The following is a 144179-nucleotide window of genomic DNA, read 5'->3' on the forward strand; positions in this document are numbered from 1 at the left end:
AGGTACAGCAGGCATCATACGGATGGAGACGCTTTCGGTAGAAAGGTCTGCTAGCCCAATGTGGGCTCGATATTTATATGTTAAACACAAAGGTAATCGCTACTTAAAAAGTTATAGACAATGCTTCCTTTTGAAGCTACGTACGAAACATCACACCTCCTAACTTCATCCTTTCCTTTCGACGCCCACATGTCTGGGTTGGTATCCACAGCCTTTAGGAATGCAAGTTAAATCCACGATACATTTATTTGGCATTTTACGTGCTGACATAGAAGACAATAAAAATATTTATAAAGTATAGATAATACTGTCTTCGAAACTACAGCATCTGGTCAAACTACAGTGCCAGAAGCATCTGGTATTCACACCTTTTTAGGAAGCGCATTGTTGTGGACTCAATCCACAGTACTTTGTCAAATAGAAATCTGGTGACCAAAGTCACTTAAGTGTAAATGAATCATCTACCCAAAAACTCACTCTAACAAGGCGAGGTGCTGAATCTATGCAAACTTCTCAGAAAGTAGAGGCACTGCCATGCCTTCTTTATCATGGTACTTACATGCTGGCCCCAGGACAGTACTGTCTCATAGACCTCCAGTTTTCTCCTCCTGTTATCAATACTCAGCTCTCTTGTTTTGCTGACATTGAGTGAGAGGTTGTTATTGTGGAATCATTCAACTACATTTTCAGTCTCTGTCCCATATGCCAATTCATCATCAACTTTGATTCAGCCAACAACAATGATTTTGACAGCAAACTTGGAACATGGCATTGGAGCTGTACTTAGTCTCAAAGTCATAAGTATAAAGTGAGTAGAGCAGGGCGCTAAGCACACAGCCTTGTGGTGCACTTGTGCTGATGGTGATCGTAGAGGAGATGTTATTGTCGATCCAAACTGACTGAGGCCTGCAATTGAGGAAATCAAGGATTCAATTCCACAAGGAGGTATTGAGGCCTAGGTCTTGGAGCTTACTGATTAGTTTTGAGGGGATGTTAGTGTTGACTGTAGTGCTGCAGTCAATGAAGAGCATCCTGACCATAACCAATTAACTCCTCAGGCGGGAGATGATTTGTTTCATGACCAACCTCTCAAAACACTTCATCACAGTGGATGTAAATGCTACTGGATGGAAGTCATTGTGGCAGGTTACCACATTCTTCTTGGGCACTGGTATGACTGCAGACTGCCTGAAGCAGCTTAGACTGCCAGTCAGAAGTTAGTTGGAGAAGGAGCCCTGTTAAACGAAGCAAATGTAATTTAAATATGTAAGGTGTTTCAGATATATTTCAGCTGTGGGAGAAGGGCTGAAAAATTAAAGCCAAAACTCCCTGGATGACCAAAAAGGGAGAGAATGAACAGAGCAGATTTGTGAGGATACCATTTTTAACATTGTTGCGTACATAAAGTTTGCGGGAAAGTAAAAGGAAAATGATGGCTAGATAGAAAGCAAGAGAAAAGGCAGGTGTTACCTTCATGCAATTCAAAAATAATAATTGGGAAAATGAAGAACAAAAGACTCCTACAAAGGGAGGTGGCCAATCAAACACTAAGATGAAAATCTGCTGGTGACAGAGTGGAATGATACTATTCAATCTTCACCAAGGAAGATGATGCTGTTGGAGTATCAACATGAAATTCTGGACTGGATCAATAATTGACATTTATAGCCACACTGAACGTAGATAAAACATCTGGGTCATTGGATCTAAGGTTGCTAATGGATGAAAGAAAATTGCCAAGGCCTTGGTCATAATTTTGCATATATCTATAGTATTGGGAGAGGTGCCTAAGGACTGGAAAAGTTGCAATATTACATCTTTATAAATAAAACAGTGTAGAAATAAACTCAAATACCTACTTGGTGATAAGGAGAGTTTGAGAAACAAAATCTGGGACAGACTTAGAAGTCATGTGAACATGTATGGATCAATGAGATAGAGCCAGCATAGTGACACAAGAAACTGCAGATGCTGGACCAGCTCTGATGCAGGCTTCAACATAAAATGTTGACAATTGCTCCCAGATATGCTGCTCGAGTTCCTCCAGCAGATTGTTGCTAAAACCAGCATGGTTTTGTTTAAGGCAAGTAATCTTCAGCTGGTAGAGTTTGGAGATGAAGGAACAGAGGATTGATGTGGTAAATATTATTGTTGTATTTTATATTGAAGTAATGTAAAATAAATGTTGTGAGGGTTGTTTTTGGTTGTAAAGAGAGATTGGAGGACCAGCTGGAGCTCTTTTACATAAACTTCGTAAGACTCAATGGGTTAAATGTCATAGTCATAGTCATAGTCATAGTCATACTTTATTGATCCCGGGGGAAATTGGTTTTCGTTACAGTTGCATCATAAATAATTAAATAGTAATAAAACCATAAATAGTTAAATAGTAATATGTAAATTATGCCAGGAAATAAGTCCAGGACCAGCCTATTGGCTCAGGGTGTCTGACCCTCCAAGGGAGGAGTTGTAAAGTTTGATGGCCACAGACAGGAATGACTTCCTATGATGCTCTGTGTTGCATCTCGGTGGAATGAGTCTCTGGCTGAATGTACTCCTGTGCCCAACCAGTACATTATGTAGTGGATGGGAGACATTTTGTCCAAGATGGCATGCAACTTGGACAGCATCCTCTTTTCAGACACCGCCGTCAGAGAGTCCAGTTCCATCCCCACAACATCACTGGCCTTACGAATGAGTTTGTTGATTCTGTTGGTGTCTGCTACCCTCAGCCTGCTGCCCCAGCACACAACAGCAAACATGATCGCACTGGCCACCACAGACTCGTAGAACATCCTCAGCATCGTCCGGCAGATGTTAAAGGACCTTAGTCTCTCAGGAAATAGAGCCGGCTCTGACCCTTCTTGTAGACAGCCTCAATGTTCTTTGACCAGTCCAGTTTATTGTCAATTCGTGTCCCCAGGTATTTGTAATCCTCCACCATGTCCACACTGACCCCCCGGATGGAAACAGGGGTCACCGGTACCTTAGCTCTCCTCAGGTCTACCACCAGCTCCTTAGTCTTTTTCACATTAAGCTGCAGATAATTCTGCTCACACCATGTGACAAAGTTTCCTACCGTAGCCCTGTACTCAGCCTCATCTCCCTTGCTGATGCATCCAACTATGGCAGAGTCATCCGAAAACTTCTGAAGATGACAAGACTCTGTGCAGTAGTTGAAGTCCGAGGTGTAAATGGTGAAGAGAAAGGGAGACAAGACAGTCCCCTGTGGAGCCCCAGTGCTGCTGATCACTCTGTTGGACACACAGTGTTGCAAGCACACGTACTGTGGTCTGCCAGTCAGGTAATGAAGAATCCATGACACCAGGGAAGTATCCATCTGCATCGCTGTCAGCTTCTCCCCCAGCAGAGCAGGGCGGATGGTGTTGAACGCACTGGAGAAGTCAAAAAACATGACCCTCACAGTGCTTGCTGGCTTGTCCAGGTGGGCGTAGACACGGTTCAGCAGGTAGACGATGGCATCCTCAACTCCTAGTCGGGGCTGGTAGGTGAACTGGAGGGGATCTAAGTGTGGCCTGACCATAGGCCGGAGCAGCTCCAGAACAAGTCTCTCCAGGGTCTTCATGATGTGGGAGGTCAATGCCACCAGTCTGTAGTCATTGAGGCCGCTGGGGCGAGGCGTCTTCGGCACAGGGATGAGGCAGGACGTCTTCCATAGCACAGGAACCTTCCGGAGCCTCAGGCTCAGGTTGAAGACATGGCGACGTACTCCACATAGCTGAGGGGCACAGGTTTTGAGCACCCTGGTACTGACACCATCCGGTCCTGCAGCCTTGCTTGGGTTGAGACATTTTAGCTGTCTTCTCACCTGTTCAGCTGTACATACTGCACACTAACCATTCTGTAAATCCGTGATCATTTGCAGTTAACAAGCTTTCTCTACTCTGTCTTAACCAACATATCATGACTTATGTGGTTCAAAATTTCATGGTCTCCACTCCATCACAAACCTTTCTCTTTTCTGCAGAACAAAAATGGAAGCAGGAGAAGGTCATTCAGCTTTGTACCCACACCATCATTAAGTAAGAATGTGGTTGATCTTTTTCCTCAGTATGATTAGTCTGCATTCAACTCCCATCCATTTTGATTTCTGCCTTAAATATACAGAGCAACTGAGACTCTTATTTCCCCGTCGGGTTGAGAAGTCTAAGAGTTGTCTTATGAAGACATTTCTTTCCATCCTGTCCTTAATGGACACCACCTTATTTGTGAGGCTGTAATACCCCAGGCAGGGAAAGCATCAGCTTTGTATCTACTTTGTGTAGTATTATAAAGAATGTGTGTGTTTTAAAGAGATTGCCTCTCAAACTCTGCAGAGTATAGGCCCAATCTGCTTAATCATTCATAATGATAAACCCTTCATTCCAGGGGTGAGACTGGTAAACCCTCTTAGCACTCCCACAACTGTAGATATATTCTGTAGGGAGACCTGACCTGACCTGAACACAATGTTACATTTCTGGTTTTGTCAGGGCCCTATGTGATTGGAGAAGTTTGCAAAGAGCTCTGCGCACGGGTTATGCAACCTTTGCAGAGTTTGTATCGGGGAATATTTTGTTTCTCTTTCATGCGTTCACATTTATTTTCGGTAAATTCAGCTGAACAAAACTTGCAAACGTTGCTTGTAGGTGTTGGCAGGCCAAGGACATGATTGTGATGCCTTCCGAGTGCAAAAGGTATTCTGCGCAGTGGAATTGATCAGCTGCGGAGAGTGCCAGCAGACAAGGAAGGTCGGCGTGCTGTACGTGTTCGGCAGCCCAGCAGCCTGGGAGGAGCAGTCAGCTAGCTATCAAAAGGGGAAGGCGTCGGCAAGGACGAGGAGTAGAAGGTTGAGGGCAGGGCCAACGACAAATCTAAACTTGTCGATAGATCTGTAAAGTGGGGGGAAAGTAAGCGGCAGCAGCATGAGCAAAATCCTGACGGTAAAGACCAGCGCCTACAATGACCAGAAACCGGGCACCAGCGGCCTGAGGAAGCGGGTCTGCGTGTTCGAGAGCAAGGCGAACTACGCGGAGAATTTTATCCAGAGCATCGTGACAGCGGCCGTGGAGCCGGCTCAGCGGCAGGACGCTGTGTTGGTGGTCGGCGGCGACGGCCGCTACTACAGCAAACATGTCATTCAACTCATCATCCAGATGTCGGCGGCCAACGGGGTAAATTACACACACTCCGCACACGGTAGCAAGGGTAAAGCGGGCGGTTCACTGCAGGCTGGGGCACTCACACCGTGGACAGAACCTTTGTCGCTAAAACTCGGAGTGGTTGTTAGATTTCATCTTCTCTGTTTTTTTTTGGGGGGGCACTGAATGTGGTCGCAATGAGTAACATTGTAGCTCAAAGTATAAATTAGGTGAAGAGGCAGCAAGCATATATTACGTTTAAGTCGCTGCTTTGTAATGGTCAAGTATTTAAATTCAGAAAGTTGAGTACTTTTAGTTTTAGATAGCTGTTGAGAGTCTTTCTTGGCTTGTTTGATCTTTTTTCGTTGCTGCCCTTTAGAAGCTCGGTAACTTGTTCCTGACCGTTTGCCCTCTGACATTTTCTTATTTGTAATACGATACTGGTGAATATTCCAGCCATATAGGGTACTTGGTGTGTCTGGTAGCAATTTTATTTTTTTTTTGGCTTGGTGTTCTTGTTAATGTATTTGTCCCCCAGTTTATCTTGTCAGGCTGCCTTTGATTTAGTAGGCCTGGTTGCTATGGTTACGGATGGGCTGTGTTCATAGCGAGGGGAAGAGCTTCCTTATTTCACGAGGATCTAATACTGAACAGTGGTGAGCAAAACTTTTGAAAGGGGAACAACGAGTCATCTGTCAGAAACAAAAAGTCAAATGTCGTTTTAGGGCAAAGGTGAGATGAAAGATGGAGTTCAAAAATTAAAATGTGAAATTCTAACATAGGTTGAGTGCAAAAAGTGCAAAAAATTCAATACAGACTTAGCCATCATTTGGAAAACAAAATGTTTCAAAAAGAGGAAGCATAATTTCGAGTAGCTCTGAATTTTCATTTTCATGAAGTTAATGAAATATGCTCTATAAGCTTGTATGCTGCCTGTGACTAGTGATGTAATGCCACGATCTGCTCTGGGACCTCTGCTGTCTGTGATATATATAGATGACCTGGACGATATTGTAGAGTTGGATGGGTTAATAAGTTTGCAAATGAAACAAAGAGTGGACATTACAGACAGTGTAGAAGATTGCCAAAGGTTACTACAGTGGGATACAGTTCAATTGCTGATATGGGTGGAGAAATGGCAGATGCAGTTTAATCTGGCCAGATATGAAGTATTGTACTTTGGGAGATCACATGTAAAGAGACAGTCTACTGTTAATGGCAAGACCCTTAATAGTGTTGATGTACAAAGGAATTCTGAGGTCCAGGTCCATAGTTCCCTGAAAGTGGCTGCACAGGTTGACAGGGTGGTAAAGAAGGCACATGGCATGCTTGCCTTTATTATTTAAGGAAAGGAGGTAGGGATTCAGGGTAAAGTGTGCGAATGGGTGCAGGATTGGCTCAAAAACAGAAAACAAGTTATGGGGGAGAGGATCATTTCCATACCAAGATGAGTTAAAAGTGGGGTTCCGCAGGGATCAGTTTTGGGGTTGCTGCTGTTTTTAATTTACATGAATGATTTGGATAAGCACATAACAAGTAAACTAGTAAAGTTTGCAGATGACACAAAATTAGGGGATAGGTTGATAACATTCAGGCAGCAGAAGCAATACGGTTAGGTCTAAACAAAATCCAGATGTGGATAGATAAATGGCAGATGAAATTTAATCTAAGTAAATGTAAAGTATTACATACAGGAATAGAAATATTAGATATAAATATACAGTGAAGGGGTCTTGAGTTAGAAAGCACACTGTATGAGAAGGATTTGGATGTCCTGGTAGACTCATCACTATCAACATCTAGACAATGCACAGAAGTGCATTGGACACTGATTCTGATTCTGAAGTTATTTGGAAGGCTAATAGAATGTTGGTCTATATCGTGTGCTCAGTGGAGTTACAGTCCAGAGACACTTGTTTTAAGCTGTATAATGCGCTTGTGAGGCCACACCTTGAGTACTGTGTACATATTTTGTGAGGGATGTGAAGGCACTGGAGAGAGTTCAGAGAAGGGTGACAAGACTCATTCCAGGTCTACAGGGTATGAGCTATGAAGAAAGATTGAAATAATTATATCTTTTTAGCCTACGTAGACATAGAATGAGAGGATATATGATAGAAGTGTTCAAAATCATTAAGGTTATAAGTAAGGTGGATGCCAGATGCTAATTCAAAATTAATCCATCAACGAGGACACGGGGCCATAGTCAGAGACTGGTTAAAGGGAGATTTCAGACTAACATCAGGGAGCATTTCTTTACGCAGCAAGTTGTGGACACGTGGAACAAACTACCTAGTTGTGTAGTTAAGATAGTTATTTCAACGCACTATATAAATAGGAATTTGGCAAACTTTGTTGATCCGAATGGCCTGATCTCGCCAAAAATTTTCTAATGTTCTAATCTCCGTGTTAACTGCATGAGTTTCTCCGAGTTCTCCAGTTTCCTCCCATATACAGTGAAATAATGGGAATTTTTGATGGAATGCTTTTAGCAGCTAGTGTACACCTTGGTCTAAATAGCCTCTTTTGTCATATGAATTGTGAAATATTGCGTTTGAATATATAATAGCATACGTCTCCATACAAACTTTCAATATACTAGAGAAGCTGGGATCCTGGGAATCTGTGCAGTGCCTTTGTTGGGAATTGTGTGCTCGCTTCAGCTGGATAGGTATTGATGTTATAAGAAGGATAGCAATGAAAACTGGAGCTATAACCAAACTATTCACAGCATAGAAAAGCAAAAATCTTAGCATTGGCACCAAAATCAGACTATGTAATAGTTCGGTGAGCAGCCTTTTCTTATGCATCTTGATGACATTCACACAGGAATGATAAACATTTGATGTAGATTACAGATAATTCTATTCTTTATTACTTGCAAGGGATAAATTCACCTCCACTCCAACCAGGGATGGTAGGGCACTTCCAATGCATTGTTTACAAAGCATTCTTTTTATACAAAAGAACAAGACAGGTTTACTATTTCCAGCTAGCTCAGTCCTTCTGACACATTTGTTGTAGTCTGCCATCTGCGGTTGACTCATCTCTGCTACTTACTTATTCTTGCACAATGTTCATTACCATGGGTTCTCACAGTGACGTATTCCTTTAGTAAGCCCGTTTCTTGTAGTCATATTCATATATTGCAACCTATTAGTTTAGCATTCTCCTCCATTTTTTTTGCATCAAATGGTTACAAAGGAAAAAGAAGTTCAATACACATTTCCACATTCTCTCCTTGTCACCCCATGACAACATACAGTCAATATTATCAGGATTTACAAAGCAAATTATGCCTTTAAGGACACAATGATTCAGCTCTCAGGGCTTTCTTTTACCTTTTATCTCATCCCTTACCAGCGAATTCCCAAAAGCCTAATACCCCCTCTTTTTCGAGCCCACTACTGAGCACAAGAATCACAATCAGAACATTGCCATTATTATTAAACAAATGGTTATTCCATAATTTAAGACAGTAGCCCCCTCTATCCTGCCAGCATCCCAAATGGCCACCAGCTTCCTGGGGATTTATAATTGTTGAACTGTTTGCTCACATTTCTAGTTCTATCTGCAGCCTCTCAAATATAATCTGTCAGATGAGTTATGTTTTCAGATTCGTCCGGTATGTAGGTGCCCAATTAAAGCACGTGTGCCTCCTTTTTCAGCTAATTTATAGTCTAGGGCCATTTGGTTTTGCAGAACTACAGTTTGTGCTGCCACTAACTCTGCCAATATTTCAGAAGTTGCTTTTTGTCCCTCATCAAGGGAGCCAGATGTGTCATTTGCCAATTTCTCAAGGGTGAAAGTTATGTTAATCAATTCCCAAGCAGCTTTTCCCGTCCAATATTGAGGGAACGCTATCATCCAGAACCTTTCGGCTTCAGTTATGTGTCACTACCTCCTTTTTATATGATGCTGTTTATGTCCCAAATCATACGTATGATGCATGAAAGGTACCACATATCCTAAATAACAGCAGCCCTTCCAACTCCAAGGGAACCATAGATAAGCTCGCTCACCGCTTATCCAGTATGTGCCAGTTAATGTCTAAGGCACCTGTTGTTCCAACCCATGAACTGACTTCTGTCTTCCCTCTTACACCAGCACTGATCAACTGTCTGCAGGATAACATGCAATGCAAGGGGTCTTAATTTTGTCAAATTGTATTTGGGGAACCACCAACCCTTGAAACATTTATTCCACGTAAAATTAATTTTTCCGACATTATTCAGTGATCCCTTTGGTTCCTCTCGTTACTACTTAAATGGTCTGGGGATGTTCAGCCATCTGAACAATTCCACTACTAGGGTTAAGTTATTTTCCAAAGAACCGGGAGTTGAATGATGACAGCTAAGGGAGTTATAAGCTTCTGCCTCTTCATTATCGAATGGTGCTGGTAGAAAGGGTACTCTAATCTCTGCATGTAATGGGACTACTATACAGACCCAACAGCTTAATACATTAATTCTGTTGGCATATTCACGTGACATGTGTAAAAAGGATTTCTGGGCATTTTCCTCTGTCAGGAAGAGGGTAACCACCATCACCAATTTAGTTAGCTGCTTCATCATGGTGTTATGTCATCAGACACCTTTTTACAATGAGGTGTGAATCCAGGTTGGTTTGTCTCTTACCTTGATGGCAGCATTGGTGACTGACAGCATTAGTGACCGACAGCATTAGTGACCAACAGCACCTGAAATGGCCCCCTCAGAGCGGGGTTCCAGACAAGTTTTTTCTTTTAAATGTCTATACCACTACATGGTCTCCAGCCTCAGTATTGTGGCATTTAATGTTTACTGTAGTTTGCTGGGCTTCTTTCACCTGTTGATGAGATTTGGTAAGGCTCTTTGTTAAGGCAATGCAATCATTCAGCATATTCTCGTCCAGATTATTTACATCCAGTTGCTTAATCCCTAGGGGTTAATCAGTTGGCAAGCACAGAGGTCTGCCCATTATTTCATGTGGGGATAGACCCATGGTTCTATTGGCAGCAGCTTGAATGGTCATCTGAGCCAAAGGTAATACCTTAACCCTGTTTCCTCACATGATTTTCTTAGTTTGTTCTTAATTGTTCCATTCATTCTTTCTATTAAACCTGCTGATCGAGAATGGTAGCTACAATGAAAATGCTGATCTATCTGTAAAGCTTTATGTAATTCCTTAATTAGCTTGTCAGTAAAATGGTACCATTGTCACTGGATAGTTTCCAAGGAATCCCAAATCGTGGGATTATTACCTTTAACAAACATTTTGCTTCTGTAACTGCATCATTTTCCTATAAGAAAATGCTTCAACCCACAGCGAAAATACATCAATAAATACTAATACATATTTATATCCTTCCCATGGCGATAGCTCAATAAAATCCATCTATAATTGCACAGACTGTCCATTGCCAGCGGGGTACCAGCTTTCCGGGATTTTATAAGGCACATATCATACCTACTTACTTACTGCCCATTACTCTGCTGGCATTTAGGGCAGCAGTGAAGCTCCTCCATTTCTGGCGGTGTTCAGGGCTTCCTTCATCATGTTAGTAGCTTTCTCTCAGATTTCACTACTGTCAGTCATGCAAGTCGTGGGTGAAGACTCCGGAATATTGTTGCACTCGGATGTAGAAGGATTCTTCATTGCTGTTTCTGTAACAATTTTGTTTTACCAGTCAGTGTTGTTAGCCCTGAGCTGAATCCCTGAACCTGAAGGACTAATGGACCACTCTTAGTCTGGCCTCTACCCTTTGACCTGTTTGGCATGGGTGACCCTACCAAGAGCCAAAGCATAAAGCCCTGACTCCAGCCAACGTACTCTCCGGATCATTGAGGCACACAAGCCACCAAACCATGACAAGGTTGTGGGCCTCTTGGAGGCACATATCATACATTGCCTACATATTTATCCTTTTACCTCATATGCCTGGAGTGTACCAGGCCTGATATGTTTGATCAATTATCCCCCTTTTTCCCATTTGTGTGAATTTGTGAATGCAGCAGGCAATTCGTGGTATCAATTCTACTGGGGCAGCCAGACATCCATCTGAGTGCTGTCACAAGCCGTAATGTTGCTGACAACCCATCCTTTCCCATTTTCTTTTCTCATCCAATGGTGCCTCAGACTGGTACTTTTGCACACCTGCCAACTGCACTATTTGCAACTTTTGTTTTGAACCTTGTGTCCTTTTGCAGCTTATTTGTGCAGTAGATGAAAGGAGTCGTGCTCAAAGGTTTCCTTGTTTGGGAAGGTCAACAGAAGATCATTCATGTACTGTATTAGAGTAGAGCTCCTGGTGATATTCTTTACCTTTTTCTGTTTTCACTTCACATGACAAAACACTGATTGCATCAAAACTATTTTCCAAGTGATCTCAAACTCTAAATCAGTATATCAAAGGAGTCACGCAATACCTTTTATGTTCTGTCTGGAATATCCGGAATACAGATGCAGGAATTTCCGGTTTACTTAACCTGAATTTTACTTGGCCAGTGCGGAATCAGAGTTTCTCTAAAATAAGCTCCATGGAAACAAATAAAGAAACACAAACCAAAAAAGCACAGACAAGACAAAACTAAAATCCATACTTGTACTGGTCTTCCTTGCAAGTCACTTCAAAACTTAGAATAAACAGATAATTCTGACCGTGAAAACTTTCACACATTTTACAAAGTACCAAGGAGAGGAAAAACTGCTACATGGGACCCTGACACATGAACCACGTGAACACATTTTAAAACACAAAAGTGAAACCATACCAGAGTAAAATATTTGGTGTAAGGCAGAAGATTAATTTGATCCTCCCATTATTAATTGAGCAAACAAAAATCATCATCTCCGTCTCCGAATCTGTCTCCATCTTCTCTCTGTCCCCCCGTTACGATCAGACAAATTTGAGAAAATTAAGATTTTTTAAGCACATTTCTTTTACATATGACATATTAGATTACCACTCTGGGATTGTCTACTCCATTTTGTCACATCAAATGGTTACAGAAAATACAAAGTTCGATACATATTTTCACAATACCCTACCCGCTACTGAAACCAAGAAGTTTCCAGAAAAATAGACTGCAACCGCTGGAAAACTCACTGAACAATTATGTGTATATACATGATTTTCTATATATATTTTCTTTTAATTCAAGCATAAGAATGTTAAACTACAAGAAAAATAAGAATACTACACTCCAATCTAACAAAGGCAAACAGTGGAAATAAATGGATCATTCTCAGTTCACAGGCTGGGACTGGTTGGGTAATGCAGGGATTTGTACTTGGACCCCATTTATTCATACTCTGATATAGAACATAAAACATGGAATAGTACAGCACAGTACAGGCCCTTGGGCTCACAATGTTGTGCCAACCCTTAAATTCTGCCTCCCATATAACCCCCACCTTAAATTCCTCCATATACCTGTCTAGTAGTCTCTTAAATTTCACTAGTGTATCTGCCTCCACCACTGACTCAGGCAGTGCATTCCACGCACCAACCACTTTCTGAGTAAAAAACCTTCCTCTAATATACCCCTTGAACTTCCCACCCCTTACCTTAAAGCCGTGTCCTCTTATACTGAGCAGTGGTGCCCTGGGGAAGAGGCGCTGGCTGTCCACTCTATCTATTCTTCTTAATATCTTGTATACTTGTATATCATGTCTCCTCTCATCCTCCTTCTCTCCAAAGAGTAAAGCCCTAGCTTCCTTAATCTCTGATCATAATGCATACTCTCTAAACCAGGCAGCAACCCGGTAAATCTCCTCTGTACCCTTTCCAATGCTTCCACATCCTTCCTATAGTGAGGCGACCGGAACTGGACACAGTATTCCAAGTATGGCCTAACCAGAGTTTTATAGAGCTGCATCATTACATCGCGACTCTTAAACGCTATCCCTCGACTTACGAAAACTAACATCCCATAAACTTTCTTAACCACCTTTCTATCCACCTGTGAGGCAACTTTCAGGGATCTGTGGACATGTATCCCCAGATCCCTCTGCTCCTCCACACTACCATGTATCCTGGCATTTACTTTGTACTCTGCCTTGGAGTTTGTCCTTCCAAAGTGTACCACCTCACACTTCTCTGAGTTGAACTTCATCTGCCACTTCTCAGCCCACTTCGGCATCCTATCAATGTCTCTCTGCGATCTTCGATAGTCCTCTACACTATCCACGACACCACCAACCTTTGTGTCATCTGCAAACTTGCCAACCCATCCTTCTACCTTGACATCCAGGTCGTTAATAAAAATCACGAAAAGTAGAGGTCCCAGAACAGATCCTTGTAGGACACCACTAGTCACAACCCTCCAATCCCAATGTACTCCCTCCACCAGGCAAGCCAATTCTGAATCCACCAAACTTCCCTGGATCCCATGCTTTCTGACTTTCTGAATAAGCCTACTGTGTGGAACCTTGTCAAATGCCTTACAAAAATCCATGTAGATCACATCCACTGCATTACCCTCATCCATATGCCTGGTCACCTCCTCAAAGAACTCTATTAGGCTTGTTAGACACGATCTGCCCTTCACAAAGCCATGCTGACTGTCCCTGATCAGACCATAATTCTCTAAATGCTCATAGATACTATCTCTAAGAATCTTTTCCAACAGCTTTCCCACCACAGATGTAAGGCTCACTGGTCTATAATTACCCGGACTATCTCTACTACCTTTTTTGAACAAGGGGACAACATTCGCCTCCCTCCAATCCTCCGGTGCCATTCCTACGGACAATGAGGACATAAAGATCCTAGCCAGAGGTTCAGCAATCTCTTCCCTTGCCTCGTGGAGCAGCCTGGGGAATATTCCGTCAGGCCCCGGGGACTTACATAGTCATTGTCATATTTTATTGATCCCGAGGGAAATTGGTTTTCGTTACAGTTGCACCTTAAGTAATTAAATAGTGATAAAACTATAAATAATTAAATAGTAATATGTAAATTATGCCAGGAAATAAGTCCAGGACCAGCCTATTGGCTCAGGGTGTCTGACCCTCCAAGGGAGGAGTTGTAAAGTTTGATGGCCACAGGCAGGAATGACTTCCTATGACGCTCTGTGTTGCATCTCAGTGGAATGAGTCTCTGGCTGAATGTACTCCTGTGCCCAACCAGTCCATTATGTAGTGGATGGGAGACATTGTCCAAGATGTATTTTACCTGTCCTAATGTATTTTAACAACTCCAACACCTCCTCTCCCTTAGTAGCAACATGCTCCAGAACATCAACCTCACTCATATTGTCCTCACCGTCATCAAGTTCCCTCTCATAGGTGAATACCGAAGAGAAGTATTCATTGAGGACCTCACTGACTTCCACAGCCTCCGGGCACATCTTCCCACCTTTATCTCTAATCAGTCCTACCTTCACTCCTGTCATCCTTTTGTTCTTCACATAATTGAAGAATGCCTTGGGGTTTTCCTTTACCCTCCTCGCCAAGGCCTTCTCTTACCTCCTTCTTGCTTTCCTCAGCCCCTTAAGCTCCTTTCTTGCTACCCTATATTCCTCAATAGACCCATCTGATCCTTGCTTCCTAAACCTCATGTATGCTGCCTTCTTCCACCTGACTAGAATTTCCACCTCACTTGTCACCTATGGTTCCTTCACCCTACCATTCTTTATCTTCCTCACTGGGACAAATTTATCCCTGACATTCTGCAAGAGAGCCCTAAACATCGACCACATGTCCATAGTATATTTCCCTGCAAAAACATCATCCCAATTCACACCTACAAGTTCTAGCCTTGTAGCCTCCTAATTTGCCCTTCCCCAATTAAAAATTTTTCTGTCCTCTCTGATTCTATCCTTTTCCATGATAAGGTTAAAGGCCAGGGAACAGTGGTCACTGTCCCCCAGATGCTCACCCACTGAGAGATCTGTGACCTGACCCAGATTCGTTACCTAATACTAGATCTAGTATGGCATTCCCCCTAGTCGGCCTGTCAACATACTGTGACAGGAATTCATTCTGGACACACTTAACAAACTCTTGCCCCGTCTAAACTATTGGAACTAATCAGGTGCCAATCAATATTAGGGAAGTTAAAGTCACCCATGATAACAACCCTGTTATTTTTGCACCTTTCCAAAATCTGCCTCCCAATCTGCTCCTCGGTATCTCTGCTGCTACCAGGGGGCCTACAGAATATCCCCAATAGAGTAACTGCGCCCTTCCTGTTCCTGACTTCTACCCATATTGACTCAAAGAATGTAGGATCCTGCTACATTACCCACCCTTTCTGTAGCTGTAATAGTATCCCTGACCAGTAATGCCACCACTCCTCCCCTTTCCCCCCTCTCTATCCCTTTTAAAGCACTGAAATCCAGGAGTATTGAGAATCCAATTTATTCCTGCCCTGGTGCCAGCCAAGTCTCTGTAATGGCCACTACATCATAATTCCATGTATGTATCCAAGCTCTCAGTTCATCACCTTTGTTCCTGATGCTTCTTGCATTGAGGTACACACACTTCAGCCCTTCTGCCTTACTACCTTTACATCCTTTGTTCTGCTTTCTTTCCTCAAAGCCTGTTTATATGTTAGATCTGGCTTTACTTCATGCGCTATACTTGCGGTTCTTGCATGACCTTTATCCTCCTCCACCTCACTATCTGCTCTAACACTTTGGTTCCCCTCCCCCTGCAAATCTAATTTAAACCCCCCGGAGCAGCACCAGTAAACCTTCCTGCAAGGATGGTAGTCCCCCTCCAGTTCAGGTGCAACCCATCCCGTCGGAACAGGTCCCACCTTCCCTGGAACAAGGCCCAATTGTCCAGAAACATGAAGCCCTCTGTCCTGCACCAACTTCTTGGCCACGTATTTAGATTTTAGCTGTATTATCTTCCTATTTCTAACCTCACTAGCACGTGGCACGGGTAGCAGTCCTGAGATGGCAACCCTGGAGGTCCTGTCCTTCAACTTTGCACCTAACTCCCTAAGCTCCCTTTGCAGGACTCCACCTCCTTCCTATACATGTCATTGGTCCCTACATGGATCATGACATCTGACTGCTCACCCTCCTTCCTCAGAATACTGAGAACTCGATCCGAGATATCGCGGACCCTGTTACCAAGGAGGCAACAGACCATCTGGGATTCTCGATCTCTCCCACAGAACCTCTTATCTGTCCCCCTAACTATCGAATCCCCTATCACTACTGCTCTCCTCTTTTCCCTCCTTCCCTTCTGAGCTGGGGGTCCAGTCTCAGTGCCAGAGATGCGACCACTGCAATTTGTCCCTGGTAGGTCATCCCCACCAACAGTATCCAAAACAGTATACTTATTGTTGATGGGAATGGCCACAGGGGTGCTCTGCTCTTTCTGTCTATTCCCCTTCCCTCTCCTGATAGTCACGCAGCTACGTGTCTCCTGACTTTTAGGGGTGACTATCTCCCTGAAACTCCTGTCTATTTCTGCCTCTGCCTCACAAATGATCCGAAGTTCATCCAGCTCCAGCTCCCTAACTCGGTTTGTCAGGAGCTGAAGCTGGATGCACCTTTTACAGGTGTAATCATCAGGGACAATTGTGCTTGCCCTGACTTCCCACGTACTGCAAATGGAGCACTCGACTGCTCTAACTGCTACCTCCATTACCTACTCCTAAATTAATTAGATTAATTACAGGAACTTACCCGGCCTTACCTCACTTGGAGTGGAGCTCATCCTCAGCCTCTGCTCGCCGAACCCTCTTGAGCCAAAGCCTTCCTACTCGGTCTCCCTCTACTCTGTCGCCCACTCTGTTAATCTGCTTGCTTTTTAAACTCTCCCGCCGTTCCACAGGCCAACCTTCACGCACTTGTGCAGTTGTGCCCCGTTCAAACTGCCGAAGAAATGACCTTCCCCTTCTCAGTCTGCACGCTATATTTCCAGGGTTAGATAATGAGATAACATCAGATGAAATGGTGATAGGGAGAATGATGTAAGGAAGTTTCAAGGGGATATAGATCAGCTGAGTGAGCAAAAACATGCTTAATACAAAAGACATACTTTGATAATAAATGTACTTTGAATCCTTTGGGGAAAAAGTTATGGATTTTGACTAACAAAATAGAGAAAACAAAGTGATTATTATATTGCAGGTGATTGAATAACATTTATGTCCAAAATGGAAAAAAATGTTCATTTACACAAGTCAATGAAAGTCAACTTCTGGTGAAGGAAGCAATTAAGGTACTGAATGATATTTGCCATTTGTTACAAGGGGATTTGAGCATAAGACTAAAGATATCTTAATGAAATTATAAGTTCACACCTGTCCCTTTTGTGAACAGTTTGATTTCACTAAAGAGGGAATATTGTGTACCAGCCATAGAATTCAGCAAAGGCTGCTTCCCACAATGATGGATTTGACTTGTAAGGATGAATAGGCCTGTATTCCCTGGAGTTTAGAAAAATGAAATGAGATCCCTTTAAAACTACAAAGCTTGATTGGCTAAATGTAGAATGGATGGTTCATAGAAACATAGAAAATAGGTGTAGGAGTAGGCCATTCAGCCCTTCGAGCCTGCACCGTCATTTATTATGATCATGGCTGATCATCCAACTCAGAACCCTGCACCAGCCTTCCCTCCATACCCCCTGATCCCCGTAGCCACAAGGGCCATATCTAACTCCCTCTCCCCGTAGCCACAAGGGCCATATCTAATCCCCAGCTGAAAAGTCTAAAGTCATGGATCACAGACTCAGAGTAAGGGATCAGCCATGTATGAATGTGATAAGGAGAAATATTTTTATGCAGCAGAATCTTTGAGTTTCTCCACCATGGGGGGCTCTGGAGACTTGGTTATTCAGTTGCTCAAAATAGAGATCCAAAAAATTCCTGGAAATTTCGGGAATTTAGGGAAATGGCTATATTGCAGGAAAATGGTATTAAGATAGAAGGTTGGCTATGATCGAAGGAAATGGAGCAGCAGGCTGAAAATGCTAAATAGCATACTCCTGTTTCTGTATCTTAAGTTTTTCCTTCTCCTACCCCATCCCTTGCTTACATGAATCTATTTATCAGAGTCTGTTTCCATCACTCTTTGAGGAAGCATTCAAAAAAAAATTAGAACATTCTGAGAGGAAAATCTCACATTATCACTATCTTACCATACTTTTAAACAGTACCCTTAGATGTAGGTGCCTCACAAGAAGTAGCATTCTTTGCATCCACCTTGCCAAGACCTCTCAGAAGCTAATACCTTCTAGTCAAATCTCCTGATATTCTTTGAAAATTCAGTGTATACAGGTCTATCCTATTAAAGTTTTGCCTCCTGCAGCAGCCCTTCCATTCTAGGTATTAGTCTAGTACACTTCTAAATTACTTTTATCAACGTCCTTCCAGAGATGTAGAAATCAATTCTTTGCACTGTAATCTTGACAGTCTTATCAATGTCCATTTTACACTGAAACATAAATTTCCTACTTTTGTATTTGATTCTTCCAGCAAAAAACAGCAACTTACTTTCAACTTTCCACATTACTTGCAACTGCATGCAACCCTTTTGTGACTCGTTCTAGGGAATCTAGATACCTCTGCATTTTGGAATTCTGCATTCTCTTATCGTTTAGTTACATTCTTTAAGGAGGATCATACATGGTATTAATTATTTTTTCATATTCTGGGCATTTCTGGAAGTATCTCCTTGTAACAAATGCTAGCATAGGATTTAATTTCTTAACTTCTTGCTATACCTACTGTACACATGGATTTGCAGTGTCTTTGTGTACAAGGACAACTGGTTCCTTTTGAATACCATAAAACAAAATACTGTATCAGATGGTTTGATTTTTAAAAAAAAGGATTTGTTTGAAAAACTCATTTTGTATTTAATATTTCTTGTCAAAGTAATATGTTTTACAATTACCTCTTTATAAACTTTGCCCACTTGCTTATTTTTTTGTAACCTTCTTGCCTGTGTCAAGCAGCAATACTCTACAGATAGAGACTGAGTCAGAATTTTATACACGTGCTTTATTTATCCTTCTCTTAATGCACAGCTAATAACACTTAAGACTACTAAAGCAAGTTGGTTAGGATAGCACCAAAACCAGATGACTGGCTTGATACATGATTTCAAGCTTATCCACTTACAATCTCCTCATCCCAAACATAAGGGCTTCCTCTTGATGCTTAGCATTCAATTCTAGAGGTATAGAATATAAGAGTAGGGATGTGATGTTGAGGCTCTGTAAGGCACTTGTGAGACCACACTTAGAGTATTGTGTGCAGTTTTGGGCTCTTTATTTTAGAAAAGATACACTGACGTTGGAGAGGGTTCAGAAAAGATTCATGAGAATGATTCCAGGAATGAAACGGTTACCATATGAGGAACATCTGACAGCTCTTGGGCTGTATTCCCTGGAGTTCAGGAGAGTGAGGGAGGATCTCATAGAAATATTCCGAATGTTAAAAGGCCTGAACAGATTAGATATGGCAAAATTATTTCCCATGCTGAGGAGTCCAGGACAAGAGGGCACAACTTCCAGAAGAACGTCCATTTAGAACAGAGATGCAGAGAAATTACTGTAGTCAGAGAGTGGTAAATCTGTGGAATTTGTTGCCATGAGCGGCTGTGGAGGCCAAGTCACTGGGTGTATTTAAGACTGAGATAGATAGGTTCTTGATTAGCCAAGGCATCAAAGGGTATGGGGAGAAGGCAGGGGAGTGGGGATGACTGGAAATTGGATCAGCCCATGATTGAATGGTGGAGCAGACTTGATGGGCTAAATGGCCTACTTCTGCTCCTATATCTTATGGTCTTATGGTTCCTAGAGGGCCTTCAGTCTACGAAGGCTGGTCTCTGCAGAGATGTTGTGCAAGTATGGACTTTCCATCCCTCCTCATGTCCTTGGTGAGTTGTTTATTAGTTTGATGTATTTGATTGTTTGATCATTTGCACTGTGGGCATTGTTGATCGTTTCAGTATGCCTTGGTTATACATTTGTAACATATCAGCATCAAACATTTTCAGCTGTCTACTGATTTGATCATACTTTGCTTCATAACCTTATGGTTTTCCAGCTGGGAAGGCACCGTAGCAAATTGCATTGAATAGCTTGAGAAGATGAACACAAACCCCTGCAAATCCAGATCTGGGCACTGGTCTTTGATTTGTGAATCCATCTTCTAGAAGCCTTTGGCTACATCTTTATTGTATCAAAGTTCAAAATAATTTTATTATTGAAGTACACATATGTTACCATATACTACCTTGAGATTCATTTTCTTGCAGGCATTTACGGGGGGAAGTAATACAATAAAATTATGAAAACTTTACATAAACAGAAACAAAAAATAACAATAAACCAATTTGCTAAAATAGATAAACTGCACGTAAAAAGTAATACTGAGAACATGAGTTGTTAAAAGTCCTTGAAGGTGAGTCTGTAGATCATAGAATCAGTTCAGAGTAACGGTGATTGAAGTTATCCATGCAGGTTCAGGAGCCTAATGGTTGTAGGGTAATAACTGTTCCTCAACCTGCTGGTGTGGGACCTAAAGCTTCTGTACCTCATGCCTGTTGGCAATAGTGACAAGAGGTCATGGCGTGCGCATGGGTGGTGGGCATATTTGATTAATGTTGATTTTTTTGGTAGCAGTGCTCCATGTAAATGTACTCAGTGATGGGGACGGCTTTGCCTGTGATAGACTGAGCTGTGCCCATCACTTTATGTAACCTTTTCCATTTGTGGGCACTGATGTTTCCCTATCAGGCCATGATACAAACAGTTAGGATTCTCTCCACTATACATCTACATAAGTTTGTCAAAGTTTTGGTGACATGCCAAATCTACACAAACTTCTAAGAAAATAGAGGCAAATTTAGCAACTACACTGTAGCAGTTACTTGAAAACAAACCAAAACCACTGAGAGACTCAGTGTGGGAGTTGACACCGTATGATGCGCGTCCAAATAACTAAATTCCAAGTCAGGAAAGTTATGCTCAATCCTTTATTATGAAACCTGCAAGGATGAACGATCCTATAGTGATTTTAAAAAAACTAACAGAACTAAATTTGAGATATAGCAAAAGTAACAAAATAAGTGTTCCAATTAGTGTAACTAAGTGAAGATCATACAATAGTGTAATTAACATTCAACAAAAAAAATCACCCTCAACTCTCTACCTCTCAACTAGATTGACTAACCAAGACAAAGCGTGAATATGTAACTTTACTCATTTGCTTCTACCACACCCCAACCCTCATGACACATTACCCATAATTACAAATGACCTACACAAATTACAATACAGATAGAAAATAGATACATGGCTCCTACTTCCCGAATTATTTAACTCTAGTAATTACAGCTACATACTATTAAAAATAGGAGACATAAAATCTTCAAGGATAAACACCTTAACATTAATTGAGATGTTCTCTTTCTTCTTCAAGTCATCAATAATAAGTACAATGTATCCGGGAAGGAAATTGCACTTTATACCTGACCATTTCTGAAGTTCCTGTAACTGTGGTAGGTACTCCTTGACCCACCATTTCCAGAACAAGTTTGACATGTATTGGACTTGCTTCCATCAATGAAGATGTCTTTGTTTTGGAACTCTCCTGGTGGTAAGGATGGTGCGGTTTTTAGAAGCAACAGATGGTTGGGTGTTAGTGCTTGCAAATCATTGAGATCAGAGGATGTTTCAGTAATTGGATGACCATTGATAATAGCCCCTAACTGCTGCTACTAAGTTAACAAATTTCGTGTCACATGCTGGTGATAATAAACCTGATTCTGATTCATAAAGGACTGTGTGGAAATTGTCTTGGTCAAGTTTCTGTACCTTCATGGTGGAATTGAGGACCTTTCACACGGATCTAATCAATCTCTCCCATGTTCCTTCATGATGCTTGACATGCCCCCATCCCTCTTCACTGTACTGCTTCTGCACGGCACATCAAAACTTCTAAAGTAGTCCACTCCTACATGTGTAGACAGTTCCATCTGGAAATCTTTCTTTGGCAAAACCCAATAACCTCCATTTCTGTCCTGTCCTGACGAAGGGTCTCGGCCTGAAACGTCGACTGCGCCTCTTCCTAGAGATGCTGCTTGGCCTGCTGCGTTCACCAGCAACTTTGTATGTTGCTTGAATTTCCAGCATCTGCAGAATTCCTGTTGTTAACCTCCATTTCAGCTTTTTTGAACTCTTCCACCGCAAGTCAGCCTTGGTTGGTCTGATCTTTGGCCTTTTCAATCTCTCTCTCCAAAGAATGCCCTTGTTGTTCTTCATACAAGTCAAACTGAGCAAGAGTGAGGTTTAGTTGTTTTCTCTTCAGACTAAGAAACAAGAGCAGGTTCTTAACTCTAAGAATCCAGGACACTGTCTTCCTCAAATGGAACCAGGACGAAAAGTGATGGATTATACGTGTTACTGCATCCATCTTCTTTTCAATCTTCATGGCATTCATTGCAACACTTCTGTTGACATCCAGATCATCTAGCAGGAGTTCTGCAGAACAATCGGGATTCACAGGCCATTCACTTTCAGGCTGAAGAAGATACTGAGTCCCTGACACCCAATGTCCTACTCTTCAGGAACGCTTTCACCGTCAACCCTCTAGAGGTCACATCTGATGGGTTGCTTGAAGTATTTACATACTTCCATTGAGATGCCTATGAACCTTAAGAAGTTCTGAAACTCCGTTTGCAACAAAGGTTCAGAATATGGATGTTTAATTCTTGATATACTTCAGCACAGAAGTACTATCAGTCCAAAAAACTGAGTCATGAAGCTGTATGTGCAACTCCTTCCTGCACAATGTGTTCATAGGCCTTGCCATTGTAACCAGCAGTAAGCTCCATACGAGGGATGGAAACTGACTTCAATGGAGCCACCCTAGATTTTCCCATTATAAAAGCACTGTGCACCTGAGAGCATGAGTTATGCAACAGTAGGTAGGTCACTGCTCCATAGCCATCTGTAAAGTGGTTTTACTGTGCAGCAGCAACTTCTCCAAAATCCAAGGGCTTCAAACATCTAACAGCTTTGAAGTCTTCCAACTGGTAGAGTTCTTTCAGCCAGCTTGTCCACTCATAAGCAAGTGATGTTGATATAATGTCATCCTAGCCTAACCCTTTCTTGCATCTATTTTGTAGAATCTTCTTAGTAGATAGCACCATTGGACACAAGATTTATTAAGATCATTGATGGAACCAACTGTAGAGGGGATCTGGTGAGTGGTCTAGCTGGGACCGTGATCCTAAACTTGAAAGTATCAGACTCAATGCACCATTGCACACCCAGTACTCTCACCATAGAAGATGTACCTTGACCCAAATCCAAATCTTTCATGTCTTTCGTCCTTTGCTCTTCTGGTATCACTATGTCTGTTGATTATCCACTTTGTGAATTAAAAGCCGCCTTTAGCACAAATGGATACAAGGTCATGAGAGAGAGGGAGATACACCTCTTCTTTTGCAGAGGACACTGACACGAGGCAGTCATCAACATAGAGGCAATGCAAAACCTTATCCACCACCTCGCAGTTGAATATTCCTTCGTTGTCCTCTGTGCATTTCCTAGGGGCAAAGGTGGCGCAGCTCAGTGATGAAATTGCTTCAAAGAAATGTACCACTATTCTAAAATCCACCATATCGTGGCTAAGGTCAACATTAGGCCACCACAGAAACCTCAGCAGATCTGCATCTTCCACTGGTACTTAACCTGATGAAACATTGTTTCAATATCTGCCATTATCACCAGTGGTTCTTTTCTGAATCTGGTTAAGACTCCTATCAGTGAGCTGGTAAGAACCAGTCTGAACTGAGCATTAAGAGGTAGTCCCTGAAAAATCGCTCCACAATCAAACACAACACAAAGTTTCTTTTTTCCAGGGTGATAAACACCATGATGTGGAATATACTAGACTTTCCCATTACTACGTTCCAGATCCTCTGCTGGCACTCTTTCAACATAACCGTTGGAGATAATATCCTTCTTGAAAGCTGTTTAGTCAGTGTAAAATGACAAAGCCTTCATTAGATATAGAGTATGCTGTTCTTCAATTTTCCTGATATTTGGCATGTTTACGTGCTTTTTTCTTAAAAGTAAACTAATCTGGTAGTGACCATTGACCAATTTTGCAGAATTCGTAACTAACTCCAAAAACTTGTGGTCTTCTCTTGACAAACCAGGTTGTTCATCTTGATTGAATTCAGCGAACTCTGTCTTGAATTGCCACTGCCAAAGTTCATGTAAGTTAACTGTCAGCTCAGGCTGTACACAGTCTCTCCTATCACCATTGTTTCCTTTTAGTTGTCCATGACTCTTACTGCATAAGCTCCATTATTAATGCTGTGAATTACTTGCAACAGGACCAGTGCTTCAGACATATTCATCCCTATCAGCAACTCAATTTCTGAATCAATTTCTGGCAAATGGACGTTTCCCTGGAGATCCCCCTTATCATGGAATGTTCCCTTTGCGGACGGGCATACTTTTCTGTGTATAGATGTTGGATAATTCACAATAGTTTTTACCATCTAAGTCAGCGACTTCCACTTAAACAATGTAGCTGTCATGACCTCCTCTTGATTCGTGGTGCATGAGAGAATGTGTGTCCTTTTTCCTTTGAGTTTGAGCTTGAGCTTGTTCCTAAGGCCCACTATACAGAGCATTGCTGTACTCCCTTGATTTAGGAAAGCATCTGTAACCACTTTCTTGTTACCCTTAGACTTCATTTGTACTGGAATTATGGGAAGTTTACAATGATCGTAAGATCATTAGATACCAGGGTCTCGGTGTGATTCTTTCACGGCTTGTTTAGATTCTGCACCCTTTCATAAGAGTGAATATAAAGTATGCTGGGATGCTTGCCACTGCATACCTTACATGAAAGGCATTTCCTGCAATCCTTGCTGATGTGTTCTGTACACACACAGCTAAAGCAGACACCATTTCCCTCTAGAAAGGCAATCTTCTCACTATGAGCCATTTTCTGCAGCTGAGGGAACGTGTGTCCACCCTCACAGAACAGACAAACACTTTGGCTGACAAGGCCATGTCCCTTCCATTAGCTCCTGGTTCAGTTTTAGCTTTACTTCTCACAGCAGCCACGTTTTGGCAAAGCTGCTTCCTTTATAGCTTTAGAACAAAGCTGTGAGTTTTGTTCACATCTTTGCTCATTGCCAGTGATGTAGCTAGCATCCTGTATATTCCCAAACACCAGGTCTGTAGCAATCTTTATTTGCCTTTCAATAAAATCAACAATGTCAGTGAAAGTAGTCTTATGGATATGCCTTTCTTACAGTTCACAGACCACTGTTCTCCATTCATCCCTAGGCATACAGGGCAATTTCTGTACGGCAGTTGACATATTCAGCTCACGTATGTGCTGCACTTCTTCCATGGCATTGCAACAGCCACTCAGAGATCGTAGTCTTGAAGAGCTTTCGTGTATTCAGATTCGTTAGGTACCCTAAAAAGAACCTTTTGCATGTAGATGGAGGCAGTTTTCTGTTCCTTACCAAAATGTTCCTGTAAAGCCAAAGCCTTTACATATGTTTTCTTCCGGTCAACATGCTGGCAACTTCTGACAAGTTCACTAGGGCGACCCCTAGTGTACTGTTCAAGGAAACAGTAAATCACTATAGCTATCAGTCTTGCCTTCAACACTGTTTTCAAAAGCCTTTATGAATGCATGATACTGCAGTGATCACCATCAAAGATTTGTATCTCTCTTTTAAGCAAAGATGAAATGTATTGTTGTTGTGCCAATAAGATTGTAATTTCACTTTGCTTCCCCATAATGTCAGTAATATTATTTTGATCCCTCTTGTCTGAAACAAGAGTGTTTCCATGCTGTAAGCCCTTCAAGCTGTGAGATATGATATAGGTTCAGAGTCCCTCATAAGTGCAGGCTGAGAGTAAACACCCTGAACTACCTCACGAGTGTCTTGTTCATGCATCCCAAACATTTGAGGAACAAATAAATCAACACTGAGATTGGAGTGTTTTTTGCTTTTCTCTCTGCCTTTCCAATATAGGAACTCATACCATAGGACTGCCCTGCTGGAGCACTTTTAACACTTGCTATACTTGAAGCCCCCAGTCTACAACTTTGGTCATCTGTGCAACTATTTCTTCCTGCAACTTAGTCTGATCCTTCCTTTTCCATACATGTTCCTCTTGCTTTCTAGCACATGTTTGTCCTTCAATAATCGTTGACGTGAGATCAATGTAGCTAAATCAGCCTTTATTTTAATGCGTGCAGAGGAGGTATTAGACATAGAAGATGTTCTTCCTGCAGCAGAATTTCAAGCACTGACATTTGACACATTGTCTTGTGGGACTACATTATCCTGTGGGTCCTCTGATATATGCGTAGTCAAAACATGCCTTGGAACGTACAAAACATCATATAATGGAAGGTGAGACACATATTCTCTTGTTGCAACAACATGACCTTCATTGTAATATGTTTGGGTCAACCATTGTTTCATATCCTCAGTGAATACATAACTAAGGCTATCAATGTTTGAAAAACATCTATTTTGTTTTCTCTGTTTATCCTTGGGAAGTAATGAGATTTGTATGTGATATTGCTTATCAACAGCTTCATAGAGATTAGTTAAGTCCTCAAGATAAGATTGCACTTTGTAAGACATTTTCCTTATTTTCCATAAGGTCCTTAATTGATGGTATTATACTTTTAGTTTTGTTAACATTTCTTTTATACTTATTTTGAAGACTTTCGATTCTACCCACTGAAGCTTTCAAAGTTAAATTTCTCTTTTGATCCCGAATTCAAGGTCGCTGATGTCAGTTCCATACTTCAATTCACTTGTGTTACTTTCTCCTTTTTGTGCCACTTACAATTAACTCCTTGTTTGCCTGCAATAAGTTCGCATAATGCATTGGCGATATTCCATTCGGTAAATGTAGGCAACGAACAAACTGTCCGTGCAGCCACAAGTGCTTAAACCAGACAAAGCAAACAATGTTTAGTTCAAACATCAGTAAGAGGAAGAATATTTCAGCATTTCAGTGAAACGAAGCAACGGACCCTCAAGCAAACACCACACAATTGAGCAACGGTCCCCAATGGATGGGCAGCGCTGACCACTCAAATTGTGTTCAAACCACAAATACACAGCATGAGTCAACAAAAGGTCGTGGACAATCCCACCACAAACTGCTGTTTCAATTTCACCAACAGTTCCGAGGAAGTCCTTTGCTGTAAACTCGTGTTTGTTTGGTATAACTATATTTTTGTTGATGAAGTGTAGCGGTTCCTTGAAATTAAATCAAAACCGCTGAGAGACTATAGGAGTTGACACTGTATGATGCGCTTCTAAGTAAATAAATTCCAATTCTTAAAAAAAAGTTTGATCCTTTATTACAAAGCCAGCAAAGATGAATGATCTTATAGTGATTTTTAAAAAAAGTAACAAAACTAAATTAGTGATATACTGAAATTAACAGAATAAGCGTTCCAGTTAGTGTAACTAAGTGAAGATCATAAAATAGCATAATTAGGGTCAACAAAAAAAAAATCATCCCCCAACTCACTGCCCCTCAACTAGACTGACTGACTAACCAAGACAAAGCGTGACTATGTAATTATACTCACACCCGACCCGCGTGACAAATTACCCATAATGATGTGTGCAACACAAATTACAATATAGACAGACAGAAAATACACTTCCTACACACCTTCGATATCGTCATCCAAGTCACCTATATAACAAATGTAGAAAATTCAGCACAGCAGCGTTTGCTTTAGCAGAGCGCTCATTACATGTTGCCAACCCACAAAAGATCCATTTATGCCACTTTCCTTTTACTGTTCTATAAACCTTATATGCATGCCAATGTGTTAGATGTACATAATGAGCTTATATTTTTCATAATAACCTTAATGCAGCACCTTATCATAGGCCTTTTGGAAATCTGAGTGCAGTACATTGGTGTTTTTTTTCTTTTATCCACAGCACATATTAGTTACTTCTCCACAGAACTCCAATAAATTTATCAAACAAAATATTTTTATGAAAAGTAAATCTTGTTTTACCTGATTATTTCACATTTTAAGTGTCCTTAAGAACTTGAAGGGAGAATATCTAATTCTTCCGAACTTGAGCACAGACCTAGTTAAGTTATTCTTTCCCCATGAAGAGAAGAGAATGTAGGATCTGTAAAATGGAGGGTAGGAAAATGTGACCTGCAGATCAGCCTGGCATGTTTTCTACTTCCAAGGGGTATATTAATAAATTGTTTTGTTGTCACATGTACTGAGATACAGTGGAAAAACTACAGAGACAAATACAGTGAAGAAGTATAGTCGAGATAGCTGTGAGAGTTGGTATGTTTATGAAACGTATTGGTAGACAGTTTTTTCCCAGAGATTGAGTCAGAGAGATTGAAACAGGGTAGAGAGGTGTCAAAAATGGATGTAGTAAATTTAGAGGCAGGGTGAAAGCTGGAGGCAAAGTTGATTAAATTGACAAGCTCAGCATGGATGCAAGAAGCAGTGCCAATTTGGTTGTTGATGCAGCACTGAACGGGTTGGAGTGTTACCAGTGAAAGCTTGGAACATGGACTCTGGAATTTTGTATGTGTTACCCTAGATTTCCAGCATCTAAAGAATATCTTGTGTTTATGATTTCCTGTCTGATCCTTGCTTTCTAACCCCGAAGTAAGCTTCTTTCTTTCACTTGACAAGATGTTCCACATCTCTTGTCAGCCATGGTTCATTCACCCTACTATCTTTTCCCTGCCTCAGTTGGACAAACCTATCCAGAACCCTGTGCAAATGTTCCTTAAAGCTCCCCATTTGTGTTGTGCAGTTTCCTGAGTACATCCATTCCCAATTTAAGCATTATTTATGCCTAATAGTATAATAATTCTCCCTTCTCCAATTAAATACTTTCTCATACTGTCTGCTTCTAACCCACTCCAATGCAATGTAAAGGTCAGGAAGCTGTAACACACACAAAATGCTGGAGGAACTCATTAAGGTTGGGCAACATCTTTGGACAGTTTTGAAGAAGAAGGGTCTCGGCCCAAAATGTTGATGGTATATTCCTCTCCCTGTGTGTACTCTGGATTTCCAGCATTTGCAGAATCTCTTGTGTTTATGGCCAGTTCTGGTATTGAGAAAGTATGGAAACAGAAACAATATTAACACTTCAGGTCAAGGGAACTTCAGAAGAATTGGGGAAAGGGAGAAAAGAAACAAAGTTCTAGAGAGAATGGGAGAAGAGATGGATAAGTTACTGATAAAGGGCAGTTGATTAGAAGAATGCTAGCAAGAGAGGACATATTGAAATAATTAGTCCTGACGAAGGGTCTCGGCCTGAAACGTCGATTGCACCTCTTCCTACAGAAGTTAGTCCTGACGAAGGGTCTTGGCCTGAAACGTCGATTGCACCTCTTCCTACAGATGCTGCTTGGCCTGCTGTGTTCACCAGCAACTTTGATGTATGTTGCTTGAATTTCCAGCATCTGCAGAATTCCTGTTGTTTACATATTGAAATATATGTTTTCATTGAAGTTGAAAAATAACAACTTCATTTACCAATAAGTGGGCTTGTGGAAATGACTTTAGAGTTCTGCTTAAGTTTCTTAATATAAATGAAAGCAAGACAGAAATCAAGGTAATCTTTTATGATAATTAATAAGTCTAATAGCTCTTGTTTTTCTAGTCCTCTTATATTGGATTTAAAGCTCACTACATCAATAATTTTAAATTACATTTTGATGCAATAAAATCAGAGTCATTGTCTTGTACAAATTTCATTGGCTTCTTGAACTCAGTTATTTTATTTTACTAAAGAATAGTGTCCTATTCAACTTTAAATAATTGTTTAGCTGGATGCAAGCAATTTAAGTGTCACAACAGTAAAGTAACCTTGCTCCTTCCGATGTTCCACAAACAAGAGAAAATCTGCAGATGCTGGAAATCAAAGTAATACACACAAAATGCTGGAGGAACTCAGCAGGCCAGGCAGCATCTGTGGAAAAGATTAAACAGTTGACCGAGACACCTTCATCAGTATTACTTCTTCTGATGTTCCTTGTCATTAGAAGTACCATTTTAGGCCTGACATACATTTTGGTTATATTATTGGAGGCTTACTGGCTGGAATTCTCAAAACCATAAAAGCAACTTTGAACAGTGAATTTGTATTTTTCCATCTGGAAAAAAAATCTGAATTATAGATGGAACAGATTTAGCAACTAAATTCAATATTTAATGTAATTATTCTGAAAGGCTAATTAAAAAGGTGTTCAAATCGAACACACACAACTTCTATGTAGGTGAAACTGATCAAAAATTACTAGTTTAATTTAATTGTTCCACCTTTTTTCCCCCTTTAAAGTTGGGAAGGACCCATGCATGCCATTTAAAGATCATGGTACTTCTTAAGGGGTATTAGAATTCTGATATTTCATAGTCAATTACCTGCATGGAATTAGGCCAATCAGTTTTTTTATTGTTCGCCATCAAGAGTAATTTATCACCCTGATGGAAATGGGTTCCAAATGTAAGAGTTATGGATGATGGATAACTATGTGTGAGTTATTAAGGAAACAAATGTCTTTTCTCTCACAGGGCACACCTGCGAATGAGACTGTGACCTCCTGTCAGATATTCACCTAGATAAGAAAAAAGTAGAAACAACCCCTCCTTTTTCTTCAGATCAACAATATGCAGAAACTGTTCAAAATATGCTCATTTAGAATTTGATAGCAGATCCGCTTTTTTTAATAAACCAACATCCATGAATTTCTATTTTTCATGGATTGTACCTTGTCTATGTGGCATACAGAAAATTTCTGGAAATTAAAAAAAGTCCTGAGAGGTTCTGTAGATATATTAAGAAGGAAAAGGTGGTTAGGGAGAGAGTAAGTACTCTTAGAGATTATCAGGGCCACCTTGGTCTTGATTCACAGGAGACAGGTGGGATTTTTAACAAATATTTCTCCTTTATGTTTGCAAATGAGAAATTCATGGTTGTGCAGGCAAACAAGTGGGAATGTTTCAGAGGACATTCATATTACCAGGGAGGATGTATTTGAAGCCCTAGAGTGCATTAAGGTGAATAAATCCCCAGCTCCTGACTGTGTGCATCCTCAAACTTTGTGGAAGGCTGGAGAAGAAATAGCAGATACCCTTGAGATACCCTTCATCATTATCCATCAATGAAGTTCCCAAAGTCTGGAAGGTGGCTAATGTTATTCTGTTGTTAGAGAAACAAGAACAAGCTAGAGAACTACAAGCTGGTCAGCCTGACATAATTGGTGGGAAAGTCAGTGTAGGGAATTCTGAAGGACTTGGACCTACCTACATTGGATATATGGGTTTGATTAGGAGGAGTCAGTGTTGTTTTGGGCATAGAAAGTTGTGTTTGATGAATCCTTTGAGTTTGTGAAGCAGTAACTAAAGATTGGATGAGGTAATGTTGTTGTCCATTTGGACTTTTAGAAGGTCTTCAAGGTCCCACGTGGCAGGCTTTTCTGGAAGGTTAGGTGCTGTGGAATCCATGGAAAGCCAGTTAGATGGATTCAAGATTGGTTTAGTGGTAGAAAGCAGAGGATGATGTTGTAAGTTATTTCTGGACATGAAAGCCGATGTCTAGTGAGGTACCACAGCAGTCGGTGTTGGGATGCTTACTATTCATTATTCATATAAGTGATTTGGACATGAATTCAGAAGGCTTGATCAAAATCAGAGTAAATTTATTATCAAAGTATATGTATGTTACCATGAACTACCTTGAGATTCATTTTCTTACAAACTTTTACAGAGAAATAAAGAAATACAATATAATTTATGAAAAGTTATGTATAAAGATTGACAAGCAACCAATGTGCAAAAGAAGATAAATCATATAAACATAAAAGTAAGTAATACTGCAGACATGAGTTATGAAGTCTGTAGTTGTGAAATTAGTTCAGAGCCGTGGTGAGTGAGGTTATCCATTTTGATTCAGGAGTCTGATTGTTGTAGTATAATAACTGTTCCTGAACCTGGCAGTGTGGACCTATGGCTGTTGTACCTCCTGCCCGATGGTAGTAGTGAGAAGAGCATCTGACTTGTGTGGTAGGGGTCTTTGTTAGATTTGCTTCCTTGTGGCAGTGTCTGATGTTGGTCAGGGCTTTTCCTGTGATGGACTGGGCTGTATCCACCACTTTCTGGAGACCTTTACATTTCTAGGCATTGATGTTTCCATACCACAGAAGTTTGTTAAAGTTTTAGGTAACATGCCAAATATACACAAAACCCCTGGAAAAATTAGAGGTGCTATTGTGTCTTCTGTGTGATTGCACTTATGTTCTGGTCCCAGGACAGATCCTCTGATATGATAAAGCCAAGGAATTTAACATTATCGACCCTCTCCACCTCCGATTCTCTAATTGAAATGTAAATGCAACTTTGCTGGATCAAATAACGACAGCACAAAAAGATCGTTACTTTTCACCCGTTTATTTCTTCGAGCTCAGCCGGCAAGTGAACTTAGACCCGACATCAGGGAGAGACCCTTTCTCATCTCCCCGGCAGTTCTACAAGTTCACTGCCCAATATCAGAATTGTCAGAAGTTATAAGGCCACCGATACAAAAGAATAATCAGTTTGATAACCATTCCGGTCAAGTCAATGGACTATTGATACAGAGAACAATCAGTTTGATAACTGATTGTTATCAAATCAGTCAGAGCATTGAGGATAGGAGTTGGGTCATTATGTTGCAGTTGTAAAAATCATTGGTGAGGCTATGCTTGAGAGTGCTCTGTACAGTTCTGGTGACTCTGTTATAGGAAAGATGTGATTAAGTTGGAAAGAGTTGCAGAAAATATTTATGAGATTATTGCCAAGACTTACATGGCCTGAATTGTAGAAGAGATTGGCCAAACAAGTTTGGTCTTTATTTCTTGGATCATAGGAGAATAACCGGTGATGTTATGAAAAATTTTAGAATTATGAGGACGTAAAGTGGATGTTAAATGTTTTTTCTTCGGCATACAGGAGCCTAAAATCAGGGTGCATTGATTGCTATAATGAGGAATTGGGGATGTAAAAAAATCGTTTTGAACCTATGTAACCTCTGGTTAAAAGAATAATTGGAACTGAATAGGAATGTTTAAAACCAGCTTATACTATTTCTCCTTTGGTTTGCAGAGAGACATTGAGAGTTTAATAACATTGTACATTGTACTCTTGTTTGAGTAGGAGAACGAGGACTTACCGATAAGGACAGGAATGAATATCCATCTGTAATTAAGTCAGGGCCTAGCAAAGGGAATAACTAATAAGTGCTGGACAGCACATCCATCTGTAATTAAGCCTTGATCTAGCAGACTCTCTTATCTGTAACTAAGTTTCTTACCAACAGACTTGGTGGGCATATCAGTTCAAATGACATCTTGCAACAGTAATGTATGGGGCTTACTATGTATAAATATACGGCTGTAACCGGAGAGAGTGGGCCCACTTGTCGGATGGTGGCAGTACTTACATGCCTTCCCTCTGACAACTGGGTCTCAAACTCCTGTGGGAGGGTGTGCAATAAACTGATGTAACTATAAGAAGCTGGTCTCCCGAGTTTTATTCAGATTCTACTCTAACAGTAGGGTGAGAGGGGAAAGATTTAAAAGGGACCGGAATGTAACCTTTTCGCGCAAAGGGTGGTGAGAATATGGACTGAGCTGCCAGAGGAAGTAGTTGATGCAAGTAAAATAGTACCATTTAAGAAGCACTTGGATAATTATATGGAGGGGCAGGGATAGGCGGAATATGGGCCAAATGTAGGAAACTGGGACCAGGTGAGTGGACAATGTGATTGGCGTGGATGGTTGGACCAAAGAGCCTGTATCTGTGCTTTATTGCTCTTTGACTTTGACCTAATTAAGACTTTTTTGGGATATTAACAATATTTTTAGCATAAGGGCCGTGTAAATTTGGACTAAGTGCTATCCATATTTTTGAAGTAATTTATAATGACCATAAACTAGCCAATAGATCTAAACGATGGTTCTGTTAACCTCAGTGATCTGGTATGATGATAGTTACTCATCCCAAATCATTCTTTGCTCTCTACTTTTCAAGTCTGCATGAATCTATCTCAGTAATTTGTTACCTGCCTCCTGAAATCGTCATTGTAATATGGTTTACTTTTATCCATCAACTTTAACTTCCTCAAATAAATCTGCTAAATTAATCAAACTTGGCCCTTCTTTCTGAAATCATACTGGCCTTTTAGAATCAAACAAAGGCAATCTAGATGATTTTTATGTGATTTCTTAATTTCAAACACATAAATGAAACCATTTGTGAGAAATAAGTGTCTTGTGCACTAAGTTCTTGAATGAAATTTGTTATTGTCTTTCTTAGAAATTATTTATTTAAATATAAATAATTTCTGTCAGGCACAATGCCATAACTGTTAAACAGAAGTGTGGGTCATGCAGGAACTGTGTAACACAATCGACTCCTGGTAAGAATGCCTGCTGCTGTTTATGCCAGCAATCATTTCTAGTCCATTGTAATAATATTTTCATTCTTAATGTTTGGTAATTTGAGCATGCTTTGGTATTATCTTTAAGAGCTCTCATGTGTTCAGCCTCATTTGAGACCTCTTGAGAAAATTACTAATTGATACATTTACTAGTTGCTCTTACATTAAAATACAGCCACTCACCAAATTTTAAAATGCAAATCTTAGAATCCAGTTACATCAAAATATTCTTTAAGTAGACATTTGTATATTCGTGATAAATGAGGGAAATGCTTATTCCTGGCAGTACGTTTGTTTGCAACAGAAAACCTTCATAGCAGTTTCATAATTGTTGAGTTGGGATGTGAATGTGAAACGAAGCACTGGAGAAGTTAGAACAGCATGTTAAACCTACAGCGTGGCAATTTAAAATGCATGAAATCGGAGGGCCATAAAAAGGATTGACTGCTAACCTCAACACCCTCTAACTTTTCGTGGCTGTGAATGAATTATTCTGCACTTCTGTGGGTTCTTAAGGTTGCTGATGTTTGGTGCGGGATCTGTCTACTCATCTGTAGCTGGTCATTGATTTGTCGTCCTTTGTGTGTCTGTGTGGGCGGGGGGAGGAGTTTCCTTGACGTCTTTATAAAGGGTGGTGAGTAAACAAAACTACAGGCATTTAGCGTCTGCAAATTACATAGATTTGATGGGATATTTTTCAGCATCTGACGTGGAAAATGTGATTTAATTAGAACTACTGTACTGTACTTCTCCAAGTATGTAACTACCCTTCTATGTGGTAAACACCCTGTGCTAATCCAATTTGTACCAAACTGCTGTAAAAGTTCAATACTATAGAAATCAGATTTTCTCCCATTTCTTGTGTAGGTGGCCATTTTTTAAAAGTTATAAACTTGAACCATGGCTGGAGGTGTGGTTTTAGAAAAAAAATCGGAACTTAACCGATTCGGAATTATTCTAATAGCAGTACTGGAATAATTAATACATTAGTTTTTCGAGTCGCAGTACATTAAATACAATGGAAGGTGTTCGAGATGTGAAGTTAACTCACTATTAATTGTTGATCGGCTAAATAGACGTTGCATTCCACGTGTAGTGAAATTTTCGAACCGGAATAGGAGCTTTCGGAAGTTCCTCAGACTATGGAGTAGCCTACCCTTTACGTTTAGATTTACATATCTCCGTACTGTGCATTCCACACTTGTTTGGTTATCCCATGAGTCGACCAAACTTTTCTTGGTAAGCTTTCTCGGGATGGCTCCGAGTACATACCGTGTTTTCAGTTCTTTGTCCGTCACGTTTATCTGACAACAGCAAGCCTGAGAGATTCATTCTGTGCAGGGAGCCTATCTATCAAAAGCAGACACCCGAAGAAAGTTTGCTGCCAAATGATAAGTGGAACAATTCCATTTTCCTATCATTGATTTACAACGGGCCATTTCTATTTTTTTTCATGCTGACTTTTTGACAGTGATCTTTTGGAACAAGTGTGGCAACGCTTCTTCAATTACAGAAAGTGCTGTATCTGTTCGAGGGAGCGAGCTATTTCTAGGCGCTGTTTTGCTGTTTCTGAACATCTAAATTTCTCGGCAGTGGAACCCGGCCCCTCACTGGCTGATTTCGCCGTGTAAATTTCGGAAGAAATCCTGCTCTTTCGCACTTTTCATCCATTCTCATATCCTGATAGTGTTTTATGATTCATCGACGTGAACCTTGTTATGGATGGGAACCCACTGCCTATAGTGACCGTGCTTACAGCTCCTTATGATGCTCAGAAACCGGGAACTAGCGGGCTTCGGAAGAAAACTAGAGTTTTTCAGTTCAAGCCGCGATACCTTGAGAACTTCATTCAGAGCATCTATGCTTCCATTGATTTGAGGGATCGCCAGGGGTCTACAATGGTGGTCGGAGGCGATGGTCGGTACTACAATAAAGCTGCCATAGAAATCATAGTTCAAATGGCTGCTGCCAATGGGGTATGTTGCTACCCGAGCCAGTATTACGAATGAATTACGCTGACCTTAGTGGGTATTTTCACGGGGTTATAACATTAGTATGTATGCTATACGTCGTAAGTACGTCTGCTGAGGAATGGGCCTAAACCGAAAAGGTACGATTGAGAAAAGCTGCCTAGTAGCGCGCTTGGTAATTGGAGAACGTAGGTGAATTGAAGCGCAAATAATATTTCTCTAAACCCCGAAGCACGTGTTTTGGTTTCTGCGTCGAGTTGGTAAGTTCCTTCAGTTATATTTGGTACAGAGCAAAATGACACACACGTATGCGAGAAACATTTAGACGGGCAACATCTGAATATACGTTTGTAAACCGAACGATTGATTGATGTTTATCCTTGCTCAGAGACAGCCTCCACTGACGGTCGAGGGTTCAAGTCCAACTCCCAAGACTTGGGACCCACATCCTTACTGACTTCACTGCAGTGCTAAAGAATCTGAGAAACACCACAGTAGGTGGTGGAGGCTTCGTGTGCTTATTCAATTAAAGATAGGAAGTTCTATTGCTTTATGCGAAGAGCGGCAGAAATTCAGTATCAATAGATTTGGCGGTACTACGCTTTATCTTTGTTGTTGTCTGGAATAATTCAATTGGCTGCAGCAATTCCCACGCCACATCACTTCAAAAATGGAGTAAATTGCCTCTAATGCGCACTGAAGCGTCTTTTGGTCGTAACGGTTAAGTCATTCTTTCATTGGCAGAAAATAACACATTGCTACTTCGCCTCTGCTTTGCAGGAGCATGTCAGACAGCCATTTTTCCTGAAAGAAGTGATGAATGTCAACAAATGAAGGCAACTTTGGAGTTGATTTGATGTGGGGCGGGGCGAATTTAATTCTATTTGGATATGGGTAGATGGTAACATTACTGCCCATGCTTAAGAGAGGTCTGCCTGGTTTTGGAGTTGAATGTAACAGTGTATTTAATTAATTCATTTTTAGCTCAGTTCTCTTTTGCAGTTGGGAGTATGAACAGATTATATTGGTTTAGTTGGATTACTTTTGCAGGGGTTCCCGACCTGGAGTCCACTGACTTGATGGTTAGCGGTAGGGTCCATGGGATAAAAGGTTGGAAATCCCTGTAAGCTGTCATTTACTTTTCTAAGGGTATTGTCTTTAAGTATGTTTGTTTTGCTTTTGATGAAATGGTACTGAGCCAGTAGACTCAAAATGTGAAATCGTTCCACATTGTTTCTTTGCTTTTCCATTGACTTAACACAAAACGAAAATATTTGACCATTCCAAGGACAAGCATTCTTTTTAACAATGTTTTGTCATTTTCGAAGTTGGTTATCCTGTTTGGAAGAAAGACTCTCGCTATTGTAAGATATGGAAGATTTTCCTGTTTTAGGAGCTGTCTATTTTTATGCTATGATGTGGCTCACTGGTGCAAAGACAAAATACCTCTATTTTACCTGATGCTTTTTTCCCACTTAAATGTACAAAGAAATGTTACTTAATGTTTCACATATTTATCCTTGCCTGTCTAACATTGCAGATTATTTCCACTCCTTTGCTTCAAGCTAAGAACTGACTTAAGACTTAATCAACTCATTTCATGTGTACTGTTGCAGAGAAAATAAGAGGACGCTATCTGTTAAGGCTAGATCCAAAATCACCAGTGAATAAATGTTCCTTAATTTTCTGCATTTCTTAAGATGTTTGAAGAAGTTCATTAACCTTCCCAAGGAACTATGAACGGTATATTTTCTCATAATTTGGTGTCCTCCCTACATCTGATATCCTAGTAAAATATATAATTTAAGGACCATAGTGAAATATATTTCACCCGATTAAGCTGGACAGGAGATTCCAGGAGGACTACATCAAAGACATAATCTTAAACATTTTTCTATGGTGATGATGGTATATAACAGATATATTAAATATAAGATCTTCAAACCCATGAATACTTCCAGAGCCATGAGGTAATATTGCAGCTGTATAAAACTCTGTTAGGCCACACCTGGAATATTGTATATTCAGTTGCCTCATAGGAAGGATGTAGAAGCTTTAGAGATGGTGCAGAGGAAATTTTTCAGGATCTTGCCTGGCTTAGAGAGCATGGATCGACTAGGCTTATACTTGTTGGAATTTAGAAGATTGAGAGGGGATCTTATTGAAACATATAAAATCCTAAAGGGATTGGACAAGCTAGATGCAGGAAGATTGTTCCTAATGTTGGGAAGTCCAGAACGAGGGGTCACAGTTTGATGATAAAGGGGAAGCCTTTTAGGACCAAGATGAGGAAAAACTTCTTCACACAGAGAGTGGTGAATCTGTGGAATTCTCTGCCACAGGAAACAGTTGAGGCCAGTTCATTGGCTATATTTAAGAGGGAGTTGGATATGGCCCTTGTGGCTAAAGGGATCAGGGGGTATGGAGAGAAGGCAGGTACAGGGTTCTGAGTTGGATGATCAGCCATGATCATACTGAATGGCAGTGCAGGCTCGAAGGGCCGAATGGCCTACTCCTGCACCTGTTTTCTATGTTTCTATGTCTTATGAGGAAAAGTTAGTGAGATAGGGAGGATGAAGGAGAAGAAACTTTGGAGTGAAGCAGGATGAGAGGTAACGTGATAGAAATATATAAGATTATGAGAGGTATAGTTAGTGTTGTGACTGCTTAGATTCTATTTAATGCCAGGCACTTTTCCTTTAAATAGTTTAATTGCTGAAAATGTTCAAGTAAATTCAGGAGTTAAATGCTGCTTGCAGTGTGAAACTGTCTACCAATTTTTTCTTGGACAGAATCAAAGAAGAAAGATGTTTGATAGGCACTAATTCCTTTCACGATATTATTTTACAGCATTTCTAATTTTACTTTTTTCAGATATTTCTAGGATCAAGTTTGCTCTAAGCTGTTCTCCTTAGTTATTGCACATACTCAATCCAGTGTGCTTTTCCTTCTTCCTTGTTTCTTATAGTATTTGGAAATAAGATATGCCATTTTAACTTCACCCTTTTTCAGAGTCTTAAATTTGAGAAACTCCAATCTTCCTGGAATCATAATTTTAAAAGTCAAGTTTGCCGTCAGCTACTTGCCATTCCTTAGTTTTTATACCGTGCCTTTTTTAAAACTGATATAAGAATACAGCAAATAAGAGCTTGCTCCACTACTCATTTGCATTATGGCTGAATTTCTACATCTCTATTCACCAATTCTAGCCACCTTGATTTTTTTTCAGGTACTAAGGGTATCATTTTCACTTAGTCTTGAATAAATAGTTATTCTTTGATTTACAAAGGGGCTTTGTTTCTGGGAAAAGTTTCATGAAACATCTTTACGAGGGGTGATTGATAAGTTTGTGGCCTAAGGTAGACAGAGTCAATTTTAGAAAACCCAGCACATTTATTTTTCCTACATTCACACACTTAGTCCAGCGGTTGTGGAACATATGGATCCCTTCTTTGTAGAAGTCAACGTCTTGGACCTCCAGAAGTGGTCCACAGCATGGGGTGATTGATAAGTTTGTGGCTTAAGGTAGAAGGAGATAAGCTATTAACTTCAAACTTTCTGCATTTTCACTCAAAAAGTTGAACTGCAAGTGCATGTAATGAGAGCTGTATAACTCATCTTCTTCTACCTTAGGCCACAAACTTATCAATTACCCTTGCTGTGGACCATCTGGAGGTCCAAGACGCTCTCATTGGGGACTATGTTGAAAAATAAATGTGCTAGGTTTTCTAAAATTGACTCCTTCTACCTTAGCCACGAACTTATCAATCACCCCTGGTAAAATTGAAGAATGGCATGCTATTGTTTTTAACAAAATTTAGGTCTATAAATCAAAGGGCATATCTCAAAGTTAAAGCTATTGTGAAGAATATCTACAATTAGAACAATTGAATATACCAGCTCCATGAGAGAGAATTTAAATGAACAAGCAGAAAAAATTAGCAAATTTAGGTTTAATACTCTGTAATTCATTATAGTATTTGATACACATTTTGAATGTATGTTGGCTTTTATTGCAACGGCTGTGAACTTATGTAATTCTCAATGTTTTCAGGCTGTAGCTCAATTAATGCATATAGTTACTGCACGATTCTTAAATGTTCCATTTACTGTCTTTGACTAATGCCATTAACAGTTTGGAATACATATCCTCATACTGTATTTAAGGAAGATAGTGCTTTCATTAGAAGTAGAGCAGTGAAGGTTACCTTGGTTGATTTTTCAGATGAAGCAGTTAATGCTTTAAGAGTAGTTGATTAAGCTTCCAGACATCAGAGTTTAGAAGAATGAAAGGTGATTTCATATTCATATTTTCAAAAGTTGTTGGAGGCTTTTTGCCTCATTGAGTCTGTGCCAACTCTCAGCATTCCCATCGGTCCCATTTTCCATTTGTTTCCCTGTAATCAGTTCTAGTGAGGTAAAAAAATAGTGAGGTAAATTACTTCTGTGCAGCTAAATGATTTGCCAGACTACTTAAATCATTACGTAGAACATAGAATGTCACGGCATGGGAACAGGCCCTTTGATTCACACTGTCTATGACAGGTTTGATGCAAATTAAACTAATCACTTCTGCTTGCATATAATGTATATCCCTCCATCTCTTGATTATTCAAGTTACTATCTAAAAGCCTCTGGAATGTCGCTATCGTATCAGTTTCCCCTGGAAGCATGCTCCAGGCACCTATCACTCGGGGGAGGGGGTGGAAAGCAATTGCCTCTCAAGTGTTTGCTTAAAGTCCCTTGGCCCATCTAGTCCATGCCGAACCATTTAAATTGCCTGCTCTCATTGACCTCATTAGCCCTTCATACACTTACCATTCATGTCCTTAGTTAAACTTTTCTTAAACATTGGAATCAGACGTGCACTACTTGTGCCGGCAACTTACTCCACACTCTCACGACCCTCAAAGTGAAGAATTTTCCCCTCATATTCCCCTTAAACTTTTCACCTTTCACCCTTAACCCACCATCTCTCATTGTTGTCCCACCCAACCTCCAGTGGAAAAAGCCTGCTTGCATTTACCCTATATATACCCTTCCATAATTTTGTATCCCTCTAACAAATCTCCTCTCAATCTTCTATGTTCCAAGGAATAAAGTTCTAACCTATTCAATCTTTCCTTATAACTTTGGTCGTCCAGACTCGGCGAAATCTTTGTAAATTTTCTCTGTACTCTTTAAATGTTCTTTACATTTCTCCTGTAGGAAGGTGACCAAAACTGCACGCAATACTACAAATTAGAACTCACCAATGTCTCATACAACTTCAACATAACATCCCATCTCCTGTAGTTAATACCTTGATTTATGAAGGCCAGTGTGCCAAAAGGTTTCTTTACGACCCTATCTACCTGTGACACTACTTTCAACGAATTATGGACCTGTACTGCCAGATCTGTGTTCTACCAGATTCCTCAGTGCCCTATCATTCACTATTTAAGACCTTCCCTAGTTGGTCCTACCGAAGTGCAACACCTCGCACTAGTCTGCATTGAACTCCATCTGCCCTTTCTCAGCCCATTTTTCCAGATCCCTCTGCAAGCCATGATAGCCTTTCTTGCTGCCCTATATGCCCCCAATGTTGGTGTCATTTGCAAATTTACAGTTAACCACGTTATCATCCAGATCGATAATACAGATGACAAACAACAGACCCAGCAGTGATCCCTGCGGCACTCCACTAGTCACAGGCCTCCAGTCAGAGAGGCAGCTGTCTACTACCATTCTCTGGCTTCTCCCAAAAAGCCAATGTCTAATCCAATTCACTATCTCATCTTGAATGCCGATCGACTGAGCCTTCTTGTTCAACCTGACATGTGGGACCTTGTCAAGTGCCTTACTAAAGTCCATGCAGACACCATCCACTCCCTCGCTTTCATCAACTTTCCTGGAAACTTCCTTGAAAAGCTTTATAAGATTAGTTAGACATGACCTACCGCACACTAAACCATGCTGACTATCCCTAATCTGTCTATATCTATCCAAACACTCATATATCCTATCCTTTAGAATACCTTCCAATAACTTCCTCACTACTGATATTAGGCTCACTAGCCTATAATTTCTTGGTTTATTTTTAGAGCCTTGCTTGAACAGGTGAACAACGCTGGCTATCCTCCAATCCTCTGATACCTCACCTGTGGCTAATGGTGACTTACGTATCTCTGCTAAGGGCCTGCAATTTCTGCACTTGCCTCCTGCAGAGTCATTTGTCATATATACTTTGAAACAAGCAGTGAAATGCATAATTTGTGTCAAATCAAATCAAATGAGATTGTTGGGCAGCCTGCAAATTTTGCCATGCTTCTGACGCCAACATAGTATGCCCACATCTTCAGAACCCTACTTTGGTGTGGAACAAAGACATAGTACCCAGTCATGGGAGAACTTGAACATACGAAACTTGTATAAACAATGACAAGAATTGAACCATGATGTTACAGCTACCCAAAGTAGCAGGAGCAACCTTCCCCAACTTTCTCATTATAGCTGAGGGGCATCACCAGATGGTATGGAGGGACCACTGCATAGGATCGGGAAAAAGCTAAAGAGAGTTGAACTCTCAGCCAGCTCCATCATGGCACTAGCCTCCCGAGCATACAGGAAATCTTCAACAGGTAATGCCTCAAAAAGGGTATCCATCATTAAAGATCCCTATCACCTAGAACATCCCCTCTTCTCATTGTTACCATCAAGGAGAAGATACAGATGCCTGAAGATGCACATTCATCATTTCAAAATAGCCTGTTCTCCTTTGCCATGACAGTTCTGAATGTATAATGAACCCATGAACACTTCCTCTGTATTTTTCCTCTTTTTGCTCTACTTAATTTATTTTTTAATAGGTACTTATTGTAACTTGCAGTTTTTATTACTGTGTGTTGTGGTGTGCTGCTGCTGTGGAATGGCAAGTTTAATGATGTATGCCGGTGAAATTAAATCTGATTCTGATGCACTCGGTGACCATTTTATTTGGTACAAGAGAAGAATTTGGTGTGCCCTTATGTTGCTGTAGCCTATCCACTTCAAGGTTCATTGTGTCATGAGTTCATCTATGCACTTCTGCACACCCTGTTGCAATGCGTGGTTATTTCAGTTAGTGTCACCTTCCTGTCAGCTTGAACCAGCCTGGCCATTCTCCTCTGACCTCTCAGGAACAAGGTGTTTTCACCCACAGAACTGCTGCTCACTGGATTTTTTTTTGCTTTTCGCACCATTCTCTGTAAGCTCTAGAGACTGGTGTAAGTGAAGATCCCAGGAGATCAGTAGTTTCTGAAATACTCAAACCAGCCTGTCTGGCACCAACAATTTATTCTACAGTCAAAGTCACTTAGATCACAATTCTTCCCCATTCTGATATTTGGTCTGAACAACTGAACCTTTTAACCATGTCTGTATACTTTTAATGCATTGAGTTACTGCCACATGATTAGCTGATTAGGATTTTGTCATTAATGAGCAGGTGTACAGGGGTACCTAATAAAGTGACTATTGAGTGTATATTTCCTTCACTTTGTCCCTATACCAGAGGATAAGTGGAAAATGTTGCTGTACTAAACTGGCTAAGTTATTGACAATTTTGTTGCTAATGACAACAGTTGGAAATTTTTAAAAATCCCATAATGTGATTATTTCTCAATTTGCTATTCTGCTGTGCCAGGTATAGAGGCACGAATGGCAAAGCAGATTGTGGTGAGAATTCAGATGCTTGCTGATATGAGATGTGTTCATTGTGGTTAAATATATAATTTGTACCACAATTTGATTGCAGTGCACATCACCACTGCATTAGACAAATGGAAAAGTGGAGGTTGGTAGGTTCTTGATCAGTGAGGGCGTCAAAGGTTACGGGGAGAAGGCAGGAGAGTGGTGTAGAGAGGGATGATTAAATCAGCCATGGTGGAATGGTGGAGCAGACGTGATGGGCCAAATGGTGTCTTACGGTCTAACAAATGCCCTTCATTTTCTCCTGATTCTCCACCCTCATCAATAGCAATTTACAGTAGCCAATTAACTTGCACAGTTGTATGAAGAAACCAGAGCATCTGAACAAATTTGCGGTCATGGAGGACATGCAAACTCCACAAAGACATGACCTGAGGTCAGGATCAGATGCAGATGCTGGAGCTGTGTGGCAGCAGTGCTAACTAATCTTTGGAGGCTGTCGATGTTTCAGCACTGGCAACTTGATTATTCCCTATTTTATTTAGCCTTCCACTTGTGGCTTTGTTTTCTGCTCCAAGCTGCTCTGAAATAATTTCCCATATCATTCTAGTTCTTGGCCCTTTTAATTCCTGTAAAATGTGCCCCCTTTGTCCAAATTATTGATAGTCTGCTGTAATGTGTCCAAATTATTGATAGTTTGCTGAAATGTGTCTTTTTATTGCTCAGTTGAATTTCATTTGAAACATTCTTGAATCATATAACATAGACGAGCTCGTTTGACAATGATGTTGTGCCATCCTCTTAAGCTACTCCAGGATCAATCTAATGCTTCCCTCCTGTCTGGCCCTCTATATTTCTTTCATCCACATGCCTATCTAAGAGTCTCTTAAATGCCTCTAACATAACTACCTCTACCACCACCCCTGTAAAAGTATTCCATGCACTCATCACACTCTGTGTATAGAGAAAAAAAATCTACCAGACATTTCCTCCTATACTTTCCTCCAATTACCTTAAAATTATGTGGCTGGCTGTCCATTTTATCAATGCCTCCTATCATGCATACCTTTATTAAACTACCTCTCATCCTCTTTGTCTCCAAAGAGAAAATCCCTAGCTCGCTCAACCTTTCCTCATAAGACACGCTGGTAAATCTCTGAACCCTTTAAAGCTTCCACATCCTTCCTATAATGAGGTGACTATAATTTAACACACTACTCCAACTGTGGTCTAGCTAGAGTTTTATAGAGCTGCAATGTTACCCTGCTGTTTGAACTCAGTCCCTTGATTAATGAATTGGCCTTGGTTGCAAGTTTCCAGACTTTGCCCTTTTTTGTGCTTGGGTATACTGCTCAGTATTTTCCTGCGGCGGGGTTAGAAGTTAGCACAGCATGCATAGAGTGGAAAGATAAATGTGGAGATAGGCTGGTCTGGAGAGAAGCTGTCACTAGGAATTGGTGGAAAGCAGCAGCAGATTAGATTGACATAAAAATATGGTGTGAGGGTGGAAATTGCTGGATTAGAAAGGGCAATGTGAAGATTGGGTGTTGGGAGATCAGGAAGAGAAATGTGAAGATGGAGTGGTGGGAAGGTCAGATAGTGGGGAAGAACAGGGAAGCAGGTAGATATGGTGAGGTAGTCAGAGAGGTTTGCATGAAGCTGAGGAGGGAGAATGTGTCTGGGAAATTAGATTATGAAGACATGTAGTCCTCTTTTATTGTCATTTAGTAATGCATGCATTAAGAAATGATACAATATTTCCCTCCGGTGTGATATCACAAAACACAGGACAGACCAAGACTGAAAAAACTGACAAAACCACATAATTATAACATATAGTTACAACAGTACAACAATACCATAAGTCCATGAGCACAGTAAAAGTTGAGTGTCTCAAATGTCCCACATCTCACGCAGACAGGAGAAGGAAGAAAAACTCTCCCTGCCATGCCGACCACAGTCCGACTCTGAGTCATCCAAGAACTTTGAGCTCTGATCAGCTCTCCAACACCGAGTACTGAGTGCCATCTCTGTCTGAACGATCCAACCTCAACCTCGGTCGCCAACAGCAGGCAAAGCCGGGGATTTTGAGGCCTACCCTCCGAAAGATTCCTGACCATGCAGTAACGACAGCAGCAAGCGAGCGTTTCAGAAATTTCTCCAGGTGTTCCTCTGTGCTTTCACGTCCATTCTCCATCAAATCAGAATTGTCCACTGCCCCTATTTAACAGATACGATATCATTTTTCACCGGAGGGCTGCGCACGCGCAGGCGCGCTGTTCTCTCTCCTCCCGCTGAGGGTGTTTTGGAGAGAGCTGTGGCTTGAGGATTTGGATACATTTCTGATTTACCTGCTCGTATGGTGCTGATGTTGCAGGGCTAAGATTTTGTTGTATTAGGAATTCCCAATAGTGAACTGTTCCAAGGCAATGTGATCCATATTTCCTTGCTTTACACAGGTAATCCTGAGTCACCTGATTCCATGACATAGAAATTGTGGCAGGGTTGCAAGGGCAACTTGTAAATATATATAAACATTTATTTGAGATGTTTTTGATTCTTGTAATTTGAGGTGGAAATTGTCACAAGTGCAGTTTATTCTATGTTAAATTGATTTTTAGCAACAGTGTTGAAATATTTTGAGACAGATGTGATCTAATGGCTTTCTCATTTTGATGATGATTGATTCAACAAAATATAATTTGACTGATACCATCACCATAAATCTCTGAATATGATGATCTGTGCCAAATGGCTTCAAGGTTATAAAACTGCACATTTTCCAATTAAGCTAAACTTATATCATGATGGTCTGCTACATATAAATGAACAATTTTACATGTAACACAATTCTTGTATTCTCTTAAAGTTCTTCTGTTGTCTATTCCATTGTTTTGGCACATCACTTCTGTCTATCTTTCAAATTTCCACCATAATATTTTATTGCAGTTTGAGATTCCATTTAGATTGCTCAGCTACATATTTGAGGATGTTGTCACAGTTCAGTTCATTGCCATCTCTTGAAGCTTTTTTCTCTAATTCTCCGCTACATAAGAAATGACACCCTCCGATCCTCTTCCAGGCTTTATCTTGAAGTATAAGCTGAGCTTTTACTTGACTATTTTAATTGACAGTCTTAATGGTAAACAAAAGCCAAATTTCTGGTCATGAGTTATTTGGTAAGCACCTGACATGCTTTTCCATTTTTATGCCTCATTAATGCGTTTGTTCAGTTGATCACATCTCTAAGGGAGCAACACTCACAAAATGCTGGAGGAACTCAGCAGACCAGGCAGCATCTATGGAAAAAAAGTACAGTCAATGTTTTGGGCCGAAACCCTTTGGACAGGACTGAAGGAATAAAAGCTGAGGAGTGGATTTAAAAGGTAGCGGAGGGGAGAGAGAAACACAAGGTAATAGGTGAAACTGGGAGGGGAGGGATGAAGTAAAGAGCTGGGAAGTTGATTGGTGAAAGAGATGCAGGGCTGGAGAAGGGGGAGCTTGATAGGCGAGAACAGGAGGCTATGGAAGAAAGAAAAGAGGGGAGGAGCCCCAGAGGGAGGCAATGGGCAGGCAAGGACATAAAGTGAGAGAGGGAAAAGGGGATGGGGAATGGTGAAGGGGGGAGGGGACCATTACCAGAAGTTCGAGGAAATCGATGTTCATGCCATCAGGTTGGAGGCTACCCAGATGGAATATAAGGTGTTTTTCCTCCAACCTGAGGGTGGCTTTGTCGCAACAGTAGAGGAGGCCATGGATTGACATAACAGAATGGGAAGTGGAATTAAAATTAGGTGGCCACTGGGAGATCCCGCTTCTGGTGGGTAGAGTGTAGGGAACTGCATTGTGAGTACTCAATAGCTAAGCCACAAAGTCAAGTTTAGTCCATTAGGAAATACTGTACCTCTAAATTATTGCTATTCATGATATGTTAGGATGGTAAACTTAAATTGAGAAATGGCCATCATAAAACATGGGAGCAGAATTAGGCTGTTTGGCCCATCGAGTCTGCTCCATCATTCAACTCTGGCTGAATTATTTTCCCTTTCAACTCTATTTTCCTGCCTTTTACTTTTTTAATGCTAATATAATTATTCTCATTGTTGGCAAGCACTGTGGATCCAGACACTTCTGCCACTTGTCCAGCCTCATTCTCCATGGTCCAACGTTGCATCCTCTCCAGTAGGCCCATCCAGTGGGCAATTTATTATGTACGCCTGGACATCTGCTTGTTAATGCAAATACCTAATCAGTCAATCATGTGGCAGAAACTCAATGCATAAAAACGTGCTGATATGTTCAAGAGGTTCATTTGTTGTCCAGACCAAACATCAAATTGGGAAGCAATGTGATGTATGTGACTTTTGACTGTGGAATGATTGTTTGTGCCAGACGGGGTTATTTGAGTTTCTCAGAAATCGCAGATCTGCTGGGATTTTCATGCACAGTCTCTAGAGCAACAGTCTCTCACAAAATGCTGGAGGAACTCAGCAGGTCAGGCAGCACCTATGGAAATGAATAAACAGTCAATGCTTTGCGCTGTGACTCTTCTTCAGGAAGAGGGAAGGAGGATAGCTAGAAGGTGGTAGCTGATGCCAGGTGGATAGGAAAGTTAAAGGACTGGAGAGGAAGGAATTTGATAGGAGAGGAGAGTGGACCATCAGAGAAAGAGAAGGAGGAAGGGACCCAGGGAGAGGTGGTAGACAGGTGAGAGACAGGTGAGAAGAGGTAAGTGGCCAGAGTGGGGAATAGAAGAAGTGGGGAGGGGGAGGGAAAATTTTTTATCAGAAGGAAAAGTCTGTATTTGTGCCATCAGGTTGGAGACTAATCAGACGAAGTACAAGATGTTGCTTATCCCCCCCCCCCCCGCCACCTTCGGGTGGCCTCATTGTGGTACAAGAGGAGGCCATGGACCAACATGTCAGAATAGGAATGGGAATCAGATTTTAAATGTTTGGCCACCGAGAAATTCTGCTTTTGGTGGATAGAGCGGAGGTGCTCGATGAAGCAGTTGCCTAATTTACAATGGGTCTCACCAATGCAGAGAAGGCCAGTTTGAGAGTACTAGACACAACAGGCGACCACAGCAGATTCACAGGTGAAGTGTTGCCTTACCTGGAAGGACTGCTTGGGGCCCTGAACGGAGGTTAGGGCGGTAATGAATGGGCAAGTGTAACACTTTGGCTGCTTGCAGAGATAAGTGCCAGGTGGGAGATTAGTGGATGAATGAACAAGAGAATCATGGAGGGAACAATCTTTGTGAAAAGCAGAAGTTTGGGGGGGAGGGTGGAGATAATGATATGTTTGAGGGTAGGATCCCTTTGGAGATGGTGGAAGTTGAGGAGAATGATGTGTTGGATGCACAAGCATTGCTTCTTCCAATTTGCCCAGGTGAATATATTTATACTTGCATTCCTGCATTGTGTGAGTCAACCTTGTGATGATGTTCTTGCAGGGGCTGTACTGTAACTGTGAGAGCCTGAAATGTGTCATAAAGACTTTATTCTCTGTCCCCTAACCTTGTCCAAAGCCACAAAGGCATCTGTCAGTTCTGTAGGTGCAGAGCATTGAAATATTTTGGCAGGCTGCAATCAGTGTGAGAGGTCATCCATTAGTGAGGCAACGTGAGGTATTTAAAAAAAAGCTCATGGTCTTTCAAGACATTTCGGTGGGCTGCAATCATCACAAGAGGTTGTTCATTGGTGACGCAGTGTGAGATTTAAAAAGAGCTTGGGAGCTTTTGTGATCATAACAATCTATTAGGCACTTTGCAGGGGCCAATAAAAAGAAGCAAGATCTAAGCAGAGTGGCCATTGTGTGAGTAACCAGTGTTAGAGTAGTCAGGATTTGGCTTTCGGGCTCAGGCAAGCAGAGGCGGTGGTTCTAAGCAAATTAGTAAGTTTTTTTTCCATTAGTACATAGTAAATCCAGCTGCTGGCCTTCACATATGGCTTGCACTACTGAGTCTTGCAGAACTATTTTTGCTGACGAGGAGGAGCAAAGGCAGGTTACTAGTGCCTTAAAACCAGTCACTTTGGTCAGATGAGACTCGTCAGCCATGGTTAGCAGCTCATCTACGAGAAAGAAAACTCTGATCTCTAACTTCCACTGCCTTGTGACTATACCCACTCATGGGGAAGGCCTTTGGAGGTAACCCTGAGGAAGAATCCAGAGCTGGAGTCCCTAAGGTAGTCCAACTTCGAGTTTAACGCTGTTTGGCGACTCCAGCGACGCTGCTGGTACCAAACTGTATTGGTCTGCTGTTCCTTTGGATTCATCAACGGTGTTGAGAAGGGGAGACTGTTGCATGGGCAACAGCTTGCTCACCATATGGAACTGCCCTGGCTTGTGAATCACGGAGAAAGCAGGAACACAATAACCATGGGTTGACCCCAACCAGTGGAGGGCCTCATAGTACACTGAGAATGCTCCAGAGTTAATGGTATGTGAGATGTGGGAACTTTGGGAGCTTCAGCTCTTTAGAGAATGTGTTAAACAGCTTAATGTCCTTCAGCTCATATGGGAGAATGAGGAAGTGATTGGTATTACCTACAGGGATATAATCACTCCTGTTACAGGAGGCAGGTACCTGGATGACTGTCCAGAAAGGGAATAGGTAGCCTCTGCAGAGTACCCCTGTGGCTATTCCTCTCAATAATAAGTATACCACTTCAGATACCGTTGGGAAGGAATGTCCTATGGGGAGAAGTTGCATGACCTGATCTGTGGCACTGAGTCTGTCTCTGTGGCTCGGAAGGGAAGGGGGAAAAAGAGGAGTGCAGTAGTGATTGGGGATTCCATAATGAGAGCAGCAAACAGCAGATTCTGTGGATGTGAAAGAGACATCCTCCCAGGTGCCAGATGCAGAGATGTCTCAGTTCAGGTTTGCAGCATTCTAACAGCCGGAAGTCATGGTTCATATTGGTACCAATAACATAGGAAGGGAAGGTAGGAGGTCCTGAAGAGAAAATACAGGGAGTTTAGAAAACTGAAAAGTAGGACCTCCAGGGTAGTAATCCTTGGATTGCTGCCTGTACCATGCTCCACTGAGGATAAGAATAGGATGATTTGGTAGATGACTGATTTGTGGCTGAAGATTTGGTGCAGGGGGCTGGGTTTTAGATTACTGGATCATTGGGATCTCTTCTGGGGAAGATGTAACTTGTACAAAAAAAAACACGGGTTACACCTGAACCTGAGGAGGACCAATGTCCTTGTGGGAAGGTTTGCTAGAGCTGTTGGGGAGGGTTTAAACTAATTTGGCTGGAGGATAGGAACCAGAGTGATAGGACTGAGGATGGGGCATTTGGTATACAACTAGGTGCAGTGTGCAGTGAGACTATGAGGAAGGACAGGCAGATGATAGGGATGGATTGAAGTGTAACATGATGCCAAAATCAAAAAGGGTGATGAATTCAGGACTAAAGGTGTTACATTTGAATGCATGCAGTATACGCAATAAGTCAGGTGAACTTGTAGCGCAGTTAGAGGTCAGCAGGTATGATGCTGTGGACAGTGCTGAGTCATGGCTGAAAGAAGACCATTGTTGAGAGTTTAACATCCAAATACAGACATTGTATTAAAAGGATAGCTAGGTAAGAGAAGGGGTAAGGTGTTGGTAAGAATGAAATCATATCCTTATAAAGTTGACACATAGGATTGGAATATGTAGAATTCCTGTGGGTAGAGTTAAGAAACTGCAAGGGTAAAAAGACCTTAATGGGAGTTGTATAGAGACCTCCAAACAGTAGCCAGGATCTGGGATACAGGTTAAAACGGGAGATAGAAAAGGCACATAATAAGGGCAAAGTTACGAGAATCTAGGGGGATTTCAATTTCAGGTAGATTGGGAAAATCAGGTTGGTGCTGGATCCTGAGAGTGAGAATTGGTGAAATGCCTATGAGATGGCTTTTTAAAGCAGTTTGTGATTGACCCTACCAGGGGAACAACAATTCTGGATTGCTTGTTAAGTAATGACCCAAATTTGATTCGGGAGCTGAAGGTAAACGAACCCTTAGTTGATCATATTATGACGAATCCACCCTGCAATTTGAAAAGGAGAAGCTGTGGAATAAAGAAAATTACAGGACCATGATGAAGGAGCAGGCCAAAATTGATTGGAGGGAGACACTAGCAGGGATGACAGCAGAGCAGCAATGGCTGGGTTTTCAGGGAATATTTCGGAAGGTGCAGGATAGATACATCCCAAAGATAATGAAGTACTCTAAAGGGAGGATGAGGGAACCTTGGCTGGCAGGAAAAGTAAAAGCCAGTGTAAAAGCAAAAATGAGAACACATAATATAGCAAAAATTAGTGAGAAGGTAGAGGATTGGGATGCTTTTAAAAATCAAGAGAAGGCAACTAAAACAGCCATGAGAGAAAGAAGATGAAAGAGGAAGGTAAGCTAACTCAGCGGTTTTCAAACTTTGCCTGACCATGGCCCACTTATGACTTCCATTTACCTCCGTGGCTCCCACCCTCCATCGTCTGTTAGTTGCTAAAGTTTTTGTTTTGGTTAGCTGTCCTCGTTATTCTAATATGCAGCCGATATTTATGTTTCAGCAGGTTATTATGTTAAATATAATGTTACACTTGTATATGAAGACTAAAACTATTTCAAAGCTCTGAATAGGATACTTCATTTATATTATATATACTATTTTTCCAACTAGCAAATAAAACGCTTAATATTGTTACATCGGGTATATAGTGAGATCCTTGCGACTGATGCAAACTAGCGAGTCTATGACTATCTAGTTGCAACTTGGTTAAAGATAATCAAAGGTCACCGCTTTTCACAACATCAAGACAGTTACAAGCTTTTGCTATCAAGTGAAGAGCTTGACTAAAACCACACTCAATTAGATAACAGGTGGAAAATACAATTTTAAATAAATTTGCTTTCTCTCAGAGCTGTGGAAATTTATTTTGAACATCACTAGTTATCCAGAAATTTTCCTTGCTGCATTTGAATTTTGCTTGATCTGTTAAGTCACTCACTCTGCAGTTCAATACAGTGTAAGACATTCTTGCAATGTGGTGCATTCACCCCAAATTGGTCCACCACCCAATCTGGAATCTGCATCTCTAGCAGACCTCTGAACTGTAATTCCATATTGATGTGCAGTTGTTTCAAATGATCAAGATATACAATCAGAATATTTGTGATATTCCTCACAAAGCTGCTGAAAAAAGACCATCTTGAAGTGCATTTGATTTGTTGAAGCTGACAGACATTGTTACAGCAGCAAGGGTGTCGTGCAAGTCCTCTGAATTTTTTTTTTGCAACCAAATGTCGATGGTGGTTGATACTGTGTATGGCGAAAAACATCAGGCACAGCATTTTTTAAAATGAGCAATGAATTCTCTATCTTCCTGCTTTCAATGCAGCACCATTAGTTGCAGAAGCCATTATATTTTCCAGCGGAATATTGTTTTCCAAGAAATAACTCTTGACTTCTTCAAAAATAGTTTCACCTTTGGTATCTGTCTTAAGCTTTCAGGCAAAAAAGCATTTCCTCTACTAGCCTGATCATCATTCAAAAATCTAACATGTGTCATCAGAAGAGCTTCATTATCACGTAATGTGTTTTCATCGATTTACAGGGCAAACTTCTTAACTTGCAGTTGTGCAGCTAGTTGTTTTTCCACATCATCTGACATATCATCAATACGCCTTGATACTGATGAGTTGCTCAAGGGGATAGCTTGAATAGTTTCATATGTGCTCTGATTCATAACAGTAGAAATTAACAACAGAAACTGCAGGCTGAATCAATGATTCACCTTTATTATGTGGCTTGCCAGATTTTCCAATTAAGTTTGAAATCTCATAGGATACAAATAAACCTTTGTCTATCTTAGCTGCTTTTTCACTAAACATTTGCTTTACTGTTGGCCTTGATTGAAAATTATCACGTAGTAATAATCCAGTAACCCACAATTTGGAGTAATTCAGTGTCTTGTCTTTCTTGTCCTTGTGCACTGTCTCAAGTGCTTCCTCAGTTTATGTGGCTGCATGCTTCCATTTGAAAGTGGAGTCATACAAATTAGACACAGTGGCAGGTAATAAAGCCATGGGCAAGATACTCAATTGCTGACATTTTTTCTTTGCCATGGATAATCTGATATTCAAAAAAATTAACATATATATATCTGTGTATATACGTACATATATACACAGTAATAATGCAATTCTGTGAAAAGGCTCTATAGCAAATTAGTAAATGTCAAAGAATTATATTAAGTATAATCTCACATGAAAAAGTATCAGTATTGAATATACACGTAAAATAAAACTAGCTTTTTGGGCAATATTTTTCGGCAAATTTTTAAAATATTATAATATATGCAAATTCTATGTAGCAATAAAGAGCATGTACTCACCAATAAAAACAAATTGAACCCATTCAAAATATAAGTATCAGGAATTTAATGGAAGTTGTAGTCATAGACTTTAGGCATTCTTGCCTCTCTGCAGTTGAGCCATTTCTGACAGATGGCCCCACTGCTGTAACTGTTGCCTTCATGTCACTTTTTATAAATATTATAACAAGCAATGGTCAGTGGAAGGCAAACAGAATCAGCCTCCTGTTGTATACTAACTAACAGGCCTTGCTGCAGACAACCCTACCCAACCTGCAGTTTGTGATTTGGGGGTAGAGTTGGAGCATGGCTCAGTGAGCCACCCTGCAGGGTATGAACAGTGATTTATGTGTGGTCAAGCAGGAGCAGAGATGGCATGGCCAGATTCCATACACACATATACACACCTCTTTTGCTGCTTCATTTGCATCATCTAGCATATTTTCCAATTTATTTAATTCAGGGTTCCGTTCAGAAAATCCTGTGGCCCCCAGTTTCTTCACAGACAAGAGAAGATGTGCAGATGCTGGAAATTCAAGCAGTCCTGCCGAAGGGTCTCAGCCTGAAAAGTCGACTGTACTTTTTTCCATAGACGCTGCCTGGCCTGCTGAGTTTCTCCAGCATTTTGTGTGTATTGCCCTCAGTTTCTTGTTTTCTTTTTTACTTGTGGCCCCCTATGAAATATGGTCCTTGTTAAGAACCACTGACCTGGCCAATAATAGTCATAGTCATACTTTATTGATCCCCGGGGAAATTGATTTTCATTACATTTGCACCATAAATTATTAAATAGTAATAAAACCATAAATAATTAAATAGTAATATGTAAATTATGCCAGGAAATAAGTCCAGGAGCAGCCTATTGGCTCGGTGTCTGACCCTCCAAGGGAGGAGTTGTAAAGTTTGATGGCCACAGGATGACTTCCTATGACGCTCTGTGTTGCATCTTGGTGGAATGAGTCTCTGACTGAATGCACTCCTGTACCCAACCAGTACATTATGTAGTGGATGGGAGACATTGTCCAAGATGGCATGCAACTTCCTTTCAGACACCACCGTCAATATAAAAGAGGATAAAAAAAGCTTTTTAATATAAAGAGTGAAAAAGAGACCAAAGCAGATATTGGAGCATTGGAAAATGATGCTGGAGAGGTAGTAGTGCAGGGCAAAGAAATGGTGCATGAACTTAATAATTATTTTGCATCATTCTTCAATGTGGGAGATACCAGTTGAATGCCAGAAATGCGAGAGAGTCAGGGGCAGAAGTGAGTGCCGTTGCTGTTACTAAGAAGAAGGTGCTTGAGAAGTTGAAAAGTCTGAAGGTACTGTAGATAAATCACCTGGACCAGATGGACTACACCCCATGGTTCTGAAAGTTCTGAAAGATGTAACTGAAGTGATTGTGGAGGCATCAGTAATGATCTTTCAAGAATCACTGGATGCTGGAGTGGTTCTGGAGGACTAGAAAATTACAAATATCTCTCCAATCCTTAAGAAGGGAGGGAGGCAGAAGAAACAAAATTATAGGCCAGTTAACCTGACTTCAGTGGTTGGACGTCTATAAGGGATGAGGTTTTGGGATACTTGGAGGTACATCATAAAATAGGCCAAAGTCAGCCATGGTTTCCATAAGACATAAGAGCAGAATTAGGTCACTTGGCACATCGAATCTGCTCTGCCATTTCATTATGGATGATCCAGTTTTCCCTCTCAGCCTCAGACTCCTGCCTTCTCCCGGTATCCCTTCTTGCCCTGACAAATCAAGAATCTATCAACCTTTGTCTTTAGTGTACGTAAAGACTTGGCCTCCGTAGCTACCTGAGAGTAACAAATTCCTCAGATTCACCACTCTCTGGCTAAAGAAATTCCTCCTCATCTCCATTCTAAAAGGACGTCCTGCTATTCTGAGGCTGTGTCCTTCGGTCCTAGACTCTCCCATTGTAGGAAGCATCCTCTCCACATCCACTCTGCCGAGGTCTTTCAACATTCAATAGGTTTCCATTAGGGCACTCCTCATTGTTCTGAATATAGACCCAGAACCATAGAACACTACAGCACAGAAAACAGGCCATTTGGCCCTTCTAGTCTGTACTGAAACATTATTCCGCTAGTCCCATTGACCTGCATCCAGTCCATAACCCTCCAGACCTCTCCCATCCATGTACCTATCCAACTTATTCTTAAAACTTAAGAGTGAGCCCGCATTTACCATGTCAGATGGCAGTTCATTCCACACTCCCACCACTCTCTGAGTGAAGAAGTTCCCCCTAAACCTTTCCCCTTTCACCCTAAAGCCATGTCCTCTCATATTTCTCTCTCGTAATCTAAGTGGAAAGAGCCTATTCACATTTACTCTGTCTGTACCCCTCATAATTTTGTAAACCTCTATCAAATCTCCCCTCATTCTTCTACCCGCCAAGGAATAAAGTCCTAACCTGTTCAATCTGTCCCTGTAACTTAACTCCTGAAGACCCAGCAACATCCTAGTAAACCTTCTCTGCACTCTTTCAATCTTACTGATATCCTTCCTATAGTTAGGTAACCAGAACGGTACACAGTACTCCAGATTTGGCCTCACCAATGTGTTATACAACCTCCGCATAACATCCCAACTCCTATACTCAGTACTTTGATTTATGAATGCCAGGATGCCAGAAGCCTTCTTTACAACCTTGTCTGACTGTGACACCACTTTCAGGGAATTATGCATCTGAACTCCCAGATCTCTTTGTTCCTCCGCACTCCTCGGTGCCCTACCATTTACTGTGTATGTCCTACCTTGATTTGTCTTTCCAAAATGCAACACCTCACACTTGTCTGCATTAAATTCCATCTGCCATTTTCTGGCCCATTTTTCCAGTTGGTCCAGATCCCTCTACAAGCTTTGAAAGCCTTCCTCGCTGTCCACAACGCCTCCAATCTTAGTGTCATCAGCAAACTTGCTGATCCAATTTACCACATTATCATCTAGATCATTGGTATAGACAACAAACAACAATGGTCCCAGCACAGATCCCTGAGGCACACCACTAAACACAGGCCTCCAGTCTGAGAAGCAATCATCCACTACCACTCTCTGTCTTCTCCCACACAGCCAGTTTTGAATCCAGTTTACAACCTCTCCATGGATACCTAGTGTCTGAACCTTCTGAACTAACCGCCCATGTGGGACCTTGACAAAGGCCTTACTAAAGTCCATGTAGACAACATCCACAGCCTTTCCTTCACAGTATCTTCATATGTCAAACTATTCAATTCTGGAATCATTTTCGTGAACTTCCTTTGAACCCTCTCCAATGTCAGCACATCTTTTCTTAGATAGGGGTCACAAAATTGCTCACAATACTCCAAGTGAGGCCTCATCAGTGTTTAATAAAGTCTCAATATTACATCCTTGCTTTTATATTCTAGTCCTCTTGAAATGAATGCTAACATCGCATTTGCCGCCTTCACCACGGACTCAAACTGCAAATTAACCTTTGGGGAACCCTACAAGAACTCCCAAGTCCGTTTGTGCCTCAGATTTTTGAATTTTCTCTCCATTTAGAAAATAGTCTACCCATTTATTTCTTCTACCAAAGTGCATGACCGTACACTTCCTGACACTGTATTCCATCTGCCACTTTTTTGACCATTCTCCTAATCTAAGTCCTTCTGCAGCCTCCCTGCTTCCTCAGCACTATCTACCCCTCCACCTACCTTCATATTATTTGCAAACTTTACAACAACCCATCATCCAAGTCATTGACATGTAACGTAAAAAGAAGCAGTCACCACTCAAACCCTAGTGAAACACCACTAGGCACTTGCTCCCTTTATTCCCACTCTTTGTCTCCTGCCAATCAGCCACTACTGTATCCATGCTAGTATCTTTCCTGTAATACCATGGGCTCTTAACTTGTTAAACAGCCTCATGTGTGTCACCTCGCCAAAGACCTTCTAAAAATCCAAGTACACAACATCTACCAATTCTCCTGTGTCTATCCTGATTGTTATTTCTTCAAAGAATTCCAATAGATTTGTCAAGCAAGATTTTCCTCTGAGGAAACCATGCTGACTCTGGCCTATTTTACCATGTGCTTCCAAATACCCTGAAATCACATCCTTAACAATCAACTCCAACACCTTCTCAACCACTGACGTCAGACTAGGTGGCCTATTTTTTTTTTTGCCTCTCTCCCTTCTCGAAGAGTGGAGTGACATTTGCAATTTTCTGGTCTTCCAGAACCATTCCAGAATCTAGTGATTCTCCACAATCACTTCAGCCACCTCTTTCAGAACCCTGGGGTGTACACTATCTGGTCCAGGTGACTTAGTCAGTTCATCCACAATTTCCTTGTCCCCCTTACTACCTCTCCAGCATTGTTTTTCAGCGTTCTGATATTCACTCTCACCACTCTTTTACACTTTATGTATCTGAAGAAACTTTTGGTATCATCTTTAATATTATTGCCTGGCTTACTTTCGTATTCTATCTTTTCCTTCTTGGTTTTTTTTTTAGTTGTCTTCTGTTTGTTTTTAAAAACTTCCCAATCCTCTCTAGCACTAATTTTTTGCTCTATCATATGCTTTCTCTTTGGCTTTGACTTCTCTTGTTAGGCACAGTTATGTCATTTTGCTATTAGAGTAATTCCTCTTTGGGATGTATATATCCTGTGCCTTCTGAATTGCTTCCAGAAATTCCAGCCATCGCTGCTCTGCCATCATCCCTGCCAGTGTTCTTTTCCAATCAATTTTGGCCAGGTCCTCTTGCATGCCTCTGTAATTCCCTTTACTCCACTGTAGTACTGATATATCTGACTTTAGCCTCTCTTCAAATTTCAGGGTGAACTGTATCATATTATGATCACTTCCCCCTTAGGATTCTTTTACTTTAAGCTCACTAATCAATTCTGATTCATTGCACAACGCCAGTCCAGAATAGCTGGTGCCCTAGTGGGTTCAACCATGAGCTGCTCTATAAAGCCACCTCATAGGCATTCTAGAAATCCCCTGTTTTGGGATCCAGCACCAACCTGATTTTCCCAATCTGCCTGTATATTGAAATCCCCCATGACTATTGTAACATTGCCCTTTTGGCATGCATTTTCTATCTCCCATTGTAATTTTTAGACCACCTCCCCACTACTGTTTGTGAGTCTGTAACTCCCATCAAGGTCTTTTTACCCTTGCAGTTCCTTAGCTCTACCCACAACAATGCAACACTTTCCAACCCTACGTCACTTTTTTCTAATAATTGGATTTCATTTTTTACCAAAAGAGCCATGTCACCCCTTTTCCTACCTGCCTGTTCTTTTGATACAATGTGTATCATTGGATGTTAAGCTCCCATCTATAATCTTCTTAAAACGATGATTCAGTGATGCCTACAACATCATGTATGCCAACCTATAACTGTGCTACAAGTTCATCTACTTTATTCCGTATACAGTACTGTGTGCATTCAAATATTACACCTTCAGTTCTGTGTTAAACTTTTTTTGATTTTTGTCTGGCTTTTACATTGTTTCTCATCCCGTTGACTGCAGTTTTACCCTATTGTCAGCCTCTCCTTGATCGGAGTCTCACTACACATTGCCCCTGTTTGTAAACAAACTACTTCGTCCTCAGCACATTCACTCTGGTTCCTATCTCCCTGCCAAATTAGTTTAAACACTCCCAACAACTCTAACAAACCTGCCTGCAGGTATATTGGTCCCCCTCGGGTTCAAGTGTAACCTGTCCCTTGCCTGACAAATCTGTTGAAATTCTTTGAGGAAAATAACATGCAGGATAGACCAAGATGAGTCAGTGGATGTTCAGAAGGCCTTTGACAAGGTGCTGCACATGACCCTGCTTAACAAGGTAAGAGCCCATGGTATTACAGGAAAGATGCTAGCATGGATAGAAGATTGGCTGACTGGCAGGAGGCGAAGAGTGGGAATAAAGGGGGTCTTTCCTGGTTGTCTACAGATGATTGGTGGCTTTCCACAGGGGTCAGTGTTGGGACTGCTTTTTATGTTACATGTCAATGATTCAGATAAAGGAATTGATGGCTTTGTGGCCAAGTCTGCAGACGATACAAAGATGGGTGGAGAAGCAGGTAGTGTTGAAGAAGCAAGTTGTCTGCAGAGGGCTTAGGCAGATTGGGAGAATGGGTAAGGAAGTGCATGATCGTGCACTTTGGATGAAGGAATAAAGGTGTGAACTATTTTCTAAATGGAGAGAAAATTCAAAAATCAGAGGTGCAAAGGGACTTACGTTCTCGTGCAGAATTTCCTAAAGGCTAACTTGCAGGTGAGTCGGTGATAAGGTAAGCAAATGCAATGTTAGCATTCATTTCAGGAGGATTGGAATACAAAAACAAGAATGTAAAGCTGAGCCTTTAAGGCACTGGTGAGGCTTCACTTGGAGTATTGTGAACAATCTTGGGCTGGCATTGGAGAGAGTCCAGAGGAGGTTCATGAGAATGATCCCATGAAGAAAAGGATTCACGTATGAGAACCAGTTGATGGCTCTGGGCCTGTACTCGTTGGAGTTCAGGAGAATGACAGGGATCTCTTTGAAACCTATCAAATATTGAGAGGCCTGGATAGAGTGTATGTGGAGAGATGTTTCCTATAGTGGGGGGGGGGGGGGAGCCTAGGACCAGCAGGCACAGCCTCCAAATAGAGTGATATCCACTTAGAACAGAGATGAGGAAAAATCTCCTTAGCCAGAGGGGGGTGAATCTGTGAAAATCATTACCACAGACTGGTGTGCAGGGCAAGCCTTTGGGTATATTTAAGGTGGAGGTTAATGGGTTCTTGATTAATCAGGTCCTTAAATACTATGGGGAGAAGACACGAGAAGGGGGTTGAGAGGTATAATAAATCAGCCATGAATGGTGGATTAGACTTGTTGGACTGAACGGCCTAATTCTGCTCCTATGTCTTCTGATTTTATTTCAGCTTGAATTCTCCTAAATGCATGCAGAGCAGCCTGAGTGTTATTGTTTCCACCAGCTTTGTTGCTGGTGTTAAAATTAGTAGGAATTCAATGTAGTCCTTGAAGATTTTATTTCATTGCAGCCAGGTTCCAAGGGGTTGGTTTTGCCATAGCTGCAGCTGTAAATAGAGATCATTCTTGTTTAGATTCCTGTTGACAACTGTTATGTATGAATGGAGCAAGAAAGACAATGGAGTAGTAGGATTAAATGTTCTTACTGAGTCATGTTAGTTGGGCAACTTACAGTGCAAGAGTGATGACCCGGGACCTCTGAGATGAATAAATGTACACTTCAAAGCCATGCAATCAATCAGCCGCGAGCATACTTACCACATTCTTGCAATTGATCTGATACAATTCACCTATTAACCTCCACTTTAAATATACCCAATGTCTTGGCCTCCACAATAGACTGTAGCAATGAATTCCACACATTCATCACTAAAGAGATTTGACCTGATCTTTGTTCTGTAGAGATGTCCTTCTATTCTGAGGCTGTGCCCTTGGGTCCCCGACTCTCCCACTGTTGAAAACATCCTCTTCAACTCTCCTCTATCTAGGCTATTCAATATTTGGCAGGTTTCAATGAGATTCCCTCTTATTCTTCTATACTCAAGCGAGTACAAGCCTAGAGCCTTATACGTTAACAGTTTCATTCCTGGAATTATTCTTGTAAACCTCCTTACGACCGTCTCTAGTACCAGCACATCCTTCCTTAGATATGAGGACCAAAATTTCTCACAAATGGTCCTCTGAATGAATCTTCCAGTTATGAAGAGAAAATTTCCCTTGCCATTTCAAAGTACTTCACAGTCATTAAAGTAACTTCAGAGTATATTAGTAGACCTAATTTATTCAGAATAACTTATCACCCTAATAATATATTTTGTTACAAATAATGAAATGCATTGACTTCAACTTGCTATAAATAATGTCAAAGGATCCTCGCTAGTGGTGAATAAAATCTTGTAGAAGCCTTTTAATCAAGAATTTCTGCACTCTGTTTATATTTCACAAATTATTCCAGTCTTTTAGAACTCATAGTTATTGGTAAACATGGATTAATAGAATACATCGACGAGTCTGTGTAGATAGACTGTACTTGCTTTTGGCTTGAATATGGCTATTTTGTTATCTGTTGAAATGGCTGTGGGTAAAATGTATTTGGAGGAGTCTCAATCTGATTGCTAGGAATGAATAAAGGCATAAAATTGTCCATAATTTGGCAATAAATTGAATATTAAGAAAGATCTTATCAACTGAGGATGTAGATATATTGAAGATATTCTTGAGGTTGGAATCAGAGCATACATTGTTCATACAATAGGAAAGAAACTCAAATTTTAATTAACTCCAAGCCATGTCCTAAATGGGTAATACTGTATGGTGGTACTGGCAAGAAAAGTTTTTTTTATTACTCGCTACAGAGATACTTTGTGTTTTTATGAGTGGATATCACTTAAAAATGATGTCTGACTAGTTTAGAATGGTTAACAAATGTTCTTTTTTTAAACAGATTGGGCGTTTAGTAATTGGACAAAATGGAATTCTCTCAACTCCAGCTGTATCTTGCATAATCAGAAAAATCAAAGCAATTGGAGGAATTATTCTGACAGCAAGCCACAACCCTGGTGGACCTGATGGAGATTTTGGAATCAAATTCAATATTTCCAGTGGAGGTTAGTAATACAAGCAAAATTGGCTGTTGATTAACTAATGAGTTTAAAATCTGTGCTTTGATAATTCATTTTTATATTGTTTGGATAGTTTGAATGACAATAATTGCTACATTTAGTTTCATCTGAGACCAGACATCATTTAGACCCAACTCATTTTCAGCTGCTTTAAAAAAAATCATTATGATGCAACTTTCTTTTACAGCATTTGCCAGATTGAGATTTTGTGACCCATCTCATGTGTAGATATTTGGAGTATGGGTGAAATAGAGTAAGATACAGAAGGGATACCAGAAGAATGTATTTAACAGAAAGCTGATGGAAATATTTGTTTGACATTATTTTATGATTTCTGAGAAGCGTAGCTGTTTTATCTTTATTTACATCTGCCTTATTTGTTATTTTTCATTCCCGGAAAGAATAGAATGGTCTATCTTGAAAATTTACCTCCATAATGGGCTTCCTTTTACTGACCGTGTTTAGGTATTTTTCTCAGTCTTGAATGCTGATACCATTTTAGCTAGTGAGATCCTCAGGTGGCAACTCGGATAAAATGGGAATCCTCCTCAGCTCAATAGCGCCATCTTGAGGTAGTATTTGAATAGGTCATATTTGATGTTTGCTTGTAGTTCAAGCAGAAAACACCTGTTTTTGAAATAGATGTTTTTCATTATCTTCACTTCTCATCCCAGTCATAATTGTTCTACTTATCCCTCTAATAGCACTGAAGGTGGCTATTATATCTATCCCTTCCTCTTCACTCTTTGAAAGAACTATCTTATTATTTCCACTCACCTGCTTTTAATTTAGGATGATACTCAGACAAACACTGGGTATTGATGCATGTATTTAGGCTGCCAAGTTTGTATTAATGTTTTTCATTTACTCTGCAGTTTGAAGCAAAACAGATTGTGCTTTTCATAAATATAGCCTTTCTCTGCACTTTCCATTCCTTTGCTATCTTTAGACGTTTGAGAAGAACTGAAAATCACAAATGTAGAGCATGTTTCAGGTGGCGTGCCTTTTGGAAATATCCTGAGGTATTACATCTCACTTCTGAGTTGATTATAATTGCTACCTAGTCACAAAAGGAGTGCCTTTGTGGTATTTATTATGTTTTATTTGTTTTTAAGTTTCTGTTACTACTTGAGATTTGGTTTTGTTATCCTATTCGTATCGTTACCAATTTCTGTCTAAAGGTTATGCTACTATTAATTTTGCCAACAGGTTTGTTAATATTAAACTCTGTATACTATGTATATTAGTTTTAGTATTGTTGGCACAAATAATTACTGAAATTGTAGTTGCGAAAGTGATTTCTTGGCAGATCTTATTTGTTTAAGTTGCATGTTATAACTCTCCAGTGTAGAGAGTCAATGGAGAGGTGGTTGTTTTTTTTTGTGATTGACTAGGCAGAGTTAACAATTCTGCAGAATTTCTGAGGCAGATCTCTTGCCAAACCAAGCGGTCACACATCTGCAATAATTGGTGAGGGTCATCAGGGTCATGCTGAATTTCCTTGGCCTTATATAGAAATAGAGGCACTGGTGTGCTTTCTTGTTCATTTTTATAGTTTGAAACTTCACTTCTACTCAGCATCGCTGATACAAGGCAAAAACAGAAGGATCTGAGGTTGTACATGTGTAAGTCATTGAAAGTGGAAGCATAATGTAATTTCCTATTGAGCTTTTATGGAATAGTTGGTTTAGCCACGACAGGGGAAATGTGTTGATTTCCCAACACCATATTTTCATAAAGATTTGAAGATCTTAAAATGCAGAAGAGGTTGACAGGAACGATTGCAGAGATGTAGGATTTTAATCACTAGTCCTCCAGTCAATCCATATAACTCCACTCCTTGGCAAAGATGACAGATCTCAATAGAGGTACTTAAAATTATGAAGGATTGACAGAGAAAATATTTCATTGGTGGAAAAGCCAAGAAGCAGAACACACAAAATGAAGGTGATTAGCAGAAGAACTAAATGTGACATGTGGAACAACTTATTTATACATTCGTTTCCAAGCCTCTCAATTTGGACCTTCTGAGGATCCCAGGTACTCACATTTTATTGACTCTGCCTCTCGCCGCTTCTCCCGTCAAGCTCTGAAGGCGACGCTCTCTGCCATGAGGAGGTACTTGGTGTCCCTATCCCAGACTCTTCCACACCTTCGGGACACTTTCTTCGCCGTCTGTAATGGTCCTACCCGCTATTTCATCCTCCGTCGGATCCACACCTGCAATCGCCGTTTCTTTGACTTTGTCATGTTAGGCAAAGATCGCAAGATCTTACATCTACGGACTGCAGAGCCTGCCGGCCCCGACGCTAGCAGGCATGAACTTTCGGTTGCGGCCTCTGCCGTTGGTCTCGGCGGCTCCAACACCTCAGGACATATTCAAAACCCGGACTCCAGCAACGACCATGGAGACATTCAAAGCGATCGCGCAACCACCAACTGCGACTCCAGCCTTGAACTCCAGGCCGGGTCTTTATGTGCTGCTGTTGTGACTCCCGTCTCCCCTTCCCCCACCACCACTCCGCAGCCCCGTCTTCCTCAGATCCCACCGTCAGCTCCTGGGCCCTCAGAGGCTCCATCTTCCTCTCACCCCAACCCTCCCCTCTCCATTGACACCCCTAGCCTCCCCCCTCCCCCCTCTGATCCCAGCTCTCATCCGTGCCGGGTCTTTACCATCCCCTCCGACCTTCAACTGTCGGAGGCAGAACGCTCTGTTCTCAGTAAGGGCCTCATGTTTGTCCCCCTTCGCCCACACCTCAGCGAGTTCCGTGTTCGCCACGATGCGGAACTTTTCTTCCGCCGTCTCCGTCTCCGAGCCTACTTCTTCGGCAAGGACTCTTCCACCCCCACCGATGACCCCTTCTCCTGTCTTCATCCCTCCTCTTCTTCATGGACACCCCGCTCTGGTCTTCTGCCTGCTCTGGATCTCTTTATTGCCAACTGCCGACGGGACATCAACCGTCTCGACTTCACCGCACCTTGTCCCCATTCCAACCTCACTCCTTCAGAACGCTCTGCTCTCCACTCCCTCCGCACTAATCCTAACATTATTATTAAACCCGCTGATAAGGGGGGTGCTGTTGTAGTCTGGCGTACTGACCTCTACCTTGCTGAGGCACAGCGACAACTCGCGGATACCTCCTCTTATTTACCCCTCGATCGTGACCCCACTAAGGAGCACCAGGCCATTGTCTCCCACACTATCAACGACTTTATCCGCTCAGGGGATCTCCCATCCACTGCTACCAACCTTATAGTTCCCACACCCCGCACTTCCCGTTTCTACCTCCTACCCAAGATCCACAAACCTGCCTGTCCTGGCCGACCTATTGTCTCAGCTTGCTCCTGCCCCACCGAACTCGTTTCTGCATACCTCGACACTGTTTTATCACCCCTTGTTCAATCCCTTCCGACCTATGTTCGTGACACTTCTCACGCTCTTAAACTTTTCGATGATTTTAAGTTCCCTGGCCCCCACCGCTTTATTTTCACCTTGGATGTCCAGTCCCTATATACTTCCATCCCCCATCAGGAAGGTCTCAAAGCTCTACGCTTCTTTTTGGATTCCAGACCTAATCAGTTCCCCTCTACCACCACTCTGCTCCGTCTAGCAGAATTAGTCCTTACTCTTAATAATTTCTCCTTTTGCTCCTCCCATTTCCTCCAAACTAAAGGTGTAGCTATGGGCACCCGTATGGGTCCTAGCTATGCCTGCCTTTTTGTTGGGTTTGTGGAACAATCTATGTTCCGTGCCTATTCTGGTATCTGTCCCCCACTTTTCCTTCGCTACATCGACGACTGCATTGGCGCTGCTTCCTGCACGCATGCAGAACTCGTTGACTTTATTAACTTTGCCTCCAACTTTCACCCTGCCCTCAAGTTTACCTGGTCCATTTCTGACACCTCCCTCCCCTTTCTAGATCTTTCTGTCTCTGTCTCTGGAGACAGCTTATCCACTGATGTCTACTATAAGCCTACTGACTCTCACAACTATCTGGACTATTCCTCTTCTCACCCTGTCTCTTGCAAAAACGCCATCCCCTTCTCGCAATTCCTCCGACTCCGCCGCATCTGCTCTCAGGATGAGGCTTTTCATTTTAGGACGAGGGAGATGTCTTCATTTTTTAAAGAAAGGGGCTTCCCTTCCTCCACTATCAACTCTGCTCTTAAACGCATCTCCCCCATTTCACGTACATCTGCTCTCACTCCATCCTCCCACCACCCCACTAGGAATAGGGTTCCCCTGGTCCTCACCTACCACCCCACCAGCCTCCGGGTCCAACATATTATTCTCCATAACTTCCGCCACCTCCAACGGGATCCCACCACTAAGCATATCTTTCCCTCCCCCCTCTCTCTGCATTCCGCAGGGATCGCTCCCTACACAACTCCCTTGTCCATTCGTCCCCCCCATCCCTCCCCACTGATCTCCCTCCTGGCACTTATCCGTGTAAGCGGAACAAGTGCTACACATGCCCTTACACTTCCTCCCTTACCACCATTCAGGGCCCCAAACAGTCCTTCCAGGTGAGGCATCACTTCACCTGTGAGTCGACTGGGGTGATATACTGCGTCCGGTGCTCCCGATGTGGCCTTTTATATATTGGTGAGACCCGACGCAGACTGGGAGACCGCTTTGCTGAACATCTACGCTCTGTCCGCCAGAGAAAGCAGGATCTCCCAGTGGCCACACATTTTAATTCCACATCCCATTCCCATTCTGACATGTCTATCCACGGCCTCCTCTACTGTAAAGATGAAGCCACACTCAGGTTGGAGGAACAACACCTTATATTCAGTATGGGTAGCCTCCAACCTGATGGCATGAACATTGACTTCTCTAACTTCCGCTAGGCCCCACCTCCCCCTCGTACCCCATCTGTTACTCTTTTTAATGCACACATTCTTTCTCTCACTCTCCGTTTTCTCCCTCTGTCCCTCTGAATATACCTCTTGCCCATCCTCTGGGTCACCCCCCCCCCCCGTCTTTCTTCCCGGACCTCCTGTCCCATGATCCTCTCGTATCCCCTTCTGCCTATCACCTGTCCAGCTCTCGGCTCCATCCCTCCCCCTCCTGTCTTCTCCTATCATTTTGCATCTCCCCCTCCCCCTCCAGCTTTCAAATCCCTTACTCACTCTTCCTTCAGTTAGTCCTGACGAAGGGTCTCGGCCTGAAACGTCGACTGCGCTTCTTCCTATAGATGCTGCCTGGCCTGCTGCGTTCACCAGCAACTTTGATGTATGTTGCTTGAATTTACAGCATCTGCAGAATTCCTGTTGTTTTTATTTATACAATAAGTGTTTACGGTCTTGAATACATTGCCAGGGAACAGATTCAGTTGTTATGTTCAAAAGGAACTAAGTATTTTAAAGAAAAAAAGTTATGTAATATGGGAATGGTGCTAGCTGTATTGCTCTTGCGTTGGGATTGCATAGGCAGTAGCTCAAATAGCCTCTTAACATGCTGTAGCATTTCTGTGGTTCTGTAAAATCATCATACTGCCACTCGAGCTACTCTCACCAGCACCTGCACTTGTTCTTTCCAGTAGGTTAAGGAACATTAATTAGCAATTGTCCCTCTTCCTTGCAACCCAGATTTCCTGAGATCAATTACAGTATCTATTTTGCCACACATGGAAGGATCTTCGCTTCCATTTAGTGAGAACCAAAGCCATGGCACTCTGAAGGTAATAAGTAATGAATACAAGGCATAAACAATAGAATGTCTTTTGGAGATGGATAGTATGCTCATGTATAATAGGCTCAATATGTTCTAATGAGCACAAAATGGTGGATTGGTCAAAGAAGATCCTGAAGATGTTAATTTTTTTTTGTTGTTCAGCCATGCAAATCCCACCTGAGATTCTGCTGTTGCTCTGGCATTCCTAGATCTAAATGTTAAGATTTATCCTTCTGCTATATCTGTATCTTTTAGGCTGGATGAAGAATGTACTGCCCACAATTAAGATGGCCTGTAAAAGTGACTGCACTCAAATTTTATTCACAGCCCATTATAACAATTATGAAAAGAAAATTCAGTATTTGAATGCTTTCCCACAATCCTATATATTGTCATTCTATCAAGTCCCCTGATTGGGTTACGTTCAGTTGAGTGCTGTTAAGCAAGGGAATGATTTTCTGCCTCTTAAATGATGATCCACCAATTAATTAAAAGGCAAAAATGATTCTACCCAGAAAAAACTTATCTTACCTAACATAATGGAGGTGCTATGTTCAAAGGATCCACTCAAATGAAGCTTGCAATATTTTCCCCACCTATTTCTGAGAGCTAAGTTAAGGTCATGATACTTTTAACATTCAGATACAGATTTTTTTTTAGATTATGAAGACACGCAGTCCTCCTTTATTGTCATTTAGTAATGCATGCATTAAGAAATGATACAATATTTCCTCTGGTGTGATATCACAAAACACAGGACAGACCAAGACTGGAAAAAAAACTAACAAAACCACATAATTATAACATATAGTTACAACAGTGCAACAATACCATAACTTGATGAAGAAATCCATGAGCACAGTAAAAGTTCAAAGTCTCTCAAATGTCCCACATCTCGCGCAGACGGGAGAAGGAAGAAAAACTCTCCCTGCCATACCCGACCACGGTCCGACTCTGAGTCATCCGAAAACTTTGAGCTCTGATCAGCTCTCTGACACAGAGTACTGAGCACCATCTCTATCCGAACGATTCGACCTCCATCTCGGTCGCCAACAGCAGGCAAAGCCAGGGATCTTGAGGCCTTCCCTCTGAAAGATTCCCGACCGTGCAGTAGCGACAGCAGCGAACAAGCGTTTCAGAAATTTTTCCAGATGTTCCTCTGTGCTTTCACGTTCGTCTACATCAAATCAGATCAGAATTGTCCACGGCCCCTATTTAACGGATATGCTGTCATTTTTCACCAGAGGGCTGTGCATGCGCGGCGTGCTGCTCTCTCTCCTCCCGCCGTCAATTATGTACTCAATTGCAACATCAAAACCTAAAAGAATAGGGAAGTTTAAAAGGCAATCTCAAAAGTCAAGGTTGGTTGATCTTAGTTTAGGCAATACAGAACTATTATTTACCTTGGGTTCAGGAGGCAAAATTTAAAAATAAAATGGAGAGGGCTTTTATTATGATTTCTGTTTTGTGTAACACATACTTAAATCTGACAGATAATATTTCTGATAATTTAGTGTGAAATTTCATTCACCAAGAACATAAGATCTTGTTCGATAGCCCACAGACACCCTTCAATTGGTTGCCTAAAGAGTCATTTAATCATGTGTCATGCCATATTAACAGACTACTCAATCCTGAGTGCAGCATAGACTATCTCAGCCTTATCCTTATCTGACAGCATATCACTGCAGAATTATGTTCATGAATGTCAGCCTTACCAATCTTGATTTTAGCTTCTAGAACCCACAGTAATTTGTAGTTTTCCACTGCCTAAGATCTGCCGTCTTTGTAGTTTGGTCATTAGCTTTGTAAACTTTGATTCCCAAAAGGTTTTATATTCTGTTTGAATTTCTAGAAACATTTGGTGTTATGCTTTTTAACTTGGCTGTCTGAAAACAAGCTAGAGAAAATCCTGTTAGTTTCAAGTGGATATTTTGAAGTAGAATGCAGCACTGTATACAAGAATGTTAAAAGTATCCTCATTCGGTGGCATAATGGAAGATCCTTAGATTTAAAAAGTATACCTATGTTTAAAATCTGTTATTTGTTCTGATTTATCTTCCTTATAGTATATCAAGTATATTTTGCCACTTGCAGGTCCGGCTCCCGAGGCTGTCACAGAGAAGATTTTTCAGCTCAGCAAAACTATTGAAGAATATGCTATCTGTCCTGATCTGAAAGTTGATTTAAACACAATCGGAAAACAACAATTTGACTTGGAGAACAAGTTTAAACCATTTACAGGTAACCAATTGATCCCTCCATTTTAAAAATGCTGACATAAATTAAACTTTTACTTATTTAATGTTAGTAAGTGTTTTCAATCTCTCACTGTCTCCTGATTTCTTCTTGAGTTCACTAATGGGCTTGATAATTGTTTATAAGACCATGCAATATTTGGCTCTGTAATAATTCTGTTTGTGTTCCTAACAGAATTGTAATTTAGACTTGCTAATCAATTAAATGATGTTTCAGATCCCAGTTTTCTTTTCCTTCACTCCTGGAGCAGCTATTTACTCTAAAGTACATGCAAAGCAAGTGCCTTATCCATTTCATAAATAGGAGCATAATTTGAATTGGCAGTTCATCAAAGAATAGAACAGAACCCATCAAATTAATCAGATTATTTGTTACCTGACAATTCATTTGGATTTTCTTCCAGCTGTGGATCTTGATGGGTTGAATAGCCAAATTTTACTCCAGTGTCTTAAGGTCTTGAATAATGGTTTTGAAGACCTAGACAATTTGACTTTGTTTTTGTCTTTTTCACTCTCTACTTCAATAAAGAATGAAATGCTTTTTGCTATACCACCGTACCCCCGCTGGTATAAGCAAGCTAACTAAGTGCAGACTGAAAGTGTTCATGTTGTCTTAGTATTGCCCAAAGAGATGTCATTAGAATTTAACTACCCAGGAACCAGTATTAATAGTAACTATGAAAATAAAGAAATCAAGTAATAGAGGATTTGCCAATTAACTATGATTTTCTTGTCAGTTGGACCATGAATGATTATCCTTTAAAAGATATAGTCATAGAAACTATTTCTAACTGTCAGAGTAACAAATTGAGGAACTTTGTGAGGCGATAGGTTCATAGAGTTAAGATCCATTGGGGGTGGGGAGATAGAGTTTTATGGGCAAAATAGTGTTTTTTTCAGATGGAACTTGATGCTTTTTGTCTACAGAGCAGTGCAGGTATTGATCTGTTATATGCAAAGTTACTCAAGTCACGATTTTCTGCACATTGCTGTGATTTGTACTGTTCATTTTTTTTCTGCCTTGCCTTGCAGTTATCATTTATAAATTTTTTTTGTCCCTATTCCAAAGATAAAGCACATCAACTCCTTGGAACTCAATCATATGAAGCAAGAAATCCACTTGAACTTCTCTAGAAACATTTCATCCAATCTCTAATTACTGGGTTATTACTCTTATGTCTTCAGTTGAAGTACAGCACAGATGACTGTATCTTCCGCTTTACCAATCTTTCATAACAATTGGTCTTTTTGTCATGTGCACTATTATCTGCATAAAAAATAAATATTTCACTAGTATCTATAAGCAACTTGTGTTTATTTTGTAGTGGAGATTGTGGATTCGGTGGAAGCCTATGCTAACATGCTACGAAACATCTTTGATTTTAATGCTTTGAAAGAGCTACTTTCGGGGTCAGAGCACTTGAAGATAAGATTGGATGCCATGCATGGAGGTATGACTGCAATGAGAAGTCTAGTTATTACTGTATTAATATTAGAACATACTTGTATCCTTGCTGAAAATTTCTGGTATAAAATGTAACTGCAAATGATGAGTATTCATGAAAATATGCTCAACAAATCGACTTAAATTTCTCAGCATTTTGTTAGGAATTACATAATTGAATTATTTTCAAATTTTAAAAAAAGAGCTCTCTAGCTGCTTGCAAAGCTAGTACCTCTTTAAGATTTCAAACTGCTGTAATTGATCTTTAATTAAGTAAAATATTGTATTTGCATTATGTTGTAGTGTTACTCAGTTTCCTCAGCAGAACTATATCTCAAAAACCCTCCAGTTTGTATAGCACAGTGAACTATTGCTGCAGGTCTTTGCCACATTTCAGACTTTATTTGGTTATTTTCCTTTGGAAAAACATTAATTTTAATTTTCTGTGTTTGAAAGCTGCGAACATCACCTACAAGTTGCTGGAATAAACGTGTTACCTTATTCTGGTTCCATGTTGTGAGTGATCCACTGCTTTGCTTTCCTTAAATCTGTCCTAACCTTAAGTGGATCCTCCCATAGCAATTTTCTGAATAAACCCTGCTCCACTGTGATCAGTGAGTCCTTGTGAAGTGTATGTCCCACTGCTGACTTGCTGTTAAATAGCTGATATACCTATGAAGGCTTTTGACATTGGTACATATACGAGCTATTCACTTATTTTCTTTTTTCCATATACGGTATCTTTGAAATAAATGCCTCTCATAATTTTGTACACCTCCTTTGGGATCCCCTCAACCTCCTCTATGCCACTAAAAACAAATCCAGCCTGTCCAGTCTTACCCCATAACTGAAATATTTCATCCAGGCAACTTGGTGTATCTCTTCTATACCCTTCCCAATGCAGTAACACCTTCAAATTTACAAGAGACATTTTCTTATCAAGGCACCATCTCTACTTTTCTTAAAAGTCTAGGATCTCAAATTTATTTGTACCTTGCAGTCCCTAAAATGCAGACATGTAAACTGATACCCTCCATCCCCATTTGGGAAGTTGCAGTGAGCCAATTGACAATAGGATCAAAAGAGGTTATCAAGCTTAAGGAAATTTCTTGTTTGGGACAGGTATATGTCTAGAAAAGGCACCTTTTTTGAAATGTCAAAGCTTGATCTTTGAGGGCAGAAAAGAAATCTTACAAATAGTGTTAGCAGTTCTGCATGTTCTAAAGAACCTGCTGTTGATAGGGTGTATATTTTTGCTTTAGATTCAGTCTTGATATCATTCTTTGTGTCTTTGGATTGTGATAAACAGTTAATCCTCCCCCTGAACTGGTGAAAGTTAGAGGTAAAATAAGTTTTAAGATGGAGAGTAAAGGAAAGTGGGAGAGAGAACTGGGTTAAGGTCTGTGACAGATCGTCAAAGACTGTCACAATTTTTTTCTCTCCTTGCTGCTTTATCCACAGATAATGTAGTACAATAAATTTTAAGCTAATATTTTTCCATTTCTGAAAGAGTCAAAGATAATTGAACCATAGATGTACAGCACAGAAATGGGCCCATTGGCCCACCAATCCATGCTCACCTTTTTGCCCACCTACAATAACCATCAAATTTTAAAATTTTGTTTCCATTTCTACAGAACTGTCTGGCTTGCTGAGTAGTTCCAGTATTTTCTGTTTTCTGATTCTCTTACAAGAGCTTACTTTGCTTTTGACAATATTTTGTGCAGTGTTCACTTCATATTAGTTTTGGATTTCAGGTTTTTAATTGTCAATGGGCTGTACTTTTGTCATCAGAATATTTACTTGTTTCATTCATTTTATTCTTTTGAATAGTGATGGGTCCTTATGTTAAGAAGATTCTGTGTGAAGAGCTGGGATCCCCTGCAAATTCAGCAGTGAACTGCGTTCCTCTTGAAGATTTTGGTGGTCATCATCCTGATCCAAACTTGACGTATGCTTCTGACCTAGTGCAAGCCATGCAAACAGGAGACTATGACTTTGGAGCTGCTTTTGACGGTGATGGTGTAAGAAAAAACATTTGTCTTTCTGTCAGTACTTTAGCTTGAACCTGTTATGGTATAATATTCCAGTCTCTAATGCTGGTGACCAATGTAAAGGGATATGAATATATTTAAACAGACCAATTATGGCAGTGGAATGGTGCTGCATGTTAGTTGCCCTCATGTTTAGTGATGTGGAATAGGCATATGTCAGAATTTAGTTTTGTGCTGGATTAGAGTTTCTACTTGATCGGGTTACATCTATATATCTCTTATTTTCTTTTGTAGAAGCTGCTGGTGATGTATCTGTGTACTGTATTTTTGTAAAGTATACTTCTCTTTGAAAAGTAATAGGGAAACCTGCACCCTTTTTTTCCCTTCAGAGATCATAAACAGCCTGTGGTTGCTATGCTTTGCCAATTCTATGTACTTTATGTGCAAATAACTGTTGCTGTCTGAAGGGCATTGCTGCCAGAAATAAAGTGCCTTGTCTCATCCACAGATAAAACAATGGAGCAGAATTAAGAAATCTGACCTATCAAGTCTGCTCCATCATTCCATAGTAGCAGATTTATTATCCTTCTCAAACCCATTCTCCTGCCTTCTCCCCATAACCCTTGATGCCCTTACTAATCAAGAACCTATCAACTTCCACTTTACCCATCTACTTTGGTCATCTCTTTTAACTATTTATTTGAGGTGGTATTCAGTTTCTTTTGTATTCCTGTTCTTTGCTCATTTCTTTTGACTTGGGCAGTTTTTCAGATGGAGGATGACTTCCTTACAGTCCATTTCTGAGGACTGAATATTACCCATGTATGAATTCTTTCAACATGGATTGGCTATTGCATGTGGTCTCGACAAAAGGCAAATAGAACCCCAGCAATTGGATGCTAGGCTCTTTTTTAAAAAAATCTTTGTTACATTTTAACTAAAATACTTTTCAGTCTTGATGAAGCTTTGCTCGTTTGATCACATGTATTTTGCTGTAACATTGTTGCATTTAACTCTGACGGCTCTCAGACCCCTTCAAAAAATCAAGAAATTGATTAAGAAGCCAAACAGCTAGAATGAAGTGCTAAATTCAGACCTGCTTAGTTTCCAGTGAGACCACATTGTTTTCATTGCACAGTAATCTCAGAAAGGTGTTAACCCTTAAAGACATGTTCCTAATGGCAAGGAGGAGGAGAAGATGGCGGTGCAATGCAGCTTGCGCGGCCACTCCAGTGAATAATATCTGTAATCTGTCAAGTAGGGTGCCATGCACAATCCTGATTTGATGGAGACAGACGTGAGAGAGCAGAGGAACATCTGGAGAAACTTCTGAAATGCCTTTTTCACTGCCGCTGCTACTGTATGATCCAGAATCTCCGGAGGGGAGGGCCCCGAGTCCTCGGCTTTGCTTATTGCTCAGCAGCCGGGATGGGGTGGAAGCACTCGGCAGAGATGGTGCTCGGTGTCGAAGGGCTGGTTGGAGGCTCGAAGTTTTCGGACGGACTCAGAGTCAGCTGTGGTTGGGTGCTTCCAATGCATCGACAGTTGTCGGTGCCTGGAGGTTTATGGCAGAGAGAGTTTCTCCCTTTTGCCACCTGCTATCGGGACTATCGGGAGTTGATCGGAACGTTGAGACTTTTTTTTTACCGTTCCCATGGTCTGCTCTTTATCAAATTATGGTATTGCTTTGCACTGCTGTGACTATATGTTATAATTATGTGGTCTTGTCAGTGTTAATCTTTGGTTTGTCCTGTTTTTTTTCTGATATCACTCTGGAGGAACATTGTACCATTTCTTAATACATGCATGCATTTCTAAATGACAATAAACGAGGACTGAGTGTCCTCATAATCTAATCTAAGAAGGTTGTAGCTTTGGGGTTTAAGGGTTATGATCAGTTGCAATCAAGCTGAGTGGGTCTTGGAATGAGACTGTGATTGGCTAGAGTAAGCAGAGCCTGATACCATGTTGCATGTGGCAGCCATTTTTATTAAAATAAAACTTGGTTGAAACAGTGGAGACACAAAAGATTGTAGATGCTGGAAATCTGGAGGGACTCAGTGGGACAGGTAGCATCTGTTCAGAGAAACAGACAATCTTTATTAAATATGAAAACAGACCTCCAGCAGTGCCCCACAAGACTCACTTTACAGCATGATATGCTCCTTGTTGAATTGTGTGCTAACATGAGTCATTCATCTTTAATTCAATTTTTGCTTTTGATCAAATAAATGCATAATTCACTCATAATATCATTAACGTACAAAATACTGCAAAGAAATGTTTGACACATTGAGTATAACAGCTGCTTCACAGCGCTAGATACCCATGTTTTGATCCTGACCTCGGGTGTTGTCTGTGTGAAGTTTGTACATTCTTCCTGTGACTGCATGGGTTACCTCTTGGTGCTCTAGTTCCTTCCATGTCCCAAACACATACAGGATGGCAGGATACAATTAATGTCTTAAAGATAAGAGTCAGAATGTTTTTTATCTTCAGTTTGTTTAAATTATGTTTGATCACATAGACTAAAAATGTAGTTTATTTCTTCTAGGATCGGAACATGATTCTTGGAAAGCATGGCTTCTTTGTCAACCCATCTGATTCTGTGGCTGTAATTGCTGCAAATATCTTCACAATCCCATACTTCCAACAAACTGGTGTTCGAGGATTTGCTCGCAGCATGCCCACTAGTGCAGCACTGGATCGGTGAGCATGATTTTCTTGTGGTCTGAAACTTAAACGGGTGACTGCATCCTGGTTATCTGTTTTGTTTTCTTAAAGGGAAGTCCCTGTTTTTGGGAAAAAGTACATTGAGCATACTAATAATCTTCTGAATTTCCCAGTACTTTCGTGACTGGAAACATGGGAGACTCTTTTGACTAATTCCACACAATCTTTAGAATTATTATTGAGCAAGATACTTCAAAACACCACTTGCTTTCAACTAGGGACAGCATTATTAAAGTAACTGAGGTTCATAATGTTTCTACATATTGTGCCTCAGTTAAATTTATGGCAAAGATCATCTATCCGATAATATGGATCATACAAATTCCAGATCTTAATTAAATAGTATTTTCTACTTCTAAGTGCTTTAAACTGAGTCAAGTGAATATGAATCAACTTAACCATTAACAGTGGTTTTTAGGGACTGGTAAGATTTCCTGTCAAGAAAAAACTTTTAGAAATAAAGAACCTCGTGACATGGTATCATATGAGCAATCCTTCCCTCAATGTCAACAAAACAAAAGACCTATTCACCTATTTCAGAAAGAAGGCGTAATGCACACGCTTCTGTTTACAACAACTCAGCTAAGGTTGGGAGCATTGAGAACTTCACATTCCCCTGGGTGAATATGGCCAGTAGCCTGTCCTGTTCCAACTATGTTGATGCCATGGCCAAGGAAACTCACTAGTACCTGTACTTCCTCAGGAGGCTAAAGAAATTTGGCATGCCCTCTTTGACCCTGACCAGTTTTTATTGATGCACCACAAAATGCATCCGATCTGGATGCATCATGGTTTGGTATGACAACTGCACTGTCCATGACTGCAAGAAACTCGAGAGTTGTGAACACAGCTTAGCATAGCAAGGAAACCAGCTTCTCCTCCATAGACTCCGTGTTACCTTGGTAGAGCAGCCTGCGTTATCAAAGTCCCCACTCACCCCAGACCTTTTCTCTTCTCCCTCTCCTGTTGGGTACAAGATAAAAAAAAATCCTGAAAGCATGTACTGTCAAGCTCAAGGACAGCTCCTATCCCACTGTTATAAGACTCTCCCTCCATTGAATGATTCCCTAGCATCATAAGATGGACTCTTGACTGCACAATCTACCTTGTTATAAACTTGCAGGAAGGATGTGGAAGCATTGGAAAGGGTGCAGAGGAGATTTACCAGGATGCTGCCTGGTTTAGAAAGTATGCATTATGATCAGAGATTAAGGGAGCTAGAGCTTTACGCTTTGGAGAGAAGGAGGATGAGAGGAGACATGATAGAGGTGTACAAGATAATAAGAGGAATAGATAGAGTGGATAGCCAGCGCCTCTTCCCCAGGGTACCACTGCTCAATACAAGAGGACATGGCTTTGAGGTAAGGGGTGGGAAGTTCAAGGGGGATATTAGAGGAAGGTTTTTTACTCAGTGAGTGGTTGGTGCGTGGAATGCACTGCCTGAGTCAGTGGTGGAGGCAGATACACTAGTGAAGTTTAAGAGACTACTAGACAGGTATATGGAGGAATTTAAGGTGGGGGGTTATATGGGAGGCAGGGTTTGAGGGTCGGCACAACATTGTGGGCCGAAGGGCCTGTACTGTGCTATACTATTCTATGTTCTATGTTTATTGTCTACCTACACTGCACTTTTTCTGTAACTGTAACACTTTATTCTGCACTTTGCTATTTTACCTTATGTTACCTCTAATGCACTATTCTCTTACATACTATTCATACAGATATATTCATTACAAGTTTTTCATTGTAGGTATGATAAACCAATTTACCAATTTACTTTTAAACATCTTTTGGTGAAATTGCATTATTTACCTTTTGACAAAAATGCTTGCATGTTTTTAAATGTATCATATATTCAACTATTTGTACTGAAGGAACTGCTAATGAACAGTTTTACTGCTTAACACAGCCATAGTAAATCATAAGTCAATTATTGTGAAAATAATTTACATTTCACAAATATTCTAAATAATTATGATTAGCAATGACACCAAGTATGATTGAACAGTCACTGTTTTCCTGGTTACGCAGGAATCTCCTTTGCCTGTGTATGTTCTCATTTGGTGTATAAACTTAATCACCCTCTCTCTTTGTTAGCACACCAACCAAACTCATTCCAACATTTTCTGCACAGAACTTTGGATACAATTTTCCCTGGTTTTCCCTCTGTAAGCTTATCTTTTTACAAGGCGTTTCCATCACTCTTAAAACTATTTTCATTAAACCTCTGACTTCACATTTGCTATGTTATTAACATTACAAGTAGCTGCCATTCCTGACCCTATAATGGTCTTTATCATTGCCCACTTCTCAAAAACAATCCTTTGTCTCAAATCCGTTTACAATTCTGCTTTTTGTTTCTTGTACCTGGTGTCTGTTATCTTTAAATTTTATTCATTTCTCCATTTGAGTTTCTGGGTCTGGCATGCTACTGATACACTCCTAATCAGAAATAATATTACTTATGACTTTGACCACAATAATCAAATGCTGCACCTCTTCTAGAAACATCCTCCTCAATTTCTCTGTATCCTGACTATAATAGATGACACCATTTTCAATAGTCCTGTTCAATATTTTGATTGTATTTTGTCTGTATTTTGATCAACTTTTATAATATTGTAACAAGTTTCTCTTCCTGGTTCTGTACCTTTTAGAACTTGCAAGCAAATATTCTTGACTCCCTTTACATTTTGTTTTATTCTATAACTGTAGCCAAAGTTGTGAAGTCAAATTCTGCAATAAATTATAGATACAAATAAACTCTTCTCAGGGTTCCAGCCGGGTATAGATATCAATTTTAACTGACATTTTGATGACAAACTCTGGCATCTTCATCAGGGATGATGCCTGGGTATGTATATCTGGTGATATTTATATCCCTGTCGCCCGTCCTTCCAGATTGGTTAGTCCACATCCAATCAGCTTTCCGCTCTCCCACCTTGTTTACAATCAAATTCCAGTTCATGCTTGGAGTGAGACCTTCATCTTTGTTAAAGTTCTTTTCCTCCAGTTTTATTTCAATGGCTTCCTTTACCAGGTGTCCCCAAAAGCCATTGGCACGGCACAGTAGTTTTGTGCCATTGAAGTCGATTCTACGGCCATTTCAACTGCAATGTTCTGCTACCGTTGATTTCTCTGGGTAACCCAAACAAGATACACCTCCTGTGCTCCTTGATATGGGTTTCCACTGTGCGTCCCATCTGGCCAATATACGCTGCTCTACATTCACAGGGAATCCTGTAAACACCAGGCGTTCTGAGTCCAAGGTAACCTTTGACCCGCATAAGCTGTGATTTGAGTTTCCTTTTGGGTTGCATTGCATTCGCAGTGGCCATAGGATTGACTTCAATGGCATAAAGCTACTGTGCCACGCCAATGGCTTTTGGGACCACCTGGTGAAGAGAGCCATTCAAATATAACTGGGAGGAACAGAATTTTAACAAAGATGAAGGTCTCGCTCTAAATAAGAACTGGAATTCAATTGTAAACAAGGTGGGACAGCATAAACCTGTTTGGATGAAGACTAACCAATCAGGAGGGATGGATGACGGGGGTATAAATAGCACTGGACTAGACATGCCCAGGCATTACCCCTGATGAAGATGGCAGAGTTTGTCATTGAAACGTCGTTAAAATCAATACCTGTACCTTGCTGGAAGCTCGAGAAGAATTTATTCATCATATACGTCAGGAAAGCACTAGATCCTTTTTCAAATTATAAATAAATTTTTTGGATGGTATGACTTTTGTTTTATTTGTTGAACAAAATTGAAAATTAGACCTGAATTCATTTCTTCAAAGGGTCGCCAAGGCTACAAAAATAGCTTTGTATGAGACGCCTACTGGCTGGAAATTCTTTGGAAATTTGATGGATGCCAATAAACTTTCCCTTTGTGGAGAAGAAAGCTTTGGAACAGGTATTTAATTTTCTTATTTGATAGACGAAAGTGATATTAGTGACATTACGAGATAAGAGGCCGACAAATCCCTTTACTATTGTAGTTGATTATCATGAGATTTTTAAAATCGTTGCTTTCAACATTAAGGCATAGTCTAAATCTTAAAAAAAAATGTGCAGTAGACAGTAATGTGATGATTTGGCAAAGCAGATTGCTCTAGTTTCCAATACTCGGGTGAATTAAAAGTCAGCAGCTAAGCCATTCCTGAAATTATTATCATGTGCTTTCTGGCAGATGTTGTGCTAATAAACTGAGAGAGAATTGTCATCTCCCTTTGGTCTTGTGACTTGGGGACAGTATTATTTGAAACATACTCTCAAAAGAATAACAGTTGTTTCTGAGGATTGGATCTGAAGATAACTGAGCTACAAAAATTGTAAGATTTGTCTTGAATTGTACTCTAACGGAGCCTTATTTGGTTTCAGTAGTCCTACTGAGGAATGAGGGAAAACATGCACGTTTTTGTTTATGAATATTGGCCAGCTCAGGTAACTGGACAATATGCAGGAATGAAGTCTTGAATACGGAAGAAGGAACTTTATTGTTTAAATATAGAACATTTTCGAGGGCAGTTTTAGTGCAAAGCTTTTGCTTTATCTAATCTAACCTTGGAGTGCTTAATGAGAAACTGGAAATGTGTTTCTTCTGCCTGCATTCCCACACCATGATTCTTGAATTATTTTATTTAATTAAACCTTTGATTCATAGTGGTCTTTATTTTCATTATCTCTCAAGGATCTGACCACATTCGTGAAAAAGATGGTCTTTGGGCTGTGCTTGCCTGGTTGTCCATTATTGCCAAACGCAAACAAAGTGTGGAAGTGATCATGCAGGAACACTGGCAGAAATATGGTCGCAATTTTTTCACCAGGTCAGATCATATTATTAAAAAAATTAAATTTCCTGCATTTAAACATGCATAGTTAGAGAAAAAATCTAAATGTGGTTCCAGAACTGATTTCCATGTTCAACGTCACACTTTACGCTCAAATTATGAAAAATACTGTATTACCATTTGCCAGTAAGATAAAATTTTGAAGGCGATCTTGTTGATTATTGTCTAGTACCATTTGCAGTTCATTTTCAGGCATGTTTCTTAAAAAGAAATGCCAAACATAGTGAAGTATAATAGGGTCGAAGGAGTAGACTGCATATATCCCATTTATTTAGTAGAACAGTGCAAGCATTTCTCTGAGCAGTCTGCAGGATGAACAAACAGAGGGAATATCAACTGGGAAATTTATCTTTGATCCTGAAAGGATAAAAATGCTCATCATTTGGTAACTTGGATCTTAAGGTATATCACCAAACACTGCCTCAAAACACATCCAAGAACTTGTTCAGTTTCATTTGACATTTAGCAAAGTGTAATTTTGGGAGAAAAGTATTGTAATTAATCTTTATCTACTTGATGAGCCTGCAACCTACTTAGAACATGCACAATCACCTAACTTATAATTCCGCTACTGTGTGAACTAGACACAGTATTTTAGAATGGGTTAGCCAGTGGACTGGGCAAGAATATCATGCTGCTTTTTAATCTGTTTTTGTTTGTTGAGAGATCCTGATTTGAAAAAGAAACATGTTTTCACAAGTACATTCCTTACTATTTGGAAAGTTGGTTTTGCAGCAGAACTGTTGTCTTTTCCGCAAACTAATGCAGTATGCCTTTTGAAGACAAATCAGACTTCTGATGCTTGATCTGGAACGAAATCAAAGAAAAGTGGATTTAACCCTTTAGGTTAACCCTATGTCACGCTGGGATAAAGAGAAAACAAATTTGTTTAAAATTGCAAAGGATGAGGGAGGACTGGATAGGGCAAGTTGAAAATCTCTGGTGAGGTGAAGCCAAGGAAGTGGCAGAAATCGCCATGGATGAATTGTTAGCCTCAAAGACTCGGTAAAAAGGGAGTACCAGAGGAATTCTATCCTAGCTCTGCCCAGGAAGAAAGGAGGTGAGTGTGGAGGTGCCCAAGAATATATGTGAGGTGGTTTATGCTTTGTCAAATATGTCAAAAGGAAGCCATGGCTTAGGAAAAAAAAAAGAAGACAACATAGAGGTACCAGTGTGGAAAGTACATAATCAGAACAAATACAATAGAAACAGGAGAATCCAGTTATAAAAGGGAATTCTTAAATGAGAATGGTGGGAAGAAGCATGGTCAAGATAGCTGTGAGAGTCTTTTTTTCCTTTTTTTTTGCTCGTCTGCCCATGAGATTGAAACAGAGATTCAGAAAGCAATGCATCTCACTCTCCACCCTCTGAGTTAAAACCAACTTGTCTTCTCTCACATAGTCCTGCCAAAGGGTCTTTATCTGAAATGTTAATTCTGTTACTATGTCTCCAGATGGTACCGAACCCGATGAGCATTTCAATTTTATTTTGGAAACATTATATGAACTGAGCAATCAGGAGTGTAGGCTGGTAATCATAAATGTCTGAGAGCCACACTTATTTCATATGAGCTATTGAATTTATTGTGTCTACATTCGTCACTTTTTCTGATGAACCAGTGTCAAATCTCCTCCTCCTGCTCTTAGTGGCAAATATCCAATTCCCTTCTAAAATATCTGAATTTTGCCCCAGTGATAATTCTTTCCTTGTGATTTATAAAATTTCTAACCTACCAGTGGTTCAATTTAATATCAGAGAATATATACAGTATACAACCTGAAATCTTTATTCTTCACAGACATCCACAAAACAGGGGGAAAATCCCCAAAGAATGAATGACAGAAAATATTAGAACCCCAAAGCCCGCAGCAAAAGCATCCAACCTCCTCCCCCTCCTTGCTCCAGCAGGCATCAATCCCTCCACCATGCAAGCAAGAGCAAAGCCCCCAGACACCATGATCTGGAGTCCATCAGAAACCACTGTCCATCCCAACACTTCAACATTTCAGACATGTGCTCTCTCTCACTAGCGAGGGAGAGAGATACAGTATATCACTCCTGCCACAACGTGAGGGGAGACCAACAGCTCGCTGTTTCAGTGTTATAATCTGTTGCATCACTTATCACTTGTCTGAATTCTTCTGACTTGAGGACTGTGGGGTGGGAGGATAGAGAGGGAGAGAGAGAGAAGGAAAATGAATGGGAATCACTCAAGTGCACAGGCCATCTATTGACAGCAGCGTACGTCACCTGTCTGCATCTCACTGTCTCAAAGTTTCAAATTCCCGCGACGCTTCAGTTGGCAACACTGGTTGAGGAATCGTGTCGTCTGTAGGACCACACGTCTTCCAGGCCGCACTAGAGATACCAAAATGCCAGTCCACTCAGCGAGTTCCAAGAGCGAGAACCCACTGCCCGTGAAGAACTGTAGTTTGAGCTTTTGTGATTATCTTAAATAAAACTGTTGAAGCAATATCACATTTACCCTATAATCCCAAATACTTACATTAAAAACTGTACATAATTGACTCTTTTTCAATGACAGGTATGATTATGAGGAAGTAGATGCTGCAGCAGCAAGTAAAATAATGAAGGATATGGAGGCAGTAATGTTAGACCGTGCTTTCGTTGGCCATAAATTCACAGTTTGTGAAGAAGAATACATTGTGGAAAAGGCTGATAATTTTGAATACTGTGACCCTGTTGATGGCAGTATTTCCAGAAATCAGGTAGGAAATGTTAATGTGATGTAATTGCACAATAGCTTGTTTTCCATAGAGGTAAGTTAAGGGGTAACTTGTTGGTAACTTAAATTGTGGGAATCTTGAAGATCGTGCTCTGAAATGTATTTTGGGGGACAAGGTGGGAAAGAAGTACAGGTGCTGACTTCTAATAATTTAGTTTCTTTAAAGTTGCCAATCAAGGATACTTGTCAGGAAAGAACAGAAAAACCAGGAAGCAGCTGGGGTTATCTGTACAACTGATGAGAAATTTGGATGCTGTCTTTTTAAAAAGTAACTAATATGAGTTATATTGATCAAACAAGACTGATTAGGTTCAGTAGGTTTGTGTTCATTAGAATCTGGAAGAGTCAGAGAGATCTAATTTAAGCTTCCAAAGTTCAGACTAGGTGCAGGGAGGATATCTCCCATGGTTGGCATAAACAAAGGATTACTATCTCTTTAGTTGAAGAGATTCTGGACTAAGATGAGGAATAATTTCTGAAGAGTAATGAATCTGTGGAATTGTCATCGGAAGACTTCAGAAGCCAAATTGCTTAATATATTTAAGGAGATGGGTAAATTTCTTGATGCAAGAGGTGGTAAAGAGAGAGAGTGGGAATATGGTACTAAAATAGATGACGGACTATGATCATGATTTCTGATCCTATTGAATGGCAAAGAAGGCTCAAGGAGTTGCATATCTTACTCCTATTTTCTGTAATTCAGTGTAATAATGAGCTGCAATCAGTTAGAACTTTAATTCTTTTTTGTTCAGAAATGAAAATCTATTTTATTGTGGACAGTGTAGTTCCTTGTGGGTCAATATTGAAAAGCAATTTGATTAAAATATTAAAAACCTAAATCATAAACTGACATTCATTTTTGTTGAGAATTATCAACTTTATTCAGAGTCAGAAGTTCAAACAAAAACATAACAGTATATTGGAATAGTACAAAGCTTTTAGTCTAAAATAGATTATGGCATATCTATGATTTTTGAACATGCAGTAGCTGTGGTAGATGCTGAAAATTTTATCACTTTTTCCATCTCTGAAATCTGTCATAACAAAATAGAAGTGGTCAAACAAAGATTTTTGTAAAGTCAGAAGGGGAAAAAGTTTCAAATTTTATTTCACATTTACATATTAAATATTTCAGTGTAATGTTCAATCCATTTACAGTTTAACAAAATATTACCAGACTAAAATATTAATTTCCTTTCCGGCTAAGATGAATAGCCACAGGTAACTTCTATAACTACACCTATATAATGCTTCCAGGTGAGGCAACACTTCATCTGCAAATCTGTTGGGGTTGTCCACTGTATCCAGTGGTCCCATTGTGGCCTTCTGTATATTGTGAGACTATTGTAAATTGGGGGACTGCTTTGTCAAGCACCTCTGCTCCATTTGCAAAATGCAGCATTTCCCAGTGACCAGCCATTTTAATTTCTATCCCTGATCCCATTCCGACATGTCATTCCACGGCCTCCTCTTCTGCCACAATGTGGCCACTCTCAGTGTGGAAGAGCAACACCCATATTTCCTCTATGTAGCCTCCAACATGATGGCATAAGCATTGAGTTCTTCTTCCAGTAATTTTTTTTACCTCCCCCTTCCCTCTTCTTCTTTCTTACTCTGGACTCTTGCCTTTTCTTGTCTGCCTGTCACTTCCTCCCTGGTGCCCCTCTCCTTTCCTCTCTCCCATGGTCCACTCTCCTTCTCCCATGGCCCACTGTCCCTTCTTATCAGATTCCTACTTCTCTAGCTCTTGGCCTTTTCCACTTTTCACTTCCCAGCTTCTTAATTCATCCCCACTCCCCATATACCTGGCTTCATTTGTCATTTTCTAGCTTGTCCTCTTTCTCCTCCACCCAGTGTTTTATTCTGGCATCTTCCCCCTTCCTTTCCAGTCCTGATAAAGGGTCTTGGCCTGAAATATTGACATTTATTCATTTCCATAAATGCTGCCTGACTTGCTGAGTTCACCCAGCATTTTTGTGTGTAACTTGCAGTTTTCTCAATTTTTCTCCTCGAGTTGCTGAATGATTTTATGCAGTTGCCTCCGTTCCTGGGATAGACTATCCTCAAGCCTTTCCTTTATATATAAACTTAAATAAAAGTCAGCAAGATATTGGAACATCTGAGGAAGATGTTAACCAAAAACAAATTCTAAATTAATTGGAAATTTATGCATACATGCTACCCAGGAGTAGTTGAGGGAAGATTACAGCTTTTCTCATTTGCCTGTTATCTCAAGTATCTAAGAGCAACAAAAAAAAATACAGTTGCTATTCTATCACCAATCTGCTAACTCAAAAACTAGGAATTAAATCTTCAGAAGAGATGTGAATATCTTTCTAATTTCTTGCTGGAAGATAATACAAATATTCTACTTTTACATTTCTTATGCACCAATAGCTCATGGTAACAGAAAGCTGTGTGTATTTAGAATATATGTCATGTCGTTAACAAGTCACAGCATCAGTGTCAGCTTGTGAATAATTGTCATAAATCTTATGTTGACAGGGATTGAGAATAATTTTCACAGATGGATCACGCCTTATCTTTAGATTAAGTGGAACTGGCAGTGCTGGAGCAACCATCAGAGTTTATATTGATAGCTACTATAAAGATGCTTGTAAAATCTTCAAAGATCCACAGGTAATTATTTAGTCTACAAAGTGAATTTCAATTCCCATCCTCCTTTATCTTTTATCTAAACACTTTATGTTGTGACCTTGCTTCTCCAAACTATATAATTATATGCAATAAGACAACAGCATAGAAGTTCATTTTTACTGGAAACCTGATTGGGATTTCTATAAATCAAGAAGAGGATAATTTTACTTCCTGCTGCAACCTTGGTTAAAACCTACAATTTAATTCATGAAGTATCATGTTTTGTTAGAATTATTTATTGAGATATTGCAGATGAAAATTGATGACTACTTAATAAGTTTGTTTTGAGCAAGCCAAACGCAAACAGCAGCACATGAGCATTTTCAGTACTGTATTTGGAAAAAGCTACCTGGCCCATAATTTACCAGGTTTGTTTGAAAACTGATTTTCTAACAAGTAAATGTTCAATCTTGGCTGACAATCTGCATGATTTTCTGGCAAATTTTCAAGCATGTATTAAGAAAAGAACATCTCAGCCTAATTTTCCAAGGCATTGATAGACAGAAAAATTCTCATAATAGTTCAACTGTTTCCCCAGAGTCTGGAAAAAAAATAAAAAGACTAAAATAAAACTAAATAGGATTGCCAATGAAAACAACTAATGTACAATGTTTCTCTATGAAGGAATCTCTCCATGTCTGATTGAGTAATTGTGTGTAACTCATTTTGTGTTATTTTTACTTTGACCTTTTGCTTTCTTTTAAACTTATGGCTCAATGCTTTGCTGATTGCAACATGAATCAAATGATAATTAACACAATAATTTCCAGTTTTCTAAAATGTATTTAATCTTATGAATATATCATAACCATGTGGTTTGATCTTACTTGCTAATTTAGTCAGGGATGTTTCCCTTGTTGGAAGCATTATTTGAGGGGAAAGAACTCCTTTTGTTTTATCCATAGCATAAAGCTTTGGATAATTTGGGTCCACAGTGGTTTGCAGACTTTTTTGGGTTTAACCCACCCCCCAGCCTCTCCAGTGCCCCTCTCTCCCTTTCTGGCTATTACATAAAATATATATATATTGATTTATGATGCATCGTGAAAGAAAATGGAAACTTTTCATCAACAATTTTAGTGTACATTAGTAGTCCAACTATTTACTACTTCATTGCTTCTTCAACTTTCAATGACGTGGATGGGCTTGGTGCAGTGATATCAGGCTGAATGTCACTCAGAAGGAGCCTCAGATAACCCACGTTCAGTAATTTGCAGTCTGTTCCATTGCTTTGAAAGAAGTTGATTGACTGTACTGAAAGCACATTCCACTAAAGATGGTGGTGGAAAGGAAATAAGGAACAGCTTGACCTTTATCCACAGCGCAAGATAGCATTCAGAGTTGTCTTTCTGCAACCAAAAGTCTTGATATGACTTCTTGAACCTTCAGTTCCAAGTAATTTTGTAGAGAGATCAATCCTTCTGCCATCTCCTCATTACAAGTATTCAAGAATAGATTTATTACCCAATCTGGAATTTGGATCAAGAGAAGATCCTGAAATCTCTCTGACATGTCTTTATGCAGCTCACCCAGGTGGGCACAGTATACTTGAAGATCATCATCTAGTGTTGTTTATTTCTCTTCTGTTACATACCCCATAACTGGGTTGCCAAACCAGCAGAAATGGAACGCTTGTTGGAGTCTGGATTACTAGGAACTAATAAAGTTTTATTAAAGAAATAAGTAATACAGTACACTAATCGTAAGGATATAATTGTAACAGGTTAGCAATGATAATACACACATATACACAGAACTAGGGTAATAGGAATCAACCAAGCTCTATCGCAGTCTAGGGGTAAAATGATCAGTCTTAAGTGAAGCAGAGTTCAGTTCAGTTTAGTGCAGTTCGAAGTAGTCGCTGTTGTTGTACCGTTGGGGGGAGAAGGAGTGAGAGAGAATGATGCAGTTGGTTTCGGGCAGACCTTTTGATGTCTTCTGATCCTGCTGTGGTCACCGACCGTGACCCTTCTGTTCCGGATACGATCGTTCTTCCGTGGTGAACCCGGCACCCAGTCAAGGGTGGACACACACCCCAGGTTCCCACCAATCGTACCTTTACATCCTGTGAGCCTCTGACCAATTCCCGCGAACCGGTCCTCCAAACTCTCACCAACTTGTGGGGGCACACTGCTCTTTCCAGGGTCTCGTGGCGTGTCGTGCCTTAGCAAACCTGCTCTTTTTATCCCCCTGCTGGGGTATCCCCGGTCCATCAAACTTCAAACAGTTCAGGTTCAAAGCAAATGGTCTGTCAATATCTGAATTGTGTTTCTTTCTCGTTAATCTCTCTCTTCTCTCACTAGCATTTTGAATGTTTCTCCATTGTCTTCCGTTATCTCTCTCATTAGCATCATCCGTCCGGTAGCTTTGCTTGGTGTCATATATGACACTTACAACTCAGAGAGTTTCTGAAATTGGAAAAGGTGTAATGGCCAGTGTTGCACATAGAATTAACTTGGACAGAAATGTGAAGACAACTGATTTGACTTTGATAAGATTTGCATCATTTCCTTGCAATTGAAGATAAAGTTTCATTAAACTTTATGAATAATTCTGACAAATAAGCAATGTCATGCCTAATATTCATGAGTGGATTACTGAATTTTCAAAGCATTTTATCACATTTTAAAAAATGCATAGAAGTATCTCAGGCAGTTCTTTTTTAGAGCCATCTGACTTCTGTGTGCAAAAGCAAGCATTCAATCTCATAATAATTGTTAATACAAAACTCTCAAACTAGTCAAGAACTGAGAGCGTGGGACTTGTTTTTATTTATCCCTGTGATAACCGTATTTAACAATTTGTACAGCCAATCACTTAGGTTTTTTTGTGACTAGATGTTGTCTGTGAATTACACAGTGAATAGTAAATATGTTAGCTACACCTATTTCAAGAAAGTAATAACCCCATGGTGGCATCTTGTCATTGATGGTGCCCTTTCTGTTGCACAAGCCAGAATGCTGGTGAGCAGAATATCCTTCTCTTTGGAAAAATTGCTTACAGCCCAAAATATTGACTCCCCTTCATGTCTGTTTCTAGTCCCTTTGCAAATAACAACTCTTAACCATGCTTTCATCTTTTGTGAAGCAAACATAGCCAAGGAACAAAGATCTGTTGCCTGGCAAAGATGATTCATCCAACTGCAGAGCAAATTCTATTGTCCTATGTATGTTGCACAATGTGCTTTCCACATCCTCTTGTTTCATTTATTCATCTTTGAACAGAGTTGTTGCTGAGCAGAATAATTTTAATTGTTTGATCTAGTGACTTAAGCAAATCCGTACTCAGAACCTGAACTTTACTCTATTAAACACCATACCCTAGTTCACAGAAATTGTGTCACTGTGTGATTAGAATATGAGCGTTGTATTAGCTAACACTGTACTACAGTAGTGAATGGCAATAATGCCATGGCCGAGCCTGGAAATAACATGATTTGTTAAACACAGATATCTCATGATATGCTAAATACAGAAGTAGCACATTGTTGTTCAACAACTATAACGCACTTCGAGCAATGTCTAAGGGAACAGTGGGTTAGCAAGAGATGAGATGATGACGCGATCATTATAATCAATTGTGAGGCACTGAGGATCAAATGTTTATAATAAGTAATTCATTTCTTAGATGTAATCCATCAGCTGTCGCCATTGCTGCTAAGCACTTGCCCCACATAACCCTTTATCTTTATCGCCCTCTTAGAAACTCCCACCATCCCCAGGGGGGTGATATCGCCCACTTTGGGAACCATTGATTTGGGACCCTTAAATCAAATCTTAATGTGGCATACCTGAAATCCTTCTCTGAAGGCAATTAATTATAATTAAGATATAGCTTCTCATTGTTATCCCATCTTTTATTCATTGTCATCGTTGATGGTTAGTTTTCATGGTTTTCAGCTAAGGAGAATTGTTGCATCTAAATTCACTTGTGTTCTCATTTACGAATTGGCTTCTAGCCAGTGGTGCTGCATTGTAGTCAGCAGTGATACCATTGAAGTTTAATAGTCTCCTTCATTGTAGATCATTGAAGCTTGATAGACCTCTGTTACACTGATTGAAATTAATTCGCAAAGTATGGCTGATGGAGCTCCCTTCTGAACTTCCCAGTTAGTGTAGTTCAATTACTAACTGGATGGCTCTCAGTGCTGTAGTTCGTAAGTGAATTGTAACACTTGGAATTTTGTTGCCAATCTCCATTGATGATCGCTAATCAGAGGTGGTGTTACCACAGTTTGACTTAGTGTTTCTGCAGCAATGACAAAAGAAAAAACAAATCAGCTCGTGTACCTTGGTCTTGTTAGTATTTAAGGATCTATTTTGAAATCATTAACTTCATTCCCTGTTTACTCAATAGACAAATACTGTACTCTCTGCTAGCTTTTATTATCTCAGGTAATCAAAGTTCATTGTAATAGGTATAGGAGGGTAACCAGCACTAATGGAATGTTTTGCCCTCAAATGGTGAGAAAAATTGATAGGGAATGATTTTCCCCTTTATATGCACTGTATTTCATTAGCATTTTGTTATAATGACCCATAAAGTTGAGATCAGAGTAACTGAAATTTAAGTTGTTCTTCTACCAAAATTAGTAATGTCTGGCTAGAGTTCATGACTTGATTAACAACCTCCAGTTTAAGTAGAAACACATCTAGTGAGCTGCGCGAACTGAATGCTGAAGGAACTGAGCAAGTCAGGCAGATCTATGGAGGGGAATAAAAGACTTCCATATGCTGCCTGTCCTGCTGAGTTTCTCCAGCATTTTGTGTGTTTTGCTCAGGATTTCCAGCATTTGCAGAATCTCCTGTGTTTACGATTAGGTGCTTTTAATGAGCTGTTTGCTTGGTGTGGGTCTGCACATGTGTGTGCATTATTAATGAGTTTTTAAACTATTGACTTACGTTTTAATTCTGTAACAAACATGCATAAAACAATGCTTTAGGTATAGTTATTTTTTGACAGTTTTATTAATTAAAATTATAAAAAATAGTCTTTAATATCTTAATGGTTAAATAGAATCTTGGAAACCAAAAGGTTCCAGATCTGACCTTCACTGATAGGATAGCATTTGGGGTTCTATTTATGGTCCTTGAGTTCTTGTGTCAAAGTGAAGAAGTGCAGCCAAAATGCTGATTTCACTTCTGTGACTTGTGGTAGAAAGTGTGCATGTGTTTTTTTTTGATGGCTACTTCCCAAATTAAACACCTACAAGAAATAAATTGGCTTCTAAGTCCACACAGGAAGAGTGGCCACTTGGATTAGGCGCAAGTGAGTTCCACTGCTGGTAAGACTCTGCAGGATCACTCAATGCCATCAGGAGCTAAAGACCAAAAAATTGTAAAAATAATGCAGTGTAATGTTACAATTTAATGAAACAGAAAAGTGCATGCTGTGAAATGTGTCAGTAGTTAACAGATGTGCTGTTAGGAGATTGATATTAACCATGACATTTTAGAAAAGCAGACTTCTCCCACAGAATGAAAAATCTTGAAAAGATTCAGACATTAGTTTCCTTCCTGTGACCTCATGATATTGTATACAGAAGAACAAACTAAACAGAAAGATTCAACTCAGAAATTCACACATTTACTTTAAAGCAATAAACTACAAGATACATTGAACATGCAAAATAGTGCAGTGAAAGTAAGACAAAATTGAATACACACATTATTTTGGAAAATGCCCACTCTGTTGTCATTAAAATTCTGAGAGATTCAAACCCTGAGGTTTATTTCAACATTGTATAAGAAGATGATTTGGTCAATTGGCTTCTTGTAGAGCAACTATTCAGCCACATTCCCTGATGGTTTTTTTTTGGGAGTGGTCCTTCAAGTTATTTCCCCTCAAGTGCCTATCCAATTCACTTTTGGAAGTCCCAATGGACTCTAACTGTGATCCCATCACCCTTACAGTTAGTGACTTCCAGATCAATAAAAGGCAACCAAGTTCTGAATTTTGTTTTTAACGCATCTGTAGCTTTTACCCATCAATTTGAATCTGCTCTGCTTCTCTCTATTGCTCTTTCAGTCTACCATGACCTTGTTAAACTCTCAACTTCTGTGGCTCCAAGGGGAACAATACAAGCTTCTCCAGATGAGTGTTGTATCTAAATCCCTCAACCCAAGTCTTTATGTGTACTGCTTCCAATTTTACTTAGACAGCATGCCTTTCCTTGGTAAAGACCAGCACAAAGTACTCAGTAAATATTTGAACATTGCAATTCCTTTCTCTTCACATGTTCCTTTCCTGGTCCTTAGTTAGCATCTAGCTACTCTGCCCCTCCCCATTTCCATCCCTTCACTTGTTTGACATCTTTGCTAGTCCTTTAGGTTCAAGGATGACTTGTTTCCACTGGCATTGTGGGTTCAGAAGTGGCGAATGAAGCTAATGAATGGTCTGTAGATTCTTGCAAAAGATAGGGCTGGTAGTTGGATGGTGGATAGTTGAGGTGGTAGGGCCTGATGTGTGCTCCTGATGAATGACCTTGATGTCCAGATACTGTTCCCAATGCTTGTATTCCACTTCTGGGTATTCTCAGGGAAGATATATATTTACCATCAGCTTGAGACATCCCCAGTTTAAAAGTCTCCGATTGTTTTCTTACGGGTTTACCTTCCAAAATATTGGGAATTCCCCAATATAACCACTCTAGAATTATTGCATATCAAACTTCCTGCAAAAATGCCCCATTTTTTCCTTTACACTATTTAATGATATATAAATGACCTTCAATAGTATAATTTTCAATAGTATAACTGGGTCACCCCCCCCCCCCCGTCTTTCTTCCCGGACCTCCTGTCCCATGATCCTCTCGTATCCCCTTTTGCCTATCACCTGTCCAGCTCTCGGCTCTATCCCTCCCCCTCCTGTCTTCTCCTATCATTTTGCATCTCCCCCTCCCCCTCCCACTTTCAAATCCCTTCCTCACTCTTCCTTCAGTTAGTCCTGACGAAGGGTCTCGGCTTGAAACGTCGACTGCGCCTCTTCCTATAGATGCTGCTTGACCTGCTGCGTTCACCAGCAACTTTGATGTGTGTTGCTTGAATTTCCAGCATCTGCAGAATTCCTGTTGTTTTCAATAGTATAATGTATATTTTGAATCTTAATTTCCAACCATATGGTCTATTATTTGCACAAGGATATTCTTTCTCTAATCTATTATCTTCCTTTAAACTATTATTTTTCTTTACGCAGCTTCCTTGAAGAATATTATGAACATATTGTAGTACTCTATTATCTTAGCCACATCAATTGGGATGTATCTGCCCACAATCTCTTCCTAAACATTGGAATGCGTTTCAACTGGCTGTTTTCATCACTCCACATTCTCCACCACCATTAAACTGCCCATTGTATTTATTCAGAGTTTCACCCGCCCATCTATCATATTGAGTATTCATCATTCATTCTCCCTACTCCTGCACTTTGGGATGATCAACCCCCTTGTTATCCTGAATAGCATTGTCATCCTGGACCACACAGGTTCAGGGTATGCTTACTCTCCCTTGTGTTCAAGATTGATTCCAGCTAAAAAGTCTTAGTTTAAATTTGATTACCTGGAAGTACTTTCTGCACTCGTTCCAGAATTCTGAAGATTCCACATGATGTAAGAATTGAGTCTCAGCAGTCTTAGCAAGGGGTGATTGATAAATTTGTGGCCTAAGGTAGACGGAGTCAATTTTAGAAAACCTAGCACATTTATTTTTCTTACACTTACACACTTAGTCCAGCGGTCGTGGAGCATCTGGATCCCTTCTTTGTAGAAGTCGGCATCTTGGACCTCCAGAAGTGGTCCACAGCAGGGGTGATTGAAAGGTTTGTGGCCTAAAGTAGAAGAAGATGAGTAGAAACTTCAAACTTTCTGCATTTTCACTCAGAGTTGAACTGCATGTGCATGTAATGAGAGCTTCTTAACTCATCTCCTTCTACTGTGCTAGGTTTTCTAAAACTGATTCCTTCTACCTTAGTCCACGAACTTATCAGTCACTCCTCGTATCTTACAAAACTGTGTTGGTTGCATTATGTTGCCCATTGGACCATATGGCAGGCATCCCACCTCTCCCGGAAGTTCCAGGAGTCTCCCGCATTTTGATAGTGGCTCCCTGATGCTCAGAAATTATATACAATATCCCGGAAATCGATTTTTTTTTAAGAGGGAGAGCGAGCATCCTGATTGGTGTCTCTTCGTGCTAAGAGTGGTCCCCATCCGCTAGGCCGCGAGGAAACAATATGATTTGGCGATATGAGTCAGCTGCACCTTTCCTCATTCCCTGTCACGCACTGTTGAATTTGAATGCAAGCGAGGTCATTATGGATGCATCATGTATGTCAGCGCGGGAAGATCAACTCCTCGAGCTTGCAAATGACGGTGGGCTGAAAAATATGTTTGACATAACATCTTTGTTGGCATTCTGGATCAAAGTCAAGGCTAAATATCCTGAGATAGCCACGAAAGCACTGAAAATGTTGCTTCCATTTCCAACATATCTCTGCGAAGTGGAGTTTTCTGCAATGAATGCAACGGAAACAAAATTGCGGAATAGACTGGACACAAGGATCCCCCTTTGAGTATCGCTGTCTCCCATCACCCCTCGATAGGACCGTCTTGTTGTAAGAAAACAAGCCCAGGGCTCCAACTATTCAGCGATGTTGGTGTGTTGCAATGATTTTATATGGTCATAAAAGGAAAATACGTGCTGTGTTTAATATCCAAATGTTACTTGAAATGTTATGATGCTATTGACTTATAATTAACTTATCATTATATTCATACGAGGAAAATATGCGCTGTATGTTCAATATTAAATTCGTTAGATAAACACTTTTAGAAACGAAATTGAGCGTATTAGCCGCTTATAAGTGACTTACAGTTGACTTATCACCTATATTCCGGTCGTGATTAACACCCCGCCCCCCATGCGGTCAGCCGGTCTGCAAGAATGTTGTCAATATTAAACCGGTCCGCGGTGCAATAAATGTTGGGGACCCCTCCTAAGTAGACTTATCAGTTTTCTCTGTGGGCGGGCTTTACAATCGACCTCAAAAATAATGACAGTGTTGCTCGCTGCACTGTTTGCAACAGTGACTTTTCTATTGCCCATGGTGGGTTAAAATGTAAAAGACATGTTGAGGTGAGCTTAACAGGTGTCATTCATTCATTAGCATAGCTAACGTTATTTAAACTAGCTGGCTGGCTGGCTGCTAAGGAGCTACGCTATTGATGTCCTACATGATGAGGCCAAACTCCCTGTAGACTTGCTTAAAGTTGTAATAGAATAAACATGATAATATAATATAAATACATATTTTAATGTCACATTTTCTGCATATACCCATCTTGGTTTACAGATTAGACAAAATAACTAAACCAAGTATTACATACACCCTTGGAGGTCGACCGGGGGGTGGGGGGGGTAAGGGGTTGTGGGGGATGGGGGTGCTACCTCCCTGAAATGTGTTTTTGCAGGGTAGGATGTCTGATGTGGAGCAGATAGGATCTAAACAGTTGGAAGAAGCCATGCATGTGAAATGTTTAAAAGATTACCAGTTACTTCCAGTTTTATGAAGGATTCATTTGAGAAGAGAGCTTACTGATCTTTGCTGCACTGCACTCAGAAGCTATGGCAGTTGTCAATAATCTATGAAACTCCATTTCTTTCTTCTTTCACTCTTCAGATGCACATTATTAATGTGTTATCCTAATTGAACCTTCAAGTGAATCACCAATAACATGCATTTTTCACCCCTGCTTTCCTGTTTAAACTCGTTACTAGAGAGTTGGTTTCTTTTAAATTTGTGCTTTATATTTAATTCCCTGTTCCAATTGGAAAAGCCACAAATAATCTTATAGTCACGTGCCTTTCAGAGAGATCACTTTGTAAGTCCCAAAGAGTGTTTTCCTACTTAATAAACTTGATCTTCAATCTATATTAAACCTCCTATTCTGCCATTTAAACATGATCTTCCATTCACTTTGCTCCTCCTCTTTGCCCAAAGTTTGTCATCTGTGTATCTTGGTCTCCTGTACAGCTAATTCCTAATATCAGTCCTGAAAGTAGCCTTGTTAGTTGCAGATGGTGCAGAGATGGGAGTCATATAAGCACGGGGATAAAGGGGCATGGGCATAATCATAGTGTGTGTGCACACTTCTTAAAATTTAATTTCTGTTTCTTTTACAGGCAATGCTCAGCCCTCTAATAAAAATTGCTCTGAAGTTTTCTCAGATTCATGAACGAACAGGTCGCACCAAGCCAACAGTGATCACATAAATATATAATATTAAATCAGAAGATAAAATAATAGAGAAGTATTAACTAAAGATTTTAAAACACCTGAAAAATGTGAAGTGCTATTGTAAACTATCATCTCACACTGTTTTCTGAATATTAAGGCCTTATGAGGAAAACTGAGGCTTAAATATTGTATTAAAATATCATTAATATATATTATATGCTCTTGATGTATTTTTTCAAATTGCAATGCAAACTCAAAATGATTGTAGTTCATTACTATGTTTAATATCCTTTATCAATACCAGTTCTGTACTGCAACCAGAAACACTGCAAATTGTAACATATGATACCATCTGCTATTTTAAGGTGAAGTAAACAAGTATCAACAAAAATGGAGCTTTTTTTTAATAATAAGCAGGAGTTAATTATTACAAGAATTATTAAGGTGTTCATTTGTGCATTCTACTTAAGTCACAAAATATTCATTTATTAGTTGATTTCAATTCACCAGAGAAACTTTGTTGATTGTATTGCATGTTCAGGATGACCCAGAAATTAAATTACAAATTTTTTTGCCTGAATTATTGCATAAAGTCACTTGTAAATTGCAGTACCAAGATTATTATTGTATGTTCTGGCAAAATGAAAGATTTCATCATTTGCTTTCATACTCTCAAAGTTAGCATCCAAACTACAGAAAACTGACAATAAACATCATGTAATGCATATTTAATATCTGTCCTACCACCATGCATGTTGGCTGCTGTACATAGCATATTAGGCTATGTGGAGTAAACCTGATTTTAATAATAAGAAGCCATTCAGATGAAATAGTGTATGTCAAAGAATCAAAAACTAATTTCTAAATTTATTGGCGATTCATCTGAGAGGAGAACTTACTGGGTTTTATTGCACTGCACTTCGGAGCTGTGGTTGTTGTGGAGATGTTTCTTTTCTCTCAAGTTAAAACTTATTAAACTTGGCCGTTCTACTAATTACTTTGGTAGAACTCCAGCATGAATCAGAAGCAGTCAAGGAGGAAGTTAAGCTAATCTCCGGAGGAGGTTGTAGGAGGCTGCCCTAAGAGTCTTCCAGTTATAAGTTTTATCACCATATTCAGAAAATAGTGTTTCTGGAGATTGAGATATTCAATATGGTCACAGAAGTCTAGGCGCAGCTCCAACCACATCTGTATGAGCCTTGCTGCATTTGAAGATGAAGGTTACCTTCACCCTGATCTGCTTAACATTAAATGCACACTGCATGGCTATAGCATCTGGTATATACAGTATGTCTTATAGCGACCCACACAAAATGCTGCAGGAACTCAGCTTGTCAGGCAGCATCTATGGAAATGAATAAACAGTCGACATTTCAGGCCAAGAGCCTTCTGCAGGACTGGAAAGTGGGGGTAGGGGTGGATTTGCCAGAATAAAAAGGTGGGGAGAGGGAAAGGAAGATAGCTAGAAGGTGATAGGTAAAGCCAAGTGGATGGGAAAGGTAAAGGGCTGGAGAGGAAGGAGACCATGGAAGAAAGGGAAGAAGGAGGGGCATCAGGGGGTGATGTCAAGCAGGTAAGAAGAGGTAAGAGGCCAGAGTGGTGAATAGAAGCAGGGGGAAGGAAAGAAATTTTACCAGAAGAGGAAATCAGTTCGAAGGCAGCAGAGAGCTATCCTCCTTCCTCTCTCCCCTTATTCTGGCTTCTTCCCTTATCCTTACCAGTCTTGTAAGAAGGGTCCTGGCCTGAAATGTCGTCTGTTTATTTGTTTCCATAGTTGCTGCCTGACCTGCTGTGTTCCTCCTGCATTTTGTGTGTGTTGCTTTAGATTTTCAGTATCTGGAGAATTTCACATTAGGATTTGCTGCTCCACTGCAAAGTCTCTTTGAGGGATGCCTACTCTAAAAAAGTTTAAATCTTCTCTTCGACAGAAGTTCAGTGGTACCCTGTCTCACTGCATCCACTCTGTGATCTCCTTGTAAAGTAGGGTAGTCATTGCCTCTTACACGCGAGGATAAATGAAATAAATCCATTCCATGCTTGATGTGTGGGCACACCTTGTATCCTTATGGGGATAACTTCACAAAATGAGGGCTCAACTAGAACTACAATTTGTGCCCAAGCATACCAAGACCTCGGCACCATTTGGACTTGGAATAATAATAAGCAAATTAATATTGTGCCGCATTTTGGTCATGAATTACTATTAAGTTCAAATAGAAAGAAGCTTCACCAATTCCTCTTAACTCAAATGTACTATAATACATTTCAAAGTTCAAAGTAAATTTATTATCGAAGTACATATACGTCATCATATACAACCATGAAATTCATTTTCATGTGGGCATAATCAATCCATAATAGAATAATGCCCATAATAGAATCAGTGAAAGACCATACCAATTTGGGCATTCTGCCAGTGTGCAAAAGACGCAATCTGTGTAAGTTCAAAAAGACGGAAACAATAATAGTAAATAAATAAGCAATAAATATCGAGAACATGAAATGAGGAGTCCTTGAAAGTTGTAGAACATTGCAGTGATGGAGCAAGTGAAATTATGAAGGTTTCCAGCATCTGCAGAATCTCCTGTGCTACATATCTAATATGCTAATAAAGCATTTTATACATTATGTGCCTTGTAAGGAGTCAGGAGGCCACTGGATAGGCTGGGCTATGTAGCACCAGGGGAACAGAGTGTGGCACCTATCGCTGTCTTTTACACCTGGGTTGGACTATGTGCTTTGCATGGAGGGTTGGCAAATTATCTCAATGTCATGAGGACATGACTAAATTTGGTGGGGGGAGAGTGTAACACCTTGGGAAATGTTTCACCGCTAATGTAATGGTCTTTCTGTAGAAGCAGTGTTTGGGTTATGGTTAGAAATAACAGGTGCTTTGGAATGTGGGCCATCCAATGAGGGGAGTGTGTTTTCATGCTATGTGCCTGACACCGAGGTAATCTGGGTCTCGTGTTCGGCGGAAGATGGAGAGAGAAGGAGCCAGAAAGGAGTGGACTTGGAGTGGGGCCGGGAGTTGATGAAGCCCAGGGAAATCGATGGAGGACCAGCAGAGGGGAAACCGTGAACTCCAACTTGTGCACATTAGACTTTCATTAAAATGGACCCTTTTTGTTTTTCTTTTCTAACCCTTTAGTCAAATTAAGAATTATAACGCTAAATCATTTACTATGGTGTACTGTCTGTTATTTCATGGTTCTGATTTGTAACGGGAACAAATCATTTCAGCATCCACACGAACAAGAGGTTTTGCACCTCAAACTTCACATGGTTGGCGGGGCCAGAGATCATCTTCCCTAGACTTACGCCACCAACCAAACCAGAGGGTTACATACAAAATAGAAGGCAATAATTCTAACAGGTGGAGAGTGGACTGCTATGTTTCATGATCTTCATTTGAAATTGGAATTGATTTATTATTGCCACCTGTGCAGAGAAACTGTAGAATATTTTCCTATTCCTGTATTCTTTTCATTACTTTGATTGACTGCTATTGCAGTATTGTTAGGGCTCCTTCATAGCAGCATTACAATACATCACCTTAAATGGACATGGGGACCAGTAATACATGCTGACCTTGTCTAAGTGATCACCCACTTTGAACTGAGCAGGACTTACTTCCATTGTAGTACTTTAAATTCTGAAGTGGCTAATGAGTGCAATATGGGGCCCACAGGTGAAGGAATCCTGACAAGGCAATGGTTAACAGGCCAAGTAGGTGGGTGATTAAAGAGGTGGTGTACTCCGCCCTTTGTTCAAAGTGTGCTCCCAGTGCATGGACTTGAGTCCCTCAGCATCGTCCCAGATACTTCTCCGCTATTTTGAGCAGTCATGAACCAGAGTTTCCACAAGTGTTCAAGTATGTTACACTTTTTTCAATGTTTTGAGAACATACTAGTTTTGAGAATTTGATGCCATCAAGCGAATGATGTGATCTGTTCATTGGAACCAACAAAGCTTAACTCGGGCTAAACTAGGGATGTCAGTCTAGGCTATGGCGCTGATATTAAGTTGCTTATCCTGTTAAAAGGTTTGAAGGATATTACAAAGGTAACATTGTGGGTATCTTCCGTTACCCTGAGGTGCCTGCTGCATGGAGTCCATCAATCAAAATCAATAACGGACCTTGGTCTTTGTACCAGATTTGATGTCTTGTTCTTCTCAGCCTTTTGGCTAAGATCAAGTGTAGTATCGTGGTGGATCTCTGAGTATGCTGACATTGAGGATGGAAGAGGGACGTACTTGTCATGATCAAGGGGCTGACAAGAGTATAACCTGCTGACATAGGGGTGGACCCTCATGCTGATTGGGAAAGCAATCTAAAACCACTTTCCAGCATTTTATTAACACCCAATCAGAATGGATACACCTTTATTGACTGGAGGACCTGTGATCCAAAACACTTCAGGGTGGCAGAAGAGGGTCACAGTGAGAGAAACCCCTTCAACAGGGATCACTTCATTTGGAAGGTCCTGCTCAAATACTGCAAGTTCAAGGCAAACAACATTTTCTGAGTGCAGGACTTCACTAGTAATGGCTTTTTGATGTGACCTTCAAGTACACGGCAGCATGGCAGAAGTTCCTCCAGGATTTTCAGAAGAAGGGGGATTGAGGTACCACTGTTGCTACTGAAGGTGCTGCCACTCTTCACCCAGAAGGAGTGTGTGACCACAGTGCACACATTCAATCCATATGTATCCATTGTGGATATCCTCACCTTCCTTGTCCATTAATTCAAGGGAGCAGGAAACTGTGTGAACATTAAAGATATGGTTGGGATCTGGACAAGCGAGCCCCAGGTGAAGGTCAAGTTGAGGATAGGTTTGAATGGCTCCATCATCCACCCTCCCTCAGACTTAGCCATAACTGCAACATCTGGACGTGTGGCAGTGCCATCATCTGAAGAACTGCAAGCAGAAAGGTCATCAGACAAAAGACTGCCTGGAGAGCAAATGCTGTAACCTCTGAGGAGAAGCAGGCCATTTCTACAAAGCCTGCCCAAAGCATGCCAGCATCTAGACATAGGCAATAAGAGGAGGAAATGGCATTGATAATGCCCAGGCAAATGTCGACGTACCCACCAGCAGTGTGGAGGCCAAGGCCAACAATGAAATGCAGACTGTGATATCACGAGCCCCTACTCCCCAACCGAAAATCCCCAGGCCCCTCCACATTAGCAGGAGGAGTCCATGGAGGAGGGATAAGCAGAACCAGGCCATTCAGCCCATTGAGTCCACTCCGCCACTCCACCGTGGCCAATGCAGGATCCTACTTAACCCCATACACCTGCCTTCTAACCATATCCTTTGATGCCCTGACTGATCAGGAAATATCAACTTCTGCCTTAAATATACCCACAGACTTGGCCTCCACCGCAGTCTATGGCAGAGCATTCCACAGACTCACCACTCCTTGGGTAAAAACAAAATCCCTGTTCTAAAATTGCCGCTCAATTTTGAGGCTGTGCCCTCTAGTTCTGGATACCCCCACCAGAGAGAACATCTACTTCATATTCACCTTATCAAGTCCTTTTAACATTCAATAATTCTCAATGAGATTCCCACACATTCTTCTAATTTCCAGTGAGTACAGGCCCAAAGCTGCCAAACACTCCTCATATGCTGACCCCTTCATTCCCGGAATCATCCTCGTGAACCTCCTCTGGACTCTCTGCAATGACAACACATCTTTTCTGAGGTATGGGGCCCAAAACTGTTGACGTTACTCCAAGTGCGGCCTGACTAGAGTCTTATAAAGACTCATCATTATCTCCTTGCTTTTATATTCTATTCCCCTTGAAATAACTGCCAACATTGCATTTGCCTTACTTAACCTGTGAATTAACCTTCTGGGACTCTTAGACAAAGACTTCTGAGTCCCTCTGCACCTCTGATGTTTGAACCTTCTCCCCATTTAGGTAATAGTCTGCACTATTGTTCCTTTTACCAAAATGCATTATCATTCATTTCCCAACACTGTATTCCACATTTTTGCCCTTTCTTCCAACTTATCTAAGTTCTGCAGCAATTGCATTGCTTCCTCAGCACCAGATACCCCTCCACCCCTATCTTTGTATCACCCGCAAACTTTGCCACAAAGCCATCAATTCCATTATCCAAATAATTGACAAACAATGTGAAAAGTAGTTATCCCAATTCTGATCCCTGTGGAACACTACTAGTCACTGGTAGCCAACCAGATATGGCCCCTTTTATTCCTACTTGCTGCCTCCTGCCTGTCAGCCATTCCTTTATCCATGCCAGTATCTTTCCTGTAACTCCATAGGATTTGATCTTGTTAAGCACCTTATCAAATGCCTTCTGAAAATCCAAGTGAATGACATCCATTGCCTTTCCTTTGTCCACTCTGCTTGTTACTTCCTCAAAGAACTCTAACAGATTTGTCAGGCAGGATTTCACTTTACAGAAACCATGCTGACTTTGACTTACTTTGTCATCAGCCTCCAAATACCCCAAAACTTCATACTTAATAATAGACTCCAGACTCCAACACTTTCCCAACCACTGAGGTTAGGCTAAATGACCTATAATTTCCTTTAATTTGCCATCCTCCCTTCTTAAGGATTGGAGTGACATTTGCAATCTTCCAGTCCTCTGGGACCATGCCAGAAACAAGTGATTTTTTAAAGATCATCACCGATGCATCTGCTATCTCTTCAGTAACCTCTCTCAGGACTCTGGCATGTTATCCATCTGGTCCAGGTGACTTATCCACCTTAAGACCTTTGAGTTTGCCTAGCATGTTTTCCTTTGTTATAGCAATGGCACTCACTTCATCTCCCTGACACTCGTGGACTCTGGCACACAGCAAGTGCTTCCACAGTGAAGACAGATGCAAAGTAGCCATTAAGTTCATCTGCTATTTCTTTGTTCTCCCCCCCCCCCCCATTACTACCTCACCAGCATCATTTTCCAGTGGTCCAATACTATCTCTCACTTCCCTTTTATTCTTTATATAACTGAAACACTTTTGGTATCCTGCTTTATATTATTGGCTAGTTTGCCCTTGCATTTCATCCTTTCCCTTATAGCTCTTTTAGTTGACTTTTGTTGGATTTTAAATGCTTCCCAAGCATCCAACTTCCCACTCACTTTTGCTACATTATAGTCCCTTTCTTTTGCTTTTATGCAGTCCTTAACTTACCTTGCCAGCCACAGATGTCTAGCCCCGCCACCTGAGAACAACTTCTTCTGTGGGACTTGCCTTGCGTCTTGTGAACTATTCTCAGAAAGTTCAGCCATCTCTGCTCTGTCATCATCCCGCCCAGTACCCTCCTCCAATCCATCTAGACAAGAAGTGAAATGGCAGGTGGTGAAGAGAAGAAATCCCTGAAGACAACATCCAAAAGATAGTGGGCTGCCTAGAGTTAAAGGAATAGGAAGGACAGGACAACAAACAGATGCCAGCAACCTCTCTTTGTCAGAGGATGAAGCAAGCACAGGAATCTGATAGCCCAGGCATAGGAAGTACCAATTAATAGAGGAAAAAGTATAAAGGAACCAACAGGCAATTATGGATAGGGAAAGAATTATGTTACCCAAATCCCAGACCGGGTGCAGCACAAAATCCATAAGCTCCCAGCTCCAGGAGCGGCACAGTGCCCAATCAAAACCAGCACTGGGAAACCGGGAGCTGTACAGAGGCCACTTGCTCCCAGCTCCAGGAAACCAGGAGCAGCAGAGGAGACAACCACCACCAGCTCCAGGAGTCTGGGAGCAGACCAACATCTGAGAGGTGGACAGTGTGGATCGACTAGAGCAGGATGTCGGAGGAGGAACAGTGACCAACCTCCCCCCAGGCACACCACCAGCATCGCCACACCCAAGGGAGGATCATCCTCAGTACCTGAACCCACAAGCAGTATGCCAGTTCACCAATGCTGTGTGCATGATAGCTCAAACTGAGTGACAAGTGGACTGTGATACAAGAACTCAATCATGGACATAAAACTGGCATCTTTGAATGTGTGCAGTGTGAAGAGAATGGTGCGACCTGTCAACGCTTTACAATAGCTGGCCAAGCCAAGGCGTGTGTGACTTTTTTTCAGGAGTACGGGCTACCACACCTCCACAGCTACCAGAGGTGGGCGTGATGATGGCCCTATGGTTTTTCTGTGTGGTTGGGGGGCAATCATTGTTGTGCTTTGGGCCTGGGAATTTTGCTATGGGGAAGCAACTTGTCAATCACCCATCAGAGAGGTGGTTGGGGGGGGAGGGTTCACCTCCTCATGGCAGACATAATGAACCGGAACACTCTGCTGCGGCTAATTAATGAGTATGCCTCATCTGTGCAGAGCGAGTGGCTGGCCGGTTCCAACCAGTTCCCACCACTGATGCTGTTGTCATTCTGGCCAGTGCCTCCAACTGCATCATCGACGTGGCTGGACAGTCTGTCAGTGTGGACTCAGACTGGGCAGCAAGCCCAGATTCTTGATGGAAATGGCTAAAACTGCCAAGCTGTGCAGCCCCTTCAGCAACCCAGTAGACAGAGCACCGCTTCAACCCACCTGCTCACAACTGGATGACCCAGTCTGCTCTTGGATCAATTCCTCTTTATGTCAGAATCTGTCACAGTCAGATTCACTGACGTCACACTGGTGCTCTTCTCTGACTACTGCCTCCTCCAAGCTTCCTGTCACCTACAGGAGGACTAGAAAGCAGGCAAACAGGGGGACACGGAAGTTAAACATCAGGCTAATGACACCAGAGAACATTAAGGAACTTGAGAGGGACTACACAGGTTGGAGAACCTTGAAGCCCCTCTTTGATTCCTCTGTTCACTGGTGGGAAGCATCAAAAGGTTCTTCATCTGCAAAGACAGAGTCAGAGGGAGTCAGAGGGTCCAGACAGTGACTTCTCCTTCTGCAGTCCAGGGGATGGATCTGAGGGATGAGTAATGAGAGGTGAAAGGTGAAACGCCAGCAGATCCACTACTTCCATGCCAAATCCTCCAAGATCATCCTCCAGTCCTGGGTTTTCACTGTGGAACAGGATAAGGTGTGCTCACGTTTCTTCCAAAAGGTTCATGGGGGGGGGGGGGGAGCTCTGTGATGCATTGCCTTAATGAAGAGGAGAGCTCAGTAGCATCCTCACAGACAGGCATACTGAAGATCTGCAGATTCTTCTGTGTCAGTCTGTATGACAGAAAGGTCACAGACACCACAGCTTCCCAGAAATTTCTGTCCTCTTTCACGTTGGTGTTAGATGACAGCAAACGGGAAAGTCTGGACCAGCCACTGACCCTGGAGGAGCTGGCCAGCTCCATTCATTTCTTTCACTCAAATAAAACTCATGGAAGCAACAGCTTACCGGCTGAATCGTACTCAGCCGTGTGGCACGGCAGGGGCTCAGACTTGCTGGAAGTGTAGAATGCTATGCTCCTAGCTGGCAGCCTGTTGAACTCCATGAGGAAGGGCATCATTTCCCACATCTACAAGCAGAAGGGGAAGAGGGATGATATCAGGATTTCGAGGCCAATTTCACTGTTGAATGTAGACTATAAGATCATGTCCAAGGCCATAGGCAAGAGGGTGAAGTCTATTCTGGGACAGGTGATCCTCCCAGACCAAATGTGTGGTGTACTTAGCAGGAAGATCTTTGACAGCCTCACACTACTCAGGGACACTCATTGCCAAAGTGCAGGACAGGGGGTCATGCCTTCCAGGTCAGCTTGGACCAGGAGAAACCTTTTGACAGGATGTCACACACATACACAATGGACATACTCTCCAACATGGGTTTTGAGGATGGAATCAGGAATTGGATGCAACTGCTCTACACAGACATCTGTAGTGTAGTTTGAATCAGTGAGAGGGAAACAGGTAACTTCACCATCAAGTCTGGAGTCAGGCACAGTTGTCCACTCTCCCCTCTTATTTGTGTGCTATATAGAACCCTTTGCCAAAGGTATCAGGAAGGACAAGAGCATAAAAGGCGTGATGCCGCCTGGCAGTGGAGGAACCCAAGCGAAAACCTTCCTGTGCATGGATGACATCACTGTCTTCTGCTCAGGTCTAGGGCCAGTTCGCAGAATGATCAGCATATGCACCCAGTTTGAGTTGGCATCAGGAGTCAGAGTTAACTGCACGAAGAGCAAGGCCACGGTCTTCAGCAACAGGCCCAACCGATCCCGTGTCCTCTTAACCATCGGGGTCTGTGCAAAGAATTGGCTGGAGTGGATTCGGAAGGTAAAACAAAAATTGGAACTGTGTGGAGAGTGCTCCCTATCCCTGGGAAGAACTTGGTCGTCTGGTGTGAAATTCTCTCAGGGCATCTGTACTTGGTGCAGGTGTGGTCCATCCCCCAATCCTTCAGCTTGGGAATCATCTGAACTGTCTTCAGGTTCATCTGAGGATCCAAGATGGAGCAAGTCAGACAGGTCACAATGCATAAGTCTCTGTACAGTGGGAGCAAAAATATACCCAATGTTGCCCTTGTGTGGCTGCACCAGCTGTGTGCAAAACCTAAATACATAGGCACCAAGGACCACTTCGTGTTGAGGTTCTATCTGTTCCCATTGTTGCATGAATGGGTCTGGCCCCATTGCTGCACAACAACCCAGTCAGTTGGATAATGCCACACTACCTGCCCTTTGTGAAAAAGTTCTTCCAGACCAATACCTTTGACCATAAGTCCGTCAGGTAGTGGTCCTGAAGACACTGCAGGAGAAGGACTCAATGGACGAGGTAAGGTGGTTCCCTGAGCAGACTGTCCACACCATCTGGCAGAACGCCTTGTCACCAGACATCACCAACTGGTAGCAAGACCTTGCCTGGCTGGTGGTGAGAGGGGACCTCCCTGACAGATCCTTCCTGCATGCCCGAAGCATCAATCCCACAGCATGCTGCAGCGAGTAGCTCACCTCTATGGACGGTGAGTTTGCGAAGAGGGTGAGGAGAAAGATGCAAGGACCTACTGTATGTTAGACTTCATCCTGAGCAGCTGCATGACAGAGGATTCTCTGATCTACAAATTCAAGTATAATTGTCATTCAACCATACATGAATACCCCTAAACACAGCCAAACAAAATAGTATTATTCCAGGGCCAAGGTGGAAAACACAGTACCACCAGCGCACACAGCACAAGGCACATGTAAGGTAGAGCTTTAAAAAGGCAGTCTCTATAAAAGAGAGGTACCGCCAAGCGGAGCGGTCATCGTTGGGTAGTCTGAATCAGAGTAGTAAGGCTTTTGCTCAACAAGGATTCAGAGAGAACAGCAGAGAGAGGCAAGGTAAATAGGCAAGTTCTTTCCTTATTGCTTATTTCTTTTTTACTGAATTAACTCTTGAGAGAATAGGGGGTATGTCTACAGATCCAGTGTTTGACAATAGGTGCTGGAGTAGGCCATTCGGCCCTTTGAGCCAGCACTGCCATTCACTGTGATCATGGCTGATCATCCACAATCAGTATCCAGTTCCTGCCTTATCCCCATAACCTTTGATTCCGCTATCTTTAAGAGCTCTATCCATCTCTTGTTTGAAAGCATCCAGAGACTTGGCCTCCACAGCCTTCTGGGGCAGAGCATTCCATATATCCACCACTCTCTGGGTGAAAAAATTTTTCCTCAACTCCTTTCTAAACGGCCTAACCCTAATTCTTAAACTGTGGCCTCTGGTTCTGGACTCACCCATCAGCGGGAACATGCTTCCTGCCTCCAGCGTGTCCAATCCCTTAATAATCTTATATGTTTCAATAAGATCCCCTCTCAGCCTTCTAAATTCCAGAGTATACAAGCCCAGTCGCTCCAATCTTTCGACATGTGACAGTCCCACCATCCCAGGGATTAACCTTGTGAACCTACGCTGCACTCCCTCAATAGCAAGAATGTTCTTCCTCAAATTTGGAGACCAAAACTGCACACAGTACTCCAGTGTGGTCTCACCAGGGCCCTGTACAGCTGCAAAAGGACTCCTTTGCTCTTATACTCAATTCCCCTTGTTATGAAAGCCAGCATGCCATTAGCTTTCTTCACTGCTTCTCTATGTCAGATGTGGGATTTCCAGCAGACTTCCAGCCTCCCCAATGGCCACATCTGCGCCAAGTGCATCGAGATGCAGCTCCTTAGAGATCGTGTTGGGGAACTGGAGCTGCAGCTCAATGAACTTTGGCTTGTTAGGGAAAGTGAGGAGGTGATAGACAGGAGCAACAGGAAGGTAGTCATCCCGAGGCTATAGGAGATAGATGAATGGGTGACTGTCAGGAGAGGGAATGGAGAACATCAGATACTGGAGAGCACCCCTGTAGCCACCCCCTCAATAATAAGTATTCCATTTTGAGTACCATTGGGAGAGTGGGGGAAGCAACAGTGGCCATGCCTCTAGCACTGAGTCTGGTCCTGTGGGTCAGAAAGACAGGAAACTGAAGAGGATGGCAGCAGTAATAGGGGACTCTAGAGTTACGGGGACGGATAGGCAATTCTGTGGACGCGAAAAAGAAACATGGATGGTGGATTGCGAGAATATAGGGAGTTAGGAAGGAAACTGAGAAGCAGGACCTCAGGGTAGTAATCTTGGGATTGCAGCCTGTGCCACATGACAGTGAGGATAGGAATAAAATGAGGTGGTGGATAAATACATGACTGAAAAATTGGAGCAGGAGGCAGGGATTCAGATTTCTGGATCATTGGGACCTTTTCTGGGACAGGAGTGACCTGCACAAAAGGGACAGGTTGCACTTCAATCTGAGAAGGACCAATGACCTTGTGGGCAGGTTTGCTAGAGCTGTTGGGAGTGGTTTAAACTAATATGGTGGGTGGATGGAAACCAGTATGATAGCGCTGAGGATGAGCCAGCAGGTTTACAAGCAAATGATATAATATGTAATATGACTGTATAGAAGGACAAGCCAATGATTGGGTACAACTGCAGACAGAAAAAACAGTTAAGTTGTACTACAGAGGCAAAATTCATAAGGAAGAAGAATACAGGATTGAAGGTGCTGTACTTAAACGCACATAGTAGTCGGAATAAGGTGGACAAACCCGTGGCACAATAAGAGGTTGGTCGGTATGATGTTCTGGGCATCGCTGGTTGTGGCTGAAAGAAAGTTATAGTTGGGAGCTTAACATCAAATGATATACTTTGTACCAAAGTAGCAGGCAGGAAGGCATACTGTAGGTGGTGGTGGTGTGGCTCTGTTGTAAGGGATGGAATTACATCTTTAGAAATAGGTGATATGAGGTCAGAGAATGTTGGATCTTTGTGGGTGGAGTTAAGAAACTGCAAGAGTAAAAAAACCATTATGGGAATCATATATAGGCCTCCAAATAGTAGACTAGATGTGGGATTGAGATTACAAAGGGAGCTGGAAAAGGCATGTAATAAGGGTAATGTAACAATCAATTTGCAAGGGGATTGGGAAAATCGGTTGGTGTCGGATCACAAGAGAGGGAATTTTTTGAATGCATACAAGATGGTTTTTTAGAGCAGCTTGTGCCTGAGCCTAATTGGAGAGAAGGAATCTTAGATTGAGTGCTGTGCAATAACCCAGATCTTATTAATCAGCTTAATTTAAGGGAAACCTTAGGAGACAGTGATTATAATATGATTGAATTCATACTGCAATTTGAGAGGGAGAAGTACAAGTCACATGTATCAGTGTCACAATGGAATAAAGAGAATTACACAGGTATGAGAGAGGAGCTTATCCAGGTGGATTGGACGGGGATACTGGCAGGGAGTACGGCAGAACAGAGCTTGGTGAAGGTTCTGGGAAAAGTTCACAAGATGCAGGATAGATCTGTCCTATAGAAGAAGCAGTTGTCAAATGGCACGGCAAGGCCACTGTGGCTGTCAAGGGAAGTTCAGGACTGCATAAAAACTAAGGAAAGAGCATATAAGGTAGCAAAAGTGAGTGGGAAGTTGGATGATTGGGAAGCTTTTAAAATCCAACAAAAGGCAAATTAAAATGCTATTAGATGGGAAAAGATGAAATATGATGGTAAACTAACCAATCATATAAAGTAGGATACTGAAAGATTTTTTCAGTTCTGTAAAGAATAAAAAGAAGGTAAGAGATGATTTTGGACCACTGGAAAATGATGTGGTGATGTGGTAGTGTCAGACAAAGAAATGGCAGATGAACTTAATAAGTACTTTTCTTCTGTCTTTACTGAGGAAAACACTAGCTGTATGCCAGAGCTCTGTGAGTGTCGGGGAGCAGGAGTGAGTGCCATTGCTATTACAAAGGAAAAATTGCTAGGCAAACTGAAAGGTCTTAAGGTGAATAAATTGCCTGGGCCAGATGGAGTACATCCCAGAATCCTGAAAGAGGTTGCTGAGGAGATAACAGATGCATTGGTCATGATCTTTCAAGAATCCCTTGATTCTGGCATGGTCCTGGAGGACTGGAAAATTGCAAATGTCACTCCACTCTTTAAGAAGGGAGGAAGACAAAAGAGAGGAAATTATAGGCCAGTTAGCCTAACCTCAGTGATTGGGAAAGTGTTGGAGTCCATTATTAAGGATGAGGATTTGGGGTATTTGGAGACTAGTGATAAAATAAGTCAAAGTCAGTGTGGTTTCTGTAAAGGGAAATTTTGCCTGACAAATCTGTTAGGGTTCTTCGAGGAAGTAACAAGCAGGGTGGACAAAGGAGAGGTAGTGGATGTCATTTACTGAGATTTTCAGAACACATTTGATAAAGTGCCTCAGATGAGACTGCATAACAAGATAAAATCATATTGTGTTTTAGAAATATATTTGTATGGATAGAGGAATGGCTGACAGCCAAGAGGCTGTGAATGGGAATAGAAGTGGTCTTTTCTGGTTGGCTACCAGTGACTAATATTGGAAAATGTAAACACATACATTGTATTTTCTATGTATTACAGTATTTGCAGTATTTACTCAGCAGTATTTACCCCAATGTACACATTGTAACAGCATTTACTCAAAGGGACATTGTATTTTCTATATTCACTATGTAACTGCTGCTAGCTCAGTGGAAAGTATTCACTATGTAGCCATGACTTTTGACCTAATCACTATTAATTCATGAAGAGAACTAGAATGAAACCAAGTAGGAAGATAACGGTGGCGAGTAAGGTAATGAAATATGTGGCAGTATGTCAAAACAAGACCAATTAAGAAATAACTGTGGTTAGGGATGAGGGGACACCTGGTCTAAAAAGTAAACTAGGACATAATTAAATTGGGGAGTAAAACAATAGTGGAAGGTCGAGAGCGGATGTATTGATGATATGTGATCACAGGCCGTCTGGATATGATAATGTAGCTAAGATAGGAGATTGCTATAAAAAATGCTGTGTACAAGCCTTGATGGGCAGTCAGCTACTAGCTTTCTGATTGTCTCAGCTTTGATTTGCAAATTAAAGTTTAAAACTTCTTGAAGGATTTTCTGCATCTCCTTGTTGTTTGTAAGAAATGAGAAACCACAACACTAACAGTGTTCCTCAGGGGTAAGTATTGGGACTACTACTTTTTACATTGTTTCTCAATGATTCAGATAGTGGAATTGATGGCTTTGTGCCAAACTTTGCAGATGGCCATTTCTTCGGCAGTTGAACGGGGCACGACTGTGCAAGTGCATGCAAGTCGGACCGTGAGGCGGCGGGAGTGTGTTTAAAAGAGAGAAGTGTGTGGAAGTCGTTCATTTCTTCGGCAGTTGAACCGGACACAACTGCGCAAGCACGTCTATGTCGGACCGTGAGGCAGTGGGAGTGTGTTTAAAAGAAAGAAGTGTAACGGAGCGGGCGACGGAGTAGAGGGAGACAGAGTAGGAAGGCTTTGGCTCAAACGGCTTTGGCGAGTAGAGGCTGAGGAAGAGCTTCACTCCAAGTGAGGTAAGGCCGGGTAAGTTCCTTTAATAAATCTAATTACCTTAAGAGTAGTTAGGGCAGTTGAGTGCTCCGTTTGTAGGATGTGGGAAGTCAGGGCGAGCACAATCATCCCTGATGACTACACCTGCGAAAGGAGCATCCAGCTGCAGCTCCTGACAAACAGAGTTAGTGAACTGGAGCTGGAGCTGGATGAACTTCAGATCATTCAGGAGGCAGAGGCAGAAATGAACAGGAGTTACAGGGAGGAGACAGGTAGCTGGGTGACTGTCAGGAGAGGGAAGGGGAATAGACAGAAAGAGCAGAGCACCCCTGTGGCCATTCCCACCAATAATAAGTACCTCGTTTTGGATACTGTTGGTGGGGATGACCTACCAGGGTCAAGTTGCAGTGGTTGCGTCTCTAGCACCGAGATGGGACCCTCAACTCAGAAGGGAGGGAGGGAAAAGAGGAGAGCAGTAGTGATAGGGGCTTCGATAGTTAGGGGAACAGATAAGAGGTTCTGTGGAAGAGATTGAGAATCCCGGATGGTCTGTTGCCTCCCTGGCGCCAGAGTCTGCGATATCTCGGATCGAGTTCTCGGTATTCTCAAGAGGGAGGGTGAGCAGCCAGATGTCGTGGTCCATGTAGGGACCAGTGACGTGGATAGGAAGAGTGAGGAGGTCCTGAAAGGTGAGTTTAGGGATTTAGGCGCCAAGTTAAAGGACAGGACCTCCAGGATAGCAATCTCAGGATCGCTACCAGTGCCACGTGCAGGTGGGTGTAGAAATAGTAAGATAGCGCAGATCAACACAAGGCTGAAGACATGGTGCAGGAGGGAGGGCTTCAGATTTATAGATAATTGGGCAGTTTTTCAGGGAATGTGGGACCTGTTCCGGAGGGACGGTTTACATCTGAACTGGAGGGGGACAAATATTCTTGCAGGCAGGTTTGCTGGAGAGGCTCCAGTGGATTTAAACTAGATACAAGGGGGAAGGGGAACCAGAGTGTAGGAACAGATGTAGGGGAGAAGGAAGAAAAAGAAAATAGTAAAGTTGTTTGCACCCTTAGTGATAAACAGAATAAGAGATGGAAAATTTCTTAAATGCATTTATTTTAATGCTAGGAGCATTATAAGAAAAGTGGATGAGCTTAAAGCATGGATTGATACCACGAAGTATGTTGTGGTAGCTATTTGTGAAATGTGGTTACAGGAGGGGTGTGATTGGCAACTAAATATTCCTGGATTTAATTGCTTCAGGTGTGATAGAATCGGAGGGACAAGAGGGGGAGGTGTTGCATTGCTTGTCAGAGGAAACATTACAGTGGTGCTCTGGCAGGATAGATTAGAGGGCTCATCTCGGGAGGTTATTTGGGTGGAATTGAGGAATGGGAAAGGTGTAGTAACACTTATGGGGGTGTATTATAGACCACCAAATGGGGAGCGAGAATTGGAGGAGAAAATTTGTAAGGAGATAGCAGATATTTGTAGTAAGCGCAATGTTGTGATTGTGGGAGATTTTAATTTTCCACACATAGACTGGGAAGCCCATACTGTAAAAGGGCTGGATGGTTTGGAGTTTGTAAAATGTGTGCAGGATAGTTTTTTGCAGCAATACATAGAGATACCAACTAGAGAAGAGGTAGTGTTGGATCTCCTGTTAGGGAATGAGATAAGTCAGGTGACGGAGGTTTGTGCTGGGGAGCACTTCGGGTCCAGTGATCACAATGCTATTAGTTTCAATATAATTATGGAGAAGGATAGGTCTGAACCCAGGGCTGAGATTTTTGATTGGAGAAAGGCTAACTTTGAGGAGATGCAAAAGGATTTAGAAGGAGTGGATTGGGACAATTTGTTTTATGGGAAGAATGTAATAGAGAAATGGAGGTAATTTAAAGGTGAAAATTTGAGAGTACAGAATCTTTATGTTCCCGTTGCTCGAGGAATATAAAGAATGTAAAAAGAATCTTGAGAAAGAAATTAGAAAAGCTAAAAAAAGATATGAGGTTGCTTTGGCAAGTAAGGTGAAAATAAATCCCAAGGGTTTCTACAGTTATATTAGTAGCAAAAGGATAGTGAGGGATAAAATTGGTCCCTTAGAGAATCAGAGTGGACAGCTATGTGTGGAGCCAAAAGAGATGGGGGAGATTCTGAACAATTTCTTTTTCTTTCTTTCTTTCTTTTCTTTCTTTTTTAATTAATCATAGAGATAAAAGAAATAAAAAGAAAAAAATACAAAGAAAACCCCCCTAAAAGAAACAAAAAGAGAACTAAATACTAAACCCAAAAAAGCAAACGGAACAAAACAAGGTGAGACCATTATCTTAAATCGAACACGTTCAATAATGTCGTCAACTCTGCTCCTCTATTCATATATTTTAAGTTAGTAAGAAGGATTCAGAAAGGTCAAATTACATCATATGAAAATGTTGAATAAATGGTTTCCAAGTCTCTTCAAATTTAACCGAAGGATCAAAAATATCACTTCTAATTTTTTCTAAATTTAAACATAATATAGTTTGGGAAAACCGTTGGAATGTAGTAGGAGGATTGGTCTCCTTCCAGTTCAATAAAATGGATCTTCTGGCCATTAAAGTAAAAAATACAATCATCTGACAGGCTGAAGAAGATAAAAATCTATGTTTGACCATTGGCAATCCAAAAATTTCCATAATAGGATGGGGTTGTAAATCAAAACACAGAACTGTTAAGATAATATCAAAAATATCTTTCCAATATTTTTCCAAAAGAGGACAGGACCAACACATATGAATTAAAGAAGCCACCTCAGAGTGACATCTGTCACAAATAGGGTGTATATGGGAATAAAAATGGGCTAATTTATCTTTAGACATATGGGCTCTATGCACTACTTTAAATTGTATTAATGTATGCTTAGCACATATAGAGGAAGTACTGACTAATTGAAAAATTTTGTCCCATTTCTCTATAGGTAGGCAAAGTTGAAGTTCCCTTTCCCATTCATTTTTAATTTTATCAGATATATCTGGCTGTAATTTCATAATTATATCATAGATAAATGCTATTAATCCCTTCTGAAGAGGATTTAAACCTCAAATTTTATTGATGATATCAGTAGGGTATGAGGTCGGAAAGGTAGGCAACATGGTATTTTAAAAATTTCTTATTTGTAAATATCTAAAAAAATGGGATCAAGGCAAATCAAATTTCTTAGATAACTGTTCAAAAGACATGAAACAGTTATCCAGATATAAGTCACGAAAACATGTTATATCTTTTGTTTTCTATATCAAAAAACCTTGGTCCATAACCGAGGGTTGAAAAAAAAGTTAGATATAATAGGGCTTCTAATATAAATTAGTTCAAACCAAAAAATTTACGAAATTGAAACCATATTCGTAATGTATGTTTAACTATTGGATTAACCGTTTGTTTATTCAATTTAGATAGTACAAAAGGAAGTGAAGTTCCGAAAATGGAAGCCAAAGAGAACCTTTGCACAGAGTGACCTTCAAGGTTTACCCAATGTGGATTTGGAATTATATTCCAATCTTGTGTCCAAAATATTAAATATCGAATATTAATTGCCCAATAATAGAATCTTAGATTAGGCAGTGCTAAACCACCATCTTTCTTGGACTTTTGTAAATTTTTTTTACTTAATCTGGGATTTTTGTTCTGCCATATATAACAGGAAATTTTAGAATCAATATTATCAAAAAAGGATTTAGGAATAAAAATTGGTATCGTTTCAAATAAATACAAGAATTTAGATAAAATAATCATTTTAATAGCATTAATTCAGCCAATCAGTGATAGAGACAATGGGGACCACTTAGTAATCAGTTGTTTAACCTGACTAATTAACGGTAAAAGGTTGAACTTGAATAAATCCTTATGTCTCTTAGTAATTGTAACTCCCAAATAAGTAAAATAGTCAGTAATCACTCTGAATGGAGAACATCTATAAATGGGAACCTGCATATTTAATGGAAATAGTTCGCTCTTACCCAGATTCAATTTATAACCAGAAAAACTACTACGCTGAGTAAGCAGAGTTAATACTGCTGGAATAGATTTCCCCAGCTTAGAAATATATAATAGTAAATCATCTGCATATAGTGATAGTTTATATGTCTCATTTCCACGGGTAATGCCAAATATATTAGGGGAGTCACGAATAGCAATAGCTAACGGTTCCAAGACAATATCGAATAGTAGTGGACTAAGAGGACAGCCCTGCCTTGTATCACGGAATAGATGAAAAAGGGGAGATCTTTGATTATTAGTAAATACCGAAGCCAAAGGAGTAAGATACATCAATTTAATCCAAGATATAAATATCGGTTTTAAATTAAATTTCTCAAGGGTATTAAATAAGTATGTCCATTCAACTCTGTCAAAGGCTTTCTCAGCGTCCAATGAAATGACACATTCTGGAATTCTGGGTGAAGGAGTATAAACAATATTCATTAATCTCCTAATATTAAAAAAAGAGTAACGATTTTAAATCAATCCAGTCTGATCAGCAGAAATAATTTGAGGTAATACATTCTCCAATCTCATTGCCAATATTTTAGAAAAAATCTTAGAATCCACATTCAACAAAGATATAGGCCTATAAGATGCACATTCAGTAGGATCCTTATCTTTTTTAAGAATTAGGGAAATAGAAGCTCGATAAAAAGATTGTGGTAATTTACCTGTAGATACTGCATCCCTAAAAATTCTACATAGCCAAGGAGTCAGTGCAGTAGAGAAAAATTTTTTAAAATTCTACTGTATATCCGTCTGGGCCAGGTGCTTTACCTGAGTTCATTGAAAGAATAGCATTTTTTATTTCCTCTACCGTAATAGGTATGTCTAGTTTTAAACATTCATTAGATGATAATTTTGGAATATTCAATTTCTTTAAAAATTCATGCATTATAGTGGAGTCATCAGGAAATTCTGGCTGATATAAGGAGGTATAAAATTCTTGAAAGGATTTATTTATCTCGTCATGGTCAACCATCAAAGTGCCATCTTGTTTACGAATCTTAACAATCTGTCGCTTAACTGAGGCCGATTTCAATTGATTAGCCAATAGTTTCCCAGTTTTATCACCATGTATACAGAATTGTCTCTTAGTTTTGGTTAATTGACTTTCAATTGAAGATGATAGTAATAGAGTATGTTCCATTTGAAGTTCAACTCTCTGTTTGTAAAGCTGATTAGGGGCTATAGAATATTTCTTGACAATTTCTTTAATCTTGTCAACCAGTTTAAGTATTTCATTATTAGCTCACTTTTTTAATCCAGCAGTATTTGAAATAATTTGTCCACGAATATATGCTTTAAAAGTATCCCATAGTGTCTCACTTGTAGAATTCGTTGTCAAGAAAAAATTAATCTGTTCCTAAATAAACTTGACAAAATCTGAATCTTGAAGCAAAGTGGTATTAAATCGCCATTGTCTAGAATGAGAAGATGTATCCTTTGACTTATTAGATAGTTTCAACAGCGCATGATCAGAAACAGCAATGGAATCATATTTGCAACCAGTAAGAAGTGGAACTAATCGAGAATCGATAAGAAAATAATCAATTCTTGAATAGTGATGATATACATGTGAAAAAAATGAGAACTCTTTCTCATTTTGATGCAAGAATCTCCAAATTTCTGAGATTCCAGAGTCAGTCATAAAAGAGTTAATAAGAGTAACTGATTTATTGGGAAGTACTTGATTGGACATTGATCTATCCATCAAAGGATTTAAACAACAGTTGAAATCTCCACCCATAATCAACATATAATCATTTAAATTAGGAAGAGATGTAAAGAGATTCTATAAAAAATCGGGACACTCGACGTTTGGGGCATAAACATTAAGCATAACAACTTTTTTGCTAAATAACAAATCAGTAATTTTAAAAAATCTTCAATTTCTTTTCTTCAGTATTCACGAAGGAGAAAGATATTGAATTGTGTAAGATAAGGGAAACAGGTAGGGAAGTTATGGAAACTATGATGATTAAAGAAGATGAAGTACTGGCGCTTTTAAGGAATATAAAAGTGGATAAGTCTCTGGGTCCTGACAGAATATTCCCTATGACCTTGAGGGAAGTTAGTGTGGAAATAGCAGGGGCTCTGACAGAAATATTTCAAATGTCATTAGAAACAGGGATGGTGCCAGAGGATTTGCGTATTGCTCATGTTGTTCCATTGTTTAAAAAGGGTTCCAAGATTAAACCTAGCAATTATCGGCCTGTGAGTTTGACGTCAGTGGTGGGTAAATTGATGGAAAGTACTCTTAGAGATGGTATATATAATTATCTGGATAGACAGGGTCTGATTAGGAACAGTCAACATGGTTTGTGTGTGGAAGGTCATGTTTGACAAATCTTATTCAATTTTTTGAAGAGGTTACTAGGAAAGTTGACGAGGGTAAAGCAGTGGATGTTGTCTGTATGGACTTCAGTAAGGACTTTGACAAGGTTCCACACGGAAGGTTAGTTAGGAAGGTTCAATCATTAGGTATTAATATTGAAGTAGTAAAATGGATTCAGCAGTGGCTGGATAGGAGGCACCAGAGAGTAGTGGTGGTTATCTGTTTGTCAGATTGGAGGCCGGTGACTAGTGGTGTGCCTCAGGGGTCTGTACTGGGTCCAGTGTTGTTTGTCATATACATTAATGATCTGGATGATGGGGTGGTAAATTGGATGAGTAAGTATGCAGATGATACTAGATAGGTGGAGTTGTGGATAATGAGGTAGGTTTTCAAAGCTTGCAGAGAGATTTAGGCCAGTTAGAAGAGTGGGCTGAAAGATGACAGATGGAGTTTAATGCTGAAAAATGTGAGGTGCTACATTTTGGGAGGACTAATCAAAATAGGACATACATGGAAAATGGTAGGACATTGAAGAATGCAGTAGAACAGAGGGATCTAGGAATAATGGGGCATAATTTCCTGAAGGTGGAATCTCATGTGGATAGGGTGGTGAAGAAAGCTTTTGGTATGCTGGCCTTTATAAATCAGAGCATTGAGTACAGGAGTTGGGATGTAATGTTGAAATTGTACAAGGCACTGGTGAGGCCAAATTTGGAGTATTGTGTACAGTTTTGGTCACTGAATTATAGGAAAGATGTCAACAAAACAGAGAGAGTACAGAGAAGATTTACTAGAATGTTACCTGGGTTTCATCACCTAAGTTACAGAGAAAGGTTGAACAAGTTGGGTCTTTATTCTTTGGAGCGTAGAAGGTTGAGGGGGGACTTGATAGAAGTATTTAAAATTATGAGGGAGATAGATACAGTTGATGTGGATAGGCTTTTTCCATTGAAAGTGGGGGAGATCCAAACAAGAGGACATGAGTGGAGACTTAAAGGGCAAAAGTTTAGAGGTAACATGAGGGGGAACTTCTTTACTCAGAGAGTGGTAGCTGTGTGGAACGAGATTCCAGCAGAAGTGGTTGAGTCAGGTTCGATGTTGTCATTTAAAGTTAAATTGGACAGCTATATGGACAGGAAAGGAATGGAGGGTTATGGGCTGAGTGCAGGTCAGTGGGACTAGGTGAGAGTAAGAGTTCGATACAGACTAGAAGGGCCAAGATGGCCTGTTTCCGTGCTGTAATTGTTATATGGTTATATGGTACAAAAATAGGTGAGGGGGTAGGTAGTGCTGAGGAAACAATGTGATTGTAGCAGAACTTGGACAAATTGGAAGAATAGGCAAAAAAGTGGCAGATGGAATACAGTGCTGGGAAATACATGATGCATTTTGGTAAAAAGAACAATAGTGCAGACTATTATCTAAATGGGGAGAAAATTCAAACATCAGAGGTGCGGGACTTAGGAGTCCTCATGCAGGACTCCCAGAAGGTTATTTCACAGGTTGAGTCTGTGGTAAGGAAGACAATACATCCTCTGAGATATGGGCCTCAAAACTGTTGACAATACTCTAAGTGCGGCCTGACTGGTGTCCTATAAAGGCTAAGAATTATCTCCTTGCTTTTATATTCTATTCCCCTTGAAATAAATGCCAACCTTACCACTTGACACCAAGTATGGAGTTAAATACTATCACGATTAAATAATTAGCGGACACGTGCATTTTCACAAGCGTAATTGCCGTATCTAATGCACTGCCGAATCTGAGATTGTGACAGGGCTCCCCTCTCTAGGCTCAGCCCGAGGTGCCACAGACCTGTGTCCGCTGGAAGTCCCAGATCAGTAACTTGTCCAAGATATCCTTCGCCGGGATCCAAGTACGTTCTTCTGGGCCAAACCCTTCCCAGACCACAAGGTACTGAACCTTACCACGTACCCGGCGAGATGCCTGGAGGCGCTGCACAGTGTAGACAAGGGAACCATCTACCAGGCGGGGAGAGGGGGAGGTGGGGTGACTGGGGCTAGGGGAGAGGTAGTAACCGGCTTGAGCTGGGAAACATGGAATACTGGGTGGATCTTCAGTGATGCTGGCAGACGCAATCGATAGGACACCTTGTTGACAGCCTTTTCCACTAAAAACGGTCCCACGTAGCACGGTGCCATTTTCCGGTTCTTGACTTTCAGGGGAACATCCCTTGATGCCAACCAGTTCTCCACTCCTGGCTTGAATGGCCTTACCTGTCGACGGAGCTAATCAACCTGCCAGGAATGTTGTTTCTGGGCACGCAGCAGAGAAGCCCTGGCTTGTCTCCAGGTTCGCTTGAGGTGCTGGATCAGTTGCTCAGCAGCAGAAACTCCTACGTCGACCTCCTGATCAGGGAAGAGTGGGGGCTGGACTCCCTTCTGACGTTCAAAGGAGACATACCGGTGGAGGACGACTGGAGGTTATTGTGGGCGATCTCTGCCCAAACCAATTGGGAGCTCCAGGACCTGGGATTGGAAGAGGCAGGGTTGTCTCCAACTCCTGGTTCACTCTGTCTGGCCTGTATGCTGGGGTGGAAGCCAGAAGAGAGGCTGGCCGGGGGTCCTACAAGAGAGCAGAAAGCCTTCCGAAAGCGAGAAGTGAACTATGGTCCATGACCAAACACTGTCTTGAGGAAAGCCATGGAACCTGAATACCTGTTGAACCATGACTGTGGCAGTCTTACGAGCTGATGGGAGCTTGGGGAGGGCAATGAAGTGGGCTGGGTGCTGAGGGAGGGGGACGAGGGCGAGGAAAGACGGTGATCAGTCGGTGTAGGAAGTTTGAAACACTCAGTTACCCGGTCGTCAACTCGAATAGCCAGATTAATCAGGTCATCCAGACTATCCTGCTCGTCCCGGACACGATCTCATGCCGGACCCCTGCGTTCGGTCCACGCTGGAAGGAGGTGATGAGAGATCTCTCATTCCATCCCGTCTCTACTGCAAGTGAGTGGAATTTCACTGCATAGGCTCCCACCGTTCCTCTGCCTTGGCGCAGGTCCAAGAGTCGGTGGGCAGCCTCCTGACCCTGTACTGGAAGATCAAAAACCCTCCTTAACTCCTCCAGGAAATGTCAGAACATCTGGGCTGCGGGGTATCTTTGCTCGCGTGAAGCATTGAACAGGCTGAGTGGAGGTCCGTCAAGAAGATTGACCAGATACCCCCATCGGGATCACCAGAATATCTGCCTAGTGGTGGAATATTCGGTTCCTGTACGGTCGTGGGAGTCGGCTCTGGTCCGGGAGCGGGAGCAGGAGCATTAGTAGCAGAGATTGTTGGGGCAGCAGAAGGGGAGGGCCTGCGAGATGCTGTGAGTGGGACTGAGGCGGCCTGAAGCTACTGAATTGAGCTGGCTAGAACGTTAATGTCTGCCTACTGATGCTGGCTGTTCACAGCAAGTTCGTGGACGGCGGCCGTAAGTGCGGAAATCGCAGACTCCCGAGTCTGGTTGTCTGTGGTGAGCTGTTGAACAGCAGCGGCGAGGGACGATACCTGTTCCTCCATGTGAGACTGGGTTTGTCGGCATGAGGTTATCTGCCTCATTGCCTCCGCTACTTCACTGAGAACAGATTCCATTGCCTGTAGCTTGTCTCCTACCTGACCAATGACTCTCATGGCCAAGGTCAGCTGCTCTCTCTCTGCTGTCCATCTTTGTGTGGTCGAGACTTGCTGTTACCAGGCTCGGATATGGCTCAACTGCGGAGTGAGAGACACCGAAGAAGGTCGATAGTTCACAAACTTTATTGCGAATAGTGTTAAAGGGAAAATAAAACTAGGCCAAATAGGGCCGTAAACTAAAACTCTCAAATGAGAAATGAAAGCTACACTGCAGCTGAAAAAGAAAATCTAAATATTAAACGAATACCGCTAGTCTTCCCCATCAGGAAGGTCTCAAAGCTCTACGCTTCTTTTTGGATTCCAGACCTAATCAGTTCCCCTCTACCACCACTCTGCTCCGTCTAGCGGAATTAGTCCTTACTCTTAATAATTTCTCCTTTTGCTCCTCCCATTTCCTCCAAACTAAAGGTGTAGCTATGGGCACCCGTATGGGTCCTAGCTATGCCTGCCTTTTTGTTGGGTTTGTGGAACAATCTATGTTCCGTGCCTATTCTGGTATCTGTCCCCCACTTTTCCTTCACTACATCGACGACTGCATTGGCGCTGCTTCCTGCACGCATGCAGAGCTCGTTGACTTTATTAACTTTGCCTCCAACTTTCACCCTGCCCTCAAGTTTACCTGGTCCATTTCCGACACCTCCCTCCCCTTTCTAGATCTTTCTGTCTCTGTCTCTGGAGACAGCTTATCCACTGATGTCTACTATAAGCCTACTGACTCTCACAGCTATCTGGACTATTCCTCTTCTCACCCTGTCTCTTGCAAAAACGCCATCCCCTTCTTGCAATTCCTCCGTCTCCGCCGCATCTGCTCTCAGGATGAGGCTTTTCATTCTAGGACGAGGGAGATGTCTTCATTTTTTAAAGAAAGGGGCTTCCCTTCCTCCACTACCAACTCTGCTCTTAAACGCATCTCCTCCATTTCACGTACATCTGCTCTCACTCCATCCTCGCACCACCCCAATAGGAATAGGGTTCCCCTGGTCCTCACCTACCACCCCACCAGCCTCCGGGTCCAACATATTATTCTCCGTAACTTCCGCCACCTCCAACGGGATCCCACCACTAAGCACATCTTTCCCTCCCCCCTCTCTCTGCATTCCGCAGGGATCGCTCCCTACACAACTCCCTTGTCCATTCGTCCCCCCCATCCCTTCCCACTGATCTCCCTCCTGGCACTTATCCGTGTAAGCGGAACAAGTGCTACACATGCCCTTACACTTCCTCCCTTACCACCATTCAGGGCCCCAAACAGTCCTTCCAGGTGAGGCATCACTTCACCTGTGAGTCGACTGGGGTGATATACTGCGTCCGGTGCTCCCGATGTGGCCTTTTATATATTGGTGAGACCCGACGCAGACTGGGAGACCGCTTTGCTGAACATCTACGCTCTGTCCGCCAGAGAAAGCAGGATCTCCCAGTGGCCACACATTTTAATTCCACATCCCATTCCCATTCTGATATGTCTATCCACGGCCTCCTCTACTGTAAAGATGAAGCCACACTCAGGTTGGAGGAACAACACCTTATATTCCGTCTGGGTAGCCTCCAACCTGATGGCATGAACATTGACTTCTCTAACTTCCGCTAGGCCCCACCTCCCCCTCGTACCCCAGCTGTTACTCCTTTTTATGCACACATTCTTTCTCTCACTCTCCTTTTTCTCCCTCTGTCCCTCTGAATATACCTCTTGCCCATCCTCTGGGTCACCCCCCCCCCGTCTTTCTCCCTAGGCCTCCTGTCCCATGATCCTCTCGTATCCCCTTTTGCCTATCACCTGTCCAGCTCTCGGCTCTATCCCTCCCCCTCCTGTCTTCTCCTATCATTTTGCATCTCCCCCTCCCCCTCCAGCTTTCAAATCCCTTACTCACTCTTCCTTCAGTTAGTCCTGACGAAGGGTCTTGGCCTGAAACGTCGACTGTGCCTCTTCCTATAGATGCTGCTTGGCCTGCTGCGTTCACCAGCAACTTTGATGTATGTTGCTTGAATTTCCAGCATCTGCAGAATTCCTGTTGTTTAGTCTTCAAAGTCAGTTGATTCAAAAGTCCAATTTCTCAGGAAAGACCTAAAGCAAACAGGCAGTAAAGCGTTGCTATGATCTGTCCCAAGTCTCGACAAGCTCTATGATGACAAGTATGGAGTTAAATACTATCACAATTAAATAATAATTAGCTGACACGTGCAAATTCACATGAGCAATTGCCGTATCTACTGCACTGCCAAATCCGTGGTTGTGAGAACTAGAGGTCACCCGGTTTCATTCCACCTTTTGTCGCACACCCATGTTGGTGAGGCCTGATACCAGCTTTGAGGCTTAGGGTACAATTCCCTGGACACCACCATGTTATTTTGTGGGCTCCGTACTTCCGGCCCCTCCGAGGGCAAACCACATTGGTTTACTCTTTCTCGTTTCAGGTTTGGGCATTCTCTCTTAATGTGTCCCTCCTGACTACAGTTATAGTATTTAATTACTCCACCTTTAGTTCTCCCTGTTCCTGGCCCTGATCCATTTCCTCTGCCCTTCCTTGCCCCTTGATGGTAGGCCACGGAGGCTCTCAGAGTCGGTCCCCAACCCTCATTTCTCTAGGCAGGTGCCTGACTTTTAATGGGCATCGCTTTCCCATTAGAGAGTATCTCTTTGTACCTCTTTTCCCCATGCTCTACTCATTTTCATCAGTACTCATGCCTTAGTTTGTGTGGGCTCAGAAGGATCAAATATTTCCAATGCTTTTTTTAAGATTCATCGGTACAGAGAGACACCAGTGTCCTCAACCATCTATTTGAGGCTTCGGGTCCTTAATGGTCCCGCTCTAATGCTGTTTCATAAACCCCTAGGAACACAGTCCATAAACGGGATGCAAATGCAGTGGGATGTTCACCTCTCCTCTGGGAACATTTCGCTAGCGCGTCTTCCAGGTCCCCTCTGTTCTGCGTTTTTCAGTTCCCCACTTGTTCGCCCACCATGTCATTGTATATCTGGCAAAGCTGAGTGTATATTTGGGTGTAAACACATGACAATCAGTGTCCTTTCCTCAGAGTCGTCTAGGCCCTTTATTATTCTCTGATGGCTGGTTGTTTGGAAAAGCTCTGGAGGATCGTCTCCGAGCAGTCATGTCCCAATATCCTTAGCGATATCCCTAAGCAGCTGCACCCCGAACGGTGTGGTTTAACCAATTTCCCCCGGGATTAATAAAGTATGACTACTACTATTCTGATGTTGATCTGCTCCCCCTGCTCCCCCTCTCTGATGGTAACAGGGGCGCCCATCATGCAGACTGTAGCACCGGCTCCCGTTGGTAGGCTGTCGGTGGGAGTTCCTCGGGAAATGGTGCTTTGTAATTATCGTAACTCTATCTAGTTGCTTCGTCTGCTAAGTCATGCCAAGCAATGTCTCCATATTCACCTTCCTCCCCTCTCTCAGACCGAAAAGCACACCTCGCTGTTCAGCAAGTTGGCCTTGCAGCTTTTGAATCTGCTTTAAACACTGCATGATCCCCTTGTTACTATTCCTTTCCTGTGCTGATTTCTGAATCACATTCATAGCCGTCTTTAAATCACTGCACTGTTTCCTCAATCCTTCCACTTCATTCTTCACTAGTTTGGCTGCTTCCTCTGGTTTACTTTTTACTTTAAGTAATTTCTCACACTTCAGCTGAAACTGTCTGTCTGTATTTTGTTTTACGGCGGTTGGCATCCAGCTTAATGGTGCATTACCGCCACCAGCTGAAACTGGTTCATATGCATCAAGCCCATTCCTCTCGGACCCTGTAAATAAGTAGCCCTTTCTCTAAACGATTCTCCCTCCTTTCGGAGCAGTTTGTGTTCTCCTTCTAACCTATCTCGCTCGGCTTCTGCTTTACACCGACATTCGTTTGCCGATTCTAATCTGTGCAGCTCCGCCTTGGCGTTTTGTCGTAATTAAATCAAATCTCCAATCGACAAAAACCGAGTGCTACTGGTTTTTGTAATTGTTTAAACTTCCTGCTCGACAGCTTCCCGTGGGCGATTTTCCACAGGGCACCAGCAGCCGTTTTCCCCTCACAGTCAGTAGCCAACTAATTCCTCATATTGTGACCACTTCCCAGACACGTATTTCTGAAGGTATCCCCTCCAATCAAAACAATCCAAGTCTTTTAGACTTACAGAATTTCCTGAATTCTTCATCCTGGGTTAGTAACCGCTAACTACCCAGTCCCAGATCTCTCTGTACCTCACCCATGTGGTCCCGCTGAGCAAAGAGATTTGTTCAGCTCACCCAGGGACACCAATTCTGTTACAAGAAAATGGCAAATGCATCCAAGATGACTGGAGACAGCTTTCCATTGTGTGGTTATCAACACATGTAGGCATCATTTAGCAGACAAACCTCTTGTTGGCACAATTTCAGATGGTAATGAGGAAGCATACAAGAGCAAGATTGATCAGCTGATTGAGTGGTGTGGTAGCAACGATCTTGCATTCAACATGAGTAAGACCAAGGAATTGATTGTGAACTTCGGTAAGGGTAAGTCAAGGGAACAGACACCAGTCCTAATCGGGGGATCAGAAGTGGAAAGTGTAGGCAGTTTCAAGTTCGTGGATGTCAACATCTCTGAGGATCTATCCTGGGCCCAACATATTGATGCAATTACACAGAAGCCACGAAAGCAGCTATGTTTTATTAGGAGTTTCGGCAGAATTAGTATGTCACCAAAGACATTCACAAGTATTTACAGACGTACAGTGGAGAGCATTCTAACTGGTTACATCACCACCTGGTATGGAGGGACCCCAGGACATGCCCTCTTCTCATTGCTACCATAAAAGAGCAGGTACAGGAACCTGAAGACACACACACAACATTTCAGGAAGAGCTTCTTCCCCTCCATCATTAGATTTCTGAATGGACATTGAACCAATCAATACTTCCTCAGTATTTTTTCCTTCTCTTTTAGCACTACTTATTAATTTCTTTTTGTATATTGTAATTTATAGTTTTTATTACTATGTATTACAATGTACTGCTGTTGCCAAACAACAAATTTCATGAGACTAACCACTCTGTGCATTCCCTCAATACTTGTCTTCTGTCTCCCTCTTTCCTTTCCTTCTTCTACTGGTACTATTACTACTGCAATCTCTCAGCAGCTGTGGTTTTGCCAGTGAATGATCGTACACATGCAATGGAAAGGGTTCCAGGGATTAGGTATGGACTAAAAGGATTGGATTTAGACAGCAATTTTCTGCGGCAGTTTCTACGGAGTCAACCAAAGGTGTTACTGTGTTTTATTTTACCATTGAAAGACCTTGCTGGGCATTAACAACAGGTCTACCTCATCAGCGAGTTGCTCTTTGGCACAGAAACTGACTTCATGCTGCCTGCAACAGTGAGGCGTCAATGCGCAAAAGAGGTGTGCAGTCCAACAGTGGGTGGTTGTCTTAGTTGCTTTTCTTGTGATATCAAGACCCAGTTGGAAATTAGTGGTGTGGAATGTTTAAGTCCAAACAACAGGAATTCTGCAGATGCTGGAAATTCAAGCAACATACATCAAAGTTGCTGGTGAACGCAGCAGGACAAGCAGCATCTATAGGAAGAGGCGCAGTCGACGTTTCAGGCCGAGACCCTTCGTCAGGACTAACTGAAGGAAGAGTGAGTAAGGGATTTGAAAGCTGGAGGGGGAGGGGGAGATCCAAAATGATAGGAGAAGACAGGAGGGGGAGGGATGGAGCCGGGAGCTGGACAGGTGATAGGCAAAAGGGGATACGAGAGGATCATGGGACAGGAGGTCCAGGAAGAAAGACAAGGGGGCAGGGGTGACCCAGAGGATGGGCAAGAGGTATATTCAGAGGGACAGAGGGAGAAAAAGGAGAGTGAGAGAAAGAATGTGTGCATAAAAATGAGTAACAGATGGGGTACGAGGGGGAGGTGGGGCCTTAGCGGAAGTTAGAGAAGTCAATGTTCATGCCATCAGGTTGGAGGCTACCCAGATGGAATATAAGGTGTTGTTCCTCCAACCTGAGTGTGGCTTCATCTTTACAGTAGAGGAGGCCGTGGATAGACATGTCAGAATGGGAATGGGATGTGGAATTAAAATGTGTGGCCACTGGGAGATCCTGCTTTCTCTGGCGGACAGAGCGTAGATGTTCAGCAAAGCTGTCTCCCAGTCTGCGTCGGGTCTCACCAATATATAAAAGGCCACATCGGGAGCACCGGACGCAGTATATCACCCCAGTCGACTCACAGGTGAAGTGATGCCTCACCTGGAAGGACTGTTTGGGGCCCTGAATGGTGGTAAGGGAGGAAGTGTAAGGGCATGTGTAGCACTTGTTCCACTTACACGGATAAGTGCCAGGAGGGAGATCAGTGGGGAGGGATGGGGGGGACGAATGGACAAGGGAGTTGTGTAGGGAGCGATCCCTGCAGAATGCAGAGAGAGGGGGGGAGGGAAAGATGTGTTTAGTGGTGGGATCCCGTTGGAGGTGGCGGAAGTTACGGAGAATAATATGTTGGACCCAGAGGCTGGTGGGATGGTAGGTGAGGACCAGGGGAACCCTATTCCTAGTGGGGTGGTGGGACGATGGAGTGAGAGCAGATGTATGTGAAATGGGGGAGATGCGTTTAAGAGCAGAGTTGGTAGTGGAGGAAGGGAAGCCCCTTTCTTTAAAAAATGAAGACATCTCCCTCGTCCTAGAATGAAAAGCCTCATCCTGAGAGCAGATGCGGCGGAGACGGAGGAATTGCAAGAAGGGGATGGCGTTTTTGCAAGAGACAGGGTGAGAAGAGGAATAGTCCAGATAGCTGTGAGAGTCAGTAGGCTTATAGTAGACATCAGTGGATAAGCTGTCTCCAGAGACAGAGACAGAAAGATCTAGAAAGGGGAGGGAGGTGTCGGAAATGGACCAGGTAAACTTGAGGGCAGGGTGAAAGTTGGAGGCAAAGTTAATAAAGTCAACGAGCTCTGCATGCGTGCAGGAAGCAGCGCCAATGCAGTCGTCGATGTAGTGAAGGAAAAGTGGGGGACAGATACCAGAATAGGCACGGAACATAGATTGTTCCACAAACCCAACAAAAAGGCAGGCATAGCTAGGACCCATACGGGTGCCCATAGCTACACCTTTAGTTTGGAGGAAATGGGAGGAGCAAAAGGAGAAATTATTAAGAGTAAGGACTAATTCCGCTAGACGGAGCAGAGTGGTGGTAGAGGGGAACTGATTAGGTCTGGAATCCAAAAAGAAGCGTAGAGCTTTGAGACCTTCCTGATGGGGGATGGAAGTATATAAGTACTGGACATCCATGGTGAAAATAAAGCGGTGGGGGCCAGGGAACTTAAAATCATCGAAAAGTTTAAGAGCGTGAGAAGTGTCACGAACATAGGTCGGAAGGGATTGAACAAGGGGGGATAAAACAGTGTCGAGGTATGCAGAAACGAGTTCGGTGGGGCAGGAGCAAGCTGAGACAATAGGTCAGCCAGGACAGGCAGGTTTGTGGATCTTGGGTAGGAGGTAGAAACGGGAAGTGCGGGGTGTGGGAACTATAAGGTTGGTAGCAGTGGATGGGAGATCCCCTGAGCGGATAAAGTCGGTGATGGTGTGGGAGACAATGGCCTGGTGCTCCTTAGTGGGGTCACGATCGAGGGGTAAATAAGAGGAGGTATCCGCGAGTTGTCGCTGTGCCTCGGCAAGGTAGAGGTCAGTACGCCAGACTACAACAGCACCCCCTTTATCAGCGGGTTTAATAATAATGTTAGGATTAGTGCGGAGGGAGTGGAGAGCAGAGCGTTCCGAAGGAGTGAGGTTGGAATGGGGACAAGGTGCGGTGAAGTCGAGACGGTTGATGTCCCATCGGCAGTTGGCAATAAAGAGATCCAGAGCAGGCAGAAGACCAGAGCGGGGTGTCCATGAAGAAGAGGAGGGTTGAAGACGGGAGAAGGGGTCATCGGTGGGGGTGGAAGAGTCCTTGCCGAAGAAGTAGGCTCGGAGACGGAGACGGCGGAAGAAAAGTTCCGCATCATGGCGAACACGGAACTCGCTGAGGTGTGGGCGAAGGGGGACAAACGTGAGGCCCTTACTGAGGACAGAGCGTTCTGCCTCCGACAGTTGAAGGTCGGAGGGGATGGTAAAGACCCGGCACGGATGACAGCTGGGATCAGAGGGGGGAGGGGGGAGGCTGGGGGTGTCAGTGGAGAGGGGAGGGTTGGGGTGAGAGGAAGATGGAGCCTCTGAGGGCCCAGGAGCTGACGGTGGGATCTGAAGGAGATGGGATTGCAGAGTGTTGGTGGGGGAAGGGGAGATGGGAGTCACAACAGCAGCACATAAAGACCCGGCCTGGAGTTCAAGGCTGGAGTTGCAGTTGGTGGTTGCGCAATCGCCGTGAAGGTGTCCATGGTCGTTGCTGGAGTCCGGGTTAAACGCATCTCCCCCATTTCACGTACATCTGCTCTCACTCCATCCTCCCACCACCCCACTAGGAATAGGGTTCCCCTGGTCCTCACCTACCACCCCACCAGCCTCCGGGTCCAACATATTATTCTCCGTAACTTCCGCCACCTCCAACGGGATCCCACCACTAAGCACATCTTTCCCTCCCCCCGCCTCTCTGCATTCTGCAGGGATCGCTCCCTACACAACTCCCTTGTCCATTCGTCCCCCCCATCCCTTCCCACTGATCTCCCTCCTGGCACTTATCCGTGTAAGCGGAACAAGTGCTACACATGCCCTTACACTTCCTCCCTTACCACCATTCAGGGCCCCAAACAGTCCTTCCAGGTGAGGCATCACTTCACCTGTGAGTCGACTGGGGTGATATACTGCGTCCGGTGCTCCCGATGTGGCCTTTTATATATTGGTGAGACCCGACGCAGACTGGGAGACCGCTTTGCTGAACATCTACGCTCTGTCCGCCAGAGAAAGCAGGATCTCCCAGTGGCCACACATTTTAATTCCACATCCCATTCCCATTCTGACATGTCTATCCACGGCCTCCTCTACTGTAAAGATGAAGCTACACTCAGGTTGGAGGAACAACACCTTATATTCCGTCTGGGTAGCCTCCAACCTGATGGCATGAACATTGACTTCTCTAACTTCCGCTAAGGCCCCACCTCCCCCTCGTACCCCATCTGTTACTCATTTTTATGCACACATTCTTTCTCTCACTCTCCTTTTTCTCCCTCTGTCCCTCTGAATATACCTCTTGCCCATCCTCTGGGTCACCCCCCCACTGTCTTTCTTCCTGGACCTCCTGTCCCATGATCCTCTCATATCCCCTTTTGCCTATCACCTGTCCAGCTCTCGGCTCTATCCCTCCCCCTCCTGTCTTCTCCTATCATTTTGGATCTCCCCCTCCCCCTCCAGCTTTCAAATCCCTTACTCACTCTTCCTTCAGTTAGTCCTGACGAAGGGTCTCGGCCTGAAACGTCGACTGCACCTCTTCCTACAGATGCTGCTTGACCTGCTGCGTTCACCAGCAACTTTGATGTATGTTGTTTAAGTCCAGTTCATTGGCTTATTGGTGAATGGCGGGAGTGCAGGGCAGGGGAGCTGTGTGACCCCAGTTGCAGAGGGGACCAGGCCTAAAGCCATGATGTTGCTGATTTGCAGCCACCCAGGCAGAGGTGTTGTAGTCAGGCCCTCTACCAGATTGCTAGAGGTGGTGGGGCGCAGCATTCATGCACTCAGGGCCTTGGATGATATTTTTGTGTGACTGTATTTTACTGCTATATGATATGTGCTGTATGTGCTTTGTGCTGTGTATGACTGTTGGTACTGTGTTTTGCACCTTGGCCCCAGAGCAACATTGTCTCGTTTGGCTGTATTCACGGCGGTATTCATGTATGCTTGAATGACAACTAAATAATTTCATTAGCAGCAGCAGTTGGTGATGCGCTGCTGGGAGGTCACTGTTGGAGTGGCAATGGTGGAAATATTAATGCATTAATGTCATCATTATGGAGAAAGGACAATAGATTCATACTCTATGATGTCATTGTCATTCCCACTGGATTTTATATTAGCAATTCTTGAGAGTTGTTGCAGCACAGATTGTTGGACTGCTCTGATAACTTCAAAAGGTACTGGAAGCTGGATCATTGATGACAGTAATCTGAGTTTATGTTGCAGGAAATGCTGCTTGCATAGCAGAAATTAGAATTCCCACTGCAGTTTTTTTTTAGCAGTATCTGCTTATGTTGTAATGAATGCTGCAACTTTAGCCATTCAAATGCTGCACTGTGTGTATGTAAATGCTGACTTCACAACTGACTTTCACTTCCATAATGCAAAGGATGGGGGTCTGGCACCACTTAAGTTTGAAGCAGGACTCTGCATTGCTTCTAGAAGATTCTTCAGGATTTCCAATACTAACCATAATCTCATTTTACATGATTGTCATCCTTTGTCAATAGGCTTTACTATTGTGGTGATCATTTGCCTCCGATCATGCTTCTTGATACCTATCATATGAACTGCCCTTTCTCCAGTGCCTGGTTGTAGTCCACTTGTGCTTGATAAATTGAGTAGACTACCTCTGAACTGCTCAATACCGGAATCTGAACTGGGGAATGTGAATATCTAACGGTGTGAAATGATGGTTTCTTCTCATTCTTGTGGCTTCTTGGCTGAGATTTATGAATTTTATATTTGCTGAGTTACTTAACTGAAAGGGACGCAGTATATGATTGTTGTGATAGGACGGAGCAGTTAAGAGAGGCATGTTTAAACTACTTGCACATTAAGCAGCACACATGAGGCTACTTAAAAAGATAAGAGCCCATGGAATTACGGGAAAGTTACATACGTGGATACAGCGTTGGCTGATTGGCAGGAAACTGAGAGTGGGAATAAAGTGAACCTATTCTGGTTGGCTGCCGGTTACCAGTGGTTTTCCACAGGGGTCCGTGTTGGGGCCGCTTCTTTTTACATTGTACATCAATGATTTGGATTATGGAATAGATGGCTTTGTGGCTAAGTTTGCTGATGATACGAAGATAGGTGGAGGGGCCAGTAGGTCTGAGAGTCTGCAGAGAGACTTGGATAGATTGGAAGAATGGGCAAAGAAGTGGCAAATGAAATACAATGTTGGAAAGTGTATGGTTATGCACTTTGACAGAAGAAATAAATGGGCAGACTATTATTTAAATAGGGAAAGAATTCAAAGTTCTGAGATGCAACGGGACTTGGGAGTCCTCGTACAGGATTCCCTTAAGGTTAACCTCCAGGTTGAGTCGGTGGTGAAGAAGGCGAATCCAATGTTGGCATTCATTTCTAGAGGAATAGAGTATAGGAGCAGGGATGTGATGTTGAGGCTGTATAAGGCGCTGGTGAGACCTCACTTGGAGTACTGTGGGCAGTTTTGGTATCCTTATTTAAGAAAGGATGTGCTGACGTTGGAGAGGGTACAGAGAAGATTCAATAGAATGATTCCGGGAATGAGAGGGTTAACATATGAGGGACGTTTGTCCGCTCTTGGACTGTATGCCTTGGAGTTTAGAAGAATGAGGGGAGCCCTCAGAAACATTTCCAATGTTGAAAGGCATGGACAGAGTGGATGTGGCAAAGTTGTTTCCCATGATGGGGGAGTCTAGTACGAGAGGGCATGCCTTAAGGATTGAAGGGCCCCCATTCAGAACAGAAATGCGAAGAAAATTTTTTAACCAGAGGGTGGTGAATCTATGGAATTTGTTGCCACGAACAGCAGTGGAGGCCAAGTCACTGGGTGTATTTAAGGCAGAGATTGATAGGTATCTGAGTAGTCAGGACATCAAAGGTTATGGTGAGAAGGCGGGGGAGTGGGACTAAATGGGAGAATGGATCAGCTCATGATAAAATGGTGGAGCAGACTCGATGGGCCGAATGGCCAACTTCTGCTGATTTGTCTTATGGTCTATGGTCTAACAGTTTGTGAATGGGAAGCCACTGAGGTTTGAGGTGAAGGACCAGAGATGAGCATCTTCCGTGATCTCTGATGCTGGACCACACCAATAACCACAAAAATGTGCTTGTCCAAAGTGTGCAGCATTGTGTCCTCTCTCATGCCTGAGTTACCATTTCTCAAATCCCAAGCTGCACTCACTTCCTACAATGCCTACAGTCAGTGAGAACTCCTGTACACGAGATGCTGGTATGATGTGAATTAACAGTTTAGTTTCATCTGAGATATCATTTTCCTGAAATCACTAACAATTGTAATTGATACCCCTTATGTGCTTAAACCCTGATATGAGATCTGTGTATGAATACGTCGTGCAAGGGGCTCCAGGACCAGCTGGATCAGTTGCTGCACACAGTCATTTCAACACATGAATACGTTTCTAACAGCGTGATCCACAATCTTTATTTTTATGATTAAATTCTAAAAAAGTATTCCAGTTTTGACCTAATTTTAAAAATCAGACTGATATATTGAAAGTGTGATTCCAATGAGTACACAGAAAAGAAGGCACAGCTGAGTCATGACTGTTTCATTTCAAGATTCAGTCAATGCTCTGTCAAATTTAGTCATTTACTAACAAATAGTGTTTCTATTGTTTTAAATTAAATTTCAATTTCATTATTGGTTATGCAAAAGAAAACAAATTCATTTTTGACTATAGTAAGAATTGTTTCTTTTTGAAATCTAAAATAGCTTACTACTTATGAACTACAGTATTGTGAGGTTTACACTTTGTGCTGAACTGAGGCTGTGGCCTACAACTATCAGGCTCCTGGATCGGCTACAATGAAGACTGGCTTCGTCGCTATGAACTCACTTTTGTGAACTTCAGTTCTGAATGTTACATGCTTTCTTTTATTGTTTACACAATTAGTTTTCTTTCTGCACATTAGGTGTTTGAATGTCTTTTCTTTAAAATGGGTTCTTGGTTTTGAGGCTGCCTGTAAGGAGACAAATCTCAAGGTTGTATATAGTATACATACTTTGATAATAAATATACTTTGAACCTTGAATACTCCAAGCAAAAGCACGCCAATGCTCCTGCTCTTTTTCTGACCAACAGCAAAGCCTTCTTTTTATTGTTATGCTGGCCATATATCACTGAGAACCCATCTGAAATTTGGATTCCTTAGGGAAGTATCAGATGAAGGCATGCAAGTGAGTGCGGTGCAGTGACAGGAACGCAGATCCATGAACAAAAATTGGGGATTCCTTCATCTGTTGCCATCTGCTACATCCTGGATAACTGATCTTGTAAGCATTCCCAACTACCCAACCAAGAACAATTACTATTAAAGAAGGAAGAGGCCAAGCTTCACAGAAAGTGGGAGAAGCTGCTGCAAGTGCTAGACACGAAGATGCCAAGGCAAAAAGGCAGCAGCTGATAGACCAGTAGATAAAAGTTTTCAGTAAGAAATGCTATCAAAACAACATTTATGCATTAACTCTGTGGTACAGTCCTTAAGTGCTAGCCCCTGTAGCTTCTCAGATTCTGAATGCAATTTGCATTGTACAGATTCTCTGGTATAAATACTTTAACAAACTTCCATTTAGTGCAATTTTATTTATTGCATTCATAGATTATCAGAATATTTTCAACCTACTGTGACCTTAGGGAAGTTTTTTTGTCTTTTCCTACAGCTGATTGCTTTTATGAAGAGAACCACTAGATTCAACAAGTTTGTTGGAAATCTGCTGATGCTTAGGAGATATTTGTGGCTACCTTTTGCAACTCAGGAGTTTGAAGGGGTTTAGAGCATGCAATGTTTTGGCTGACACTGGGAGAACCTAATGCAGTTGCTTTGTGTTCACTGAGACAATCACTGTGTGGTAACCTCACAACTGAATCAGTCAGAATTCCATCTCGCTATTCTTGTTCTTTGATTGAACCTTTAAAACCATGTGCACATGTTACAACAATCTCTGTGAGAAAAACATATGACTATTGAAGGGGAACGGGTGTTTCAACTTGCTTTATGGCTGCCATTTGAGATTCCGCTAAATTTGAGAAGAAATTTGATCTTACCCTTGTGAGGCCCAGCTGTAGCGTCCAAGGAAAAGGCTACATTCAGTCCAGGAGTGAGCTTCATTGTTTTTAAGCATAGTGCGTGAACTTCCAATACCTGTGGACCAGCAATTTTCTTCTCAGTGCTGCAGTTTGAAAGTAGGCACTTTTGCAGTGATTTTGCTGCTTACTAGCAGACTCCTGGGCAATACATTTATCCTCTGTGTGCCCTTGTACTCCGTACATCATCAGGTACAGACGCCTCTATTTCATTCTCTTAACCTTTCAGTGCATCCTCTGGTACATTAGAGTAATGCATTATCTGGTCTTTGAAGGGTTCTCCTCATACAGAATGCCTTCTTCACTCTCTTGTTAGAATCTCGAGAGCTAGCCTGCAAAAATCTATTGCAATCAGTAAACCTCATTACAACTTTTATAAAAGAGAGGACACACTGCTGAGAAGGGCCTAGAGCAGGGTTTCTCAAACGGGGTTCTGTGAGCAGTTGCTAGGGGTAGCATGAGAGATCCTGATTTAAAATGAAATATTGCTTTTTGAACTTAGTGCAATGCATGATGTTAGCACTCGCAGTGGTGGGCAGTAACCGAGCAGCCCCATTAGCAATCTCGTTACAGGTCACTCCATCCAGTCTGGCAATGCACAGTTGGACCCTGTTTACTTGGTTGAGTCCATTCTCAGTTTTTAACGCAAGACAGGGCAGACTATTGATAATTGGTGAGCGCTGTATTGCACAGAGAGGAGGATGGGAGGCTGATAATTGGTGAGCGCTGTATTGCACAGAGGCTCGCTGACTTATGGGAGCGAACAAACTCTACTGGTGTAGTAGAAAATTGGAGGGAAATTTTCATCCTAAAGATGGTCCAGTATGGTGGTATTTGAAGAGGAGATGTGAGATGGAAGAGGAGGATTCTAGGCCTAGACCTACGGACAATTCTGATAAAGTCAATGATGAAGAATTACACTTTTCTGAGTCATTTCACTGCACTTGTGTAACAAAGGACACAAAAAAGTCCGCCTTTACAACTAAAAGCTCTTTATCAATGGGTTTTACATGGACTGATGATCCAAGTTGTCTTCTTCCATCGATGGCATGAACATCGATTTCTCCAGCTTCTGGTAATTTTCCCCCCTCACCCTTCCCTCTTCTTCTATTCCCACTCTGGCCTCTCATCCCCTCTCCTCACCTACCCATCATTCCCCCGCCCCATGCCTCCTCTTTTCCTTTCTCCCCTGATGCACTCTCCTCTCCTATCAGATTTCTTCTTCACTGGCCCGTTACCTTTTCTACCCATCAGCTCCCAGCTTCTTGCTTCCTTCCCACTCCCCCAGCCTTCTGGCGTCTTCTATCACTTTAGCTTGTGCTCCTTCCCCTCTTCATTCGCCCTCTTATTCTAACATTTTCTTTTCCTTTTCCAGTCCTGAGGAACGGGTTTCAGTCTGAAACATCAACTAATTATTCATTTTGATAAATGCTACCTGACCTGCTAAGTTCTTCGAGCATGTTGTATGTGTAGCTCTAGATTTCCAGCATTTGTGGAATCTCCTGTGTTTAGAGAATAATGACCATGTGAGGAACAAGACAAAGATATGTAGGTAGTAGCTTCATTGAATGGGATCTATGATAATTATTTGGTCTTCTGCATTAATTGCTGGAGATTAACCCAGCCAACTTGATCTCCTCATAAATATTGTGATACAAGTCTTCTGCAACTGCACAAACCTCACTGCTATCTGAACTCATTAGGGTTCTCTATCCTCTAGGCCAGCCTTTCTGAACCTTTCTACCCTGGAGGAACCCTTGAAATAATTTTCAGGTGTTGGGGAACCCCTGCATAAAAATCATATCTACAGCACATGATACATTAATGTGTTCTGTAAGCTTTAGATATAATAATCTAAAATTATTTTTCAATGTTCTTTTGAGTAGAGAATGAATTTTCAGCCAACTTTTCTTGAAAAAAAAACATAGTTAAGCTTAGCTTACCTTTATTGAAATTAATCTCTCACTTTTCCTTTCATAAATTTTAAAAATTCATAAGGCAAACATAATAAATTTCTCAGTTCTGGGTTGAATCTGAGATAAGCGCACACAGATTTCATCTTCAGCTGAAATGAGATTTATCTTCGCTCTTGATGCTTGTTAAACAAGAAAAAGCTTGCCCACACATGTAAGAAGTTGAAAACCACAGCAATATGTTCATTGCTTTCCTATGAATGGCAGGATACTCTTCTTTCAGAAATCCAGAACTTGTCTAGGGGCAGGTCAGTAAATTTCATCTTGAGTGCACAAACAAACTGCAGCTCACAAAGTTGGAGGCTACCTAGATGGAATATGAGATGTTGCTTCTCCAATCTGTGACTGGCCTTATTGCAGCAGAAGAGGAGGTGAAGGACATGTCAGAACTTGAATGGGGATAGGGATTAAAATGGTTGGCCTCCAGGAAATGCCGCTTTTTGTGGATGGAATGGAGGTAGTCAACAAAGCAGTGTCTCAGTTTATGTTGGGTCTCACCAAAATAGAGAAGGCCACCTCGGGAGCACCAGATACAACCAACAACTCCAACAAATTCACAGGTGAAGTGTTACCTCAATAGCAAGCACTGTTTGGGGCCCTGAATAAGGGATGAGGTGAATGGGCAGGTTCAGTACTTCTGTGGCTTGCAGGGATAAGTGCCAGGAGGGAGATTAGTGGGGAGTGCAGAATGGAAAAGGGAATCACGGAAGGGGTGATACCTGCAGAATGCAGTGAGTGAAGAGGTGATAGGTAAAGTCGTGTCTGATGGTAGGGTCTTGTTGAAGATGGTGGAAATTGTGCAGAATGATGTGTAAGATGTGGAGGCCAATCATTGTTAAGGCAGCAGGAAGATGGGGTGAGCACAGATGCCCAAGAAATGTGGGAGATGTGGGTGAGGGCAGCATCAATGGTGGAAGAAGGGAAACCCCTTTCTTTGAAGAAGGAGTCTGTCTCCAGAGATGGGAAAGAGAGACTGAGAAAAGGAAAGAAGTGTCAGAAATGGAACAAGTGAATTTAAGGGCAGGGTGGAAGTTAGAGGCAAAGTTGAAGAAATTGACGAGCTCAGCATGGGTGCATGAAGCAGCATCAAGACAGTCGTCCATGTAGTGCAGAAAGAGTTAGGGGAGCATTACAAGTGGACAAGGCTTGGAGCATGGACCGTTCCACGGAGGTGATGGAAAGGGCGGGCATAACTGGGACCCATGGCTGCACCTTGAGATTGGAGAATGAGGGAGAACCCAAAAGAGAAATTGTTGAGGATGAGGACCAGTTCTACCAGAGAGAGGAGGGTGGTGGTGCAGGGGAACTGGTTAGGTCTATTGTTGAAAAAGAAGCAGAGCACTTTAAGGCCTTCTTGATGTGGGGGGGGGGGTGTAGAAGTGTATAGAGACTGGACTTCCATGGTGAAAATGAGGCAATTAGGGCTAGGAAATGCAAAGTTTTTTTAAGGAGATCAGGAGCATGTGAAATGTCGCTGATATAGGTGGGAAGGGAGTTGAGGTATGCGGACACAATTTCAGAGAGCCTGAGCAGGCAAAGACAATGGACCTACGCAGACTATCAGGTTTGTAGATCTTAGGTAGGAGGTAGAAATGAGCAGTGCAAGGTAAGGGATCTGTGTGGTTAGTGGCAGTAGATTAGAGATCTCCAGAGTTGATGAGGTAGGTAATTGTGCAGGAGATGATGGCTTGATGGTCTCGAGTGGGGTCCTTTTCAAGGAGTGAGTAAGAGGAGTGTCTGAGAGTTGCCGCCTGCCCTCAGAGGTCAGCCCGCTACATTACAATAGCACCCCCTTTGTCTGAGGGTTTGATAGTGAGGTTGGGAATGCCGTGCTGAGCACCCAGGACATCTTCAAGGAGCAGTGTCTCAGAAAGGCAGCCTCTAAAATTAAGGACCTCCAGCACCCAGGGCATGCCCTTTTCTCACTGTTACCATCAGGTAGGAGGTACAGAAGCCTGAAGGCACACACTCAACGATTCAGGAACAGATTCTTCCCCTCTGCCATCCGATTCCTAAATGGACATTGAACCTGTGAACACTACCTCACTTTTTTAATATATATTTTTTGCATGATTTGTAATCTATTCAATATGTATACTGTAATTGATTTACTTATTTATTTCAGTTATTTTTTCTTCTATATTATGTATTGCATTGAACTGCTGCTGCTAAGTTAACAAATTTCACGACACATGCTGGTGATAATAAAGCTGATTCTGAATGGAGGGCAGTGCGTTCAGAGGAGGTCAGGTTCAAAGAGGGCAAAGAGTAGATTGGAGGGATTGGTGTGGAGGACTATGCTCCAGGTGCAGTCAATGGGACTAGGCAGAATAAGAGTTTGGTACAGATTAGATGGGCTAAAGGGCCTGTTTCTGCACTGTGGTGCTCTATGACTATTATGATTCCACTGCTACATTATCATCATGCTCGGTTTTCTGAATATCAGGGTATATTAGCCTCTATAATCTGTCTATTTCAGAATCAGGTTTAATATCACTGGCATGTCATGAAATTTGTTGTTTTGCCGCAGCAGTACATAATAATATAAACTAGAAATTACAATACAAAGTAGATATAAAAAATGTTAAGCAATTAGCACAAAAAACAAAAAAATAAATACTGAGGTAGTGTTCATGGGTTCATTGTCCATTCAGAAATCTGACGGCGGAGAGGAAGAAACTATTCCTGAAACATTGAATGCATGTCTTCAGGCTCCTGTACCACCTCCTTTATGGTGGCAATGATAAAAGGGCATGTCCTGGACGCTGAGAAGGCTAATGTCCATGGTGGAGCTTGGTAAGGTTACAAATCTCAGCAGCTTTGCCTGATCCTGTGGAGTAACCCCTCCATGCCAAATGGTGATATAACTGGTTACAATGCTCTCCACAGTACATCTGTAGAAATTTGCGAACGACTTTGGTGACATACCAAATCTCCTCAAACTCCTAATAAAATAGAACTGCTGCCATGCCTTCTTTGTAATTGCATCAATATGTTGGGCCCAGGATAGATTCATAAAAGTTAAAGCTTCATTTATTATTATCAAAGCATGTATCCATATACAACTCTCTGAAATTTGTATTTCTCCAGATAGCCATGAAACAAAGAACAAGCAAGCCATTCAGAGAGAAACATCAAGCCCACTCTCCCTCTTGTACAAAACAAACCGGCATCCTGATCATCAACCTCCCCCCCAAAAAAAAACCCTGCTCCTTCCCCACACAAAAGGAACAGAAACATTGACTCCCAGAAAAAGAACCCTCCCCTGCACAAAAAACTGGACAGTAACCCCAAAACACCTTCTCCTCGTAAAACAAAATGGAAAAGGAACAGGTGATAGAAAAACACAGAATATAAAAACCGTAAGTCAGAAAAAGTCCACAGTCCATAAACGCAGAACCACGGTACCATCCTACGATATCCCCGACATTCACTGAAAGAGCGTGACAGCGCGAGGCAGAGAGGCCTACCCGTCTGCCACCGCAAGCCACATAGCGAAAAGCCGCTCACAGACTGCTTCGCCGGCAGCGATCTCAAGGCAGGCAATCAGCACTAAAACTCTCCCTCAGTCTTCCTCAATGCTTTAATCAGTGATTAATGGTCGCCTTAAAGAGCAAAGTGGAATTGAACACTGGTTCACACCCTGTCTCGGAAGTTTCTTTACGTCGAGGTCGTCCGAGTACGCACTCACTTCCCAGAGTTTTCTTGGGGCCAGCAAAGCACTGGATCACTCAAATGATCTCCAAGCTGTAAATTGGAGGCTCTAACAGTCCAAGAAACACATCGAAGGTGAAAAGCAGATGTAAAAGACGTAAAAAAAAAAGCTATTTCCATGAACTGTATATGGAAGATGTCGACCGCGGGAGCGTTTCGTGTGGGTGCCATCTTGACCCATGCACAGATCCTCAGAGACGTTGATACCCAGAAAGATGACCTACTTACCCTTCCCACTTCTGATCCCTCGATGAGGACTGGTGTGCGTTCCCGCAATTTACTCTTCCTTAAGTCCACAATCAATACTTTGGTCTTACCGACGCTGAGTGAAAGGTCATTGCTGTGACACCACTTAATCAGTTGATCTATCTCGCTCCAAACTGGTACTACGCCTCCTTGTCGCCATCTGAAACTCTGCCAACAATAGCTGTGTCGTCAGCGAATTTATAGACAGTGTTTGGGCTGTGTTTAGCCACATATTAGTGGGTGTAGAGAGGGTAGAGCAGTGGGCTAAGCACGTGTCCTTGAGATGCTGCAGGGTTGATTGTTATTTCCTTCATATCGATCTTACTTACAAAGATGTCTTTTGCTTTTCATTCTCCTGTATTGTTTCTATGCAAGTCTTCCTTTATTGTGTTGACATTTTTAACCATTTTAATTACAAATTTTTATCTTCCTCCAAAGCCAGGTTGATGTACACTTTTCAACAATTGAAGGTAAGTTACCAATAATATAAAAGAGCATACCAAAGTTTTTTTTCAGATATATAAAGAGTAAAAGAGAGGCGAGAGTGGATACTGGACTGCTGGAAAATGATGCTGGAGAAGTAGTAATGAGGGACAAAAAAATGGCG

The 144179-nt window shown here is 41.6% G+C and overlaps 1 protein-coding gene across 2 annotated transcripts; it reads left to right on the forward strand.

The window, feature by feature from the left end:
- Positions 1 to 4676: 4676 nt before the first annotated feature.
- Positions 4677 to 98077, forward strand: pgm1 (phosphoglucomutase 1). Of its 2 annotated transcripts, none has more exons than XM_063064122.1 (11): positions 4677 to 5174; positions 63082 to 63244; positions 71037 to 71183; positions 72523 to 72648; positions 74475 to 74665; positions 77190 to 77344; positions 81173 to 81288; positions 82066 to 82201; positions 84771 to 84954; positions 87477 to 87611; positions 97808 to 98077. In XM_063064122.1, exons 1-11 carry the CDS (start codon positions 4926 to 4928, stop codon positions 97895 to 97897), a joined length of 1692 nt encoding a protein of 563 aa, XP_062920192.1. In that variant the 5' UTR covers positions 4677 to 4925; the 3' UTR covers positions 97898 to 98077. The 2 variants fall into 2 exon arrangements, with proteins under 2 accessions (XP_062920192.1, XP_062920191.1); XM_063064121.1 differs by lacking the exon at positions 4677 to 5174 and adding an exon at positions 36147 to 36570.
- The last annotated feature ends 46102 nt before the right edge of the window (positions 98078 to 144179 follow it).

This window comes from Mobula hypostoma, chromosome 12 (assembly GCF_963921235.1).
Source record: "Mobula hypostoma chromosome 12, sMobHyp1.1, whole genome shotgun sequence".
Taxonomy (NCBI): domain Eukaryota; kingdom Metazoa; phylum Chordata; class Chondrichthyes; order Myliobatiformes; family Myliobatidae; genus Mobula; species Mobula hypostoma.

Bases quoted from the DNA above. Each gene is read 5' to 3' on its own strand.
- pgm1 (XM_063064121.1), top strand. From the start codon at position 36,313: ATGGATGGGAACCCACTGCCTATAGTGACCGTGCTTACAGCTCCTTAT. The intron at 77,345-81,172 runs GTGAGCATGATT...ATTTCTTCAAAG, and splicing joins ACTAGTGCAGCACTGGATCG to GGTCGCCAAGGCTACAAAAA. The intron at 84,955-87,476 runs GTAGGAAATGTT...TTATGTTGACAG, and splicing joins GCAGTATTTCCAGAAATCAG to GGATTGAGAATAATTTTCAC.